General features: G+C 36.8%; 1 protein-coding gene across 1 annotated transcript; it reads right to left on the minus strand.

Moving 5' to 3' along the window:
- Positions 1-6,243: 6,243 nt before the first annotated feature.
- Positions 6,244-72,756, minus strand: LOC124237215 (ubiquitin-conjugating enzyme E2 K). The gene is made up of 7 exons (XM_046656662.1): positions 72,541-72,756; positions 32,209-32,302; positions 27,898-27,956; positions 19,267-19,349; positions 10,816-10,915; positions 8,110-8,238; positions 6,244-7,534 (listed from the first exon to the last, which is right to left on the minus strand). The coding sequence occupies exons 1-7, from the start codon at positions 72,601-72,603 to the stop codon at positions 7,460-7,462; spliced, it is 603 nt and encodes a 200-aa protein (XP_046512618.1). The 5' UTR covers positions 72,604-72,756; the 3' UTR covers positions 6,244-7,459.
- Positions 72,757-125,684: the final 52,928 nt, after the last annotated feature.

A 125,684-nucleotide genomic window follows, 5' to 3' on the forward strand; every position in this document is an offset into this window, starting at 1 on the left:
AAAAAATTTAATTAAGAGTATAAGGAGGTATCCTTGGGAAGAAAAGAAATTCCTGAAACGCCCATGAAGAGAATATTAATGTACTGAGTGAAGCTGAGAGCTGAGGCTAGAAGGTAGGACCCACAACTTGCACGAATTAAAAGGATTACCATTTAGGGCCAAGGTTTTTGGTTACGGGAAGTCTTTTCCCTTCCCACCCTCCCCTCTACAGGTTCCCAACCTCTATCTTCTTTTACCACATCTTGCCTTTTCTTCCTTCCTTTTATAGTATCTCCACTACCTCGTCACCTTCTAATTACTACTTCAATCTAGGGATCATAGTCTCCTTGTTTCAGTTTACTTTCTATCTCTACCTCAGTTCAAAGCAATTTCTGCTTCAGTGCGTAAGTGCCCTACCTATAAATAACCTGCCCCCAGAGTCACCCTATTTTCTCAATGCTTTTGTGCGTGCAACAGCCCTCTGTCAACCTCAATTCCATTCCTAAGTGAAGAAAAAGAAGAGAGAGAAAAATAGGGAGTCAAGAGCTATCAGGTACAACTGAGGGAGCAGAAATCTAACTGATTCACTGTTACAAATGGAGCCGAGATTTACTACAAGAGGAATAAGCATTTGCTTAGTGACCTGGGGGGAACCTAAAAACAAAAATCAGAGACGTTTAAAAGCTACCGTCTCTACATGTTAGTACTAGTGATAGGAAAAGGATCACAGATTTTCCAAAACAAACTCTTTACTACTGCTGATTTTTAAAAGTACACATTTGGAAAAATAATTTTTTAAATAAAGAAAATCAACCATACTAATAATCACCTCAGGAGACTATTATCCTCAATTTGTTTCCTTAAAAAAATTTTGCCTTTTGATTTTACCTCTATATCACGGTATCTTAAGAAGCTTAACCCGCGAGGAGCTATACCTCTCTTCATAAACACAGAGGCATGACATCATGCAGTTAAGAAACACAGTACCTGTAACAGAGTAACATGACTTCTACGGCCAATTAGATTTTGTGATTTAGGAGATCATTTCCTATGGGTCTCGTAAACCAACAACACTGCTATTTATTCTATTATTCCAAAAAACAGGAAAAAAGAGTCTGGTGCATGTACAGCAACTTCCTAAGTCATGCACCTTAAAAACAGTTGAACTAGTTCACCAAAACATTCTGTTCAATTCACACCATGAGGACTGGTTTGGGTACACTTTCCTTGGAGTGAGGACCTTACTCCCACCTGAATAGGTTTTCCTTTTCATGCTTACAAATGATCCCTCCACATTTCCTATTTTTAAGGAAACAAGAATAGTGTTCTAGGTCTCAAAATGCTACCAAGTTTAGTAGGCACACTGAAACAATATTATTAAATTTCCACCAAAAATAACCTGTGACTCTGGATATCCAACTCATTTAACTAATCTATTAAAAAAAAGGAGTGAAGGGGCCAGTCTGGTGGTATAGCAGTTAAGGTCACACGTTCCCCTTTGGCAGCCCTGGGTTCCCAGGTTTGGATCCAGGGAGCAGACCTAGCACTGCTCATCAAGCCATGCTGTGGCGGCATCTGACATAAAATAGAGGAAGATCAGCACAGATATTAGCTCAGCAACAATCTTCCTCAAGCAAAAAGAGGAAGTTTGGCAACAGATGTTCGCTCAGGGCCAATCTTCCTCACCAAAAAAAAAAAAGAGCATGAGACTGGAAGGTCACTTTTTCCCTTAAAATTCTGTAATTATATGAATATGGTTAGGACATACCAATAAGACATCATTAATGCTGTTCCTCAATATTGCTTAGGACAAGAGGTCATTCATCTATCAAGATAACGCAAATAATGTGTATAGCAAAGAAATATGTATACTTCACATATTAAAAATGAAGAGCTGTGGAATAAATACAGTAACTAGGGAGCTGAATGTTAGATGTGTAAGTGAAGAAAAGGCACTTACTAGTTGCCCTCAAATCAAGTTAGGTATATTCTGTACATTCAGCAAAGCTTTTATGCTATAAGGGAGAAACAAAGTACTAGGAGTATTAACTCAGTAAGAAATAAAACGTACTTTGATCTTCTCAAATTCTGTCCAGTTCTATACAGTGTTTGCCTTGTTTTATCTATGCATACTAAAGTCTCTACAAGTATTGTAAACTGAGTATTTAAACAGGTTGGCCTTCTTGATTTTGGTGGAACATCTTATTAAAAGGTAATTTACAGCAGGAAGATAAAGTAGAATGATAAAGTTGTGTTTTAAAGCATTTTTTCTGAAATTAAATGGGGTGAAATGAACATCAGAACATGAATACATGAGTAGACAGTACACTACTATAGGATATACTCCTAAAAGCTTATTAAAGAATTCATGTTATTCACCGAAAATCTTTAATCCTTTGATGATTGAAACAAAACATGTACAAAGTGTTTGCTACCCTTTAAATTTGACCATCCTTTGCTAGGGATTAGCATGAGAGCTCACTTGAATTCCATTTGTTACCCTTGATTTTTAATATGTAAAGATCCAGCTTGCACCATGCTAAGAGCACTTCATACTAGTATTCCAGTCAGGGGCAATTCCACCTCCAGGCTACAGAAACTCACAGGCCTGGTGAAAGCTGGCCATCAGTGCCCTAGAGACACAAAGTAACAGTCAGTTTTGCCACATGAAATAACTAGTACACATATGAACTAATACAGCCTCTTCCAATTACAAGCAGGGGTAATCCAAGGACAGAAACCCAAGACTTTCTGAAACAACTCGGACTTCTTTCCACAGTAACAGGCATCCTTTCCACAAAGATTTGTATGCATATATGAAAAAAATAAAGACAGTATTACTTTCAGTACCAACTAAGTCTGGATTACTCTAAATTTTGGTTTAGAAGCTAGCCAAACAGTGTTCTATTTTGAAATAACTAACTTTAATTAGAATTAAATAATTTCAACCAATTTTTAAATTCAAAGACAATATAATTTACTGTATTTATCATTATACAGTCATCACTATGAAACTTACCTAGGAGAAATATTTACCTGGTTCTTTTTCTTGTTTAAAGTATTGTGGAGGCTTAACTGCCTAACCATAGATGAGTACCCAGAAAGAAGATATAAACCATTTTCAGGGGAAAACATGCATGCATTTATTTTTAAGAATTCCCAGTAAGTGGGGGAAAAAAAATTCAACATCTTTAAAAATGTGTTTATTTTTTAAAAAATCAGTTGTGTACAAAAGTGTTTTGTAGTTTTTAATTCTCAAGACAAATACCCAACCCTCCACCCACAACCCACCCTGCTTCAATGGTCTTTCTGGTAACCCACCCATTTTCCCCTTACAGGAAGTTAACGGCTCAGAATAGACCCTCCTACAGAATTTATCACTAACAGATTGTTTAGAATAGAGATCTAGAGAAGCTAACAGGCAAGGTTCTTTCTCGGTGAGGTTAATGAGAATCCCTATAATGGCAGTAGACTTCCAGCAGACACCACAACAAAGCACCATCAATTGCTGAAAGCTAAAAAATAGATATTATTTTCAATAGTATTTCATTTTCTATTTGAAAAGTCTTTAAATTACATTAAATAAGTCTCTTTCCCCCCAAAGAAATAGTCTAGCTTTTATTATGATGCCTGTAAAAAGTAGGTAAGAGCAAGCACACAAGGATCGTTTAACAGCACAGTGCAATGATTTGTATCCACTCATCCCCTAGAACCAAACTGATAAACTGTGCCACACCTGATTAGATATAGCAGCATGGTTGAAATAACCAAGCGAAAGGTGACACATTCACAACTTACATTTAAGTGATGATCACAGGTTTATGAGGGTAGATCAGTCCAATAAAGCGGTAACAGAACAAACAGGACAAGGGAGATACTGACACTCCCATATCCCTACGCCACAAGATTTCTGATCCATACTGCAACAGTGCAAAAAGAACACGTGACACAACATGTAGACACTGCAGTAAAGTCACATATGGGAAGAGGCTATTTCTCAGTAAATACTTCAAGTTGCCTTCTTCCCCAGTGATAGCGAGTAGCTGATTATGTTAAGCATTTGTCTCAAACTGGTACTAACAGAATGGAAATGGTTTGTACCCTGGAATTCAAATTTCTTGAACTAGAAAAGTGATTAATACAAAATCATCTTGCAAGTCCATGAAATAAAGTTAACTGTAAACAGACGGCTTCCTTTTTCATATTCAAACATTGTTTCCATGTATGTACAAGAAAGTATACCTGGCTCCAACTCTTCCCTGACCGAATCCATCTTAAATCTTTAAAACAACAACGAAGATGCTTTATTTCCTGTGTTGCTACAAGGATTGTGGAAACATCATCATACCCCTACTGCAGAGTTTTAAAAGCTCAAATCAGGCATACACTTACAGCCAAGATCTGCTTTTCACATTGATAAACTTATTAAGCAGCCTAAACAGTAACAAGGTATGCTGCATTCTGTAGTGCATAAATGAGCAACATACACTTTAACTGCCAATTCTTTCTTATACTTTAAAAAATTATTTTGCATAGTTTTAAGCGCTACCAACAATCACAAATGTGAAATACTTCCAAATAAAAAAAAAATCGATCTTACTTTCATTTCATAGATTACTCTCCTCAAAAGCAAAATACTCAGAATCCAAACATATATATATATATATAGTTAAACATGTTACGTATTTAAGTAAACAACAGTCACAACATTTGGGGGAGCCAACTCAGAGCATCTAATTTAGTATCCAGTTCCTCAAATATTTATATATACTACTTCCTGTATACTTACTTGGGTCACAAACTGCTATTCATTCAGTCAGTAATCTGTACTGAACTACTATACAACTAATTATTTGTTCTTTCAAAAGTCAGGCACATGCTAGGAAATGGACCCAATTACAGTTAAAGGCCTACTGGAGTATCAATGACTTCTAGCAAATGTGCCTGCCCTAAATGGGATATCACTATATATATATACACACCATAATTTCTGAGGTCTTTAAAAATGACAAATCACAAACAATTGAGAATTATAAAAACAACTTCCACCAGGGTACCTTTTTCCTAGACCTGCACTTTTAGTGTCTTTTTTCCAAACATATATAAGACCAGAGGAAAATAGGAATTCCTTTAATTTCTTTGTTTGGAGAAATGAATCTACCTGTGGAGAGGTGAAAAACAACAAAAAACAGGAGGACAGTGGGAAATGTACCAGAAAGGAAAGAGGGATTATCACATTAAATGTAAATGAGGTAAATAAATTTTTGAAACAAAAATCCATTATGAAAAACCTTTCATACCAAATATTTTACCTTTCGATTTTCTGGGCACTGGGGATATTTAATTACAGTTAGATGAGTAGACACTCTATGGGGCTAATGTGCATAAAAATCAAAGGCAAGGTATAGCTGTCTCCAAGAGCTAAGTACGTAATGCTTGACCTTTAGTAACCTCTGAGTTCTCTCTCGCCTTTGTCTAACCACAGGACAATTAAATATACCCTGATAACATAGGCAAATAGTAAAACTGGGTAGATGTGTTTGATAATTAAAATAATCCTAATATTACCAAGCTGCCCTCCAGTAAAAACAAAAAATTAATTCTAACCAACAATGGAACAAATTGTCCACATTTTCACACAATTCCAACCTTACTTCAAAATATAAACAAAAGTACAAGGTTTTAGCTATTTAAAATAAATAAAGAAAAATCATGTTTCCTTTGGCATCTTTAGAAAGTAACTAAACTACAACAATTAAAGGAGGTGATTATATAAAGAAATTTATGCTTAAGCAAACATATAGGGGAAAAAAACATAGCAATTTGTGTTTAGTATGCAAAAACATCAACTACAAGAGTTTACTATTGATTAGGAAAGACAAGTTTTTGGAAGAACCTTCACATCTTTAACATTACAATATATTTAATAATGGTTCTTTTATTGCTTCTAAGATTATTGAGAAGTCAAATGAAATTATGCTAAATTTATGGTTCAAAATTATTTTCCAAACACTTAATGATTCTAATTTCGGATAAATAACACTTGAAGAAAGCAAACCTTTTATAATATGACTTTCAATATACAGCCTTACTTTAATTCATTCTGATTCCATTACATTTTTGTTATTTTGCATTGGTCCTGAAAATTTAATAAGAACTGTGTCTCTATGTATAGAACTGCCTGCATAAATCCATTTCAACCTTCATAAAATGGTCACATTAATGTCTGAGCTTACAAAACTAATAATTTTCAAACTTTTGAACTTAGAATGAAATGTAACTTTAATACAAATAGAAAGTCTGACTATGTACAAGAGAAGGTAAAGTTTTCAATTCTTATATTTATCAGAAACATCATAAAGAAAGCTAGATTTATAACACACTTCTATTCCTATGTGCATTTGAAGTATGTACAGTAAAACGCCAACACAGCTTTCATGTATTAATAGGGGGAAATGTAAGCAAGAGTGACTTTTAAAGTATTTGATAAAGCAATCTCCATAAAGCAAAAATTAGGCTAAAAAATTGCAAATAGTTGATTTCATCCTTGCAAGTTCTCAAAGAAAAATTTCATCAGCTTGAAAATAGAAAGATGTCAAATTCACTGAAATATGAAGTTGGGTTCTTTCATTAAATCTTAGGAATACTGCAACATCAAGTATTGACTGTTTTTGTAAGAGAAACAAAATTGGCAGCTCCACTTCTACATTATTACTTGCTTACATAGGAAAGTGTTCAGAGTGAAGAACTGTGACAAAACATTCCGAATGGATGACCTAAAACTGTAGCAAGGGATACTGCCCCTTAGCACATTTCCCCACCAATACAGAGAAGTTTACTATTAGAGTATTAGCTTTGTGTGGCAAGAGGGGAAAAACAGATATGGTGTCCCAGTCTGCTGACAAGGACAAAAAGGCTCTGAATAGGTCACCATCTTCAATTCTGGATAAACCTCATATTTAAGAATTCTCAAAATGCTTAAAATGGTGGTCTTTTCAGCTACCCATCCTAAGAAGTCAAGTACAAGCATGCAAGTAAATTCACAGGCACAGAGGATCCATGTTAAAAACAGTTAAGGTAGCTGTGATGCAACACCAACAATTTAAATGGCCCTGACACACTCAAAATATTATCTTAATTATTCAACGAAATCCTGAAGCAAACTCTCGCTAGTCTTGGTACACTGCTAAACACTAAAGTAGCATGTTTTTTCCATGGTTTTAGCTTAGCTCAAAGAATTTTTACACTATTAAGTAAGAAAAAAATTAAAGTATTTCCCCTTTTTAAATTTACACAGACGTTTAATTAGCTTTATTTACAGAGCAAGGATTTTTTTCAGTCTCCAATGGTGCCTAGATAACATCATTAGGCAAGAATGCCAGTTTAAAAGAAATCTATGCAGAATCCTAAAAATAACAGATGTTGATGCTCCTCAAGAAGGGGCAAGCTTGACTAATATCAGCAGCTCTCTCTCTATGCCTCAGTTACTCAGAAGCAATTCTGTTGCAGTCTCTACATCCCATGATTTTGAAGACAAGGCCACTATTACAGCATTCTGCAGAGAGGAAAAGGGAAGAAAAAAATCAAATCTCAAGGAATTTTTTTTTTAAAAGACTGGCACCTGAGTTAACTGTTGCCAATCTTCTTTTTTTTTTTTCTGCTTTTTCTCCCCAAAACCCCCCAGTACACAGTTGTATATTTCAGTTGTGGGTCCCTCTAGTTGTGGCATGTGGGACACTGCCTCAGCATGGCTTGACGAGCGGTGCCATGTCCGCGCCCAGGATCTGAACCAGCAAAACCCTGGGCCGCCAAAGTGAAGCGAGAGAACTTAACCACTCAGCCATGGGGCCGGTCCCTCAAGGAAATATTTCTAAAATACTGAATCACTCACTGTCATTATACTGAGAAATCACACCTTGTTTTTTTAAGTTGCTTTGCATTTGTGCATAAAAAGCTTCTAAAACCAATGACTGGAAAAGCAAAAGGAAAAGAAAAATCACTAATTTTAATAACAAAGTTCATCAAAATTAGATTTAGAGTATTTTTGAACTACTTTTCTCAGCCAAGGATTTGCAGGAATAATTTAAAATCAATAAACATATCAAAATCAACATGCCTTTACATACTTACCCTATCAAAGCCCATAGCACATAGGTTTTCTATTTTCTTGGTGTATTCTGGACTAGAAACCGGTGCTCCAGCATACACATGTGCCCAAAGTCGAGCTGTCTGTTTGAACATTTCTGGATTTTGTTTGTACTATATGGGGAAAAAAATTGATTGACGTGACAATAGAGTTATAACAGTCAATACAGTGGCTAAGCTCTTAATTGCCTAAGAATCTGGTTTTTGTAAATAAAACTAATTTACATTTAAAATGTGATTAATTCACTTTCCATTGCAAACAAACTGTGTCACTGAAGTAAGGACTGTTTAACCTGTGAAGCTGTGATTCACAAGTTGCGTTGACAAAAGAAAAACAAAGACAAATAATGTTTATCAACTTTAATCTCCAATTTCAACAAATCTGGCAGAAAACGAATACTAAGTGAAGTGAGGTATTAGAGATGTTTCTAAACACTGTGCAATGGCAAACATCATACAACTAAACAGAATTACTAGCTTCTAAAATTATGTGGACATTAACTAATAAATGTGACCAACTTTCGTACTAACCACAGCTAGGCTAGAATACAACTAGACTTCATCGTTTTGCTAGAGCTGTATTAATGTACAGTGATTGAAGAACACTCTATATGCAAACTTACAGCATATGTGTTAAGATGATTATGAACACACCATACGATACTTTTAAAAGGTAAGAATTCCCATATGCATTGGAAAGAGGTAATTTTATTCTCAAATATTCTCGGGGCAGTATTACTTAATATAAAGCAAAGTATACACTTAAAATAACTGTTCAATTCACTGTAGTACTTCCTAAAGTATTTTACACATACTGAATATTTTAAGACTGATGAATTTTCATTATATATTAAAACAACAAATCTAGTTTCCACCATTAATTTTAACAAGAAATAAGTCAAATTATTGAACTGTTTTTAGGAGCTAGAAAAACCTGTGAGTCCAATCTCAACCTCTGAGGTTCAGAACTCAACAGGAAATCAAAGCTGGGACTCAAGCTGTGCTTCTGACTAGCAAAACATGAATGAACAGCACATATATATATAAAACATGGAAAACCATAATTTTAAGCACTCTGAGATGAATAGGACATATTAACAAAAATATACATAAAGCAAGGCGTGAACAGCTTTTCAAGGGAAAGGAAGAAGTTTGCTAAGAGGAAGTTTCCTTGGGTGCAGGAAACATGGTATATTGAGTGAAAGGACCTGCAGACATGAACACCCTCTTGAAAAAGCATGAGTTTGAGGAACGCTAAGATCTCGAGATGAAGCTGGGTTTGCATACAGTTCAAATCATGAAGGAACTCTGCAAACTTCAGAATTTGGACTTACCAAGTAGGTGATAGCAGAGCTACTAATAGGTTTTTAGTAGTACAGTAAAATAAGGTTTTCACTTTATAAAGCTAACCGGTATCAACATACAAGGTGAGGGAAGGAAGAGGCTGAAGAAGGGAGCTCTATCAGAGCAGGTGAAATGAGAAATTTTTAAAAATGTGATCTAAGGCAATCAGAGAAGTATGATGAGAGAAAGATACTGGGAATGCAATTAACAAGAGAAAAGGAGAGAGAGAGAATTCCAAGACCGTAACTTAGATATTTAACTAAATTGATGATAGCATCACAGAAGGATAGACAGTTTTGTAGGATTTAAGATTCTGCATTCAGTTTGGCAAATATTGTGCTGAGGTATCCATGGGACATTCATACAGAGCTATTCAGTTCTAAAAGGGCTCTTGGGTTCAGGAGAGAGGTCAAGCCTGAACACTTTATCAACACAGAGGTGGTAACAGCAGTGTGGATATGATCATCCACGTAAGAGTATATAATAGAAAATAAAAGAAATGATGTCAGAACCAAGGAACTACATTTAAAAGGGAGGAGAAAGAGAAATAACTGTAGGAAGTAAGAAGAAACAACTCCAACTATGAAGATAGGAAGAGAAGAAAGTAGCATCTCAGAAGTCAAGGGAAGAAAAAATTTCTAGGTGAAAAAAAAAAAAAGAATGCTCAATAAATCCTAATGGCTTAAAGTAGGGGTTGGGAAACTTTCTTAAAGGACCAGATAATGATTATTTCAGGCTTTCAGACTATTTCATCTCTGTTGCAACTATCCAACTTTGCCATCTGTAGCTGGAAGGTAAACAAAAGGGTGTGGCTGTGTTCCAATAAAACATTATTTACAAAAACAGTCAGTCTGGGCATAATTTGCTGACTTCTGCCTTCAAGATCAAAGATCAGAAGTAAAAAATATTTATTCCATCTGGCAATTATAAGGTCCTTGGTAACCTTTACCATGCCACTTCAGCAGAAGCTGGTTAAATTATCATCAAGAGGGATCATCACTGAATGAAGGGATAGACAGATGGGATACACACATGATAAAGCACGTCTAATAAAATGTCAATCATACAATCTATATGGGTGTTCACTGTGTAATTCTTTCGACACTGTGTGTTTGAAATTTTTCCTAATACATTACAAAAAAAGCATCTACCATATATCCAATTAAACGAGTATGTTAAAACTCAGTAAATTTTCACTACTACCTCTCACAAAAAATCTTACTGCAAGAAAGCAAGCCATTTCCAAATTTAGTTTCGACAGAAGTACACTCTTGTTAACATTGCAAACCACTAAAGTAGAGACTCATAGGTAAGCATCAGAAAGACTTTCAAAAGCAGCTGTCTTACCTGATTTGCTACTACCGCATCTTGTGGATCGTCTGGCTCTGCAGCTGCCAACAGTGCTTGCAATGACAATAATACCGTGCGGAGAGTCATTGCCGCTGCCCTAAAATTCAAAATAGGAAAATATCCCAGTTAAGAATGTTCTGCACAACAAAAGCAAAGTGGATGTTTTCTGAATAAAACAAAATCTACTGGAGCTAAAAATTAGCTAGATTTTACCCTAATCATGTAATTAAGTTATAGAAATTTATAACTATATATCTGCCTATCATATTTTTTTTCTTCTTTATTTTACAATGAAAGTGTCTTTCTATTTCTTAAGACAATACAAACTGTCCTGAACTGGTCTTGTTTTTCTTTTCATTGTTGCCAATATCCTCGTGGTCAGCTTTATTCACTGACTTACTTTCTATCCATTTCTCTAGACATAAAGTTAAAATAAAGTGATAAACTAATACGTAGAACTTTCTTTCAATGACATTGTAAAAACAAATAAGATACCATCAAGCAAATATCCTTTATTTTCAAGAAAGCCTGAAATCATTCCTTAACATCAAGCTTTTTGCTTAAAATATATCACTTGATGCTTCTAAATGTATTTATAAAGCAAATATTTATCTGGGAATTGGTATCTACCTAACCAGCAAAGATTCTTAGCATTTCTGTTAAAAAACTGACCAATTAATATACAATATTTATAAATATAATAAGCATAATAGTGAAATATTTAAAATGTTCAAGAATGTTAAACAATATGCCCATTTTTACCATACAAATTTGATTCAATCCAGTCCTTTTCAACCTGGTTCCTCATTTTAACCACAGAACAGTGAAAATTACTGAGTGACTACTCTCTCAATTTTCCCAAGCATGGTCTATAAATACAGATACCTAGATGCTTAGGAGAAAAGTTAATTTATTACCAGCAATGGATGTCTTAAGGCAGAGCCTCTCACAAAGTGTGGTTTCCCCACCCCAACCAGTAGCCACCAACATCACCTGGGAACTTGTAAGAAATGAAAATTCTCAGCCTCATCCCAGACGTACTGAATCAGAAACTCTGGGGTGGGTTAACCAGTCCTCCAAGTGATTCTAATGCAAGCTAATGTTTGAGAAATACCACTTTAGTGCATTGCAACTTAAGCTAATTGAGAGAGGCTGCTATAAACTATTAGAACAAAATCAGTATCACATCTGGAGGTATTTTACATATTTGAGAAAATTTACACTACAAATGGTTATTTATCTAAAATGCTATCAGAATAAAAGTCTTTCTTGATCAATTTATCCTCTTAGAGAAGCTACAAGAATAGGAAAAAATTGGTCATGAGATTTAAAAGTTAGTTGAAACACTAAACTAGCATTAAAAAGAGAAAAGAATTTTAAAAGCTATTAACTGCTATATAGTTTTATGTAATGAAAATTTCTAATTCTGAAATAGGTCTAGGAAAACATATTATTTTTTAGACTAAGGTTCTAAATTTCCTGAGCTTACACAAGTTATTTTCAACCAACGGTTGTAATACCTTTAGAACGGACAATATTCTTTTTTTTAAGACTGGAGTCAAAGCATAAAAATCCAAATTTAGACCTTAAATGTTCATTCCGGTGCTTTCATTATCACCATAACAAGGTGACTAATCTTTCTTAATTATAAGTACACTATTGTTATTTCACTTTATGTTGGGTAATTTTAAAGAGAATGTTTAAAGGCACATGTACATCAAAAGCTGCCTAGACATATCAGCATGAAGCTGACAACTCAACAAAAGGAAAAAGATAAAATACCACAGAAATAGAATATATGAAGTTAAGCTGGCTACTCTAATATCCCAATGGACTTGTTTAAGCATGCTAATTTAAAAATCCATGACATCACTGTAAACAAAACCTTAAATTATGTAATTTTTAATTAATACAATTATTTCCATCAAGGAAATTTACCTAAATATTGAAGAAAAATCTTCAAAGAAGTATTTCATACTAAAATGATTATTAAACTCACAATAATTATTTTAACCTTCAATAAAAACATGAAAGCATGTAAAGTAAAAGCCATCTAAATCCTGTAAATCTTAGCAAAATCTTAATAACATCACATAGGTAGCTATATATATTTATATCTCAACAAGGCAATAAACTTTTTCTTTAAAACTTGATGAGCTCTCAAAAGAAAGAAGTCGGACCCCTGCCTTACACCATATATAAAAATTAACTCAAAATGGATCAAAGACCTAAATGTAAGAGCTAAAACTACAAAACTCTTAGGGCAAACGCTTCATGACATTAGAGTTGGCAATGATTTCTCAGATAAGACATCAAACGCACAGGCGACAAAAGAAAAAACAGAGAAACTGGTCTATGACTACCTCAAAATTTAAAACTCCTACATAGAGGGAGAGAGAAAAAAAACCCCCTCCTGTGCAAAGGATACAATCAACAGAGTGAAAGGCAACCTACAGAATGGGAGAAAATATTTCGAATCATTTATCTGGTAAGGGGTTATTATCTAGAATATATAAAGAACTCCTACAACTCAACCACAAAAAACAAATCCGATTAAAAAACAAGAAAGGACGTGAACAAACATTTCTCCAAAGAAGATATACAAATAGCTGATAAGCACACGAAAAGATGCTTAACATCACTAATCATTAGGGAACTGTAAATCAAACAATGAGATACCACCAACACCCTTTAGGATGACTATTATCAAAAAAATAGAAAATACCAGTTGTTGGTGCGGATGTGGAGAAACTGGAATTCTTGTGCATTGTTGGTGGGAATGAAAAACAGAGCAACCTCTACAGAAAACAGCAATGGTAATTCCTCAAGAAAATTAAACACAGAACTACCAAATGATCTAGCAATTCCACTTCTGGATATACACCCAAAATAATTGAAAGGAGGGACTCAAACAGGTATTTTGTACATCATGCTCTTAACAAACATTATTCACAACAGCCATAAGGTGAAAGCAAACCAAGTTTCCATCAACCGATGAATGAACAAAATGTGGTATTTAAATACAATGGAGGGGCTGGCCCTGTGGCCGAGTGGTTAACTTTGCAAGTTAGTGCGCTCTGCTGTGGTGGCCCAGTGTTTCACTGGTTCGAATCCTGGGCTCGGACATGGCACCGCTCATCAAGTCACGGTGAGGCCGCATCCCACATGCCCAAACTAGAAGGACCCACAACTAGAAATATACAACTATGTACTGGGGGGCTTTGGAGAGAAAAAGGAAAAAATAAAATCTTTAAAATAAATAAATAAATAAATACAATGGAACATTATTCAGGCTTAAAAAGGAAGAAAAATCTGGCACATGCTACAACATAGATGAATTCTGAGGACGTTATGTTAAGTGAAGTCAGGAAGAAAAAGACAAATACTATGATTCATGTGGTACCTGGAATAGTCAAATTCATAGAGACAGAAAGTAGAATGGTGGTTATTATCATGATCTAGAAAGAGGGGGGCATGGGAAGTTATTGTTTCATGGGTACAGCGTTTCAGTTTTGCAAGATGAAAAGAGTTCTGGGGGGTAGGATAGAGGGATGAAGAGGAAGAGAATTTTTAGGACAGTGAAAATATTCTGTATACCATAATGATATATATATACCATTACACATTTGTTCAAACCCATAAAATATATAACACCAAGAGTGAACTAGATATAAACTATGGACTTCAGGTGATTGAGATATGCCAATGTAGGGTTCATCAACTGTAACAAATATACTACTCTGGTGGAAGATGTTGATAATGGAGTAGGCTGTATCTGTAGGGGGAGGGAGTATATGGGAAATCTCTGTACCTTCCTCACAATTTTGCTGTGGATCTAAAACCGTTTTTTTAAAAAAATAAAGTCTTATTAAAAAAAAAAGTTTTGGAGATTGGTTGCACCACAATATTACTCACTGTACACTTTAAAACAGCTAAGATTACAATGTTATATGTCACTTAAAAAAACACTTAAGATGGCAAACTTTATGTCACATATATTTTATAATTACATAAAAAATGTCTATTTCTTTCATTTGCAGGGTCTTTACTGGGAAGACACAAAGTACTACAGACCTCTAGAGTTAACCACTTCAAAAATGACAAACTAAGGACCTAAAGTTAAACATGTTAAAAGGAATAGTTTGCCCTCAAAACTCATAGAAAAATCTGGAACTTTAGATTCAATTCATAACAATCTCAATGAGAAAAAGTTATTAAGCTTTCTGTATGCTTGAAAATTTTCTTAACAAAATCCTGAGGAGGTGTTTATAAACCATTAAGAATTAGTTGGCTAAAAAGAAACCTAAATGCAAAGTTTTAAGAAGCTGAACATACAATTAACGGTAAACAATGACATTATTTTAATAATTAGTTGTAATTAAATTAATACCAAAACAAAACCTACTCTTCTGGCCCTAAATACTACAGAAATTATAACATCTTTGATGGTTTAAAGAAATGTACATTTTTGGACTGTTCTACATTAATTTTTAAATCTAAATTTAGTAATGTAAAAAAGTATACAACTGAAAATAAAATCTTTTATTCCATTGTTCTTTTCACAAAGTACTGATTACATTTATATTGCATTGAGATTTTTAGGATTTAGTGTGTAAAATTAAAAAATTAAAAACAAACCGTAACAGGCAAACAGGAGTATGAAATTTCAAAATGTGTTAGCTAATTTTAATTAATCAGTGGATGATATGAATAAGTGAGATAATCTTACAAATCTATCTTCAGTAAATTAATTTTGCTCAGACTTCAAATCAATAAGCACAGCTAATATGCCTAATTAAATGTTTATTCATATAGACTCAGTAGGGTCTGTATTTAATACGTAGAATAAGACTGTAAATTGTTTGTATTGTTGACTAACTTTTCTGTTAAGGATCTTCCAGAAGACCATCAACAGATTATCTATTCAAAAACAATTAATGCTACTTAAAGATAACGGCAGCTTTTTTGTTATAATTTATTAAGGTATAATAAGCAGAATAAAATGCCATACAGCTGGATGAGTTTTTAGATATGTATACACTCACATAACCACCATCTAGATCAAAAAATAGAGTATTACCACCATTCAAAAAGCCTCATTCTTGCCCCTCCCACTCACAACCCTCACCCACCAGTGTCCTAATTTCTATTACCATAAATTAGCTTTGGTTTACCTTGAATTTCATAAAAACAGAATCATACATTATGTACTCGTTTGTGTCTGGCTTTTGTCACTCAACATGTCTGGGAGAATCATCCATGTTGTTTGGGTCAATATGCTTTTTCCTTTTTTTTTCCACTGCTATGCTGTGCTCCATTGTACAATTATACAATTATATATCCATTCTGTTGTTGACATTTAGGTTATTTCCAGTTTAAATAAATCTGCTATGAATATTCTTGTACAAGTCTTTTGGCGGACATGTGCACTCATTTCTCTTGGATTTCTCTTGGCTTCTAAACCTAGGAGTGGAACTGTTGGGCCATATCAAAGGTGTGTACAGCTCTGGTAGATACTGCTGGTTGAGTGGCTGAACCACATTCCTACCAGCAATGCATGAGAACCATTACAAGTGTGTAGTAGTATCTAAATGTGATTTTAATATGCATTTCTCTGATAACTAATGATGCTAAGCATAGCTTATAGGCCATCTAGATATTCTCTCCGCCTGTTCGAGTCTTTTGGAAGGGCAGTATCACTGAGTGCAATTTGTTCGTGTTGTCATTTTCTTCCCCAGGTAAACAGACACCTTTAGTCACAACGGGTGTCAGTGGAAAACATTAGAAAATAGTTTCCACATAGAGTGAGTTAATGGAGTTAAGAAATAAACCATACTAACATAAGTTAAATATTAAAGGTAAATCATCATCCACATGTATTAATAAAAGACCAAGATTAACAAACTGTTTTCTAGCATACCTGTCCCAAATTATTCAATGTTTATTCAATTTATTTTTCCTAAGATTACTATCTTGTAGTTTTATCAAATTCCAGTTCTAAAGCCTAAATATTCACTCTTAAACATGGATATCCACTGAATGTCAATTAATTCTCAATAAAGCTGGGGGTGGGAGGGAACAAATCCATGTATATCCAATCTCAACTATTTTATCTGATGTGTATTTTAATATTTTGATTATATAGATATGAAACAAGACTAAATTCAGTTATTTCACCTGCCTTAGGAAATGAGAATAGCTGATAAAAGGCATTTTGGTACAAAAATTCAAGTTCTGTCCCTATATACACACCATAATCTTTCAAGTACCTATAGGGAGATAATCAGAAGCAGTAGTGCTGCTGGTTTAACTCAGAGCAACAAGGGAAGTCAGTGGAAGATTTTAGTCTGGACCTGTATTTGTTTTTAAAGGGGAGTCGGGGGAGGCAGAGTATCATTTTGGCTGAAAAATGATACTCTGAGGAGGGCAAAGTCAGAAGCAGCGGGGCAAGATTACTGTAGTCATCCAGGCAAGAGGTAATGTGACTTGGACCAAGGTGGTAGTAGTGAAGCTGCTGAGGTTTTGGAGGTTTCACCAACAGGATTTGTAGACAGGGCAGAGGATACCAGAGAAAGATGAACCAAGGATCATGATGAGGTTTTGGCCTGAACAACTGCAAGAATATAGTTGCCAATAACTTAGATGGGATGAAGCAGGTTTTGGATTAGGGGAATATTACTTCAGTTTTCAACACATTTAAGTTTGAGATGTCCATTACATATTCATGTCCATTACATCTACATGTAGATGTTAAGCAGGCAGCAGGACATGAGTCTGGAGTTCAGTAAAGATAAAATGTGTGAGTTGCTAGTATATAAACAGTGAAGTTATAAAATCAGATGAGCTTACCAAGGAAGTGAATATAGATGGAAAGGAGCAGAGGTAAAGACTTAGCCCTGGGGCCGGCGCCGTGGCCGAGTGGTTAAGTTGGTGAGCTCCGCTACCGCGCGCCCAGGGTTTGACTGGTTCGGATCCTGGGTGCGAACGTAGTACCACTCATCAGGCCACACTGAGGTGGCATCCCATATGCCACAACCAGAAGGCTCCACAACTGGAAATACACAACTATGTACTGGGGGCTTTGGGGAGAAGAAGGAAAAATAAAATCTTAAAAGAAAAAGATAGCCCTGAGGCATTCTCATGTGCAAAGCTCCAGGAGATGCGGCAGGAACTACATGGTTAAGGAGTGTGGGAGTGGGCATAGGAAGGGGAGAAGAGAAGTGATGTTCTGGAAACCAAGCAAAAAAAGTACGATGTCTCTAATACTGCAACTATTCATTACTATCACTGAATGACAGAGCTGTAAGGGGCCTTGGAGATGATTTTATAGACAAAAACACTGAGGCCTAGAAATTCAATAAATTGTGAAAAGTCAGAAATCAAAAGAATGACAGAAGATAAAGTTAGGTCTGTTCTACACTGTACAATGTTTTTAACAGTATGGAATACAGATCAAGAAACCATGTTCCACGAGATGATCTACTCAGGGAGAGTCTTTACTCAGATATGCTATTAGAATGGAAAAAAGAAAACAAAACCAAACCAGCAACTCTCATCTGTTTATCCAGTTACTACTAAATAAACCAAATCACTCATACACCGTATGCTGTCACTCTTGTTTTACCTTGTTCAGGTTCAATTCTCTCCCTTTCTTAACAAATCAAACACATAACTTACTACTATTTTCCTCCATTCCAATATCTTTTTATACCTCTTGTCTTTGTTTTTCCATCCATACTGTTAGAATATTCCAGGCTCTACTCTAAGAGTATTACATAAAGCAACTCATTTAATCCTCTCAATAGCCCTATGAAGCAGGTATTAACCTCATTTTTTTAGATGAGTAAACTAAGGCACAAAGACTAGGTAATTTGCTCAAGATCACAGAGCTTAGTAAATGGCAGAGCCAGGATTCAAACCCCTCAGCTCTAGAGTAAGAACTCTTAAAACAATATGCTGCTAAGATCAAATCAGACAGAACATGTGAAAGCACTATAAATGGCTGTGCAAATGAAGGTATTACGTAAAAAGGTATTCCTTCTTGGAATCTGAGAACCTTACTGTGTGCAATTAACACAACTTGTATAACATTCTTGTTGCCTAGATTCCATCCAAGTCAGAGCTGATTACTTCAATACTTAAACGTTTTTTATTCTTTCACAAATATCTTCCTGAGACAGCAAAGAATCAAATTTATGAAAATAACAAATGAAATCCAAGACTTTTCAAGATGTAAAGCTAGCATCTGACATTACCTAATAAGTCACTATTTAAAAATAGATTGTGATCTCAATTATAACACACTTTCATAAAGTTTTAAAATTATTATCCAAAGAAGAGGAAGTATAATACATGCTTATGTTTTGAGGCAATCAGACATTTAACACTCTAAATATAGTCTTGGAATTCATATGAGAAAGGGGAGAAAGTGAATTCAAAATCTCTTACCATTGATCTTTCAAGATATCCAAACAAATAGCCCCTGTGACGGAACTAATATTAGGATGCCATATTTTAGTGATAAACCGGACCTAGAATATAAAGCACACTTGAGTTTTTATGTAAAATAAATAAAACACATATAGTTTAAGTAGAACTACAAGTAAAATGAAACCCTCGGATCTAAAAAGAATGTCTGTATTTACACATCACATCATTTTGCCTAGATGAAGAGAGGAGTGCAGAAGACAAGAATTCAGTAAGCCAAATGTTGTCACTGACATGCATTCTTTTTAAATCTTTTAATAAATGCTTTGCCTTTAAAGAAACCCAACAATTACTAGGTGTGTATAATTTACCCAGCATAATGTTAGATGCTATGAGAAATACAAACATGGACTTAAATTCATTTAGGTAGATAAAGTAGTACATAAGTCAAAATATTGACAGTAAATGGCAACTTTTTTAGTGTGAAGTAAGGTGTAGAATAGGTTTGAAAGAAAAAGTAAGCAAAATCAGTACATGGAAGCACAAGTAGGACGTGGCTATAAGACTGATCCTAATTTTTCTGTAACAATTCTTTTCTCAAAGTTTTTAAAAATAATTTAACAAATACATGAAGGCTTATTATTATTATTTAATTGAGTTAATGATAGGTTACAATCTTGTGAAATTTCAGTTGTACACTATTGTCTGTCAGTCGTGTTGTAGGTGCACCCCTTCATCCTTTGTGCCCACCCCCACCCCACCTTTCCCCTGGTAGCCACTAATCTGTTCTCTTTGCATTTTTAAATTCCTCATGAGTGGAGTCATACAGAGATTGTCCTTCTCTATCTGGCTTATTTCACTTAACATAATTCCTTCAAGGTCCATCCATGTTGTTGCAAATGGGATGATTTTGTTCTTTTTTATGGCTGAGTAGTATTCCACATGAAGGTTTATTATTATATGCCTGGCACTAAGGAGACACTGAGGCTTAGAGTTTAAGAGATTTATCCAAAATCAAATAACTAGTTAGCAACAGAACAAAATGTAAACTCATACAATCTGATTTCAGATTCTGAATCTCTACCCACCTCACCATTTGTCTTAGCATGGAAGAATAAGAAACCAACAAAGTGATAATGCCAACTGTATCAGATCACCATGAAATAAAATCTAATTCGTCAACTCTTACTTATGAGCTTTTGGAAGACCATTATTATTATTATTATCACTATATCTGACACATATGATAGTATTAAGTCAAATTCTTTTAACAATCAATAGATTATTACTCTAAGCCAAGAAATGTTCTAAGTGCTTTACAAAAAATAATTTATCAATATATGCTTCAAATCTAAACTATTTATGGGAAGAAGCTAAACTGATAGCTTCCACTTTTCTCCTTGTGACTTGTCTATACTACCTGTCTCTACTTCCTCCTCAACTACTTACTAACTTATATGCCATCTGAAAAAGCACTTTAAGTCCCCAATGACTTCAAAACGCTAATAATGTACTTTCCTGGATCCTTTTTTATTCTTAAAATAATCTTTCTGCTTTCAATGATACCTACTTCTCTCCATTTACAGAACCATCATCTTGTTAAAGGAGACTATCATTCTCCACCTGGGTTACTGAACAGTCTACTGACATTACTGCCTTCAGTTTTGCTCCCTCCAACAATCCATTCTCCACACTAAAATGAAAGAGAACCCTTTAAAACAAATCTCATTCATGTCACTACTCTACTTAAGGCTCTTTAATGACTTCTCATTCCCTTTATGTAAGCCCACATTCTTAAACTGGCCCTAGCCTACCTCTCAAACCTCACTTCTACCCTACATTCCCTGCACTTGCTCAGTAAGTCATACTCAAAAGAAATTTTTTTTGCCTGAGGGCCTTCAGATGTGTTTCTTTCTTTCAATAACATGTCTTGATGCTCTCTTCTCCTAGCTAACTCGTAACTTATCTTCCAAGTTACAGCTTCCATATTGCTTCTTCCTGATTAGTTCCCACAGCACCCTGTACTTTCCTATGTCATAGTATTGATCACACTTCTTTAATCTCTTTCTTATTTGTCTGGTCTTCCCTGAAAGGCACAGTATCTATCCTGCTTACCAGAGCACCCCAAGTATCTAGAGAGACTTACATTGAATGAATATGCAATTAACATTATGACAAACCTGTTATTATAGGGCTAAACAGTATCCCTCTCAAATGTAGTGCAGGTCAAATAAGACAGGCATATAGAGCTTATGTACAACAAACATTTCTTTATAAGAGACATAAGACAATATTCACATCTTAATTTTTACCACTGAGTTCAAAGCATAAAGATACAAAATAACCATACACCATAATTTCCATAATCTGAGGACATTACAGCATTTTGTGACTTTAAAACAAAAGTTGGTTCAATATTTTCAACAAGATTGGAAATCAGAATTTTAAATTACTACTGAAGATGTCAGAAGTTTTATGGTTTAGGCAGGTGATCTAAGGCTGTGCGAACTGTAACTTGCTTTTTAAAGAGTCTTCAATACATGATTCTCCACAGACTCGACATGAAAACAAATATGCACATATGCAGGACCAAGGAAATTATTAAACTCTTTCATACTTTGTACTAAATCTACAGTTAGGAATAAATATTTTTGAACTTGCAGATGATCTAATAAAGAAATTAGTTTTCAAGAGAACACTCCATTATCCACCACTATAGATATAAATAACTATTTTATAAGTAGTTCTTTGTATGGTCTACCACTCTATCTCCTATTTCTCTCTTCTTTGTTATTGTTCACCAACTACCTCCTTTCTTACATTTTTCACTTTTTTCTTTGTCTTCCTCAAGCTTTAATATCACCAGTACTACTCACATGTATCCCAGAATTTGGTCCTATTATTCTATACCCAATTCATGTCCATTGTGTTTGTCACTTTCTCCCATAGTGCTATCATCCTTGTCCTATATATCGACAAAAATGAAGAATCAAAAGAACTTGGAAGGGATGAAGTATAAGTCTAAGTAAAAATACAATGACATTTATTATGACCTATTTGAATCATATTTGACTCCGATTACAAAACAGATGTGGGATGGTTTATAGTACTAAAACACTTACTAACAACAATTCAAGTCTCATTTTCACAAATGAAACTCACACTAGCACCATCTAGGTAACATCAGAACATCCATTAGCTTTGAGGAGCACTCAAAGAATAGAATCAAAAATCTTAACAATGTTACCAGACCGAAATGAAGGAAGGGGACTATTTTTAGTTACCTATATGGGCACACCATCATCAGTAATTTTATCTCCTCCTACAGGATGCATCCTATGTTCATTCACTCTTTAGTTCAACAAACATTTCAGCAACTATTTCATAGTAAATGTGAGCTCATATTTCCATTGGGAATTTCCAGTTTCAAGCTTGGAACTCAATGTTACAATAGCTAAACGAGCTTTAACTAATTTACTGCACAAAAGAAAATGCTATTTTATTTTAAATATGCATGCGCAGAGGGACAGACTCATTACAGGTTATTACTATTGCTATTTATATAGTCATGCATCATTTGATGGGGATATATTCTGAGAAACGTGTCGTTAGGCGATTTTGTCATCGTGTGAACATCACAGGATGTACTTGTACAAACCTAGCTGGTACAGCCTATTACATACTTAGGCTACACAGTACTAATCTTGTGAGACTACCATCATATATGTGGCCCATCACTGACTGAAATGTCATTATGTGGCACGTGACTGTACTCAATTTCACGTATAAAAGTATGTTTATTATGCCTAGGAAAAAGAGAAAAATTCACAACCTAACCTTGAATACTTAATTGGACAAATCACTGAGCTAGAGTTTTACTAATTTTTTTCTTTTTTTTTTAAGGAAGATTAGCCATGAGCTAACATCTGCTGCCTATTCTCCTCTTTTTGCTGAGGAAGACTGGTCCTGAGCTAACATCTGTGCCCATCTTCCTCTATTTTATGTGGGACACCTACCACAGCCCGGCCTGACAAGTGCTGCGTAGGTCTGCACCCAGGATCCAAACCGGTGAACCCTGTATGAACTTAACCGCTGCGCCACCAGGCCGGCCCCTAGAGTTTTCCTAACTTAATGGTTTTTTTTCATTAACAGAATATATATTATAATTTACTCTAGAAATAACACGGGTTGTATGCATTGAATCAAATTCCTTCTACACTATATTCAGCTGATTCAAAGATATATCTTCTCTATCTAGAAGTTAACCTTCTGCTCTTTAGGTCAATAATTTATTGCAGGATAATGAACAGAAAGTACAGTGTGGCCATGTTAATATAAATCCATCTAAGTTTGCAATCTTGTGCAATTTTAGCTGCACAGTAATGAGAAGAGAATATAACAGCTAACTTCAATACTTTCACCTCATAAGGAGTAAAATTAAACCTATATATTAAATGTGAACATAATACAGCAAGAAATTCGCACAAATATTCCCCAATCTTTCCATTATATTAACCAATCAGTAAAACTTCAAATCAATATAGTACATATCTAGAACATATTTATCATATGTTCATTAACATTTACTTCAAAAGCTTAATGCCATAAATGGGATTAGTGCCATATTTAAAAGAACACTAAATTCCAACTACGACTAAGCCAGAGGGAGACAAATTTGGGTTGACTGAAGGAACATCTTTCTAAAGCCTGAAGCTACCTCAATATAGAATGGCTGGAATTAGGATAGTAGTGGCCTGAAGAGCAATACAAACTAGTAGCAAAAACATCAGACAGACCTCGGTTCTTATATTTCAAGTCTATTTTTCTCATTGTACTAAAAATAAGAGGTAGTGGTAGTGGTGATAAGACAGTGATTTCAAGGATTAAATAATATATCAAGTGCATAAAACAGAGCCAGGACTATACAATCACTTAAGAGCTAAACACAGTCGTTAGACAGAAATAATTAAGCACTTTTATTGAGGCCATAATTTACCCATTTAAAGTGCAGAACGTCATAGTTTTTAGTATATTCATAGAGTTGTACAACCATCACCACAATCTAATTTCTAACCATTTCATCAACTCAAAAAGAAACCACATAACCATCAGCAGTCACTACCTATTCCCCCACACTCCCCCAGTCCTAAGCAACCACCAATCTATTTTCTGTCTCTATGGATTTGCTCCTTCAAATGTTTCATATCAGTGAAATCATACAAAGTGTGGCCTTTTGTGTTTGGCTTCTTTTATTCAGCATGATGTTTTCAAAGTTCATCTATCTTATAACACAGATGAATACTTCATTTGTTTTTATAACCAAATAATATTTCATGGTATGGGTATACCACATTTTATTTATCCATTCAGAGGAGGGACATTTAGGTTGTTTCCACTTTTTCGCTATTATGAATAGCGCTGGTATGAACATTTGTGTATAAGCTGTTGTGTGGACATAAGCAGCTCCAACATTTTACATTCCCACCAGCACTGTATGAGAATTTCAATTTATAGAGAAAGTTTAAGTGTCAATGCTACTGTATTTTAAAATGATGTTGCAGAGGGAAGCCAACAGACTACTTCAAAAAGGGCCTCTTAAGGTGGTAGTCATTGGTTAGTGCTAGCTAATATTTACAGAATACTTACTCTGCGCAAGCAGTATTCTAAGTATCATATTTCATTAAAACTCAGGTACCATCAATTATTCAATACACCATTATTTTACGGACCTTTGAGAAAGAAAAAAAGTCTGCCAATTAAATTATAATACACCATCCATTCAAAGATGTATCCCGATTTCAGAGATGTTAAAAATGTGAAAAAACGTTTCATAGAAGTATTGAAATATGGTTCTTTACATGGATTAACTCCTTTAATCTTTACAACCCTGAGAGGATTTTACAGATGAGAAAACTGAGGCACACAGCAGTTGGATAGGTTGCCTAAAATCACAAAGCCAGTTAAATGGCAGAAGATTTGAACTGTGGTTGATTGTTCTTGTTCTTGGTAGAGTCATATTCACTTTTTCAGAGATCCTCACTCCTTCCTCATCAGGATCAAGAAAGTGAGAACACAGTGGGCCTTATGGGATCTGGGTTCTATTTACTCAAAGCCTCAGTTCCCTCAATTATTATAAAAACTGTTTCAGGAAAGGGATATTAAATTCTTAGCACAAAGCAAGTGACGGCTGCTACAATTATTATTTAATTATAAAAATGTAGTGGTTGAAAGTAGTCTCTCTTAAGGTCTTTTCTTTCTTATTTCCATTAAAAAAATTTTTTAGCCTATGAGGTCATCCTTATCTCTAAACATTTAAAAATCTTTTCTTACATTCATGGTATTCTACAATTAAAGTACTCTCAAATGACTACTCATTCTAATGATAACACTGACCACCTCGACTGAATCCAGTAGAAGGTAACCAGGATAACAATTAAAATTAAGTCACAGATGTAAGATCAAAGCTTAACAGTGGTCATCTCTAAGTGGTTGTATTGAAAAAATGTTTTCTTATTTTTATATTTCACTATATAACTTTCTCAACTGTCTACAAAAAACACAAACTACTTTTATAATACCAAAAAAAAACAACCAGACTTAAAAAGTAGAAAACACCCAAAATGTCCATCGATGGCTGAATGGATAAACGAAATGTGGAAGATATGTACAATGGAATACAATTTAGCTTTTAAAAGGAATGAAATTCTGACACATGCTATAATATGGATGAACCCTGAAGACATTATGCTAAGTGAAATAAGCCAGATACAAAAGGACAAATATTGTTATGATTCCACTTAAATAAGGGACCTAGATTAGTCAAATTCACAGAGAGAGTAGAACAGTAGTCATCAGGAGCTGGGGGCATGGGGTAACAGGGAGTTATTATTTAACAGGGAAGATGAAAAAGCTCTGGAGATGGTTGGTGGTGATGGTTGCACAACAAGGTGAATGTACTTGATGCCACTGAGCTGCACACTTAGAGATGGTTAAAATGGTAAATTTTATGTTATATATATTTTAACATAATTTTAAAAAATCTACCAGGCTTATGAGAAAATAGATACACATAAACAACAGCATAACAGGCACCCCAAACTGGTAGGTGACTCAAATCACCCTGGAACTTCCATTACCATGTCTATTCTTTTTTTTTTTGTGGGGAAGATTAGCCCTAAGCTAACATCTGCTGCCAATCCTCCTCTTTTTGCTTTGTTAGCCCTGACCTAACATCCGTGCTCACCTTCCTCTACTTTATATGTGGGACGCCTGCCACAGCATGGCTTGCCAAGCAGTGTCATATCCGCACCCAGGATCCAAACCAGTGAACCCTGGGCGGCCGAAGTGGAACTTGTGCACTCAACCCTCAACCGCTGCACCACCAGGCCGGCCCCCACCATGTCTATTCTTAAACGCAAACAACTCATAGGTTGAATGAATGAATTCCAGAACATTTTCTCAGTAACTACTATCATAAGCTGAAGGGACACTATAGTGTTAGGAGCCATAGAAAATACAAAGACATAGTCCTTCACCTCATAAGTATAAAAGAAAGTGAAAGAAACATACCCAAATAATAGAATACATTAATTGGTATTGTATTTGTGTTGGTACTATATAAATTATATAAAATGCTATTGAGAGTAGAAGGAGAAACAATTTGATGGGCACAACTTAATGGAGAAAGTATTACTTAACCCAGACCTCAAAAGAAAACTAGAATTTTAAATGATAGGGACAATGATTCAAGCGAAAATGACAGAAAACTGTGAAAGAATAAGCATCATCTACAAATAGCAAATAATACAGAGTGGAAAATAAGACCCATGTTGAAGGTGAGGGTGGAAAAGAAGACTGGCATCAGGTTAAAGGAGATTTTAAATGCCTAGCTAAGGAGTTTAGACATTATTAATAAGGAAAGAAAAGAAACATGATCAAAACTGCATTTTAGGAAGATTTACAAAACAGCAATGCAAAGAATGAAGAGGAGTGGCAAAGATGGAAGGGTGATTAAATAATAGGCAAAACAGGGAAGTAATAAAGTTGAAGGCCTAAACTAAAGCAATGATGACAGCAAAAGTACAGACATAAAGGAAGCTGTTCAGTCAAAAATAAGTTTAGCTTAGTTCCCCTTGCTATACATGATCCTAGGGCATGCTGTTTCCTCTTTCAACATTCATCACAATTGTAATTACTTGTTCATTTTTTTTTTCCTGCTGGAACGTAAGCTCCATGAAATCAAAGACAGTATAAGTCTTATTTATTGCTATATTGGCACACAGTACTCTAATTGTTAAATGAATTCAGAACACATTCTTCCCTAAAAAATGTATTTCTTTGAGGCAAGAAAGAACTTTTATAAGAGTTCTCTAAATTTGGGAATACTGCAAGTTTTTCTAGACCTAGAATTTAAGCCATTGTCAGAAGCACATCCTAATCCTGTCTAGAGCCATTACCAGTTGCCTCTGAGTAACCCTGCTTTTCATTCTAATTCCAGAAGCAAACCATCTGCCATTACCCAAAATGTTATCCACACTTATTTACAGTCAACAACTCAAAAAGCTATAATTTTAATAAGCACTAAAATATATTAATTAAATGAGCCAAGAAATATATTTTAGAAGTTCATGCACAAGATTAGGCTTACAATACCTTAGGGGGATTAAATGGATATGTTTCTGGTATTTTTATCTCTAGTTGATATCTTCCTCCTAAAAAACAGGGAAAACAGAAAGTTAAGAATGCTGCTCACCTCAAATAAGTGAAGCAAAATATAGTGATAGAACTTGACAAAACATGCACTATTTCATATTCAATTACAACAAATTCATTTTAAAATTGAAATCCAAAAAGGAAATAATCAAAAGTACTAGGTTTTTAATTTAAAGCTTTTTTAAAGCATACAGAATACTCATGTTATACAACTGTATTAGTTTATCAGGAAATAATAGGGCTAGAGATAGATGAATACATTAAATCCATAGACAATCCAATGCCAAAGATTTCATTGGGACAATTGAGTAGTGTAGGTTCCATCTCCTTTTGATTCCTCTAGTCCACACTGATAAAGATTTGCTAAATAATAAAGAAAAATGGAAAGAAAACAAGAAAGAAGGCAGGGAGGCATAAAGGCATACACAGCAAAAGGATATACAGATTATGCCATAAACTGAAAAAGATCTACTACTAACTGGTTCTCTCAAATGCAAAAATGTCCCAAACTTTTAACTTGTGCCCTAAATTAAATGCTAACATTTCTTGTTAAAATTTAAAAATAAAATTAAACAATAAGACCAGAGGTAGGCATAAAGATAAAAAAACTATTTGCTTCCTCAAAATGGGTATACAAAATGCAAATTTTACAAAGGGGTTGTTCTAACCATTATTATATAAATAGAAAGCAACATTCTGTTTTGGTTTGAAGTTATCTTGAACAACTAGCAGCTAAATATGTATTTTTAAAAAGTTTATCTAGCTTGCCATGACTGGGGTATTCAAGGGGAGGATAACTACCTCTCAGGAAATTCTGAAGGGGAAAGTCTTGCACTGGATGAGAGGCTGGATTTGAATTCTAACTCTAAGAAATATTCAAATTCTAAGATTTTATGACTTACTAACATAGAATACTCACTATTCCAAAATACAACAAATAAAATTGTGCTAATGAAACATTTACATATGAAATATTTATGGGATTTGCTTCAAAACAAGTAAGGGGTGAATTAGATAAAAGACCTGCCATGGGTTGATAGTTATTAAAGCTGGCTGAAGAGTACACAGAAGTTTCATTATATCATTTGCCGCCTTCTGTATATACCTGAAATTTTCCATAATAAAAAGTAAAATAAAACAAAAACTGTGCGCTAGGAGCATTATTAACTTCAAAATTCAATACATTCAACTCTCAGTATATCTGGATTCTCTCAAATCCACTCCTCCATTGCTAGGAATAGATGAATTTGAATCTGGGAGAAAAACAAATGAGCAATTCACTTGGTACCACTTTCTTCAAGTCCTTTTTGGTTCTCTAATTCTTCTTTTCTTCCTAATTATTTTTAACAGAATCTCATAGAGCATGATGCATAAATTGAACTAGATGCCTGAACCACAGAGCATATGGTAGCACTGAAATATAAAGGGAAGTCGTTAAAACAAAAAAATAAGACGGATGAGAGAAGAGAACCTGAGGAAATTTGGGGGGAATACAGAGATAACTGTTTATGTTCAGTTACAAATGCTAGCTTCAAATATAGGTATCATAAATTTGGGCTGAGTAATATGTAGGTTCTTCTTATTCCTTCCTAAGAATCTTACTTTTTCTGATTAAATTCCAGATTACTGTCTCTAACCTTTCATATAAAGTTCTTCCTTTTTGTATGTCCAAAACAATCTCTCAAGAGCAGTGTGAGAGCCCAGAGATATTATACAAATGTTGGACCCTAGAGTACCCCAAATCCTATTTCTACTCCATATGCTATTAATATGCTCTGTCTTGCATTATTATCTGACAACTTTCAATACATAACCACTAGCGTTATTAACCATAGCATTATTTGATATATATCAGAGCAACACAACTAAGGGAGCTTTATAACTATTTTACTCATATTAAAATGGCTTTCACTATAAAACATTTACTTCTTGAAGAACAACTTTTAATATCAAAAATTTATAATCTTTAGATTTAACTTAATCCAAAGGGGAGTTGGGGAAGGGATGAGATTTTAAAACCTAACAAGAATGATTCCACAAATTCAAAACAACTCTTAGGAAGAAAGGCTCAAGAACTAAATTATTCCTTTGCCACTGAGCTATTAAGGCAAAAGAAGAAAATTGAGTTAAGTAACATGTGCAATATGGTAAATTTTCCATGGATATTCTACTTCTCCATCTGATTACTTTAAACACTACATAAAATAGCTCATTGCTTAGTGATGGTTATAAACAGTTTAACATTTCACATGTAAACTTCTACCTTAGCTATTGAGATTTTAAAAAAATCCTCAAAAACTAGAAAGAACCCTCCCATAAATATTATCAAAATATTTTTACCCATGTCCATATTTCAAAAAAAGACTATCTTAAGTTTATGCCCTTGAATGGTGCTTTTCCTAAACAAAACAAACAACTTCTCTTCAATTGTTTTATGAAGAAAGAATACAATTTAAGTTAATCTATCTCAAATATATACCCCAAAAGCATATTAAAACTAATCTTACCAAAGATTAATGTCTCATTTAGTGGCAGCAGCAGAAATAAGCACTTAAAATTACCAAACTTGTTTCTAATCAACAAATATGGAATATCTGTAATTTAATCATATAAATAAGTGTATATTATCCAATTTTTAAGAATTCATCTATCTTTATTAAGGGTTTCTAAGAAGGTAACGAATATTCTGCCTATCCTAGTTCAGGAGATGCCTTATTTACAAATATCAATTTGCTGGAAGAGCTCTAGAATGATGATGCTACTGCCCTACTGTCTTTTAAAAATACATCTAAACAACCGAAAAAAGTTATTTAAGAATATTTATAATGTCTGCCTTCAAGAAAAAGCTAGTATATCATTACATACATCTGCTTTTAACACAAGAACTTGGTTTTTTATAAGATAACTAAAGTTCTCTTCTCCATCTAATGACTGTCAAAAGGACTAAATGAATAGCATCCATGAAAGCATTCAGACAAGGCCTGGCAAATGGGAAGCACTCAGTAAACAGTATAAAAAATTAAATGATGTCTAGAAGTGGCTCATATGAACTACAAAACAGAATATAAAATTTTATCATTTAAGATTTGGTAGGAAATGCTAAAGACATTCTAATGTTTTTAAAAATTTGAATGAAAACAGAAAAATATTCTAGAATATTGGATTTTTCTGAAAACTTTTGGGTAACTATTCAATACAGAATTATAGAACCCCCACATTCAAAGTAGACATAACCACCACTTTCAATATTCAGTTACTCCTGATTTATTCAAAAGGAGAAAGTGATTAGAAACATAGGCTTTGAAGTCAAAGGCTGTTAGGTCTCAAATCCCAGCTGTTCCGCTTAGATGTTTGACCTTAGACAAGTTATTTAATTTCTGAACTTAAATTTCTTCATCTATGAAACAGTGATAACTGTACTTACCTCATAAGATTTGTTGTAAGGACTTTAATGAGAAAATACATGTAAAGCTCTAATAAGCAAAAACTCAATAAATGCTACTACTACATATTCTGTTATATGACTTCTATTAAACAAATACTTGAATGCTTATTATACGCAAGAACCTCGGTTATGCTACATAACCCACATTTACGATAATATTCATTACTGAAGATTTGCGTAATGAGGAAATAAAAAGCTATAAAGCTTCTTTCTGTATCTTACCACCCAACTGCGTGATCTAAAGTAGCTACAGACTTAGTTTATGAACACAAAGTTCAGCAAAGCTGCCTCTTTTCTTTTCTATATTTCTTGAAATGATCATTCAAAGCTTTCCTGAATAAAGAAAATTAAATATTTGGAATACAGCCTGTATGAAGACATATGAGTGAATGAAATGCTAAATGACAAACGGGAGAGGAGCTTTTCAAAAAAATTAACATTTTATCAGTCAGAAATTTCAGGCAAGGTTTATTATAGATATCATATGAAGGGTAACTAAGAGTCTATTGTCCATATAAGCTAGAAGCTTAACAAGCTAGATGTGTTATACTGTTAAATTCTAACCTATATAACCTCTAACTTGGCTCTACTAAACCTATTTTAGAGAAAGAAAAAAATTAGCTAAAATTCAGTAAGAAAAATCAGTCTTGATAAGTATCTAAATTTATTTTTTAAAAACTGCTATATATCCTAAGCCAGACGAAGTTACCTTCCACGTAGTTTACAGATGCTTAAGATTATTCTGATTTAATATTTCAGACAAGTTCTAATACGCACAATATTTTGATACAGAAAAAAGTACTTGCCTTCATATGGTGTGTCTGGAGGTCCTGCTATTTCTCCTCTTAATTCTGTAAAATTCTCATCTACAAGATCTACTTTAATTTGATTTTTGCTCGTCTTAAAAATAAACAGAAAATAAATGTTAGTTATATCAGCAAGAAAAAAGCCTATTTTAAAGAATCACCTATAAAAAAATCTTGAAACCCCCTCTTTCATAAGCTTGATTATCTGCTCTAGTAAAAATAAGAGTCCGTTGCTTTTCTAGGACTTAATTAGCCAGTTTTAAGAATATTTAAAACAATAAAACTAAGAAATTTTCACTTCAATGTTTTTAATGAGATAACACCACTTTGAACAGTAATACAACAGCTTGTTGACTTTAGAGGAATGTTTAGAGAAAAATAGCAGGCACCTATTTTATATTTGCTAACTTCATGTATGTTAGGTCCAAAGTGATAAATCTATTCATCTGTAGATACTATACCCCGAGGCTATATGGGTTCTATCCATATAAACAGAAAATTCAAGGTCATTAAAAGCCATTTAGGCTATAAGCTGTCACTTGAACTAAAGCATGACAATTCTAGATAAACTTTAGGTTAAGTTAAATACTACACCATCCACCAGGATGGTGAAAGTTCTAAGCATCTAATTTCCCTTTCCATGAAAATTCCTGAAGCCTAAATGCCTCACTGGAATCTTTTAATGCCTTCTTCAATTAGTTTTTCTGCTTAGTTTACTTCAATAATAACTACCTACTTTTCAAAACAGATTTTTACTTTAAATTTATCTACATCTATTTATTTTGCACTTTACACTTCTCAAAGTACTTTCATATCTACAGTATCACTTCAATCTCTCAATCCATTCTCAGAGTCAACAGAGATCTTAAATGATTTAGAAAACCCTCCAGTGGGATTCACATTAACGTTCACAAGTACCTGTCTGAAAATGGGCTCCCCACTTATGTTTTCTAACCTACACTAGTAGCTTACTGGGCTATACTCCTAATACAGTAAGTCCTCTCCTTTTCTCAATTTTTAAAAACAAAAATCCTTAATACACAAGTTATGTTTTCAATTTTGAGTTGGGAATTCATATTTTTACCTAAGTAACAAAACATATGTATACTCTTATGAGAGAAAGCCTAAATTTTTGCTTTAGAACCAAACTTCTTAAACTTTTACTGGATGGAACAGTGTAAGAATTACTGTTTTAAGGTCCTCAGCTTCCTCCACCCACCCCTAACAGAAGATACCATTTTTATTCTTTTTCTGTACTAAACAGTTTTACTACAGAATGTTAAGTACAGAAAAAATAAATAAAAAACAAATTTCAAGGATGTCATATGACTCCGAATTACTCTTAACATCTTTTAATAAGAACAGAGAACTTAAAAATTACTTTTTTTTTTTTTTTAAAGATTGGCACCTGAGCTAACAACTGTGGCCAATCTTTTTTTTTTTTTTTTTCTGCTTTATCTTCTCAAATCCCCCCCGGTACATAGTTGTATATCCTAGTTGCAGGTCCTTCTAGTTGTGGCATACGGGACGCCGCCTCAACGTGGCCTGATGAGTGGTGCCATGTCCGCGCCCAGGATCTGAACCCTGGGCCACCGCACCGGAGCGTGCGAACTTAACCACTCGGCCACGGGGCCGGCCCCACTTTATGTATTTTTTAAAAACTGGTTTATTTCACAACCTTTTTACATTTGGTATTAAAGTAGTTCATATTTTTCTGAAGATAATTTTACCTCCAAAATAAAATTAATTATAAATATGCATCATGGGAAACTTCTTTCTGCGCCTTAAAAAATCATCATCCTCCTCAGTACTTGTGGTAGAGGATGAAATGTACAATTTTAGCAATGGTAAAATACTTTGTCCTGTATGCAGAAGAATGAATAATTAAAATGAAAATCAGAGGCATCAGACTTTGACTGACCAATTTAAGAAGCCACAAGTTTAACTACAGACTTCCATTTCTCCCCCTAAGATTTCTAAGTAAAACAAGTAACTGCATCTTGCAAACATCAATGCTTTCAAAGTTCTCTGTAGGTTCCCACAATATCTGCTTCCCAAAAAGACGTAAATAACCCTAAAATGCAAGGATACTAAGGGAAGTGAGTAGACTACAGTTTTGGGGAGGGCAGAAGGAGGTAACAAATTAGAAAAGCTGCTTTCTAGATTGCCCTCAACTGTCTGGTTAGTAAAATTCTAAATAATCTATTATTAATTTTCATACTTCTGTCCTTATTAACTCCAAATTATAATTCAGAGAAAAATGGGTCTTATTTTTTTCACTCTAGAAAAAGAGCACTATTGGTATATGAAAAATTTACTAAATCAGCTCAAGAAAATACAATCACCATGATGAATCCCTTTATAAAGAAGCATTCTATATGGTCTAGAGTGGTCTTTATCTGCATACAGCCAAAGATTTTTAGAATTTTTTTAAAGACTGGCACCTGAACTAACATCTGTTGCCAATCTTTTTTTTTTCCTCCTTCTTCTCCCCAAAGCCCCCCAGTACACAGTTGTATATTCCAGTTGTAGATCCTTCTGGTTGTGCTATGTGGGATGCTGCCTCAGGATGGCTTGATAAGTGGTGCCATGTCCGCACCCAGGATCGGAACTGGTGAAACCCTGGGCTCTGGAAACGGAGCCCATGAACTTAACCACTCGGCCACGGGGCCAGCCCCAGATTCTTCTTTTTTAAAAAAACCAAAGTTAAAGATTTTTCATAGCTTAAATTTTCCATCACACAACAATTATCCTTTATTACCTCCACAGTTTAATTTAAACATCCAGTTATTCCACAATCCAAAACTCCAATCCCAGTGTCCCCACAAACTAACTTAAAATCCCACTTAAGACTCAAGAATTGTAAGGAAGACACAGAAAATGGCAAAAGATGACAGACAGTATTAGAAAAGGAATGGCCTTTGGAGTCAGACAAATGTGAGTTCAATCCTAGTTTTGCTACTTACTTGTGGTGCTAATTCAAGTAAGTCACTTAACATCTAACTCTTCATTTTATTATTATAAAACGAGAATATATACCTCACAATTAAATGAGAATCTCTAGGAGAGAAGTAGCAATAGGTACTCCTCCCCTAAAAATATTAATTAAAAAAACTTTTGATGTCAAAGCCCTATTTTTTTCTTTTTTGCTGAGGAATATTTGCCCTGAGCTAACATTCATGCCAATCTTCCTCTATGTTTTTTAGTATGTGGGTTGCCAGCACAACATGGCTGCTAACAGAGCAGTGTAGGTCTGTGCCTAAGCCACCAAAGTGGAACGCACTGAACCACTAGGCCACCAGGGCTGGCCCTCAAAGCCCTATTTTATAAAATTTATTTAACAGTTCTGTTTCCAGTCTAAGAATGGAAATGTAATTTCTAAAAATAAATAACAAAACAATGTGTTATTCATTTTAATGACTACAACAACAAGGGAGGCTAAGGCTTTTGGATGAAACCTGGAAGAATTGTGTTATCACTGCACTACATTTTTTGTGGGGACACTGCAAAGTTGCTTTTCTATAGTTTCTTCTTCCAATTCAGCTAAACACACAGTGGGACTTCCGGTAGTCTTGGTTTTTCTGATGCTCTCTTGTGGCTCCAATGTGTTTCTTTCCTTTCCTTTTTTTTTTGTTTTGAGGAAGATTAGCCCTGAGTGAACATATGCTACCAATCCTCCTCTTTTTGCTGAGGAAGACTGGCCCCGAGCTAACACTTGTGCTCATCTTCCTCTATTTTATACGTGGGACGCCTGCCACAGCATGGCTTGCTAAGTGGTGCATAGGTCCACGTCTGGAATGTGAACCAGCAAACCCTGGGCTGCTGAAGCAGAGCAAATAAACTCAATCACTGCGCTACCCAGCTGGCCTCTTCCAATACGTATCTAATACATAAAATGTAAAGAGATGAATAGAAGCTGCAGCTCCTAGTAAACATTTCTTAACTCAACTATTTTATTAAGATATATATAAAGCATGCAAAATAGCACAAAATGTTAAAGCTAATTTGGATGTGGTAAATAAACAAAGATTATTACTAACAAGCAACAGTGCAAAATTTATAGCAATTCTAATAGATGTCCAAGGCCAACTCTCTTGGTGAACTGATACTATCAACACAGAATTCTTTCAAATAATTCCCGAGGTCTACTATATGCCAGAAAGTAATCTCTACTGTTAGTAAACAAAACTAAGCCCCTGCCCACTTTGAGCTTACATTCTAGTGAGAAAAACTAAAAATTGAAAGATTTATGATATAAGCAATAAGTATAAATTATATTGTTATTTAACTTATTTAAAACTTCCTATGTGACCTTGTGCAAGTTAATTAACCACTCCATACCTCAGTTTCATCCTCTGTCAATTGGGGATTATAATAGTACCTACCACAAATAGTTCATGGGGGAATTAAATGAATTAATACAGTATGTAGAACAATGCCTGCCACACAGTGAATGCTGAGTGTATATAGTACCCATTTAACACTGTAATATGTTGACTTCTGATAACGATGCTAAAACAGAAAACTTCCACCTAAAGCAAATATTGTATTTTTTAAAGGATAATTTATCACATTAGTCTCACTTCCATTTATTCTGGAAAATTTGTTCTAAAATAAAATTTAAATACAAATTTCAGACAAGACAAATATAATTCTGAGACCTATAGGTATAGATAATTCTCATATGCTATACAGAAACTATTAATTTGTTTCCTAGTCAAATCACAACTACCAAAATTTAGCAGCACTGCTCATTATTATTATGCAAATAAATGTGAAATTCAGTTCTTCCTAATTTGCTGGAAACGAGGCTTAAAAGATTTAACAGTCGCCATTACTTTCTCATAATTTAATATAAATGACTTATCTTTCCCCTACTAAGGCCCAGGAAATAAGAAAGATTTCCACCTTTTTTTTAAAAAAAAGATTTTATGGTTCCTTTTCCTCCCCAAAACCCCCTGGTACATAGTCGTATATTTTCTTTTTACCTGTGGGTCCTTCTAGTTGTGGCGTGTGAGATGCTGCCTCATCATGGCTTGATGAGCAGTGCCATGTCCGCACCCAGGATCCGAACCAGCAAAACCCTGGGCCACCGAAGTGGAGTGCACAAACTTAACCACTCGGCCATGGGGCCAGCCCAAGATTTCACATTCTAAGCAATTAAAAAAAAAAAATTCTGGAGTTTGGCGTGTGTCACATTCCCAAAGCAGGGTTGAGATAGCAACTAAGAGACTAGAAGGATAATGGGAAACTGAGACCATGAGAACACACTTATGGTCCTTACTAAAACAAGTTCTAGACCAGTGCCGTCCAAAGAAATAAAACATAAGCTACAAATGTACTTTAAAATTTTCTAGTAATCACATTAAAAAGAGTAAAAGGAGGGGCCGGCCTGGTGGCACAGTGGTTAAGTTCGAACATTCTGCTTCTCGGAAGCCCAGGGTTCGCTGGTTTGGATCCCGGGTGTGGACATGGCACCGCTTGGCAAAAGCCATGCTGTGGTAGGTGTCCCATGTATAAAGGAGAGGAAGATTGGCATGGATGTTAGTTCAGTGCCAGTCTTCCTCAGCAAAAAAAGGAGGATTGGCAGTAGTTAGCTCAGGGCTAATCTTCATTAAAAAAAAAAAAGTGTAAAAGGAAACAAATTAATTTTAAGCATCTCCAATATATAAAACATTATCATTTTAACATGTAATCAAAATTAAAATTTCTGAGATATTTTACATTTTTTTTTAATATAAAGTCTTCAAAGTCCAGTGTGTAATTTATAATTATAGCACATTTCAATTTGGTCTGGCTGCATTTCCAGTGTTCAAAAGCCACATCTGATAGGCAAATTTGCAGATATAGAAAGGAAATTATTGGTTGTTAAGGGAGGAGGAGCGAGGGGGAAATGGAAAGGATCTGCTAATGGGTACAGATTCGTTTTATGGTGATGAAATGTTCTGGAATTAGTGGTGATAGTTGCACAACCTTGTAAACAGACTTAAAACAACTGAATAGTACACTTTTAAAAATCAAAAATAATTTTTAAAAACTTGAAGAAAAAATGTCCTATGTTACTAGTGGCTACAGTATTGGACTGTGCAGCTCTAGAGAATCAGGAAATAAAAGCCTTTCCAATTACAGCAGAGTGTGCCATTAAAATTTTGCTTTTGTCATCATACTTGACACAATCAACAACTCAGAATAATTAAAGTTCTGAACATATTAACTCCATGAATATTTACTGAGTACTCACTATCTGCAAAGCAAATAGATACTGGTTGTAAAATGACCAACCAGAAATGTTCATTCTAAGGTATTAAACAACAAATTACATAATTTTTAAATGAAGTACAGGATATCATAAGAGTAATATTTAACAGAGAGAGAATCTGGAGGGTAAGAAGAGGCTTCTCCAAGGAAACTATCTTCAAAAGACTTAACGAGGCAAAGCCAAAGACAGCATTTCAGGCAGAAAGTCAACCCTGTGCAAAATAGAAGCAAAGGAGGGCTTGGCATGTTTAGGAATTGAAAAGCCACCAATGTGACTAGAATACACAGACTAAAAGAAGAGAAATGAGGCAGGAAAAGTAGGCAGGAGCCAAATTATGCAGAGTCATGAAGAACAATGAGAAACATTTAAAGTTGTGACATGATAATCAGATTTGGGTCTTTTAAAGAACAACCTGGCTCTAGCGAGGGAGAAAAATGCATGGAGGGAAATTAAAGGAGATATAGAGAGAAAAGTTAGAAATTCAGTGAGAATGATTAGAAAGTCCACTGAGATGAAGACAAGTAGATGAATTAAGGGAGAGAGGAGGTAAAATTTGTAGGACTTAATTATTACATACTAAAAGTTGTAGGATCTTGAGGGAACATGAGCACTCTTTTTTTTTCCCCTCCCCAAAGTCCCAGTACATAGTTGTATATCCTAGTTGTAGGTCATTCTAGTTCTTCCACGTCGGATGCCTCCATAGCATGGCTTGATGTCTGCAAAGGTCCGCGCCCAGGATCCGAACCAGAGAACCCTGGGCCACAGAAGGGGAGTGCGTGAACTTAACCACTCGGCCACAGGGCTGGCCCCGGATCACTCTCATAGTTTCGATTTTCCACTGCGTGGATGATAGTACAATAAACTAAGATAAGATAATAAGAAAACTGAGGGATCAGAGTTTGGGGGGGAGGGAAAAAAAATTCAGTTTTAGACACGTTGAGAAGAGGTATCTAATGAAAATCCAAAGTGCCAAGCAGACAATTGAAAACTCAGGTCTAGAGTTCAGGAGTGATCTGGGCTGAAGATATGATGAACAAGAAGGGAAAAGTCAGGACAGTCTGTTATCACGGGCACCAAAGGAAGGAAAATGTTTTAAGGAGACAGTAGCTAATGTTGCTGAGAGATTAATAATAATAGCTAAAACTTACAGAACACCTCATAAACAGCATTCTGACTTATACGTAGTAATTCACTTAGCCCTCATAACAATCTTAACGCATTTAACAATAAGGTAATTGAGATACAAATAGGTCAGACAGCTAATAACTAGTGAAGCCAAGTTTCAAAAGTGACTTACGAGCCAAGACATATACATTCCATTTCAATGACTCTAAGACACTATCAATTACAGGCTGCCCCAATGTATGCCAATAAGAAAAAAACACCACCACTTACACTGGGACACAATATTTTATCATTTAAACTTTTTATTTTACTCACTCAAAGAGACTTTTAGACTTTACACACATCACTCTTAAGATTGTATAAAGAAAAAATAAGCAAAACAATTATTTTCCTCACAGTGAAAGCCCTGAATATGTGAGTGTGTGTATACACACACACAGAGAATACTTCCAAAAGATATATATATAAGAAACTGGCAACAGTGGTTCCCTTAGGGTAGGAAAACTAAGAATTAGGGATCCGAAGTAGATGGGAGATCATGGCAGTGTTTGAAAATTATTTTAAACACATACATATATAACTTTTGCTGTAAAACACTTTAAAGTGGCTGATGATTTAAAGTGACTGAGCAACAGGGAGGTCTTTGCAAAGTGAAAAGGTAAAAGCACCCACTGTAATTGAGTAGTCCATGAAGGGTGGGGGCTGGAGACCACGATGAGAGATAACTCTTCCAAATTTTGGCTATGAAAGGGAAGTGAGAAAATAGGGCAGTAGCTGAAGGAAGAATGGGACTAAAAGACTGGTTCTTTTTACAACATAGCCATTAAACAGTATGTTTAAATGCTAGTGGGATAGCTATGGTAGAGTGAGAGGTCAAAAATAAAGGACTGCAGATAATGTAATGAACAAGATGGAATGGGGGTAGAATGGGTGAGATCCAGAATGAGAAGAATAAATGATTGGCATTAGGTAAGAGAATGGAACACAAACTATATCAGGAAAGAAAGAGAAAAAAATAGATGCAGGTGAACGTAGCTGTGTAGGTTTCTTGCTTTTCTACCCTTGATAAACTCTGAACTTTTTTCCACCCTACTAGTGTGGGCTATTTAAGTCTTCAGGAATCAAGTCTTAATTGTGACCCCTGTCATAATCATCCTGAGTGAGTGAGTCTTTTAAGGCTCACTTACTGGGAGAGAGATTACCAATTTAAAAACAGGCTCTAAATTTAATTCAGTACCTGGTACTCTCTAAGAACAATACTTTGGAAAATTGGCTTAAGTAAACTCTAAATTGTAAAAGAAATACATGCCCAGATTAGTAATGTGCCTGAATTAAGATTTTCTAACATTCACAATTACATCAGTTTATGTACAGCAAGAATGACACCCAAAACCACATTTGTACACTACTTCACCTCATCTTGTATGAGAGCAATCACCTTCCCTTTTCCATTTGTTCGCTGAAGTAAGCCCTACTTCTGATGGGGCTACTCTAAAGCAACTGAAATCAAGACAGCATGGTATTGCTGAAAGAACAGACACAGAGACCAATGGAACAGAAAAGGAAGCCCAGAAACAGGCCAAAATTATACAGTCAACTGACCTCTGACAAAGGAGTAAGCTGATGGAGAAAAAGGATAGTATTTTCAACAACTGGTGCTAGAAAACTGGACATCCACGTGCAAAGTAACTTTTATTACATTTTCTAAACTGGCAAAATTGTTAATACTCAATAACTAGTATTGTCGAAGTGACACCAATAAAGCTAACCAACCCTTTTTTAAAAGTAATACAGCAAAAAGTATTAACACCATAAAATTCGCCATACTCTTTAATCGAGTATTCCCACTCCCAGAAACTACCTAAGGAAATCTTTCATTACAGATAGAAAAGAACTATAATCATAACAGAAATCACTGAAGCATTACATAAATGAAAGACAATAAACTACTGAACAATTGAGGGAGATCTACAAGAATTATGGTGCAATTTAATAGAATACCACAAACAAAAATAAATGACTAGACTTCATGTTTCTGATACAGCATGTAAAAACTTGGAAGTCGCGGCTCCCATGCACAAAGAAAAAAGCTGAACAAACGAAAACTCAACAACTTTTAGATTCACCAGAGAACTGATGCCACAAGGCAAACTGCTGCCCCCCAAACTGGAGAGACAGATGGGCAGAAAAAGAGAATCAAACCTTACCGGACCAAAAGCTCAAAAGCACCTCTGCATGAACCATTACTTGTGTAGGAAAACCTAAACTGGAACTGATGAAATGCTAGAGGCTCAGTGGGGATGAATTTTCAGAGTGAAAAACTTCCAGGGGGCCCTCCCACTTTTGTGAGCTTTTACCTCCAGGATCCTTACCAGGTTTTCACATTAAAGATCAGAGAAAAATGCCCTCATGCTTCTGGCAGCAGGAGGAGGGAAGTAGCTATTTTGAAATAAGCCCAGAGTTGTCTGTTCTTAATAAAGCCTGCCCTCAAGAGAAACTATTTCACCAGAGCATAAATGACTAAGATTTTAACAGATCTAACTGACCCAAGGGAAGGGAAATACCCAACTCCAGCCCCCTCTAGCCTTCAATCTCACCTAAAGACTAAGGAGACCGAGCAGCACTTTTAAAGTCCAAAGCTTAGAGGCAAAGGCTCACCAAAAGACTGAGACCCAATTACAGGATTACAGAACACTTCCCTTCCCCCTAAACCTTACCTACACATCAGTAAGGCTCCTGTATAGTAAGAGATTACAATTCAAAAAACTTCATGTCTCAGATCTTATTTAAGATGTCTCTAAGTTCCTAAAACAACAGGGGAAACAAAAAACAAGGACATCAGAGATTTCTACACCTACAGCTACAGCAAACAGTAAATATAGCCTAATCCCTAGACAGACAGATGTAAAGTCTCACACTAAAGGCCTACTTACTTCAGTTCCTTTTATCCAGGGCATCATGCATAGCTTTCAAGAAAAAAATGACAAGGCATACAAAAGACAAAAAAACACAGAACCAGAATCAGAAATGGCAGAAATGCTGAAATTAGACTGAAAATTTAAAACTATGATTAATATGCTAAGTGCTCTAATGGAAAAAGTTGACAACATCCAGAAGAGATGGGTAATGTAAGCAGAAACAAAAACTCTAAGAATCAAAAGGAAATGCTAGAAAATAAAAAACACTGTAACAGAAATGAAAAATGCCTTTCACAGGCTCATTAGTAGATGAACACAGACAAAGAATCAATGAACTAGAAAAAAAGTCAACAGAAATTTGCAAAACTGAAATGCAAAGGAAAAACAATTAAAAAAGAACAAATATCCAAAAGGTGTAACATCAAGTAATAGGAATACCAGAAGAAGAAAGGAAAAGAATAAATATTTCAAGTAATAATGACTAAGAATTTCCATAAACTAATGAAAGACACCAAACCACAGATCCAGGAAGCTCAGAGAGTAGAAACCAGGATAAATCCCAAAAAAACTACACCTACACACATCATAATTCAAACTGAAGAAAATAAAAAACAAAGAAAAAACCTTGAAAGAAGCCAAAGAAAAAAACACTTTAGCTATAGAGGAGCAAAGATAAGAATAACATCAAATTTCACTTCAGAAACCAGAGAAGCAAGAGGAGAAAGGAGTGAAATATTTAAAGTGTTGAAAGAAAAAGCCCCAACAACCTAGAACTCTATCCACCAAAATTATCCTTCAGAAATGAGGAACAAATAAAGACTTCTCAGACAAACAAAAATCGAGGATGTGTGGCCGGTAGATCTGCTTTCCAAGAAACATTTAAAAAAATTCTTCCCAAGAAGGAAAATGATATAGATCAGAAACTTGGAATTTACATAAGGAAAGGAAGAGCATTAGAAAAAGAATAAATGAAGCTAAAATAAAATCTTTAATTTTCCTTATCCTTAATTGATATAACAGATACCCGTATGTTCAAAATAACAACAAAGTATTTGATGACTATACCTTACGCATAAGTGAAATAAGCATCAGAAATGTAATAAGGGAAGAGAGGGAGTAAATGTGAATTCTGTTACAAAGTACTTGCACTACCCATGAAATAGTATAGTGTTATTTGAAAGAGCACTTGTAAGTGTGTACAGCAAATTCTACGGCAACTAATAAGTTAAAAAAAAAAAAAACCACACAATTGATATGCTGAGAGAAAAAAACGGAATCATAAAATGCTCAGTCAAAAAAGACAAGGGAGCGAGTGACGTCAGCATCATGACGGAGAGTGAGTTGTTCCCTTAGACTCTCCCCTTTCAGAACAACTAAATGGACATTCATTAACCAGCAGAGGATTCCATGCACAGCACAATGGGACGTCTGAGAGATCCACGCAGCTATACATCTGAAGGTAGTAGGACTGGATCCCCAGGAGGCAGTGGAAATAGGTGAGTGCACCCCCTCCCTCCCCAGTGGCAGCGAGTAATGTTGCATATCCTCACACAGCAGCCAGCATGACTATAAGAGGAGGCAGTGACATCAGCCTGGGTGAACACTTTCAGAGTTGCAGCTGCAGCCCGGCCTGCAAGTGGTGGGAACACTCTACACCAAGTAGCAGTGGTTCAGCCTCCATGTTAGCTCCTGCTCGCTGAGCACAGCAAAGGTAAGAAGGCACCCCTAGGTTAAGTGTGCACGGTTAAGTTCCGCTTCGGAGGCCCAGGGTTCGCTCGTTCCGATCCCGGGGGCGGACATGGCAGCACTTAGCAAGCCATGCTATGGTAGGCATCCCATATATAAAGTGGAGGAAGATGGGCACGAATGTTAGCTCAGGGCCAGTTTTCTTCAGCAAAAAGAGGAGGATTGGCAGCAGATGTTAACTCAGGGCTAATCTTCCTCAAAAAAACAAAAAAGAAAACAACAAACAAAAAAAGAAGGCACCCCAGCCCATGGAGCACAGCAACCCATTGGATCCACCAAGTGGCAGCTCAGCGCCCAAGTGGCAGCCCCTTGCCTCAAGCACAACACATGTGAGAAGGCACCATACCTGCTAAGAAGGCACTGCTGCTGACAGAACACAGCAGCCTATGGGATCCACTGAGAGGCAGCTCAGCCCCCATGTGGGTGCCCCTTCCCCCTAGCACAGCACAGGTGAGAAGGTGACCCTCCTGCTCAGAAGGCAGCCCATCCAAGGAGCACGGCAGCCCACGGGTCAAAGGGGCTCATCAGCCCCCACATGGGCACCCTTCTCGCCTGGCACACAACATATCAGCCAGTCCCCTGTCGAACACAGAGGCAGTCATCACAGTGATCAAAAATACCCCAAAAAACAAAAGTCCAGGACCAGATGGCTCCTCTGGAGAATTCTACCAAACATTCAAAGAAGATTTAATACCTATCCTTCTCAAACTATCCCAAAAAACTGAAGAAGACAGAACACTTCCTAACTTACTCTATGAGGCCAACATCACCCTGATACCAAAATCAGACAAGGACAACAAAGAAGGAAAGTTACAGCCCAATGTCACTGATGAACATAGATGCAAAAATCCTCAACAAAATACTGGCAAACTGACTACAGCAATACATTAAAAAGGTCATACACTATGATCAAATGGGATTTATACCAGGGATGCAGGGATGGTTCAACATTAGTAAATCAATCAGTGTGATAAACCACATTAAAAAAATGAGGAATAAAAATCACATAATCATCTCATGAGACAGAGAAAGCATTTAACAAGATCCAGCACCCATTTATGATAAAAACTCTCAATAAAACAGGTATGGAAGGAAAGCACCTCAACACAATAAAGGCCATATATGACAAACCCACAGCCAACATCACACTCAATGGGGAAAAACTGAAAGCCTTCCTTCTGAGAACAGGAACAAAACAAGGGTGCCCACTCTGGCCACTTCTATTCATCATGGGACTGGAGGTTTTGGCAGGAGCAATTAGGCAAGAAAAAGAAATAAAAGGTATCCAAATTGGAAAGGAAGAAGTAAAACTCTCACTGTTTGTAGATGACATGATTCTATACATAGAAAATCCTAAAGAATCCACCAGAAAACTATTAGAAATAATCAACAACTACAGCAAAACTGCAGGGTACAAAATCAACTTACAAAAATCAGTTGCATTTCTATACACTAACAAGGAACTAACAGAATGAGAATTCAAGAATACAATCACATTTACAACAGCAACAAAAAGAATAAAATATCTAGGAATAAATTTAAGCAAGGAGGTGAAAGACCTCTTCACTGAAAACTGTAAGACATTATTGAAAGAAACTGAAGAATATATAAGGAAGTGGAAAGATACTCCATGCTCACAGATTGGAAGAATAAACATAGTTAAAACGTCCATATTACCTAAAGCAATCTACAAATTCAATGCAATCCAGTCAGAATCCCAATGACATTCTTTACCGAAAGAGAACAAAGAATCCTAAAATTTATATGGGGCAACAAAAGACCCTAAATAGCTAAAGCGATCCCAAGAAAAAAGAACAAAGCTGGAGGTATCACAATCCCCGATTCAAAATATACTACAAAGCTATAGTAATGAAAATAGCATGGTACTGGTACAAAAACAGACATGCAGATCAATGGAACAGAACTGAAAGCCCAGAAATAAAACCACACATCTACAGACAGTTAACCTTTGACAAAGGAGCCAAGAACATACAAAGGAGAGAGGACAGAGAGGATAGTCTCTTCAATAAATGGTGTTGGGAAAACTGGAGAGCCCCACACAAAAGAATGAAAGTAGGCCATTATCTTATACCATACACAAAAATTAACTCAAAATGGATAAAAGACTTGAATGTAAGACCTGTAACTGTAAAACTCCTAGAAGAAAATACAGGCAGTGCACTCTTTGACACTGGTCTTAGCAACATCTTTTTGAACACCATGTCTACTCAGGAAAGGGAAACACAAGAAAAAATAAACAGGGGCTGGCCTGGTGGCGCAGCAGTTAAGTTTGCACGTTCTGCTTTGGCAGCCCAGGGTTCACCAGTTCGGATCCCAGGTGTGGACCTATGCACTGCTTGTCAAGTGGTGCTGTGCCAGGCATCCTACATATAAAATAGAGGAAGATGGGCAGAGATGTTAGCTCAGGGCTAATCTTCCAAAAAAAAAAGAGAAGAAACAAATGGGACTACATGAGACTGAAAGGCTTCTGCAAGGCAGAGGAAACCAGGAAAAAAATGGAAAGACAATCCACCAACTGGGAGAAAATACTTGCAAATCATATATTCAACAAGGGGTTAATTTCCAAAATACATTAAGAACTCATAGAACTCAACAACAAAAAAACCAACAACCCGATAAAAAATGGGCAGAGGATACGAACAGACATTTTTCCAAAGAAGATAAACAGGTGGCCAACAGGCACATGAAAAGATGCTCAACATCACTAATTATCAGAGAACTGCAAATGAAAACTACAATGAGATATCACCTTATACCTTCAGAATGGCTATAATTACCAAGACAAAAAATAACAAATGTTGGAGAGGATGTGAAGAAAAGGGAACCCTCATACACTGCTGGTGGGGATGCAAACTGCAGCCGCTATGGAAAACAGTACAGACATTTCTCAAAAAAACTAAAAACAAAAATACTCTAGTACCCAGCTATCCCAATACTGGCTATTTATCCAAAGAACATGAAATCACCAATTCAAAGAAATTTACGCAACCCCATGTTCATTGTAGCATTATTCACAATAGTCAAGACATGGAAGCAACACAAGTGCGAATCAACTGATGAAGTGATTAAGAAGATGTGGTATATATATACAATGGAATACTACTCAGCTATAAAAAAGACAAAATCATCCTATTTCCAACAATGCGGATGGATCTTGAAAGTACTACATTAAGCAAAATAAGCCATACAGAGAACAACAAACACTATGATTCTACTCATACGTGGAAGATAAATAAACACATGAATAAAGAGAACAGGTTAATGGTTATCAGATAAGAAGGGGGGATGGGAGAAAGGGGTAAAGGGGCACATATGTACGGAGACGCATAACAATTAGATTACTGGTGGTGAGCACAATGTAGTCTATACAGAAACAGATGTATAATAATGTACACCTGAAACTACACAATGTTATATGGTCACAATAGGACCTCATTAAAATAACTGGGGGAAAAAAGAAAGATAGGGCAGAAAAAGAGTAGAAGACAAAAGAGAAAGAAACAACAAGGGCAAGGAATAGAAAACAATAAAAAAAAATATGGTAGAAACAAATCCAACTATACCAATCTTAATATTAAATATAACAAAAGACAGATATTGTTGGAGCAAATATTAAAAAGATCCAACTATACGCTGCCTATAAGAAATCCACTTTAAATATAAAGACACAGATATATTAACACTAAAGGTACAGAAAACTATAAAACTCTAAGAAGAAAACATAAAAGAAAAGCTGTGTAACATTGGATGTAACAATGATTTCTTGGATACGACACCAAAAACAGAGGAATCAAAAGTAAAAATAAACTGGAGTACACCAAAATGAAAAACTTCTGTGCATCAAAGGACACAATCAACAGGGTGCAAAGGCAACCTATGGAATGGGAGAACATATCTGCAAATTATGTAAACGTCAAAGGGTTAATATCCAGAATATGTAAAGAGCACTTAGTCAATAACAAAAGACAAACAACCCAATTTTAAAAATGGGCAAAGTACTGGAACAGACGTTTCTCCACAAGATATACGAATGGTCAACAAGCACATAAAAAGATGCTTAACATCACTACGTAACTATCATCAGGGAAATGCAAATCAAAACCACAATGAGATACCACCTCACACCCATTGAGATGGCTACTATCAAAAAAACTGAAAAGAACAAATGTTGGTGAGGATGTGAAGAAATTGAAAACCTTGTGCGCTGTTGGTGGGAATGTAAATGGTGCAGCCACAATGGAAAACAGTGTGTTGTCTCGTGAAAAAATTGAAGACAGAATTACCATATGATCCAGCAATGCCACTTATGGGTACATACTCAAAAAAACTGAAGCACTGTCTCAAACAGATAATTTGCACATCCATGTTCATGGCAGCATTATTCAAATAGCCAAAAGGTGCAAACAACCCAAGTGTCTACTGTCAGATAAATAAACAAAACACAGTATATACATACAATGGAATACTATTCTATTCAGCCTTAAAAAGGAAAGAAATTTGACACATGCTACAACATGGATGAACCCTACAGACATCATGCTGAGTGAAACAAGCCAGTGAGAAAAAGACAAATACTGTATGATTCTACTTACAGAGACATAAAGTAAAAGGGCAGTTGCCAGGGGCTTGGGGGAGAGGACCATAGAGAGTTATTGTTTAATGGGTACAGAGTTTAAGCTTTACAAGATGCAAAAATTCTGGAGATTGGTTGAACAACAATGTGAATGGTTAAGATGGTAACTTTTACGTGTATTTTATCACAATTTTGATAAAAAGTAAAGGGACAGAGAAAAGTATGCTAATCAAACACTAATCAAAAGAAAGTTGAAGTGGTCATTTTATTTCAGACAAAGCAGACTGCAGAGAAAGGAAAACTACCAGGGATAAAGACAGGCATCACATAATGATAAAGAGGTCAATTATCTACGAAGACACTAAAAATCCTTAAAGTGTATAAGCATAGCAACACAGTTTCAAAATAAATGAGGCAAAAACAATAGAACTACACTGAGAAATAGATGAATCCACTATTATAGTCAGACTTCCAACATCCCTCTACCAGTATTTGACAGATCCACCAGGAAAAAATCAAGGTACACAGTTGAACTGATCAACATCAACAATCAAACTGGATCTAACTGACATCTACAGACTACTTCATCCAACAGCAGCAGAATATACATTCTTCTCAAACACACATAGAACAATCACTAGATAAACCATACTCTGGGCCATAAAATACACCTTACAAATTCAAAAGAATACATGATACAAAGCATGCTTTTAGATTACAATGGAATTAATCTAGAAATCAGTGACAGACAGATAGATGGAAAACCTCAAAATACTTGGAGACTAAACAGTATACTTCTGAATACCACAAGGGTCAAAGAAGACATCTTAAGGGAAATTTTAAAATATTCTGAACTAAATGAAAACAAAAATACAACTTATCAAAATTTGTAGGATGCAGTAAAAATAGTGCTTCAAGGGAAATTTACGTTGAATGCATATATTAGAAAACAAAAAACCCAAAATCAATAACCTAAGATTCCATCTCATAAAACTAGAAAAAGAACACATTAAACAGAGTCATGTGCCGCTTAACGATGTTTCAGTCAACGATGGATCACATATACAATGGTAGTCCCATAAGATTAGTACCATACAGCCTAGATATGTAGAAGCTACACCATTTAGGTTTGTGCGAGGACACTCTATGATGTTCGCACAACAACAAAATCAGCTAATGACACATTTCTCAGAATGTATCCTCATCATTAAGTGATGCATAACTGCACAAAGCAGGAAAAGAAAAATAATTTAAAAATTGGATCAGAAATCAATAAAACTGAAAACAGGAAATAAACAGGAAAAAATCCAACTAAACCAAAAGCTGTTTCTTTGAAACAATCAAGTAAATTGATAAATCTCTAGATAGGTTAACTAAGAAAAAAGAAGATACAAATGACTAAATAGCAGAAATGAAAGGGGCTGCCTCTACTAATCCCATAGACATTAAAAGGATACAGGAATATTACAAACAACTCTGTGCTCACAAATTTGATAACCGAGATGAAGTGGATGGATTCCTTGAAAGACACAATCTGCCAAAACTCACACAAAGACAAAGAGACTATCCCATTAGGATTCTATCTATTAAGGAAACAGAATCAATATTTAATAACTTTCCCCCCAAAAAAGCACCAGCCCCAGATGGTGTCAATGGTGAACTCTACCAAACATTTAAGGAAGAAATTATCCCAAGTCTTGACAGTATCTTTGAGGATAGAAGCAAAGGGAATACTTCCTAACTCATTCTATAAGGCCAGCATTACCCTAATACCAAAACCAGACAAACGACTGACAAGAAAAAAAAGACGATAGACTGTTATCAGCGTCTCTGATAAACAGCAAAAATCCTCAACAAAGTATTAGGAGATCAACTCCAACAACATACAAAAAGAATTATACACCACAACCAAGTGGGACTTATCCTAGGTATACAGGGTTGGTTCAACTTTCAAAAATCAATTAATGTAAGTCATCACATCAACAGGCTAAAAAAGAAAAACCACATAATCATATTAATAGATGCAGAAAAACTATTTTACAAAATCCAACACCCATTCACAATAAAAACTCTTGGTAAACTAGGAACAGAGTGCGACTTTTCCAACTTGATAAAAATATCTACAAAAAACCCGACAGCTAACATCAGAATGGTGAGAAACTCAAAGTTTTCTCACCAAGATCAGGTAGATGATAAGGATACCCCCCTCTTCTCTCTCCTTGTCAACAACATACTGAAAGTTCTATCTAATGCAATAAGACAAGAAAAGGAAATAAAAGCTGTACAGATAAGGAAGTTTTATTTTTTCCTTCCCTATCTGTACACATTTAAAAAATAGAACTGTCTTTGTTCACAGATGACATGACCAAAGCAGAAAATCTGAAAGGAGTGACAAAATAATTCCTGGAACTGATAAGCAATTATAGCAAGGTTGCAGAATACAAGGCTATTATACAGGTCAATCGCCTTCCTATATACCAACAGTGAACAAATGGAATTTGAAATTAAAAACACAATACCATTTACATTAGCACCAAAAAGAGAGAAATACTTAGGCATAAATTTAACAAAATAAGTATAAGAACTGTATGAGGAAAACTACAAAACTCTGATGAATATCAAAGAACTAAAAAAAAAATGGAGGCCTGACTACCCAACTTCAAGACTATAAAGCTACAGTAATCAAGACGATTTGGGGGGTGGACCCTGTGGCCAAGTGGCTGGGTTCCCGTGCTCGGCTTCGGCTGCCCAGGGTTTCGCTGGTTCAGATCTTGGGCGTGGACATGGCATTGCTTGTCAGGCCACGTTGAGGTGGAGTCCCACATGCCACAGCTAGAAGGACCCTCAGCTAAAATATACAACTATGCATCGAGGGGTTTGGGGAGAAAAAGAAAACATCTTTTTAAAAAAAAAGAGACAATTTGGTATTGGCCAAAGAATAGACTGATCAATGGAACAGAATAGACAGCCCAGAAATAGACCCATATAAATATAGTCAAATGATCTTTGACAAAGGAGCAAAGGCAATACAATGGAGCAAAAATAGTCTTTTCAACAAATAGTGCTGAGACAACTAGATTTATACATGCCAAAAAAAAAAAAAAAAAGAATGTAGACACAGACCTTACACCCTTCAGAAAAATTAACTCAAAACACATCACAGACCTAAATGTAAAATACAAAAGTATAAAATTCCTAGACGACAACACAGGGGAGAACCTAGATAACCTGGGGTATGGCTATGACTTTTTAAATATAACACCAAAGACACAATCCATGAAAGAACTAATTGATAAGTAAGACTTTATTAAAATAAAAAATTGTTCTGTGAAAGACAATGCCAAGAGAATGAAAACAAGCCAGACTGGGAGAAAATATCTGCAAAAGACATATCTGATAAAGGACTGCAATAAAAAATACACTGGAGGACTGGCACAGATGTTGGCTCAGGGCCAATCTTCCTCAAGTTTTAAAACACAACAGTAAGAAAACAACCCAATTAAAAGATGGGCCAAAGACCTTAACAGACACCTCACCAAAGAACATACAGAGATGGCAAATAAGCAGATGAAAAGATGCTCCACATCATATGATATTGGGGAAATGCAAACTAAAACAAGATACCAATATATACCTATGAGAATGGCCAAAATCTGGAAGACTGACAAGACCAAATGCTGACGAGGATGTGGAGCAACAGGAACTCTTGCTCACTGATGGTGGAAACACAAAATTATACAGCCACTTTGGAAGACAGTTTGGCAGTTTCTCATAAAACTAAACATACTCTTACCATACGATCCAGCAAGCACACTCCTTAGTATTTACTCAAAGGAGTCCAAAACTTATGTCCACAGAAAAATCTGTAAATGTATGTTTACAGCTGCTTTATTTATGACTGCCAAAACTTGGAAGCAACAAGATATCCTTCAGTAGGTGAATGGATGATAAATAAACCGTGGTACATCAAGACAATGGAATATTATCCAGCAATAAAAAATAGCTATCAAGCCATGAAGAGATAGTAATATGCATTTAAGTTTCCTCCCTAAGTGAAAGAAGCCGATCTGAAAAGGTTACATACTGTGTGAGTCTAAGTATATGACATTATGGAAAAGGAAAATATGGAGACAGTAAAAAGATCAGTTTGTGCCTCGGGTTGGGGGATGGTGAGTAGGCAGAGCATAGAGGACTTTTAGGGCAGTGAAAATACTCTATATGATACCATGATGATGAATACATGTCATTATACATTTGTCCAAATCTACAGAATAAACACCACCAAGAGGGAACCCTAAGGTAAGTTATAAACTTTGGGTGACTATGATGTATCAACGCAGGTGCATCAATTGTAATTAATCTACCTATATGCTGGTAGGGGATGTTGATAATGGGGGAGGCTATGTATGTGTGGGGGCAGGAAGTATGGGAAACCTCTCTACCCTCCTCTCAATTTTGTGGTAGACCTAAGACTGTTGTAAAAAAAAAAAAAAATCTTTTGGGGCCGGCTTGGTGGTGTAGTGGTTAGGTTTGTGCACTCCAATTTGGTGGCCTGAGGTTCGCAGGTTTGGAGCCTGGGCATGGACCTGTGCACCGCTCATCAAGCCACGCTGAGGCAGCATCCCACATGTAAAGTGGAGGAGGACTGGCACAGATGTTGGCTCAGGGCCAATCTTCCAAGTGTTCAGAAGAAAAAACAGGACATGGGGCTGGCCCCATGGCTGAGTGGTTGAGTTTGTGCACTCCCCTTCGGCAGCCCAGGGATTTGTCAGTTTGGATACTGCGCGCAGACCAGCTCATCAAGCCAGGCTGAGGCAGCGTCCCACAGTGCAGAACTAAAAGAAAGGATCTACAACTAGAATATATAACTATGTACTGGGGGACTTTGGGGAGAAGGAAAAAAACAGGACACCATATTTATACTATAATTATAACTACACAAAATAAATTTGAAGAATAAAAATTAGAAAGGAGATTATGAAAATGCAAGAAAGCTTTTGCATGTCTTTAAAACAACCGGAGAAATGTGAATACGGACGTTATTACATGACACCAAGGAGTTTTAGTGAATTTTGTTAGATGTAATAATGATGGTACTTTTGCATAAGAAAATATTTTTTAAGAGATTCACATGTACTGAGAATACAAAAGACATTTATATGTGAGGTTAAAGAGACAAGATATGATTTAACATTCCTGAGTAAAGAAAATGCCAAGATGAAAATTATCCTTTGGCCACTAAAATATTTTCAAGATCTGGAGGATCCGAAATTATTCACCAATCAATTACCATATCTAAAGACACAAGAGAGGCGTGAAATAAGTTTTTGAAGGACAAGTATATTACAATACTGACAACTACCTAATGATATTAATATATCTAAACAACTAAAAGTTTAATTACTTCAGAGAAATAAAATGCATTCTGTTAACATAAAGTTACCTTACAACTTGTTTTTATAGAAACAAAGAGTTTACGGGAAGAACAAAAATGAAGATAGGGGCCAGCCCCGTGGCTGAGTGGTTAAGTTCGCGCACGCTGCTTTGGTGGCCCAGGGTTTCGCCGGTTCAGATCCTGGGTGCAGACACAGCACTGCTCATCAGGCCACGCTGAGGTGGCGTCCCACATACCACAACTAGAAGGAACCACAACTAAAATATACAACTATGTACTGGGGGAATTAGGGGAGAAAAAGCAGGTAAAAAAAGAGGATTGGCAACAGCTGTTAGCTCAGGTGCCAATCTTTAAAAAAAAAAAAGAAGATAGAATGAAAGAAGCACAAAGTTACCAATTTCAACAATAAATTTACGTGTCACTGAACTCTTCAAATGTGTCACTACATATACTAAAAACAAAGTCAAGTAATCATTCCATACAAGGAATACACACTTAAGTCTAAAACACAAGAATTGGTAATAACTCAACAAGTCTGAGGAGAAGAATAGCTTTCATATTTCATATCTTCTAAAAAGCACTGATTTCATATCTTCTAAAAAAGCACTGAGAAACAACAAGCACATCAAAAATACTATAATACCTTGGCTAACATCAGAAAAACAAGCAGAAATACAAAAGGTAAACATAATTTTAACCAAAGACGTCAACATTTCTTTATAAAATGAACAAATAACCAATGAATTAATAAGTAATGTATTAATTAATACAACAGAAAAGCTTGCAGGTACACTAAGATAATTTAAAAGGACAGCCCATCAAACACTTCTTTTTTTTGAGGAAGATTAGCCCTGAACTAACATCTGCTGCCCATCCTCCTCTTTTTGCTGAGGAAGACTGGCCCTGAGCTAACATCTGTGTCCATCTTCCCCTACTTTATATGTGGGACGGCTACCACAGCATGGCCTGCCAAGTGGTGCCATGTCTGCACCCGGGATCCAAACCGGTGAACCCCAGACCACCAAAGCAGAACATGCAACGTGCACACTTAACCAATGCGCCACAGGGCCAGCCCCAAACATATACATTTTCGCAAAATAAGTGAGCATCTCCTAGGGGAATACAAAATTACTTTGTAAATAAAACGGGCAACAAAACATGTCCATACCATAGGGTAATTAAAAAAAAGAAGAGGGAAGTCAGTATATGGCCATATAAAAATACTCAAGTAATTTGTTCAGAAATAGCATAATAAAACATTACAAAATCAAAATTAAAAATTTATTTTTGATATATATTTTTAATTTTTATTAATCAAAGTTAATGACAATTTCCTGTCAAAATCTAAACGACTCTAGGGGCCGGCCCCGTGGCCGAGTGGTTAGGTTCATGTGCTCCCCTTCAGTGGCCCAGGGTTTCGCCGGTTTGGATCCTGGGCATGGACATGGCACCACTCATCAGGCCACGCTGAGGTGGCATCCCTCATGCCACAACTAGAAGGACCCACAACTAAAAAATAAATGCAACTATGTGCCGGGGGACTTTGGGGAGAAAAAGGAAAAATAAAAATCTTGAAAAAAAAAATCTAAATGATTCAAACTCATCTACTTACAAACTCATTGCATGCCAAAAGGCTGTTCTTAGATCTCTTTGTTCACAAGTTTTGTGATACTGCAAAAACTTTCCTTTACAACTACTATCATCACACAGAGCTAAAATACTTTTAGTGTGGCTGTTGTCTTGTTTGTATTTATGAAAATTCATAACCTGAAAGTTCCTATATTTTCTAAATATATAAATGCATAGAAAAAGTTGTTAAAGGTTCTCTCTGGAAGAGAGTATTAGGATTGAGAGGAGAAAGAAAAGGGTGGATGGGTGTCAAAAACTTTTACTCTGTATATTCCTATATTTGGAAATTTTTAACAATGAGACTCTGTATCCTTAAGTAATTTAAAACAACTTTTTTTTAATCTTCCAACTTCCTATATCACCTAAGAAAATTTAAGAAGGAATTTAAAAGGGTACAAAGTACTGAAAGCAAAAAAAAAGAAAGAATTAATTAATAAAACTAAAGAACTGAAACAAACAAAAGGTAAGAAAAGCAATGGAACCAGTGACCCACTGAAATAAAATTAAAGAAAATAAAATAGAAAAGTCATCATGGGCTCAACTGACAAAAAACAGAGAATAAGTAAATTAAAGGCAGGAAAAAGAAAATCTAAAAATGAGGTACATGGTACCCTCTATTTACTCCTCATTAAAAACAGATCATAAATAATAAATGTAATGTATTATGAGATTTGTGTGTGTGTGTGTGTGTGAGGAAGATTGGCCCTAAACTATTATCTGTTACCGACCTTCCTCTTTTTCACTTGAGGAAGATTCTTCCTGAGCTAACATCTGAGCCAGTCTTCCTCTACTTTGTATAAGGGACGCTGCCACAGCATGGCTTGATGAGTGGTGGGTAGGTCTGCACCCAGTATCCGAACCTGCAAACCCCAGGCTGCTGAAGCAGAGCTTGCAAACTCAACCACTCTGCCACCGGGCCAGCCCCCAGAGATTTTTTTAAAACACCTAAACTGACAAAAATTTTTAACATGAACACAACATTAAGACAGAAAAAGAAAAATCCACAAAAAATGTCTTTTAGCAATCACTCTCTAAAAAGCCACCTGGGGGGGCCCACCCTATGGCCAAGTAGTTAAAGTTCCGCACATTCCACTTCAGCAGCCCAGGGTTTGTGGGTTCCGATCCTAGGTGTGGATCTACTCCACTCATCAGCCATACTGTGGAAGCAGGCCACATACAAAGCAGAGGAAGACTGGCACAGATGTTAACTCAGGGCTAATCTTCCTCAAGTAAAAAAGAGGAGGATTGGCAACAGACGTTAGCTCACAGCAAATCTCCCTCACAAATAAATAAATAAATAAATAAGCCACCTCTTATATATCCCAACTTACAAAGAATAATTCCATACTGTTTCAAAACAATAAAAGGGATAGAATTATTATAAACACATTTTATAAGCAAATATGGCTTTGATTCCCCAAACTTACCCAGCACATTCTGAATAGAGGCTAGTCTCACTAAAAAGATACACAATTCTAAACAAAATTCTGGTTAACATACTATAACAAATCTAAACTATTCACTATGACCAAGAGGGGTTTATTTCAAGAATTTAAGAATGATTTAATTCTATAAAAACTTTTATCAAAATATATATTCGGAAATGTCTTAATTTGACAAATACAGGTCTTAATTTGACAAAGAACATGTATCTAAAATTGAGACAAAACTATATTTTCCTTAAAAAAGGAAAAAGATAAGAATATCGGCCATCACTGCTACCACTTAATCCTTCCACCTAAAGATAAACTTCTATAAAATCTAACAAAGACAAATGTATTTTTCATAAATGTTATTTTAACCACAAGAATTTCAAACAGGGATAAATCTCAAATTACTTCTAAACCTGAGGCTTGAAGTCCTCAGCATCCAGAACCGTAAGAAAATTAACTTCTACTGTTTATGCCACCCAGTCTGTGGTATTTTGTTATGGCAGCCTGGGCTGACTAAGACATCCACACACTGATAATGATAATAAAAGAGAAAGGGGAAAATCATCTGTCACCATTGGAGATGACTATTACACCAGTTGATGATAGAACGCTCTCCTGTTTAGGAGAATTCCAGCTAAGTAAATGTAAAGTTGACAATTAGGAAAATCAACTTTCTGCAACCCCTAATGAAATAACTGATTCAGGCAAGGATCATGGTGGATGATGATCTTTATTAGGTGAAAGGACGTTGGAGAATTTGAGAATAAGATACCAAAGTATTAACTCACAATTTACTTGCTAACTGCAAAAGGAATAAAACATACCTTTACCAAGAGATCTTGTAGCTCCCATCTTAATCAAGCAATTAAACACATGATCTAGCATAATTAACAGTGAAACAACCTGATATTTCACATCTATTAATAGGATTCAATATCAAGTCTACAACATCACACTTGGAGTATTTTTGCCAAAAATGTTTAACCTGAATCTAGTCAAAACCATACATCTAAACTTTCAGTTTATGAGAAATATAAGTCAGGCGCCGGCCCCATGGCTGAGTGGTTAAGTTCACGCACTCCACTTCAGCGGTCCAGGGTTTCACAGGTTTGAATCCTGGGTGCGGACATGGCAGTGCTCATCAAGCCATGCTGAGGCGGCGTCCCACATGTCACAACTGGAAGGACTCACAACTAAAAATGCACAACTATGTACCGGGGGGCTTTGGGGAGAAAAAGGAAAAACAAAATCTTAGGGAAAAAAAAGAAATATAAGTTAAAGCACTACTATGAGGAATTCTCTAGGATTTTCGGCACTAATGAGACAGTGAGGAAAAAAAGAAGGGCGGGTGTGAGAGAACCACTGTAACTTTCAAAAGACTAAAAATTACATTTATATGCAATTTGTAAACCTTAAGTGGAGCCTGCTTTGAAAAAAGAAAACAAAAGAAAAAAGCTATAAAAGACATTTTTAGTTAACTGGAGAAATATGTGTATTAGACATTAAGGAATTAACAATTTTCTTAGGTAGGATAATCATACATAGGTTATGTAAAAGAATGTTATCTTTAGGAGAAGGATGCCCAAGATTTTCATAGTGAATTACTTTTATAATAGCAATATTAACAATTACTGAATGTAGGTAGTAGAGACACAAGTATACTGTTCTTTCAACTTTTCCTTTGAAAACTTTCTGAAAAAATTAAATAAAAGGAACAGATAAAATGGGACAGTTAATTTTTTTATTTGACTTTCTTTTAAAAAAAAACCCCAGTGGCCTAGTGGTTAAGTTCAGTATACTCCACTTTGGCGGCCTGGGTTCAGTTCCCGGGCATAGACCTACACGACTCGTCTGTCAGTGGCCATGCTTGGCAGCAGCTCACATACAAAAAGAGGAAAATTGGCAGCAGATGTTAGCTCAGGGCGAATCTTCCTCAGCAAAAAAAAAAAAAAAGAAGAAGAAGAAGATTGTATTAGTGGTGAAAATATGATGAAACAGGCTGTCTCATGCAGTGCCACTGCTAGAGTAATTTCCAACAACCTTTCTAGAAAGCACTTTGATCACAAGAACATGAAAAGTTCAGACACTATGACCCATAACTTTTTTCCAGAAATCTATCTTAAAGAAATAAACTCAGATAAAAATTATTATGTAAAGATAATTCCAATCAGTATATATGTAGTGGGGAAAAAACAGAAACTTACAAGTGTTCAACAAAAGAATGGTTTAGTCAGGTAATACTAAATATTAAATATATAAATACTACTTAATTTAATTTTAATATTTAAAAGAACTTTAAAAGAATATTTAATGCCATGAAGAAAACACAAGCTATATTAAGAGAAAAAAGATACAAAACCGTATACATACTAAGATCTTTATTTGGTAAAAAGAAAAAAGAATGCTAATATCAAAAGCTATCTGTGGTTGATGAGAGAACGTTGCTTACATTTGTCATCTTTGCACATTTCTTCCAAATTTTCATAGAAGACCAAGAAGACAAGAACTGTCTGTGTTCCTGATAAACAGTAGTAGTAAGCTCTTATCCCCATGGTTATACCCTTGATTTTGTCATTACTCAAAACTGCACCTTTTCCGAAATCCATTTCCAGTTTCTCAGATTCTCAACTTCCTCAGATTAAATTCACTTTAGTACTCCAAACCCAGCTGTTAGCTGGCTTCATCGAAACATCAACACTTTTCTTCATTATCAATCACCTCTAACGACCTCACTTCCCTCCTTAACCAGTTTAGATTCCACGTGCATTCATTATAATCACTCCCTTGCAAATACTCTTGACAACTTTGATGCTTTTCTTCCTTCAATGTACTCACATGGCAAAGCCCCAATGCTAAACTCATTCCCCAATTAACTAAAAAAAAAAATCTATCTTCCTGTGTCTGGCCCAAGCAACATTGCTGGGGAAAAAACACAACCATCACTAATTGGTCTCACGTTCAAGTGAAGACAACAAATCCCAAATGGAAACAGCATTACCCTAAGTGTCTCTGCTCCTATTAAAGATTAATCCTTCTACTTACACTAGGAATACCACCCCTCTGTTCTTCCCAAGGACTTTGGACCTTCAACTCCACCTCTCTCTAGCATAATCAATTTTTCCCATCCATCAACACACAAACGTACTCTAATACCCAACAGAAAATTTTAAAAAGATCTCTGAAGCCATTTTCTTTTCCAGCTCCCCCTCTTCTCTATTCCTCTATCAAAGCACAATTCCTTTAAAAAGTTGACCATAGTTGCCAGTTCCTCACCTAACTTCCTTTTAGCAACCCACTTGAATCAAACAATCATCTTCACCATTTCAGTGAAAATATTCTAGTCAAGGTCACTAATGATTACCACACTGCAAGTTCAATGGTCATTTCTTTCATTCAGCAGCATGACAAAGTTGACCACTTTCTCTTCTTGGAACTCGTCTTCTCTTGGCTTCAATGACACCACACTCTCCTTGTTTTCCTAATAGATCACTAATAGCTCCCTCTCCTTATCCTTTGCTGGTTCTCATCTGCTCAACTTTAAAATGTGCTAGGGACTCAGGACTTTGCCCTAGGCCCCCTCCTTTTCAAACCAAACTCTCCTAGAGCTAAGTCACTCAGTCTAAACTTTAAATAGACATTCTATGATGCCCAAATCTCTCTCCACATCTGAACTCCAGACTCACAATATTTAATTGTTTATTTCCCCACCTTAAAACCTAACAAGAACAAAGGAAAACTCTTAATCTTCCTTGACATCCCCAATGTGCTCCTCCTGCTCTTTCCCACCTCAGAAATTAGCACCACCATCTAACTAGTTGCTAAAGACAAAAATCTAAATGTTTTTTCCAGCTTTTTCACTTTTCCTCTGTACCATCAGCAGGCTTTGGTGACTCCACCTTCAAAACATATTAAAAAAACTTCTACTTCTCTTCAGTCCCCTATTCAATCCTAACCCCAAACTATAATCATCTATTGCCTAGGCTATCTAGAAAGGCTTCCCAAATGATCTTCCTGAATTCATTCCTACCTCCCCACTGCCACACGGCAAGCTGCCTAACCAATTTCCCTTCTCTTTCTTCCTTACTAACAAAATCCTGATTTTAATTGGGGAACAATGTGCTCAGCTATAAAATACATTTCCTAGCCACCCTTAAACCAAGCACAGATTATGACAATCCTGGATAAAAAAATAAAAACAGAGCTCACTGAATGAGGCTTCTCAGAAAGTTCTGTAAAGGGAGCGAACTCAGTTGGCATGTGCCTTATGCCTTTCCCTTTCTGAAATTCAGACATGTTGTCTGGACCTCTAATAGCCATTTTGAGAATTTAAGGACAAGGGTCAAACTCTTAAGAACGGCAAATTGAAAGAAGTAGTCTATTAACATTGTAAAGCTGCTACCCAAGCAAATCTGGGATACTGCCCGTCAGACTTTTCCCATTTGTTTAAACCCCCACTACCATTTCTTTTGGTACGTCCAGCCAAACTCAACCCCTAACTTCTAAATTCTCTTCCCTTACATCTTCAATCTCAATTCATTCTCTAAACAACATCCAAAGTGGTCTTTTAAAAACAAAAATTTTGTCCTTTGCTTTCAACCCTCAAGTGGCTTCCAGAGTAATTTAAAATCCAAGCTCCTTACTTTGGACTTAGGAAGTTTTATGTGGTTGGCTCCTGCTTAGATCTCCAACTTCATCCTGCAGCATTCTCCCCCTTTACCCACAATACTCCAGCCACAATAACCTACTTTTGGTTGTTTAAACATAGCAAATTCATTCCTACTTTAGGGCCTTTACATTAACTGTTTCTTCTAATCTGGAATGTTCTTCCTCTATAGAGATGGCTTTATCATTCAGATCTCAATTTAAGTCTAAAATCCTAGGAAAGGCCTTTTCTGAACACTCAGTCAAAAACAACCAATTATTTTCATGTGTACAATATTATTCTGTTTCTCTGCATTGCATTTATCACTTGTTTGTCTGTCTTCCCTTGCCCCAACTCATCATTATATCCCCAGCACATATCATGGTGCCTAGCATAGAAGGAGCCCTCAACCATTTGTTAAATAAATTAAAGAGCCCTTGGTACTGATGATACAAAGATGGATGAACCATGATGCCTACTCTTGAGGAGCTCAGATCTAGTAGGGAAAAACAGCTTCAAATGACTAAAAAATATTAAAAATTACAGATTTGGGTTTACAGTTACATGGGAATTATATTCAAAGCTCTTATATGTACAAAGAAAAAACAATGGATGGAAATAACAAAATTAAGATGTATCTCTGTATATTTGAAATATTTCATAGACAAAAATATTTTAAAGAAAAAAATTATCCCTGAGGGTGGGATTACAGATAATTTTTACTTTAATATAGTTTCCTGTATTCTCCAAAATTCAATAGTAAGTGAACATGTTACTTTTATTTTTCTAATTTTTTTAAAGATTAGCACCTGAGCTAACATCTGTTGCCAATCTTTTTTTTTTCCTCCTTCTCCCCAAAGAACCCCAGTACATAGTTGTATATTCTAGTTGTAGATTCTTCTGGGTGTGCTACGTGGGACGCCGCCTCAGCATGGCCTGATGAGCGGTGCCATGTCCGTGCCCAGGATCCACACTGGCGAAACCCCAGCCCACTGAAGCAAAGCATGCGAACTTAACCACTCGGCCATGGGGCCGGCCCCCATTTCTAACTTTTATATTCACAGAAATTGGCTATTTATTTAAAAAGGAAAAGCAATTAAATGGTTCTACATTCTTGACTATATAATGATTACTAGCTTTCTATTTGCATCTAAGAGTTGATCATCCTAATGTATGACTGACTAAATTCCAATTTATCAACCCAAGAATCAGTTTAAGGGTTATCCCCAAGGAACTCTTTCCCTCAGGTTAGGTTACTCCACCCCCACAGTTCTTACTTAAAGTCAACACACGCATATAATTAGCCGTTCAATGTCTCACTGCCTTACCAGATCATAATTTATTTTATAACAGCACAGACCATGTCTATCTTATTAACAACACAGGTGGCATTCAATAAATATTTGTTGAATAAATTAAGAAAAATATAGAATTAAACTAAATAGTTAAACCATAGGGATCCAGATGACGTCACATATAATATTAAACAGACGCCTCTTGAGATCTTGAAAGGGGAAAACTACAAAATAAACCAAAAGGAGTCCCTTCCCACCATCTTATTTCCCAGTTTTTGGCTTGGACATTATATTCATCCCAACTGAGGACTTGACTGATTTATCAACACCTACATGGAACAAGAACACCAACTTCACATGGAGCCTACCTTTATCAACACATTCAACTCTTCCTAGTCCCAGAAGCAGGACAAAAGGTATTACTGTCATAGTGGTTGGAGGTGAGCTCCCTGGAGCTTAAGAAAATCCTTAAACTCATTCAGGAAGACAAGTGCCTCTCGCTTGCCAATCAATGTGCTAAGCAATGGAGAACTGAAAATCAGTAAAATAGGTCTCTACCCTCACTTACAGTTCCTATGGACAGATGGAGATAAAGCACCTAAGTAAACCCTAAGGATATAATCAAAGTATGGTCAAGCCCACAGATATAAAAAAATGTCTGACATATATAACCACCTAAAATCTCATCCAAACACCCGATGACCTAGTAATACCACTTTCAGATATACACCCAAAATCCTTCACATGTGCACCAGCAAGAAACTGAAGCAATCAAATGCCCAATAGACAAATGCATAAACTGCAATATATTTTATATAAATTTTTTTTAATGAAGTAACTACTACAGAATGATTTAAGAAAAACGAAGCACAAATGTTTTATTATCACTGCTGATACAATATGGTAGAGATAAAAGCCTGCGCACAGAAGTTAAGGAATGAATTAACTTTTAAGAACCAAATATAGAAGAATATCTTTATGATAATCAAAAAGCACACCATACAGGAAAAGATAAAAAAATGTGGCTACTTTAAGATTAAACTTCAGCAAGACAAAAGATATGACAAAGTTAAATTAAATAAGCAAGTCGTAAAAGAACAAACAATGTATAATAGAGTAGTCAAATTGAGAGACAGAAAGTAGAATGATGATTGACAGGAGCTGGGCATGGGAGAAGTACGGAGTTAGTGTTTATAGGTTTTACAAGATGAAAAGAGTTTTACAAGACGAAAAGAGTTCTAGAGATAGATGGTGGTAATGGTTACAAAACAATGTGAATGTACTTAATGTCACTGAAATTGTACACTTAAAAATATACAACACGGTAAGTTTTATGGTATGTGTATTTTACCACAATTTCAAAAAAAGAGCATAAAATAAGACAAAGTTAAAAATCAAGCCACATAACGTAAGCAGACAAAATTATGTAAATACATAAAGAATTCCTATAAATCAATAAGAAAAATACAAACCATCCAAATTTTTAAAAGTGGGTAAGGAATGCAAACACTAAATTCACAAAAGAAAGCCTAATGGCCAATAAACACAAAAATATGCTTAATATCTCCACTGACCAGGGAAATAAAAATTAAATAAGCTACCATTTCACATCCATCAGACTGACAAACATCTAAGTCTTACAAACATCAGGTCACTAGAACTCTTAAACACTGCTACTGGAAGTGTAAACTGATACAATCATCAGGAGAACAATGAAGCAATGTCCAGTCATGCAGAAGATGCAAACACACTCAGAAACTACAATTCCACTTCCTAGAAAAACTCTTATGTGCCCAAGAAAACATTCATAATAAATGTTCAATGCATCCTTTTTTTATAATAGCTAAAAGTTGAAACTACATACCATCAGTAGGATGAATTAAAAAAACCTGTGACATGGAATACTATATAGTTTAAATTAAAGAAATAGAGCAATACGCATGGTCACAATGCATAAATCTCAATAAAACAATGCTGAGAAGAAAAGTTGCAGGAGATGTAGAATATTATAATCATCTATGAAGTTTTTTAAATAAAGTTTTAAAACACTGCAAAGTGTTTTAACACTCAAAATACTATGTTTATGTTTATCAATGGTAAAACCAAAAATATGAATGAGAAGGATATATACCAACTTCAGCATAGTGGTTACTTCCAAGAAAGGAGGAGAAGAGAAAAGGGAAAAGTTGCAAAGTGAGCTTTGTCTGTATGTTTTGTTTTATTTCTTGGGGGAAGGGAGTGGGTGTGGGGGGAGAGGACTTAACCCAGTATGAGAGGGGTAAGATCTGTTAAATCTGGACCATGGATATAAAGGTGCTCCTATATTATTTTCTAAACTAAGTGTAAAATATTTCATAATTTTCAAAAAAATATTTAAAAATAACGAACAGGAAGCAAGCAGCAGATATAATTGTACACTATTCTTTCCATCATGATCTGTAAATGTTTTGGAGTCAAGAGACCTAGTTTCAAACTCCTCTTCCATCAACAAGTTACTTGATATGAGAAAAAAAGTTAATTTCTTCAGAGTTGCAACTTTCTAATCTGTAATAAAATAGAATAACATCAATCTCATAAGGCTGCCATATATATAAAATGTCAGTAGGCATTCAACTATAGGTAATTAATACTTTAAATTTGCCATAGAAGCAAAGAACTAAAGAGAGGAAAAGCACACAGTTTTGAATGAAATGAAGTTCATTTCTCACCTTTTCAGAATTACATAAATGAACACCATGGATGTCAGATGGATGTGACCCACGACTTTCTAGCTTCCAAGATACAATTTTAAAATAAATTTTACAAGGGGATTTAAGATTACTTTACATGTCATAGGATTAGAATCTGGATTCCTTGGTCCAGTTCAAGGAGATCACAGCCATTTCAAGAAATCCAAAATAACCCATAACTCTATTATTATCTGAAAGGCTTCCAAATAATTTACTTTTTTCACTTAGAAAGGTCACATTTTAACACAAACTTTTCTCCAACTTATCTTTGTCTCCTAAAGAAATGATTAACCAACACCTTGAGAACAAGGCCCACATGTCTTCTTTTGTATTCCCTTTGGCCACCAGTCCCATGGGTTGTTTGCACACAGATGACAAAGAAACATCATCAGAAGCACTAAAGCCCCTCATCTTACGTCTTTTCTTCAGGCAAATTCACACATAGCTATCACTAAACCACTGAAGGAAACCTTTAGGATTCAAGAACAATAAGCAGAATATGAAAGTGTAGTTAATTTTGATATCCTAACAGCTATACATTTACTAAATGTTTAATAGGTCCCAGGCATTGCTCTAAGTACTGTAAAGAGTCTCTTAATCTTCTACATTTTCAGATAAGAAAACTGAGATAGAGTCAGTGCTGCAGGTGTTAAACAGAAAAAAGCCAGTACTCAAAGCAAATCTAATTGCCAAGTCCACATTCTTAATCACTAAGTTACTGTACTATGCTTAAGGAGTTAAATATCTCTGCCTCCTGGTAAATTTAAGTTCTCACACCAAGAAAGAAAAGCAAAATACCACTTAAAAACAACAATCAACATTAAACTGTCACAAATTGTACTTAAAAGTTTTATTAGCATTCAGCTTTTATAGTATCATTTATGAGAAAGATAGCCCCATAACGCAACCATATATAATGGTTGGAGAGTCCAGGAATGCAAAAAGCCTGGGTTCATCATTAACCAGATCTGTGTCACTGAGCAACAACTAATCTCTCCAGGCCTCAGTTTCTTGATTTTTAAGATGAGGAGTTTGGCCTAGATCTAAGGTCTCTTTCAACTCTAATATTCAATGCATTTTAACACATTTTCTAAAACATTATTAATTCACTTTGTGAACAAAGATTTTTATGTTTTTTGTTTTTGTTTTTTGAGGAAGATTAGCCCTGAGCTAACATTCTGCCACCAATCCTCTTTTTGCTGAGGAAGACTGGCCCTCAGCTAACATCGGTGCCCATCTTCCTCTACATTATATGTGAGACACCTGCCACAGCATGGCTTGATACACAGTGTGTAGGTACACGCCTGGGATCTGAACGGATGAACCCCAGGCCACTGAAGCAGAGTGGACAAACTTAACCACTATGCCACTGGGCTGGCCCTGAACAAAGATTTTGAAGGAATCTTTTGAAAACTTTCAAAATTAAAAAAATCATATATTATATACTCCTATGGCAATTCTTTTACTCAAATATACTCAAAGCTAATCTGTGCTTTAGAAGTAAGGAAAGTGACGGGAAAGGGGTGAGTTAGGTGGTGTCTATGGTTTTGGTAATACTGTTTCTTGATATGGGTGCTGGTCATACTTTATTGTATGTACATTTTACTTTGATATGAAAAAAGGTATTTATTCCCAAAGATAGTGAAGAAACTTAGAAAGCTGCTCTAACTCCACAACTATGTATGTGTATATCAGAGCTGTGCAACCTTTCTGTTCTAAATATGTAAATGTGTTTCTTGCCCAATTTTATCAATAATCTCTGATCCCTGGTTCCAATTCGGGTGCCTACGGAAGAGATCATTCACTTATAAATTACAGTATTCCTTAATTCTTTTGGAATTGTCTTCTGAAATTTGAGGTCAGTCTTAACTTTCCTTTGGAACACAGCTCAAGAACCTCCCTCCATACACATACCCTCAGAACTCCTACAGCATTTACTCTCTGCATCTGACATTTTTATCTCTCTCCAAACAGGTAAGTCTTTTCACGCTATGGTTAATACGTTCAATAACTGTTGTTAACATATTTACCGGAAAATAAGAATATATGTACTTTACAAAGCATGACATGCCAGGGGATCCCAGATGTGTCTAAATCTATGCCTGATGGACAGAGAGCAGTGTCTTTATAATAGTAAAACAAGAAATGCACCTCTTACACTATTACTTGGACAGGTTTTGATATTTTTCCCCCTCAATCTATAAGCTTTCCTTGCTCAACCCACACCCAGAACCCCATAAGGCACACTACTTAAATAAGTTACACAGAACTATAACTTACGTAACTGTAAAAACAAGCCACTTAAAAACTGTTAAAAAACTGTTCAAATTCTGGTTATATCAGTTTTTAGCAGGCAATTTCATCACCTTTTTCTTTAAACCAAAAAGGATAAGGTTTAAAAGAAAAAGATAAACAGTGGTTTATAAAGGGGAAACAAAGTCTTAAAAACAAAACCAGAACTTTCAAAGCTAGTAGTAGCCATGCTATATAATTTTTGTACCTTTACTGTCCATTCACCTTTGAGATAAATTATACTATACATCTTACATAGTTAATAGTCTTAAACGTTCTTCTAGTGAGTTTCGTCTACAGCAGTGGTTCTCAACATTTGGTTAAGTCTGAAGACATTTTTAGTTGATACAACTGGCAGGGAGAGTAAGGAGGTGAGGAGAGGGTGGGCTGTGCTACTGGCATCTAGTGATAGAAGTCAGGGTTACTGCTAAACATCCTACAATGCACAGGAGAGCCACTTATAACAAAGAATTCATTATCTGCCCAAAATGTCAATAGTGCCAAGGCTGAAAAATCATGGTCTACAGAAATCAAGAGACTATCTTCTAAAGATTTGCAACTAGTTCTACAAAGAATAATCTAGATCAAGCTTAATCAAATATATTAAATTTAAAATGACAATAGATACAAAAATCCACCTAAATGCTTAAGGAAAACTTACACAATAGCAGTTTTCATAAAACCAATTTGTTAATGCCATGGATTTAAATACTCCCTATGAGAATCCTAGAAAATGTTAGCAAAGTGCAGCTACAATATGAAAAAACTACAGGTACCACATAGAACAAGAACAAGCAAGAGTCTGTACACTGATTTAATGATATTTTAATTCATTGAGCTTTAAATTTAAAAATATTTTACATATTGAAATGCAAGTAAATATTTAAGTTAATTACAGGTAATAATTATTTTAATGTTTAAACTAACAAATTAGTTGTGTTTAAATCCTTTAACCAGCAATACAAACCAGGCTCAAATATTTTGAAACAATTAAAACCATGCCTATCCTTGGCAAGTCATAACAGTGTGGTACAACATAACCACAAGCAAACTTAGATCCAAATCCAAAACTATATATTTGTAGAGAAATAATTTAACTTCTGTGAATCTCAATTTCCCCATCTAAGAAATAAGAAATTTAATTCAAAGACCTGTTCTTGAGAATTAGCAATACTGTATAAACAAATGGTACTGAGAACCACTCTACAAACAGTTGTTAGTCAACAGCAGTAATAATTAATACTAGTAAATAATAGAACCCATGAATACAGATTATGGTTTTATTATATCCTCCCAATCAATTCACTTATGTAATTCAACTCAGAAAAGAACTAGGAAATCTACTTTAAATCAATTTTCCTTTCCTAGCAACTTTGAAACATTACTTAAAATTCACACTCAGATTTAAAAATTATTATCTGACAGATATAGAACAGATTTCCCAAGACAGTCTCAAGGAAAAAACGGCCAAGATGGGGCCTCACTTATGATTTTGAGTAAATAACATATTCACATGATTCAAAATTCAAAAGGGATCTTTTGATGCCTGTTGCCCTGGACACCCTAACTTCCTACCAGAAGCAACCAATTTTACCAATTTCTCACTAAATTTTTCACCTATACAAATACACGTATTTCCCCACTTCTGACACAAATGGCGGCCTCCTCCACACTATTCTGTACCTTACTTCTCACATCTGATTTATCTTGAAGCTATATTTTAATTAACTCCACACTCCCAGAACGGCTACTTCTAACTTCTTAGGCTAGAATTCAGCAAATATCAGCTATCTTTACAAAGGCACTTAAAAGGCCAAAAAAAAAAGTCCATAAATCAACCAGTATTCTTAGTAAACACAAGCGTACGAAATAAACTTTGGTAAACTGGAGATTTACATAGGTGACATGATGAAATACCTGATTACTTGACCAGCCACTCAAAACACTGCATTTACACACTTAAAAAGAAAACACATGGACTGTACTACAAGTCCTTCAATGAGTTGAAAATAATAAACATAATCCACTTATAGAACCTGGCCTCCTAAAACAGCGATGAAATAAAATATTGGCGAAAATAAAGGTATTTACTGATTATATCCCAAGATTAAATTATCTGATCCATTCCTAAATGTTCTTTGCAACTTACTTTCTGGAAGAAGTTTCCTTCCAGATTTATAAAGGTACTGTTCTTAAAATAATTTGTTTGCGTTTCCTCTTTCTTCCTCTAAAAAACACTGACACTTGAAACAAGGCTTCATCATCTCTCGCATATTAAAAGCAGTATTATTTTAACAATATGCATTAGTAGAGCAATACAAGATATCTCTTAAGCTTCAAATTAAGTTATAAGAATATCATGGTGAAAAGCCACCTGACAAAAAGCAGAGACCATATGAATTACAAGAACAGTAACTTACCACTTTTAAGAATAGAAAATAAGGCATTAGAAGTCTTATTTTAAGTTTTGGGCTTGTATAACCATATTATAGAAGAAATGTTTTAGTCTCTTGGTAACAATATGAGCTGCAATGTCTCATTAAGAATCTATATGTCAACTATCCTGGAATATATTGTCTTATTAAATAAAAAGTTAGAATTATTGTTTCACTGTTTATCAGTACAGACATTTATGACTATTTCTGCACTGTATCACAAAAATACAAAGTCATCCTTCCATTCAGAGTTTTGGCACTTGAACAAATACACAACTCAGAGTTCATACACATGCTCTGTAAAACCGATCACTACTTACATACTACTACATTCAATAAATCTGTTAGTATTTGTCACTTTTTAACATTTTTAAAGAATTATTCTAATTAGAAAGATACATAATCACTGTGGATTCAGTGGCACAAATAAAGCTCAAGTGCTATCAGACTTACGTCAATTACTCATGACATACTTAGAATGTTGAATTTCACAAATCACTAAGATTATCAAAGCACCAACATAACAGAAAAATACAAATAGCAATGATAACATTCAATAATGGTATGTGACATCTTAAAAAAAATAACCTTTTCAGTACTACTTTTTAATCTTTGTTAAATCCAAGGAGGAAAAACAACCTAGCATTCTTGTTGATTTCGGTATGAAAAACTTTACGGATACTTCCACAGTTTTGAATCAAATTACTAGAACATTTTGAATATCTTATATAAATAAGACGTGGTCAACACTAGAGTATTTAAATACTGCAGGACTCAAGAGCAGCTTGAGACAAAATATTTTTTAACCATTTCAAATACGGTACTTTGGGATAAACCTACTCACTTAATAAAAAAATATAACAATGTATTAATCTGGTGAAACCCCATGTTTTTAATAGGGCTGTTTTTCAAAAGTAAGAATCAAGTTAACTAGGAGGGACATCATAATGAAGTTTCATGGTACAACACAACAGAGTCACAGAGGCATTGTCTTAGGAAAGACTCTCAGATCTGTAACTTGTAAACAACATTCTGAAACAAGCTACTCACAAACTCTATTATTTTTTCCTAGCTAAAAATATTTAAACGTCTTTAACACATCAAACTACTTGCCTTTACCCAGTCAAAAAGCTCTAGATGTCAAGAGAAAAGAGGCCTAGGAATGGGCGTAAAGTGAAAATGAAATAATGGTCTAATTTGGAATTAATTTCCTATGCCAGGTGAAAATTCCCTTAACCACCACCCAAATAAGATAGCATCCCATTATGTCTCCCCTTCTCTCCCAACATCCAACTAAGAGGGAGTAACTCTGAACGTCCTTCTCCTTTCATCAATACCTACGGACTCTCATCGCCCCTTCCCTAAGTAAAGGACAGGGGAGGCCAGACAGGGTATAACCCAGAATACCCTTAAAAGTGTGGGCCTTTGAGCAGCGCGGCTCTCCGGATCCAGTTACCACCTTTCCCCTTCCCCCAACCCACTTCCCGGGTTTTCTCAGGCTCGGCCTGCTCCCTCCCCACCCTACAGCCACACTTCCAGCTGTTGCCACAGCCTCGGGGCTCTCTCTAGAGCTCACACCCCGTCGAGAAGTGCCCCCTTCTCCATCTGCCCCTCCAACCGGGTTCCTCTCCAGACCACCCGCCCGCGAGACCGTCCATCCCAGGGCCCGGCGAGGGGAGGGGAAGGCGGCGGAAGGAGGGGGAGACTGCTGCTTCCCCGCGGGCAGAAGGGCGGCCGCAAGGAGCGCCACCCGGGGGTTACCGGGGACAGCGGGATAGCGGCTGGAAGGGCCCTCCCGCCCTGGGCTGAGGTGGGGGATGTCCGGGAGTTCATTTCTGACCTCCTCGCTCTTCAGCACCTCCTTGAACTCCCGCTTGATTCGCTGCACCGCGATGTTGGCCATGTCTCCGCCCGCAGCTGATTCGTACCCGCCTCCTCCGCCACCGCTACGACCACCGCCACCGCCGCCACCTCTTCCTCCACCGCCTCCTCCCTCGGCGATTCACACCCGAGCCCAGGAACGCTGCCACTGCCACCCTGGCCGCCGCGCTCCCCTCAGTGTGAAATCACCTCCGCGCCCGGCCACCAAAATGGCGCCGGGTCCGCGCATGCGCACGACGCTGACCCGGCCGGGCGGCGCAGCCGCTCCTGTTGTAGCCCCATACGCCTCAGCCGCGAGCCCGCGCCGCGCGCCGCTGCCCGAGCTGCCGCCGCGTGGCTCCGCCCTGCCGGCGTCTGGGGGCAGGAGGGTGCGGCCTGCGTGCTGACCAGCGCTGCCCGGCCTCCCGGGGCGTCTCTGCGCCTCCGCCCGTCTTCCAGCCAGTGTGGTATGGGCCGGGCTTCCAGCCCCCAACCTCTGACCGAAGGCTCGAGTCCACCCTGACGGGTTCACGCGGCCCCACGCGGCTTGGATCGCCGCCTGACTCAGCCAGACCCAGAACCCCGGGCGTGATGTGCTCGGCTGTGTCTAGCCTATGAAAACACTATCCCAGAACTCAGTCCGGCCCATTTTCTGTTGGGATAGGCCCAGAAAATCCACTGCAGTCAGGTTTTGTTCTGAAGTCATTGTAGTGTCACTATTGTTACGATCATTCCAGGTACTACAGATCTTTGAATTAAGCATGGTCACTGTTGGGTCCTGTCAGGTGTATTTGGGACGGGTACTCCATGGAGATGCCTGAGGTGGGTTTAAAAGCCAGATGTTGATCTTTGACCTATTTAGTTAATACCGAGTCATGGAACTAAAACCGTAGTTCTTAAACTTGAGTGTACATCAGAATCCCTGGAGAGCTTATTTTAAAAACAGGTTGCTGAGCCCCATCCCTGGAGTGTGAAGTGGGCCTAATAATTTGCATTTTTAGCAAGTTCCCTGATGCTTGCTGCTCCTGCTGCTGGTTCAGGGTCCACACTATGAGAACCACTGAACAAAGGCCTGTGGAAATAGTTTATGTATTAAAGTGAAAAATGGAGAAATAGGTGCTTCTTTGGGGAGAAGGGCAGCTTCGCTTCTGAAGCCTAGGGCCTACAACGGTGTCTGGCGCTAATAAGCTCTCAATAAATATTGAATGGATAAAATGAATGAAGATAAATGAATAAAGACAAAAGTAAAATGTTTTAAGTGGAAAGTAAGTTTTAAAGGCAATTGGAAAGTAGTTGCCAAGGTTTACAGTAAGTAATATGATTTTGGTGCTGAGAGGTACTTTGAATAGAACATTTTGGAATGAGTCATAAAGTTTATATTTCATGCACTTCTTTCACACTAACCCATCGGTAAAATATCCTATTAGAAAAATATCGCAAATCTACGGTCTTAGCAAAGCTTACTAAAATTGTGGCAGCAAAAAAGGAAATAGCCCCTGGTGTGAATCATTCAGTGGAGGCACACGGCAAAAAAGAATTTCTTGAATTCCTGTCACAGGCACAGAGTGTGGACTTTTGATTCCAGCTCTCCTCCATGCCAGCTCTCTTGGCCAGCCTTGGTTTCCTCATCTGCATGATAAGGAAGCTGGGTTAGGTAGATGATCTCTTTCAAGTTTTAAGAGTTCAGATTTCTAAAGCATTATCTCGAAACATTTCTCTAAACGGACTAACATAAATTATAAAAACCCTCCAGCAGAGCCCCCTAGTGGTCCTAACAGGAACCAACTATATATGTGGGTCATACAGTGAATTATTGGTATAATGTAAATCATGCAATGCTACGTGTATTGGTGCTAGTACAGTAAAAATGATTATTTCGAAGCTTGCCAAATTTTTTTGAATACTTTACATTTATAACCTTCATTCAGTTCCCAGCCTTAATCTTCGAACTTCAAAGAAACTTGCAACACTCAAATCACAGGGAAATTGCTATGAAGGGTATGGTAATTTCTTTGGGGGAGACGAGTTTGGTAATTTTTAAATGCACATAATTATTGGCCCTGAAATTCTACTTCTAGGGAGTCATTCTGCAGTCCTTCCAGAGAATGAGGCAACTGCATATTAACTGATATGAGATAATCCTCAAAATACATTTTAAGGGGAAAAAAGCACTATGCTAAATGCGATGTGGTATCCTGGATTGGACCCTAGAACTGAAAGGACATAAGCTAGCGAAATCTGAACAAGTTTTGAAATTTAGTTAACAGTATTGAACCAATGTTTGTTTCTTAGTTTTGACATGGTACTATGGTTGTGTAAGATGTTAACATTAGTAGAAGTGAGTAAAGAGTATATAAAAATCTCTGAAACTTTTCTGTAAATCTACAATTATTCCAAAAGAAAAAGTTTACTTTTAAAAAAGCACTATACAGTCCATAATGTGTATAGTATACCACCATATGTGTGAGGGAAGAAAGGAATATGCTTGTGTATATAATGCTTGTGAATCCATAAAATATCACTGGAAAAATACATAAGAAACTGACAACAGTAGTTATCTCTGAGAAAGCAACTTAAGTGCCTTGGAGAAGGCAAAGTGGGAGACTTTTCACCATGTATCCTGTTGTATATTTTACCTATTCAAAACTAAATTTTTAGGGGCTGGCCCGGTGGTGCAGCGGTTAAGTTTGCACGTTCCGCTTCAGTGGCCCGGGGTTCACTGGTTTGGATCCCGGGTGCAGACATAGCACTGTTAAGCAGGCCATGCTGTGGTAGGCATCCCACATATAAAGTAGAGGAAGATGGGCACGGATGTTAGCTCAGGGCCAGTCTTCCTCAGCAAAAAGAGGAGGATGGCAAGAGATGTTAGCTCAGGGCTAATCTTCCTCAAAAAAACCTAAATTTTTAAAAATGAGTTTCTAATAATGCAGATTATAAGCTCTTGATTATTATGATCTAGTTCTGATTGATTGCTTACTTAATTAATTATTGAGTGCCTACTATGTGCCAGGCATGTTCTAGGCCCTGGTGGCATATCAGTGAACAAGAGACAAACTTTTGGAATTGTAGGCTTTACATTCTAGCAGGGATGGGGAGAATTCATCTCAAATATAGTCTGCAGACATCTAGGAGTCCCTGAGATGTTTCCAGAGGTCAGTCTGCAATGCCCAAACTATTATCATAATAAAACTAAGACATTATTTGCCTTTTTACTGTGTTGACCCTTGCACTGATGATGTAAAAGCTATAGTGGGCAAAAAAATTACTGTACTAGTAATAATTTTATTAATGCCACACACTCACTATTAAAAAATTCCAGTTCCGCTTTAGAATGTCTTTGATGAAGCAGTAGAAATTACTGATTTTATTAAACCTCAACTTTTGAGTATGTCTTCTTAATAGTCTGTGTGATGCATGGGAAGGATACATAAATAGCCATCTGCTGCCTACCAAAGTACCTGGGAAAGCACTTGTCCAGTGGGTTGAGTTGTGAGCTGAACTAGCCACTTTTTTCATGGAACACCATTTTTACTTAATGATTGAGACAAACTATGTTTATTAAGGGTTGGCTATTTGGCAGACATTTTATCAAAAATGAACACGTGGGCCTGACACTTCAAGGAAAACAACTGGCAGAATTTGTTGCCAATGATAACATTCAAACTTGCAACTGAAAATTAGTTTTAGAAAACATATCTACCACTGTAACTTGGCAACGTCCCAATACACTTAAAGGCGTTTCTGATTAAATTGGTGGTGATAACAACAAATGTGATTGCTTGGAATTATACAATGAAATGTGTCAACATTTGGAAGACCTGCATAAATCTGTGAATCAATATTTTCCAAATGTACAGTACACGATGTTGCAAAATCACACATGGGTAAAACATCAACTCAAGGTGCAAGATAGACCAATGGATTTTAATGTAAAAGAATACAAAAAGTTCATTGATAAAATTTTGGATTCCACATTGCAACTAAGCTTTACAAAACTACCATTTGTCTAGATTTAATGTAATATTAAAGAAGAATATCCACAATTATCTGAAAAAGTTATTAAAATATTCCTTCCCTTTCCATCTATGTTGGAGGCTGGATTTTCTTCATATACTTCAATAAAAACAACATATGCAACATGTTGAATGCAAAAGCATATACGAAAATCCAGCTGTGTTCTATTAAGTGAGGCATTAAAGAGATTTTGTTTTGGAAAATATATTTTCACTAAAGATATATTATTTATGTGAGCCTGTAATGAGCTTATATAGTTATTTATTAATAAATGTTTCAATAATTTATCAGTTTTAATTTTTAACACAATGTTGTTTAACCCACATAAACAAATGCGCTTTGGAATCCTCAATATTTTTGAAGAGTATGAAGGAGTCCTGAGTATGTTTGAGCATACAAGTACTGCTTAAACACGAGGATTAGATCGAAAAGTCACACACTTTCAGAATATATAATTTACATGAACATTATACATGTGAAGTTGTAAAATTGGTTTTAGATGATGGAGGAAAGTTAATCTGGTAACTCTTCTGTTGCCCCTAACAGAACAATGTGTTTGGATGTGCTGATTCACATTAAAAAAAATGCAGCAAGGCGTAATAGGGCTTTGCTGACCCCTGATAATAATTGCCAACGCTAGAAATGTGCAAGTCTTCCTTTTTGTAGCTCTTGCTGGTTATTATTTCTGCTGTTCAGATTCAAATTTCCTGTTCTTCTGAATGCAGAGTGATTTTTTTTTCTACAGCTCTTTCCTGACCTTGTGTTTTGCCTGCTTTGTGAGACTTTTTTCCTTTCTTTCTCTCACCACTGCCTATTCTACCTAAGCCTCTCATTTAACTCTCTTTTTGAAACACCCAGTTATAACTCTGAGATCATTCTGCCTTTTTTTTTTTCTTTCACTGAGTTCTGCCCTTCCTATCTTGTTAACTCCTCTCCCCTACCTGCCCCAGCTGGGGTGAGAAGCTGGAGCAGCAAGAGTGGAAAGCAGCATTTAGATCCACAGCCGAACTTCTAAACTTAGCTCCAGGCCAGTGGGCACTACAGGATGGATTGTAATGCACACTATGTTATTCCAAATTTAGAGATTAGATCAGAACCCCCACCACTGTGGCTTTCAAAGTATCTGCAGCATGAGTGGAATGCTGGTTTTAACAGTACAGAATATATTTTCTTGTCTTAAATTACTGATTAGGTTCCTATCAGGTACAGAGGTTCTTTACGTGGGAGTTCTTTAAGGAAAGGACCTCATAATTCCACTTTGTCCAAAGAATATAAAGCTACAAGTGGGACATGGCTATATGGCCTTCACACTTCACATTCACGACACAAGCCACCTTTCCGGTAGACTGCCCTCTGATGACCATCCCAATTGTTTTTGCTGGATTGGTTAATTCCTTTCTGACCTCTAAACCAGAGTCCTCTAATTTAGAGCCTAGAATCACTGGGGCCCCAATGCAAAGATCCCAATCCTTCAGAAGCTCCTCTTCAAAATCCTCTTCCTTTGGTCATCTCAAAGGCCATGAACTCATCAACATGGGAACTTTTCACTAACTAAAATCCACAACTAGCTTCTACCTACTCAACTCCTCAGTTATGTCAATTATTTATCATTTATTTAGAATACAGATTTTCCTAAATTATGTAAGCCTCATTAAGTCAGCCAGATAATCTTCATTTTGCTCCTCCAAATCCACTCTCCAACATTCTCTACTCTGTGCCTCTAGATACTGGAAGTATGATCCACAATGTTGTTTCTAATCAACAAGACTTCCTTACCTTCTGGATTCTAGTTGAGTGTGGCCGGTTGGAGGCACTGGCAGGAGATGAGGCTAAGGGTTAACAACGCAGTATTTCCCTACCAAAGGCTACACATCCTGTCCAATAGCTTTCCCCTTCAGCTGTAGCTACAGCTACTGCTGTAGCTCTTTCCGGATTCTGATAATCTTGTTCCCTTTACCCCCTCAAGCCTGGAGGTGCCAAGAGCTCCCTGCTGTTGTTAGTCTTTGTCAGCTTCCTTTAACTTTTTAAAAATAGTCTCCTCAACAAACTCTTCTAATTAACCACCTGCTTCCCTCCAAGACCCTGTCTGATACACCAAGGTACAACCATAATTTCTTACTCTCTTGGGTGTTGCTATTATTGAGGAAAATTACGACTCTGTCTCTACTGTTCTGCAGCTTCCTCATCAGGATTACTCAAGGAGCTCAGGGTTAACAACTTTCCCCACTAGAGTGAAGATCAAGCTCTGAAGGGCCAACTGAGAGTGACCACTGAAGACATTGCCCTATGAGGAGTAGGTAAATATTTTTCCCTTTCTTGGTGCTGCCGGGAGTGGAGATTCATGCCGACTTTCACGGCTCTATAGATGACCATTCAGCTGTACTATCCTAAGGAATGGCTCCTTTCCAGGGTAACAGTCTAGCTTTCAGTCCCTCTTCCCAGAGGCTTAGGGAAGAATATGCACAAGAAATTCCCCTGTGCTCTCTGAAGTGAGCCAGCACCATCACTTAGGCACTTTCAGGAGACCCTACAGAGGCCAGGCTTCTCAGGATAAGAGAGCTGTCACGAAAAGCATACTCCAAAGTAGCAGAAGACATACTCATCATACAAACATCTCAGCAAAAGCACTGTGATCAGAATTTGATGCAATTCTATTTTATCCTCCTTTTTATGATTTTGATTTATTCACAATAGTATGAATTCTTACACATCTTTAACCTATCAGCATAATATTTTCTTAAGTTAACATTAGGAAGGAGGCTAATTTTAAAGAAAAATAGTTTAAATAGCATTTGGTAATTTATTATTCCACAATTTTGTTTATTTGATTAGGGAAGGTACATCCTCATATTTCCCATCTGAAAAGTTCAGGAAAGCACTTAGATACTACAACAATTAGAGCTTAAGGATGTCTAGACTGGTATGTAAACTAAGCACACTTACTGCTAAATGGAATTATTATTATTATTTTTGTAAATATTTTATTTTTTCCTTTTTCTCCCAAAGCCCCCTGGTACATAGTTGTGTATTTCTAGTTGTGGGTCCTTCTAGTTGTGTTATGTGGAATGTCACCTCAGCATGGCCTGATGAGCAGTGCCATGTCCACGCCAAGGATTTGAACCGGCAAAACCCTGGGCTGCCAAAGCAGAGCATGTAACTTAACCACTCAGCCATGGGGCCGGCCCCCTAAATAGAATTATTTTTTAAAAACAATGAAACCTTATTCACCACACTAGACAATTAGATTTTTAGATTTCTGTCTTTAATAAAACTGAGTACCAAGGCTTTCTGTACAGGCTCTCCCTAGGCTTCCTTACAACACCTCATCTCAAGCTTTCTATTTTTTTAAATTGTGCAAAATATTCATAACAAAATTTACCGTTTTAACCATTTTTAAGTGTACAGTTCAACGGCACTGGGCACATTCACTTTGTTGTGTAACCATCACCACCATTCACCTCTGGAACTTTTTCACCATCCCAAACTGAAACTATACCAACTAAATAATAACTCCCCATTTTTCCTCTCAGCCTCTGGTATCCACTATTCTACTTTCTGTCTCTATGAATTTGACTATTCTAAGTACCTCCTATAAGTGGAATCATATGTTATTTGTCCTTTTGTGGCTGGCTTATTTCAGTTATAATGTTTTCAAGGTTTATCCATGTTGTAGCATATATCAGAATTTCCTTTCTTTTTAAGACTGAATACTATTCCATTGTATGTATCCACATTTTGTTTATCCACTCATCACCCATCAATGGACACTTGGGTTGTTTTCATCTTTTGGCTACTGTGAATAATGCTGCTATGAACATGGGTGTGCAAATATCTCTTCAAGACCCTGCTTCAGGGGCTGGCCCGGTGGTGCAGCAGTTAGGTTCACACGTTCCACTTTGGCAGCCGGGGGTTCACAGATTCGAATCCTGGGTGTGGACCTATGCACTGCTTGTCAAGCCATGCTGTGGCAGGCGTCCCACATATAAAGTAGAGGAAGATGGGCACAGATGTTAGCTCAGGGTCAGTCTTCCTCAGCAAAATAGAAAAGGATTGGCGGTAGATATTAGCTCAGGGCTAATCTTCTTCAAAACAAAACAAAAAAAGTCCCTGCTTCAGTTCTTTAGAGTATATAACCAGAAGTGAAATTGCTGGATCACTTGTTAATTCCACGTTTAATTTTTTGAGGAACCACCATACCATTATCCACAGCAGCTGCACCATTTTACATTCCCACCAGCAGTGCACAAGGGTTCCAATTTCTCCACATCCTCCCCCACACTTGTCAACTTATTGCTTTTTTTGATAATAACCATCCTAATGGGTGTGAGATGGTATCTCACTGTGGTTTTGATATGCATTTCCCTAATGATTATTGATGTTAAGCATCTTTTCATATGCTTATTGACCATTTCTGTATCTTCTATGGAGAAAAATCTATTCAAGTCCTTTGCTTATTTTTGAATCAGATTGTTTGTTTTGTTGTTGTTGAATTGTAGGAGGTTTTTTTTTTTAAAAAAAAAAAAAGTATGTCCTGGCTATTAATCCCTTATCAGCTGTATGATTTGAAAATATTTTCTCCCATTTTTTGGGTTACTTTTTCACTAGCCTGATAGTGTTTTCTGATGCAAAAAGTTTTTAATTTTGATGAAGTCCAATTAATTTTTCGTTGTTGTTGCCTGTGCTCTTAGCATTATATCTAAGAAATCATTGCCAAATCCAATGTCATGAAGATTTGCCCCCATGTTTTCTTCTAAGACTTTCATAGTTTTAGTTGTTATGTTTAGGTCTTTGATCCATTTTGAGTTAATTTTTGTATATGGTGTAAGAGAAGGGTCCCACTACATTCTTTTGCACGTGGATATCTAGTTTTCCTAGCATCGTTTGTTGAAAAGATTGTCCTTTCCCCAATGAATAGTCTTGGCATCCTTGTAGAAAATCATTTGACCATATGTGTGAGGGATCATCTCAAGCTTTTAACCACAGAAGGTAATTCTTATCTTTCCCAGGCCAAGCTTTACATTGAAGAAAAGCCACTATTAATATCACCATTTATGGGTGTGCAAGTAACTATGTTAGATGCTAGGGCTACACAGGAATAAGATAGGGACTTTGTTCATGAAATGACCAATTTATTGGAGGACATAGAATGTTTCATTAAAAGACAAATACAAATAGAGGATAGCATATGATAATTTTAAAATAAGTCGCACAGAAATTTTATGTTTGGCAGTTCAGATGTTGTGTTTTAGGAATAGATTTTAAATATTAAGATACTAATTAGTATGTACAAAGATGTTCATAGCAGCATTATTCATAATAGTCAAAAAATGGAAATAGTGCCAATGTCCATCAACTGACGAATGGATAAACAATTTGTGGTATATCTATACAATTGAATATTATTCAGCAATTCAAAGAAAGTACTGACACGTGCTACAACATGGATGAAATTTAAAAACGTGCTAAGTGAAAGAAGTCACAAAGGGCCACATATTGTGTTATTCCATTTATATGAAATGCCGAGAATAGGGAAATCCATAAAAACTGAAAGTATTTTCTGGTTGCCTAAGTCTAGGGGGGAGAGGAGGAAGAGAGGAGGGAGGAATGGAAAGTGATGACTAATGGGCATGGGATTTCTTTTTGGGGTGATGAGAATGTTCTGAAACTGGTTGTACAACTCTGCGAGTACACTAAAAACCGTGGAGTTGTACACATTAAATGGGTGAATTGTATGGTATGTAAATTGTGTCTCAATAAAGGTATTATTTAAAAAATAAATAAAAATAGCCTCACCAGCCCCATCACTCCTAAAAAAAAGTGAGTTTTATTGTACGTGAACTACATCTCAGTAAAGCCGTCATTAAAAAAGAAAGAAAAGAAAAGATACCAATCATTAATCCAGAAGGAACTATTGTTTGGGGCAGACATCTTGTTTCTCCTAGGTTTATAGAATCGTATCTGAAACCATGCAAAACAGTATGATTTTTTAATATCTGAGGCAACAGTGAATTAGTGAAAGTTTTAAATTAGGGTTGTTATATATTGAAATTGTGTTTTAGGAAGATTAATACTGGCAGCTTTCAGTAGGCTGGACTGAAATGAAGAGAGACTGGAAGAGGGAAGCTACCTGGGTAGCTGTTAAAATATTCTAGAACAGTGGTTCCTAACAGTGGTATCCAACAGCATCAGCATCACCTAGGAGCTTGTTAGATGCAAATTCTTGGTTCTCACCCCAAACCTACTGAATCAAAACCCTGAACTGGGGTCCAGCAATCTGTGTTTTAATAAATCCTCCCTGTGATTCTGATGCAGGAGAACCACTGCTCTAGGAGAAAACAATGTGTATCTGAAAGAGGATGGTAATGATGGGACTGGAGAAAAGCTTACACGTGTAGGGAAAATATTTCCAGCAAACAATTTGGATTTAAAAGACGAGAGGAAGGAAGGAAGCAAAGAAAACTCAGATTTCCTTTAGTGTCATTAACAGAAATAGGACCAGCCTGGTGGCACAGCAGTTAAGTTTGCACGTTCTGCTTCAGTGGCCCAGGGTTCACAGGCCCAGATCCCAGGTGTGTATCTATGCACCACTTATCAAGCCATGCTGTGGCAGGCATCTCATGTATAAAATAGAGAAAGATGAGCACGGGTGTTAGCTCAGGACCAATCTTCCTCAGCAAAAATAGGAGGATTGGTGGCAGATATTAGCTCAGGGCTAATCTTCCTCAAAAAAAAATGTTACTATAAACAGAAATAGGGAAAATAGGAAGAGGTTCAGGTATAGAAAGAAAGATATTGAGTTCAATTTTTTACATTCTAAGCTGATTTATGAAGCAGACACTATTAATTGCCTACCCAAATCCATTGCCCTCACCTGCCCCACCCTCCTTCTTAGCAGAATCCCTTTTGTACTCATCCTCCCTGTGGCCATGTAGCCAAGGGAGTCTGGGGCCCTCCCCAAACCCAAAAGGTGACTCTTGATTGGCCTAATAATCATGGTTGTCTTAAGTAGGTTAGGCATAAGCATGTGCCATAATTCTGGCCAGTGAGCAATGAGGGGACATCTGCTGGGGGTCTGAGATGGAAGAAGGGGAATCCTTTGAAAGGACACAAAGCAAGATCGTTCCCTTTTTCCTGCCTCTGAATATCACTGAGCTGGAACTGCAGCAGCCGTCTATCTTATGGCAGGGAGGGTACTATTTAACAGTGTAATGGAAGTTCTAAATAGTTCAAAATCCCGAGAAAAAAGGGGAACATTTTCAGTGCTCACTTTGTGTTAGGCATACTTCTAGGTGCTTCACACATATGATTAAGTTATTAAAATGTAAATTAACTCTTTTAATCTCACAACAATCTCATTTTGCAGATGAGGAAATTGAAACATGGCAAGTTAAGTAACTTGTCCAACACAAAGTTAAATACGAGGAAATGAAAGAGACAAGATTCCCACAGGTCTTTTGACTCCAGAGCCTACACCCTTAACATCAATGTTCAAATTACAAAGATCAGAAAATAGGGGACAAAATTACAATCATTTGTGGATGCTATGACTATTTACAAAAGAGAGAAAAAATATTAACTGAAAAATTTTCGGAAATATTCAGTTCAGTGAGGTAGCTGATTACAGGGAGATTATATAAAATAACTGTTCCTTCACCAAAAAATAACCAATTAGAAAGTATAGTAGGATTTGTCAATTATACCTCAATAAAGCTGAAAAAAAATTGGCTTTCTAAAAGAAAAAGAGAGTATAGTAGGTAAAAACTTCTGTTCACATAGCAGTCTATTCAGGAAAAATTATCCAAAACCTCGAAATAAAGCAAAAAGATGATTACATGGCCTTTTAATATACTAAAGCTTTTGTGTGTGTGTGTGAGGAAGATTGGCCCTAAGCTAACATCTATGTCAATCTTCCTCTGTTTTATGTGGGACGCTGCCACAACGTGGCTTGATGAGCAGTGCTAGGTCTGCACCCAGGATCCAAATCTGGGAACCCCGGGCTGCCAAAGTGGAGGATGCAAACTTAACCACTATGCTACCAGGCCAGCCCCACTAAAGCATTTTTTAAAAGTTAATGCTTTGTTTTTTAGAGCAGCTTTAGGTTTACAGAAAATTGAGTAAATGGTACAGAGAGTTCCCATATACCCTGTCCCTACCCCTCACAGTTTCTACTATTAACATCTTGCATTAGTGTGGCACATTTGTTATCACTGATGAACCAATATTGATACATTATTATTAACTAAAGTCCACAGTTTACATTAGAGTTCACTCTTTGTGTATAGTTCTATGAGTTTTGTCAAATGCATAATTTCGTGTATCCACCATTACGATATCATACAGAATAGTTTCGCTGACCTAAAAAATCCTGTGCTCAACCTATTCACCCCTCCTCCACCCCCTCCTACTCTCTCTGGCAACCACTGGTCTTTTTAACTGTCTCCTTTTTACTGTTTCCAGGTTGTCATATAATTGGAATCATACAGTATGTAGGCTTTTCAGACAGGCTTCCTTCACTTAGCAATATGCATTTAAGATTCTTCTATGTCTCTTCCTGGCTTAATAGCTATTTCTTTTTTTTTTTTAAATTTATTTTTCTTCACTACTTTCTTTTTGTTTTTGAGGAACATGAGCCGTGAGCTAACTACTGCCAATCCTTCTCTTTTTGCTGAGGAAGACCGGCCCTGAGCTAACATCCATGCCCATCTTCCTCTATTCTATACGTGGGACGCCTACCACAGCATGGCTTTTGCCAAGTGGTGCCACGTCCACACCCAGGATCCGAACCGGTGAACCCCAGGCAGCCGAGAATCAGAACGTGGGAACTTAAGTGCTGGGCCACTGGGCTGGCCCCCCACACTGTCTTGATTATTGTAGTTTTATAGTACATCTTGAAGTCAGCTAGTGTCAATCCTCCAACTTTGTTCTTTTTCAGTATTGTGTTAGCTATTCTGTGCTAGAGCTTTTTTTTTTAAGAGCATTTTTTAATAACCTGCCCAAAGATCTTCTGACTCAGAAATTGTAATTCTGACCAATAATCGATTAGGGATCAGATGTTTTCCAATCCTATGACAGTTGGATTTAATTTATAGAAATGAATAGGATGCAATGATATATTTTTCTTTCTGTTGGTAGTGAGGATAAGCCCAAAGGTTATATTTTATAGTCCCTTAGGACACTGACCAGTTTTGTATCTAATTTAGCAATCTTATTTCAGCATTCCTTTCCCACTAACTATATACTTCTAGTTCTCCTTTTCCAAAGGAGCTCAGAATTTTACTGATTTTTCTCATTAACGAATTAAATAAAGCTTTGACATGAATTCACTATCTGTGTATAAAATAGTTTTAAAAATCAATTTAATAATTATGTTTTCACAAAGTAAAACTAAAATAATTATCTAGCAATAAACATTACAATTATATAGCACATAAATCTTTTAAAAAGCATAAAACTTTACTGAGAACACTTGAATTAAAAGACACATTTCTGTACTGGAAGACTCAAATGGTAAAGATTTCCAAATGTCCTCAAAATAACATAAATTTAATGCTATTCCAACTAAAATTCCAAGGGGATTTTTTTTTTTTGCAACCAAACCATTTCATTCTAAATCTAAGAATATTTTGAAAAAGAAAGACACTAAGATATTAAAGTGTTTTAAAGCTATTAAGAATCAAACCAATTTTCTGAACAGACAGTATAGCCAGAATAGACCACCTCAACCATTTATAAAGATTTTGTATGTGATAAATGTGGCATTTCAAATTAGTAGAGAAATAATGAATTGTTTAATGAGCAGTGTTAGAATAATTTGGGGAAAACAATCTCATCTTCTACTCCTCCACATACACCATGCACAACAGCTATGTCATTCTATTTACTGCTTCTCAAGCAAGAGATGCTATCTATTTTCTTTTCTTTTCTTTTCTTTTTTGGTGAGGAAGACTGGCCCTGTACTAACATCTGTTGCCAATCTTCCTCTTTTTGCTTGAGGAAGATTGTCGCTGAGCTAACGTCTGTGGCAGTCTTCTTCTATTTTGTATGTGGGATGCCACCACAGCGTGGCTTGATGAGCAGTGTGTAGTTCCATGCCTGGGATCTGAACTCATGAACCCCAGGCCGCCGAAGCAGAGCATGTGAACTTAACCACTCTGCCACTGGGCCAGCCCCTGATGCTATCTATTTTCATGCTTCCTTGACTTTGCATATGCTGTCCTCTCTGCCTAGAGTTCCTTCCCCCTCTCATCCACTTACTGATATCCCATTCTTCAAGAGCCAAATTAAACATCTGTGAAATTTTCCTTCCTTCTTCAAACAGACTTATATCCTCTTTTGTGCAGCCAGTCACTATGTCTACCACTTATATCTACTATTGTACTCGTGACGTTCTATTATGATAATTTATTTATATTTTTATACTCTTTACTAGACTGTGAGCATCTTATGGCCAGGGATCATGTCTTCTCAATGTTGTATCTTCATATCTAGTACAACATGCTTCATAATGGGTACCCAATAAATACTTTTTAAATTAATGAATGAAATGAAATGTGACAGTACTTTGACTAAAATGAAGTGACGAATAAATAGATGGCTGTCATAAGCCCAGATGGTGGTCATGAGCTTAGGCTCTGACAGCAGATTGCCTCAGTTTGAATCTCATCTCCTCACTTACTAGCTGTGTGATCTTGGGCAAATGACTTAACCTCTCTGTACTTCACTTTCTCCATATGAAACGGCTATAATAATAGTTACCTCATAGGATTGTTATGAGGATTTTAAAAGTTAGTATAGGCTTTTACTTCCAGGAAGAAACGGAATAGATGTAGTTTTCATTGTTCCTTCCACTAAGTGCATCTAAAATCCCTGGATATTCTATATAAAATAAAATACAAGAAGACTCTGAAAAGTGGAGAGGAGGAAGCAGACAAGCTAATGATGTCAGGACCCAAGGAATAAGTGATGGCAAGTTCCTAGGTTTTCTTTTCACTGTGTATATTCCACACTGGTTACTGGAGAAGCCAGAAACCTGGAAATACCAATGGACACAGATTAAAAAAATAATGCCCCTAAGAAAAGCCTGCTGTCTTTAGCCAAAGAACCAGGAAAGGATTAGTCTAGCAAGACAGAAAACCTTTAGACAATAACTGCTCTACTCTAGGCAAACATCACAGAAAATAACCGTGGCTCCACCCACACAATCACCAGTGGGGAGCCTAGGCTTCTACTCTTTCCAGGCTGGAATGAGTCATCTCAATCCTTCTGCCAGGGTAAGTGTCAGAGAAGGCCGATGGAGAGCCATGACTTTCATCTCTGCTTGGTAGTAAACAGTACCGAATCCTCCATGCTATCAGTGGAGATCAAATGAGGAACCTGGACTTCCATCTCCACCCGTAGAACACCTCCTCCTCCTTGCTGAGTGGTGTCAGAGGAGGCCTAGTAGAGAGCCAGGACTTTCATCCCCTCTCAGGGGCAACAATGCCATATATGCCTCCATGGTGTCAGCAGAGGCCCCATAGGGAGCCAGAACTCCCGCCTCCACTTGACAGGAGTGAAATGCCCCTTCTCCTACCCAGGGTATCACAGAGGAGAACCAAGACTTCCACCCCTGCCTGGCAGTAATGAGGTAGCATCCCCCTTTACCCACCAGAGCCATGTCAGAGGAGGCCTGCTAAAACACAAGATCTAAAGACTTATGAGCCTTATAATACCCAAGATGTCCAGGTTTCAATAAAATATCACTAACCATATCAAAAACCAGGAAGATCTCAAAGTGAATGAGAAAAAGCCAACAACAAGATGACACAGATGTTAGAATTATTTGACAAGGATTTTAAAGCAGCCATCATAAATATGTTTCTACAAGCAATTATGAGGATGCTTTGAAACCAATGAAAAAATAGGAAGTTTCAGCAAGAAATAGAAAGTCTTAGAAAAGAAATAGGATATGTCATCAAGAATCAAATGGGAATTTAGAACTAAAAAATGCAGTGACCAAAATAAAAATCTTAATGGATGAGCTCAACAGAAGAATGGAGAGTACAGAAGAAAGAATCTGTGAACTTGAAGATAGAAGAATAGAAATGATCCAGTCTGAACAAACAAGAAAAAATGGATTTAAAAAAATAGCAGAATCTTGAGGACCTATGGGACTATCATCATCAGAGTCCTGGAAGGAGAGGAGGAAGACAGCAGGGCTGAAAAAGTATTTGAAGAAATAATGGCTGAAATTTTCCCAAATTTGGCAAAAACCATAAACACACAGTTTCAAGAAGCTGACTGAGCTCCAAACAGGCTAAACATAAAGAAATCCAAGTCAAGGCACATCATAGCCAAACTTCTGAAAACTGAAGACAAAGAAAAATCTTGAAAACAGTCAGAGAGAAATGAAACATTACATATAGGGAAAAAACAATTAGAAGAGTAGCAGATTTCTCATCAGAAACTGCAGAAGCCAGAAGGAAGTGGCACACTTTTGAAGTATTGAAAGAAAAGAACGGTCAATCCAGAATTGTATATCCAGAGACAATATCCTTCAGAAATGAAAGATCAATCAACACATTCTCAGATGAAGGAAGACTAGGAGAATATGACTCCAAATTCACCAAATTAGGCCTACCCTAAAAGAATGACCAAAGGGAGTTCTCCTCTAAACAGAAAGGAAATGATAAACGAAAGAATCTTGGAACATCAGGAAGGAAGAAAACATGAAAAGAGCAAAAATCTAGGTAAATATAATAGACTTTTCTTGTCTTGGGTTTTCTAAGTTATGTTTGACAGTTGAAACAAAAATTATAACATCGTCTAATGTGGTTCTCCATGTATGTAGAAGAAATATTTAAGGCAGTTATATTATAAATGTGAGAGGGTAAAGGAACATAAGGGAGGTAAGGTAAAATGTCAACACCAATAAATTTGATTGTAGTGGTGGTTACACAAATCTACATATGTGAGCAAATCACATAGAACTATACACATGAATTATATTGATGTCAAATTCCTGGTTTTGTTATTGTACTATAATTATGTAAGAGGTAACCATTGGGTGAAGGGTATGTGGAACCTCTTTGTAATATTTTTGCAAATTCCTGTGAGTCTATAATTATTTCAAAATTAAAAGTTATTAAAAAGTTAACATATATAAAGCACTTAGAATAGTTCCTGTTACACAGTAAGTACTATAACTGTGTCAGCTACCATTATTAAGTAACATTTGCAAGTATATTATTAGTCAAGCATCCTTAGGCCAAACCATGGAAAATTATGTTTGCCATGGTCATTTCTTCAGTTCTATTATTTAACTTTAGGTGAGTTTCTTAAACTACTCTGAACTTTGGTTTCTGTACTTTTGGGTAAGGATTAAAGGAGATAGCAGACTTGAAACAGCTTAGTACAGAATCTGACACACAGTAGACATTCCACAAAGCTTAGCTCCTATGCTCTTTCCCTAAGTCATCACCCCAGGCTGGCTTTCCCATCTAAATCAAGTAACCAGTTCTAAATCCTACTTCCCTCGGAACCAAAGTCTCTTTGTGTGGACATCAAAATTCTGTTTTGCTTAAAATAATTTGAAGTGAGTTTACATCATTTACAACCAAATATACCCCTCATATCTAAAGTGACAGTTAGTTAATCTGCTAAGCTAAATAACATAGGTAGTGGCCTCGAGTTAAATAATTGAAATAGAATTTCATGGCCAGAAGTTCTTTTAGAATTAATTTAGTCCAAACTTCCCTCCCCACCTCTCTGGAATTTTAAGATGAAGAAGCTCCCAGAAAGTTCACCAACTTGCTAAAGTCATGTAGCAAATTAGTGTTGGAACCAAGACTAGAACCTGAGATCTTGAGGCTATGCCCCTACTACCCTATGCTGTAGAGAAATGGGAACATAAATCAAAACCAGACACCTCTCTCTGAGTTCTATTTCTAGTTGTTGTGATTGCTGTCTAACTTTCAGACAACAGTGAATGCTTATTTTGAGCTTGTAGTCAAGAAGATGTTTCAATTTTTTTTCACTTGAAATACAAGTAAATTCAAGTCTCACCATTCTGTTTTTGAGCAGCAGTTATTTTTTTAAGCACACATACTCAGTTTTACATTAACTCAAATTACTTTTTGGATCAGCCTTTTTAGATCTTCTGGAATCTTCATTTTGACATTCAGCTTATCGCCTATTAATCACTCCACATTTTGTATTATCTGCAAATTTGATAAGCATGCTTCCAATATGCTCATTCATGTTAAGTGACTCATGAAAATGTTTAACAGGATATGGCCAGAGGCCTGTGACAAACTGCTAGATTTCTATTTCACCTTTGTATAAATCGTTTCAACTTTTAACAAACTGTACTATCATCCAATCCGCCTTGTCCGTGAAGATTTGTCAAATGCCTCAAAAAAAAGGATATCCAAGGTCTACACCATTTTCTTGATCTACCATAGTAGTAAGAGTAGTGATGAATAATAATGGCTACTACTTATTGAGTGACCAAAACTTTTTCATGCTGTTTCATATTATCATATGAAAAATATGAATATCACATGAAAAATTATCATATCAAAAATTATATTCATATTATTTTTAATTTAGTCCTTTCAAAAACTCTCTGAGATAGGTGTTATTATTTTAATTATTGCCATAGTAGAAAAATTCGGGCTCCCTAGGGCATACATGAGTGTAGTCTGGTTTTAGCTAACCACATATTTATTTTTCTAAATATTGTTGTTTTACTGGCTGGTGGAAAAGCAGAAGAATGCCTGGAGAAGCTGTGGGGAAAGTGGTGGAGTTTTTTGTTTGTTTGTTTTTTTTGTTTTTTTGAGGAAGTGAGAGGTGAAGGAGATGATGCAGATTCCCTAGGGGAGGAATTTTAGGCAAGAGCCAGGTTAGATAAGAGGATTTTTATGAAGTTTTTGTTGTGTCGTGTATAACATAGTCCCCATTATTTCTCAATGACTTCAAAGTTTGAATTGTTGGTGTTTTGTAATAAGCCCACGTGTGTGAGATTGATCTCAAGGAAGGCCCTGGGTAAGAGCAGAGCTGGCCCAATGAAGCTCCATCACATTTGGGTAACATCACAGGCTCCGAGAAGTCAAGCGTCCAAGTCTCACCTCTAGTAAGTGGTGGAGCTGGGATTAGAATTCAGCCTCCTCCCACTCCAAGGCCCGCTCTCTTCCCTTGCGTGACGCTGCAGGGGTCAAACGAGGGAGAGTAGGAACCCTATCAGAAAGGAGGAATGCCTCATTTAGATCCATTTATTTTTTAGTGAATTCATGCTGTGCCTTGTTTTCGCCACTTTTCTAAAGATTCACAAGCCATTTGTCTAATTATCCATTCCAGAATTTTGCCAAGGAAAAATGTGTTTACAGGCTTACAGTTTCTTCTTTTAGAAAACGAGGACATTTGTCCATCTCCAGGCTTCTGGCACCTCTTCTGTTCCCAACAAAGTTACCACCACGTTTCAAACTCTTTCAGTAAACCAGACAGGTGAAGTTGTGTTAAGGACCTGGACGCTGTTTTACGTCTTTACTGCCTTGGACTTAAATTCTCTCTTTCTTTTGTAGGTCCTACTCTTTCTAATTTGAGGATAATTCTCGGTGATGGAAAATGGAAGCAAAGTGGGAGCTGATGAATTCTGCTTTTTTCTCTGTCATCTGTTGTCACTACACCTTTTGTTCCCTGTTCTTCTTGCTCAGAACATCAACTTTCCTGACATTACCTTTATCTATCAGTGCTATTAAACACTATGATTACAAGTTAGTATTTTTGGATTAATTTATTAAAATATATCATAGAGAATTTAGTACAAAACCTTGCTTTTAAAAATATTTTACCTATTCCAAAGAATTTTTATAGCTGGCTGTTCTCTTATGTAACAAATAATAACTACAAAGTACCCTATTTACAAGATTTCCTCTAAAATACAGAGTTTCAGACAGTAATTCAACAACTTTATTGTTAAAATGGAGGCCTTTTTTCCCAGTTTTATTGAGTTATAATTGACATATAACATGGGTAAGTTTAAGGGGTACAAATGTGATGATTTGATACATTTATATATTGCAAAATGATTACCACCTCCATCCGGTCACATAATTACCATTTCTTTTTTGTGATAAGAACTCTTAAGATCTACTCTCAGAAACTTTCAAGTATATAATACAGTATTATTAACTATAATCACCATGCTGTACATTAGATCCCCAGAACTTATTCATCTTATAGCTGGAAGTTTATAGTCTTTGACCAACATCTCCCCATTTCCCCCATCCCCCAACCCCTGGCAACCACCACTCTACTCTGTGTTTCTCTGAGTTTGGCCTTTTTAGATTAAAATGGAGGACTTTTTAAATGGTAGGAGTGGAAATTGAGTTTCATTTCTTAGAAAACACAAAATGATAATGCCGGAAAAAGAAGAAATACTATATTAATAATAGAAATTTTGTTTTGACCATTTTTTCCCCTTCCAAGTTATTCATTCTCCCTGGGGAGGTAAACTAGCCTTACATTTTAATACTTGATTTGAATTTCCACGGATTTTCTATTAAAAAAAAAAAAGATGTTTGCATCATTCTGTATTTCCCCAAAGAGCTAGCAAGAAACCCTCTTCAAAGTAAGTGGTTAAATTCTATGCTCGGTTGCCTTGTTTACGTGATTTTGAACCTCAAACAGAGGTGACTCAGAGCTGACTCTTTGGGTGGGCGTCTTAGGATTCGGCCACTGCAAAGTTTATGCTTGGCATTTTCAGCATTTCCTACCTTCTCTGCCCTTCCTAAATTCTCTTAATGTGGCAGGGTTTTCAGTTTGCTTCAATGAAGCGTCCTAGAAGAGCTGCCACACGTAGTCCCTGTCCTTTGCATTGGATTACGAGTATGAGTCCGTCTCTGCCTTTAAGGAACTCATAGCCTACTTGGATAGACAGCCATGCCAATAAATAATATAACAGTGTGTGATGTGTGAAACAGCTGAAGCATGTGCAAGGGAGTGAAACAGTGCAAAGGAGGGTACTCTCACTGTGAGGCCCAGGGAAGTGTCACAGAGCACCAGTGAGTGCCGCGGTCAGCGGATATGAAAGGATGACTAGGTATGCAGCAAGAAGTTAAGGTGGAAAGGACATTCCAGACAGCAAACACACCATACACAAGACCATGATGTGTGTGGAAACAGAGACGTGACCAATGTTCTAGTGCAATGTGTAAGTGGAGTGTGGGATCCGGATCATGATGTCGTGTATAATGTGTAAAGGAATTTGAACTTTGTCCTGGATGCAGAGGGTTTTGAGTGGGGAAATGACATGGTCAGAAAAAGTTCTTTGAGAATCATCTGGCAGCAATATGGAGGATGGCTTGTAGAGGACGTGACTCTAGGCAGGATCACCAGTTAGGAGATTGCTGCATCAGCCTAGGCCCTGAGCTAAGTATTGGTACCGAAAAAGAGAGAACGCCAAAATGTAAGCTGTCTGGGAGGTTACATTAACAGAATCCAGTAGTTTGGATGTGGGAAAGGAAGCTGGTAAAATGGCTCCTAGATTTCTGGTTTGTGGTTTAGATAGATGTTTGAGACTTCCTAACTAATATCCCTGCTTCAACTGATAACCTAACTAATAAACCTACTTCCCACTCTACTGTCTCACATGCAGTCTGAGTGACTTTTCCCTCTCTTTGTTTTGTAAAATTTCAATTGAAAAATAGTATAATGAATACCCACATAGCTTTCACCTGGATTCACCATTTGCTAACATTTTACCACATTTGTGCTCTCTTTCTCTCTTCCTCTCTCTCACTCTCTCTCTCCCTCTGTCCCTCTATAGTGGATTTGTGTTGTGTCAATTTAGCTCAACTGGAACTATGTTTCTAAGAATTCACTTCCCTGCATAGTGGCAAGAACTGTAAAGGGTCTTGAGATTTTACCCGCTTAAAAGCCTGGTACAGTTCCTGGGTCTGTTAGAAGACACGAGACTACCAGGTTAGAAACAGAGGACTTTATTACTCTCACCATAGTAGGCAGCACGAGCTTCATATTCATAGAGCTCCTTTCGCCCACCCCCAACCTCTTGCCCACCAAGTCCCACAGGGGCAACGTGGAGGTGGGCTCAGGTGGATGCTGCACATTTAATGGGTTTGTGTCACAGCTGAGGGACCCTGATTATAATGGACTGCAAGCAAACTTGTCCAACCTTTGCCTTGGAAGGTGACATTATCATATTATTGTCTTGTACTCGAGAGCAAACAAATCTGCCCTCTCTCCTAGAGGAAGACACTATCTCTTTCTTCCAAGGCTATTCACTATACAAATATCTTTTAAAGGATATTCCAGAATAAAGTCTGACACTGCCTTTGCCCTCAAGATGTATAGAGAAGTGAGATAACCTTGGAGAATTGTTGCCCAATACATAGTTCCAGGACCATGAGGGATTTTTTGCATGAGATTTAGAAGGCGGAAGTGAAGTAACAGCCGTTTTGTTTTTATACTTTAATGTCAGTGCAGAGCACCAGCGAGTGTTGCAGTTGTCTCTTATCTCCTGGCTCCTCTGGCTGGTGTGGAGCAGTAGGCAGCTCTCCTCCTTCACCTTCTTCAACTCCTGGGGAGGGTGCCTTAATAGCTCTTAGATAAAAGGAACCAGTTTTCTTCCTTGCATTATACCCCCATGATAAAAGATGGAAGCTCAGAGGTGACAAAAGACCTCCCTGAGTTCCTGTGCATTCTGTTGATGTGTCCAGCTCAACCTCACAGATTTCAGCTTGTTCTTGCCTCCCCTACTTCACATCCATCTTCCTTTCCTGCCCTGTGGACTACATGCTCCAGAACCAGACATAGAAACAATAGCCTTATATAGATGAATCAAGATAGTGCAGTACTGGCATAAAAATCAATATGTAGATCAATGGAACATAGAGCTGCAACATAGACCCACACTTATAAAAACACTTTATTTTTGACAAAGGCGTCAAAACAATCCAATGGGGAAAGGAAAGTCTTTCAACGAATAGTGTTGAAACAAGAAGATATCCAAAATTGTTTCGGTTGTTTTAGTTTCTTGCATTTCCATGTACGTTTTAAAATCAGCTTGTCCATCTCTCCAAAGAGTCTTCAGGGATTTTGATTAAGACTGCATTGACTCTATAGATAATTTGGGGATAATTGACATCTTAACAATTTTGGGTCTTCCAATCCATGAATATAGTATAGTTTTCTATGATTTGAATTTTTAATTTCTCTCAGACACATTTTACTTTTTTTCAGTGAAGAGGTCTTGGATACTTTTTGTTAAATTTATTCCTCATTATGCTATTTTTAAATGCTATTGTCAATAGTATTTTAAAATTTTTATCTTCCAATAGTTTGTCACTAATGTATTTACATACAATTGATTCCTTAACTCTGCTTTCCTGCTAAATTTGCTTCTTAATTATAGCATTTTTTGGCTTCTTCCATAAGATTTTCTATGTAAGCAATCAATCAGACAATCTGTGAATAGAAAGAGTTTTATTCCTTCCTTTTGAATCTCTATATCTTTTTTTTCTTGACTTGTTGTGTTAGCTGGGACCTCCAATACAATAGTGATAGAAGTGGTGAATGTGGGTGTCCTGTCTTTATGCTCAGTCTTAGAAGGAAAGCATTCCCTAGTCCACCATGAAGTATGATACTAGCTGCAGTTTTTGTACCTGTTTCTACTCAGACTAAGGAAGTTCTCTTCTATTCTTAATTTGATGAGAATTTATGTCATGAATGATTACTGAATTTTGTCAAATGCTTTTTCTGTGTTGACAGACAGGAGATACAGAGCTATATATATATATATTCATATTTATATATCTATATCTAGGTCTCTATATATAGATCTTTGGGACCCCCCCCCACCTTCTATATAGCTTGTTCCTCTTTAATGCCTCGCCCCAGAGATTTTAGCCAACTCTCATTTTTGCCTCCTCAGTTCAGCAGGATCTCTACGCTCTGCTCAGACTCAAGCTCTCGGTACTATTGTTAGGAAACTATCCCCAGGCAGAGAGCTGATCAATCATGGGACTCACCTCATGAGTTTCCTTTCTCTCAGAAACTGCAGTCTATGCTGTTTATTGTATACTGTCTGAAAACAGTTGCTGAATATGTGTTGTGCAGTTTTACAGTTGATTATTCCACTATGACCCGAAGTGGAAATCAAACAGTAAAATTTCAAAAATGGTTTTCTCTTTCTCTTAATTATGGAGTAACAGACTTCTCATTTCTATATATTTTCAAAATTACTTCAATGACAAAGTTTTCCCTATATTTAGGAAAAACTTATGGTTTAAAACATATGTATATTTCTTTTGGCACGTCTATAATCATCCTACTCCTACCCTGGGGTGTACACACTCTACTTGGAAGGCCAACATTGGATCCTGGGATCTTGTTGAAAAGATCATTAACTGGAAGACCAGTAGAAAACAAACATCGCACCAAAAACTTGGGACATGATGCCTCTCTTCTAGCATTGTGTCTGCATTCCAGGTAGGAATATGGGTAAGGGTGAAAGGCAAAAGAGAGTATGTATGCTAAATGAGTTTGTCCTCATTCCATTGGTGAGAGAGAATAGGTTAATGGATATTGGGTAGACAATTTGAAATTTCTGTCACCGACGCCAGCAAGCAAGACCTGAAAAGTCATATAACTCATTGGTCATTTTGCAAATGGGAGAACTGAGGCCTGGAGAAATTAGTTTGCCTCCGATCATATAGTTCGTCAATGATGACAAACTGGAGTAGAAACAGTATGGGCTTTTAAGTTAAATATTTCTAGAATCTGGCTCCACCACTTCCCAACTGTGCAACTTTGGGTCAAGTTATTTAGCCTCTTTGAGTCTCAGTTTCCTCATCTTTAAAATGATAGTAATCTCACCTATGTCACTTGATTGTTGTGAGAACTAAAAGTATAAACACAGAGCTAATCCCAAATAGATGGTTGGTGCTCAATAAATATTATTTCCATATTCCTTCTAGTTATTTGAAAAGCAAAGGCACTGTCCACAATAAGTCACTTAGAGATTCTACAGCATGCTGCTTTGAAGAAAGAAGTTTATAGGACTCACATAACAAATACTGAAATAATACCTGTGTTATAGAACAATGGTGCTGAAAACATTTTAAAGAGAATGAAGGATGAAGAAATAAACATATTTTAGCTTATATATTGATTATGTCTGTGATGGTTAATTTTATGTACCTACTTGACTAGGCCACAGCGTGCCCAGATATTTGGTCAGACATTCCTCTGGGTGCATCTGTGAGGGTGTTTCTGGATGAGATCAACATTTGAATCAGCAGGGTAAGTAAAGCAGATTTCCCCCTAATGTGGGTGGGCCTCATCTAATCAGTTGAAGGCCCAGATAGAGCAAAAAGACTGACCTCCCCTCAAGTAAAGGAGAATTTTTCCTGCCTTCAGGCTCAAATGGAAACGTTGACTCTTCCCAGGTCTCAAGCCTGCCACTCTTTGGACTAGAACTGAAACATTGGCTCTCCTTGTTCTCAGACCTTTGAACTCAGACTGGAACTATATCAGCTCTACTGGATTGCCAACTTACCAAGTCGTCCTGCAGATCTCGGGACTTGTCAGCCCCCATAAGTGCATGAGTCAGTTTCTTGTAATAAATCTCTTTACAAATATAAATAAATAAGTAAAAATTAAAAATATATATAAATATATATGTACACACACACACATCCTAATGGTTCTGTTTCTCTGGAGATCCCTAATATAAAACCATACATACACACATGTACATACCTATTCCTCCTGTTCTCACAATAGTCAACATGTGAGAATCCATTTCAGGGAATGTATCTAAATTCACAGGACGTTGGAAAATACTGGCAATAGTTAACTTCTCGCATCTGATAAATCTCCTAAGGACTATATTTGCCTCTCTGAGAGCACTGCTCTTCTCCAGAAGAACTTAGTCGGTTCTAGGAGAAACAGAGGTCACTCAGGAGCAGCAGAACCAAAGAAGACATGTCAATCAAATCACCCCTACAAGGGTTACCTTGAGGGATAGAAGGTTTGAGCAACTCTTCTGGAACATTCTCGTTCCTGGTGCCCTCAAGCAACCGCTATTGCAATTCTCTATTTGTGGCATAGTTTTTGGTGGGCTTGGCAAAGTCATGAATCATATTTTTGTGATCTATCTCCTCACCAGTTGGTGACTGATGGCAGTTGAATGGGGAATGAGTTGAGCGAAACACATTTTTCTAACTCTTTCATGTGTTTGTCTAAGTGCTACCACCAACTCATCATTAAATAAATGCTTCGTGATTCTGGCTTTCAAATCTCTAAAACAGGGATAATAATGCTATCTATATATTTAATAAAAACTGTAAGAGAACTACAAAAAGTAAAAATATTATTTAACTTTTCAGATGAATGGTAATGGTGCAAATACAAAACATTGTTGCAAACACTAGAAGGCACTATTTCTCTACTGAGGCAGAAAATGAATATAACACAAATTTCTTATATCCTAAACTCCTCCTCTTGCCCAATTCTTATTCAAGACCAAAAAGTGCAGTATGACAAATTTTAAAATATACATTTCTACAATGCACTAAGCAGTGTAAAGGAAAGGGAAAAGGAGGACTCGTGAGATAGAGGCACAATGAAAAAAATGTCAATCCAATAAAAAGAAGACAGAAACAAAAAAGCTGCAAAAGGCGATAAAGGAGAAAAGGGGTAATGAGAAGAAAATGAGGTCAAAGCAAGTTTCTTTTATATGACATAATATATGGGAACTATTTTCCATGTCGTAGCTCTTTGTCATGTTAAATTGAAAAACGCTAATTTGTAATTAATCAGTGGCTCTCTAGGTGTGCCCTAGCTCCCCTTTCCAATCTTCTCCCCCATCCTATTTCTCTCCACTGTACCTTACACAGAGGATGCTGGCAAGGCATCAGAATCCATAATGAAGGAAGACAAGGGCGAGGTGGAGTTACCATGGAAATGCATATGCTGTTTTGATAGTACTGGTTGGTAGGAAGGAAAGTAGACAAATGTCCTACTTATCTCTCCCTCAGTGATTGTGTTGGAACACTTGGTTGAGATTTAAAAAGGAATTGAAGGGATTGTGAATGATGGAGAACTGGACTGGCTTGGACTATATATGGTTAAGGGCGCTTTTTTTCTAACTTTAGGACTTTAGGTTCCACAATAACTTGAGGTTCATTTGTTCTTGTTGTTGATGTTGTTGATTTTGTTTTCTTTTTCTCTCTTTCTTTGAATGAACGCCTTCTGCACCTTTTAATTCTTGGCCATTAAAGCAATCCAGGAGGAGGCAGCATAGAGCTGGCTGCTTAGGATTTGCTCTAGGTTTAAAGAGGGATCTTGAGGATGACTTCTATTAGTCTATCTTTGAAATAAACTCAGGAAAGGAAATAGGAATTGAAAATCATGGATTTGTCCAAATCAAATATTGTACATTTAAGAGCCTAGGCAATCGTTGTTCAAGGCTCTGAGAAAATTCTACTGGGCTTTGAGGACAAGGAAATCACAGTGGCTCACTTAGCAAATTGAACACTACATTGGAGATTAAAACACCTGGCCAAACAATTTCTCAATAATAAATCCCCTATCAAATTATGGGCTCTCAGACAATCATGTCTTACATCTCTTATATCTTACTTGTCTTTGTACCTACAATGCCTGGCATGTAGCAGGCACTCAATAAATGATGTTTGAATGAATGAACATGAAAACATTCTCCTGGAGTTAGGCATTCAAGCTATCAACTTCTTTTTCCCTGATCTTTTTTAGTCCTCACTTTCATTGGACCATAGTCTTATGATGGAAAGTATTAACGGTCACTTTCTCACCTCTTATCAGGAGGAGTGTGTGAGTCCAAAGAATAGAATTGAGGCTGGTCCCAATCTCTGAGTTAGAGGGGAGACTTTAATAGCCAGTAAGTAAATTTGTGATGTCCTCAAGCTCCTTGGAGGAGTAGGAAAGAAACCCTTGGGAACTTATTAACTCTATGGGGAGTCTTGATGACAGAGGACACATTCTTTCTTCAGTATCAATTTAGACTTTGATGTCTTCAAGAAAAATCATTAGTGCAAGTCCTTGGGAGATATACTTACCTTATGTTTGACCAAGGGACTGGCAGTGTTGAAGTTCAGAAAGTTACTTGAGACCAGAGCCATTGAGAATGGGCACCCCACTGGTGAAAAATTCTTGCCCAGCAAGAGCAGATTAGTATTGATATGCAATATAGTCAGCTTTCTTATTGTGATTTGGGCTGATTTCCTTCTCCTTTGGTAGTCCTTGTTTGAGACCATAATGCCCAGACTGGGGCAAATTGAGGGAGAACTGTCTAGGGGAAGAATTTCTTCCTACGGAAGGAGCAGGAACCGTTTTTTTTTTCTGGGGATAGTGTGGGGTTGTAGGACTGGAAGTGCTTGGGGCAGGGGCAGGAGCCTGGAGTTTCCTGTTAGGAATGGAGGGGAGGGCCCAAAGAGGACTCCTTCCTTAATGAAGTCTTTGGGTACTTTCCCTTCTGGAATGCAAGGGAAAGTTCAAGTTAGCTGATATGTTGACCTTTGCCTCTTCTATCTTATAATTCTCCTCTGCAAATAATTATTTTCTATTCCAGCAGAGTCCGTTGTGTTTATCTGTGGAGGCTGAAGGGACAAGGTAGTAAGGAGGAAAGGGCTCTTCAACTATATTCTTTTAAGCACTCCAGTAGAGAAGGGGTATAAGCCATCAGGTGGACTGTGGCTGCTGGCTGGAGGCCTCAGTTCTTTGCCAAATGGACCTCTTCTCATGATGCCAATTGGCTTCCCCACAATGAGTGATCCAAGAAAGACCAACACAGAAGCTAGCCTTTATGACCTAAACTTGGAGTGACATACCATCACTTCTGCCATATTCTAGTGGTCACATAGACCGTGATACGGTATGGGAAAGAACTACAGAAGGGAGTTAATACCAGGAGACAGGGATCATTGGAGGCTATCTTGGAATTTGGCTACTATAGATGAAATTCCTAAATGTATTTGATCACAAAACCCTTTTTTGATGATAATTTCCTGAGACTATTGTTCTATGGAATAGATTTTAGAAAATGCTCTTAAAGGAATGGAAATCCATTGGAGTTTCTGCAAGGTTATGGCATGAATCTACCTATGTTTTGGAAGATTTCTGGCAGAAATATGTTGAAGGAAGACAGAAGATTGAAATCAGAGAGACTCCTGTTAGGAAGTCTTGCAGGGTTGTAGGTGAGAGGTGATGGCAATGGGGGATGGCAATTAGGGATGAAAAGAAGGAACCAAGGTGAGATGTACTGTAGAGGCAGAAACAACAGAACAATGTGATTGTGACACAGGGAAGCATCCAAAATGACTCTGATTTCTAGCTTAAGGGAATAGGTCCATGATGAGTCTATTAACAACACTGGAAATACAGAAGAGGAGCAGATTTGGGAGAAAATTTGATGAAATTAGTTCTAGATATCTTGAAACTTTGTGCCAGCAAAGGGCCTATTTAGATGAGCATATCAATTAGCATGCTTTTGGTTATAAGCAACAAAACCCCCCACTCAAGTTGGCTGAGCTAATAAGGACAATATTGGGTTCACAAATTGGAAATCCAGAGTTGGGCTTTAGGGTGGACATGAAGTGTCTCCAATTGCATTTCCTAGTGATTCTCTGGGCTCTGTTCTCTTCCCCATGTCAGCTTCTTCCTTAGGCTGTTTTTTAAGAATGCTGCCATTATTCTGGCCTTGCACCTGCACATGACTATATTGGAGGAAAAAGAGGCCATCTCTCCCTGTGGATCACACTCTTTCCTCACTTGTCAAAGCCTAGATTGAGTCTCATACCCAGCACTAAATCAATCCCTGAGGCCAGAGGATGCTTTGTGCTGATTTAAACCAATCACTAACGAGGTGGTTGGAGAGGATTCTTAGACCAATGAAACCTCTAGAACTAGGATGTAATGGATGTAGAGGAGATAACCACAAAGTCCACAGGAACGAGTCCAGCAGGCCGTTAGAAGTGTGACTCTAGAGCACAAAGAGATGCAGATTTGGGAGTCATTTGCACTGGTGGTAATTTGAAGACTTGGGAGAACCTGAGATCATTTAGGGTGACTGTGTACAGTGAGGAGAACAAGAGAACACTGAGGAGCAGTTAGATTAAAGGGTCAGTGCTGAGTGATGGGAGCCAGCAAAAGAAAGTGAGGCGAGGCCAGAGAGGTGGGCGTTTGTGGAACCAGAGCGGTAACAGCTTCTCTGCAGCCATGGGAGAGGCAAAGGAGTTTGTTTTTCAAACCTCTGCACCTCAGTGTAGTTCTTCACAGGCAAATGCCTTGTCATTCTTTTCTTTTTCTCTCCCACAATGTTCATCAAAGTCTCTTGTATATAGCAAATGCTCAGTAATTATCTGTTGATTAATTTTCTGATTATGGTGGGAAATTTGGGTAAGAAAGCACATTATGTGAATGCACAGGGAAAATTGTGACCAAAAGCAAGAACATTTGAAGAACTCTAGATCTTAAGTAAACTCAGGTATTGGTGTCATACTTAACAAAAAAAATTTTAAACTAAACGTTGTTTGTGTGCTGGTAAAACCACTGGAAGCATCTCCTGAGTATGCCAGTGACTTTAGAAATGTTGTTTGAAGCATATTTACTACCTTTTTTTTTAAAGATTTTTTTATTTTTCCTTTTTCTCCCCAAAGTCCCCTGGTACATAGTTGTATATTTTTAGTTGTGGGTACTTCTGGTTGTGGCATGTGGGATGATGCTGCCTCAGCATGGCTTGATGAGCAGTGTCATGTTGGCGCCCAGGATCCAAACCGGCAAAACCCTGGGCCACCAAAGTAGAGTGCGCGAACTTAACCACTTGGCCTCGGGGCTGGCCCCAAAACCTATTTACGACTGATATAACAAAAATGTTTAAAATGTAAAATTTTGATTAAAAGTGTTAGATGTCTGTTTGTTGCAGTTGAAAAAAAGTCTGCCTTACATAAAGTCAGTTTAGTGGTCCTCTTGTTACTTTTCTCCCCTCAGAATATGAGTTTAAATGTGTACATTTTGGATATAAGGAAGATAAAGGCAAAGACTCACCTCTTTATCAGACAGCTCACTCTCTGTTTTAAACACTTTTAATTTGCATGGTTTAATTGTGTCATGAAGTATCTTCTCAAAATTTGTGTGGGCAGGGATTGTTCTGCTTTAGTGATAGGAGTGGGCATCTGTTAAAATCTCCAGCACACTAGGAAGGATGAGGTAAGGACTTTTTGAACAGCTGATTCTTTGATTAAGATTCTTGCATCAGGTTAATGCTGTACATAGTTCAGAGTTAACACTGAATAATGATGATGATGATGATTAACAAGAAGAAGAAAATATTTTATAAAAGTGAAAGTTTAGGTGGCATAGTGGTTAAGTTTGTGGACTCTGCTTTGGCAGCGCGGGGTTCACAGGTTCAGAGCCCGGGTGCAGACCTACACACTGCTCATCAAGCTATGCTGTGGCAGCATCCCACATACAAAATAGAGAAAGATTGGCACAGATGTTAGCTCAGGGCCAATCTTCCTCACCAAAAAAAAAGTGAAAATTTAGTTGGTGCTGTGATTCATATAAATTATACACAACTTATAGGAAAAAGGATAGAATACATTCTTTATTATGAATTCTTCATTCGAAGCAGTCGCTTTTGGCAATTAAAATCTGGTGAGCTGCTTTTCTACTTTCAGAAATTCTTTCTCCATTGCTGCCACTAGCCACTCTGCACAAATCATTAAACAATGGCCTGTGGAGACTAGAGTTTTAAAGGACAGTGATTAAAAGCTCTGGCTCTGAAGTTAGAAAGCTGGAGTGACCTTATGTACCTCAGTTTCTTCATGTGTAAAAAGATAATAATAATGTTATCTATTGCATTATTGTGAGAAATACATACGATACCTAATACCGCACAAGAGCTGGTATATCAAAAATGCTCAACTATTGCTGGCTAATGACTATTAGGTTTTACTTTAGACTGTCCCTGATGACCTATCTACTCTGCTTACAAGTAATTGGTGGACAGAGTTATCTATAATTTAATGACAGTTGCTGCTTGTGAGATTTCCAGTATTTGGGTGAACTATTTATGAAAGCCAAGGACTGTGTGTTCTGTTTCTGTGTCATGTTTATTCAGTCTTTAAAAAACCATGGTGTCTGTCTTTGGCCTTATATTACTCAGTATCTATGATTTAATTGTTGAAAAGGATATCTGGTCCTAAATTACGTTTGTTAGGCGGGTCAGTCTCCCAGTAGGGAAAGCAGGCCTCCACCCACTTAGATCATTCTGTTCAGAAACCTTTATCCTAGATTTTATGCCTGGTTCAAATACAAGAACCTTGGTTCCTATAATTTTAGGGTAAGATTTCTTTGCTTTTACACTGTGCTTTCAAAATATTGCCAAATATCATCTTCTTCATTTTTATCTGCTAGATCGAACAGATCTTTGCCTTCTCAAGATTTTTGCCCTAGCCCTGGATAACTGATATTCAAGAACTGAAAATTCTATGGGAGGTTTCTGTTTCCAACTTCTTCCCATTTCAATTCATGTTGGGTGCTACAAAGTTTGTTTTCACCAAACGTATCAATTTATTCATGACTACTTCTCCTTAAATTTCCCCCCGAGTCTCATTTTACACATGAACCATGATGCCCTTGTTTTGGAGTTAGGGGACACTAGGATTTTATGTTTTAAATATCATAAAATCGCTTATTGGAATCTGACCATATTCTTGGCCAACCGCATTGTGATATCATAGCAGCTGAAAGTTTAGCTAAGTATTTTATTCCAAATAATCTGCTATGTGTTGAGGACAGTTCTAACAGGAATTGGAGCAGTCAGTTTTGACTCTCTTCTTCAGTAGTGGGAGTTTGGAGTCGAAACATTCTGCTTATTATTTTTTTCTCCTATATTGGGTAATGTTACATCTTTTTGTCATGTTTTATTTCCTTTCCTATCTTTTAAACAGAGCCCCTATGATCACCTCACCTACATGCCTTTATTGTTTTAAAATATTTTATTGAATGTGCAATATCTACACATGCACTAACAGTAGTACTTAAACAGGGTTTTATTGCTAAAGACTCACAGGACTCAACATGACAATGCTTACAAATTCACAATGTATTACAGGAAAAGAATATATCAATGCCACTAAAGTAAGGATCACATCACAGAGCAGGCTGCCTCCCTGTAAGGGGTCCGGAGAGCCAAGGACAGGCTGCTTTGTTCACCTTCTATGAGAGCTGAAGCCAGTTGCAGTTTCTCTTTCATATTAGGAACCACTGATGTGCACGCAGAATACCTTCAAAGCCGAAAGCCCAAAATGGAGGCTTAAGTGGAGTTTTTTATATTTTGCTGGTCACGTAGACATATTCCTACTATATAACCAGTCTCAACAGCAGAGCTGAGACCAGGGGTAAAACATCAATCTCACTGATATTAATAATCAATGTTGACAAAGTGCTACAAACCACAACCACCCTGAAACTCTTTGGACCTGTGGTTACGAAACAACACTATTAATCAATATGTTTCATGCCTTCACCAGGGGTCAGTGCCCTGTAGGAACTTCAGCAAAATAGTTCAGACTGATTCCTGACCTGTTGGAATTAACTGTCTCAGTACGTTCCACCATCCTCATCTATGGTCAGGACCTTTTTACGACAAAACAATTATCCTCAGTTTGACAGAAATTAACTTGCCTTACAACTGAATTGCACACACAGATGCTAAACATTTGCAATAACCAATGAGGACTCTGTATGGATTTAAACAGAAATTAAACCACTCAATAGATTGGTTTAATAGCATAGATTTTCTCATATTTTTATACTGACTCTACAATTCTTTTGCCTCCTTGATCTATAGCTATCTGAACTTTAAGGTATATATCTGCTGAATGATTAAGAACCATAATCAATCCATCATTAACCAAGTCTACATCTTTCTTAGGCCAATTCTCCTCCATAGGGATAATGTTCTGTGAAACAAAACTCAAAAGATATAGCCACATTTGTATTTTCTACATCGTGACAGTTAGAGCCTTCCCTTTTTTTCATTCATTGTGAGAATGTAGATTGCTTCTGGAAGTTTGTTTTCCATTCAGCTCACTTCTTGGTTCTTCGAAAGAGGAAAAGGTTTTGTTAGGTGCCACAGTAGGCATCTGAGTCCAGGCTAAGACAGAATATTATTTTCTTGTTCTAAGCCTTTCTCTAAGCCTCACCAGAATTGTTAGATTTTTCCCTTTTGTAAAACCTTTCCTCTCAGCAATAATTTCATCTTTCTTCCATTAATCATTCATTTTAATGTGAACCTTTCCCCTGAAGAAGATCCCTCTGGTTCAGTCACTGGGCTAGTCCATATGGCTGGTAGCAAGAAGAGACATGGTTGGACTTCTCTTTCAGTCCATTCCTAATTATAGGGGTCAGATTGGATAAATAGGGAAAATAGGGCTATCCTGTTCATGAGCCAACAAAACATTTGCACAATTAGCCCTCATATGGCAAGGTGGGAAAAGGGATAGACTATCCATCAATCTCTTTAGAATTCTTGCATTAAATTCAAATTAAGAGACATAGCATCTTGTTTTAGATTATCAGCCTTTGGAGGCCTTAATTATACACCGAGTCTAGGGACTACGAGTTGACATTTGTTATGGATTGAATTTTGTATACCTCCCAAATTCACATGTTAAAACCCTACCCCCAATGTAATGGTATTAGGAGGTGGGGCCTTTGGGAGGTAATTAGGATGAGATGAGGTCATGAGGGCAGAGCCCAGATGAATGATATTACTGCTCTTAGAAGATTCATGAAGGAGCTTGGTGCTCTCTGCTCTCTGCCTTGTAAGGAAACAACGAGAAGTCGGCAGTTTGCAACCCAGAGGAGGGTCCTCACCGGAACCTGACCATGTTGGCACCGTGCTTTCCACCTTCCAGCCTCCAGAACTGTGAGAAATAAATTTTTGTTGTTTATAAGCCACCCAGTCTAGAATACTTTGTTATAGCAGCCCAAATGGAATAAGATAGCATTGAAAAAGAAAATTGTGGTAAACTATAGAAGACTTGTATTTAAATTCCTGTATCATCCCCCACTCTCTTTTCCCTACTTCCACTGTAAAAGCATAACAATTTATCTAACAGAGACCCAACTTTAGTCCCTCTCATGTTAAGTTGCAAAACACAAGCTAGAGGTTTGTAGACCAATCCTTCAATCCATTTTCACTCCTGCATCTTTTTAAGCAGTTGTTGTATTTAGCCCAGTTGTCTATTATTCTACTACCTTGAGAATGATAAGGAATGTGATAAGTCCAGTCCATTGAATGTGATGTTGTTTTGCCCATTGTTGTACCGTGTGGGCAGGGAAGTGAGTTCTTTGATCTGAGGAAACGTAACTATGAGGGTCAAACTGGTACAATATTTTTGTCCAGCTTTTTGATAGTATTAAAAGCATTGACTTCAGCCACTAAGCATTCAAATCCAAACTCAGAGCATGTGTCAACTTCTGTCAATATCCGTCTAAGTTCCCCTTGAGCAATCGATAAAGGGTCGATGTTATCTACTTGCCAGCTATGGGCTGGACCTTCTCTTCTGGGAATACTACCCAGGGCTAATTGCAAACATTGACTTTCCTTTGGCAAACAGAATAATTAAAGGTTTGAGCTTCAGTGAGGACTACTGGTATATTTTGTCATTTGGGCCATTGCTGCATGGCTTGAATTTCCCCAAGTTGACCCATTTCATAGACCCAGGTTACCACTTCAAGAGATAAAACTAAGGTATCAGTTTGTTGATTCCTTGCATAAAGTTTCTTTGGTTAGCATCAACATACTCCACTTTGATTTGCCCTTAGAATTTACGAAAGATTTCCAAAGACCAGTACCCCTTTTATCATCCAATTATCTATGGCCCACTTGGCAGACCATATTGCAAATCCATTGCTAACAGCCCAAGCATCAGTACACACTCAAAGAGTAGGACACTTATTTATATCCAATTCTTCTATCACTATTAGGAACACAGCATATAATTTAACCCCGGACCAAGTTGTTCTTATCTTCTTTCATGAGAATTTCACCATTTACTGGGTGCTGAGTCACTGCTTTCCTTACTGAGCCATAACCCTCACTTCTGGAACTGCTATCAGTGAACCAGGCCAATTGCCTAATATCCTGGGACAATGTCTTGAAATGAGGGGCCCAATTCTGCAGAAGCAGCAGGCAAGACCTGGCTTAGGTAACTCTAAAGGCTCCCACTTTGCATCTCCAACTAGTACTGGTCAAAAGGTCCAATACATTATTTCTTTTAAAATTTTACCCAGTAGGGGAGAAATTTCCATTCAAACGTTATACCTCTACCAATTATACATTCAGGTATAATATATTTTTAATTACATTACATATTTTTAAAATCATACACTCTAAATTTTAACCTTTGTTCTTTTTGTCTGAGAAAGATTCGCCCTGAGCTAACATCCACCACCAATCTTCCTCTTTTTGTATGTGAGCTACTGCCACAGCATGGCCACTGACAGATGAGTGGCGTAGGTCCACACCCAGGAACTGAACCCAGGCCGCCAAAGAGGAGCATGCTGAACTTAACCACTAGGCCACCAGGACTGGCCCTAAATTTTAACCATATTTTAATTTTCTTTCCTTTTACAGTACTATGCCATATCCCTTAAATTAACTCTATCACCCTAAGTGGCTGATTAGCAATCCTAACCAGTTTTGTGCGTTGTGCTCCTGTATTCAATTGATCTAAAAGTTTATCCTTTATTTTTTTGCAGGAAAGATTCACCCTGAGCTAACCTCTGTTGCCAATCTTCCTTTCTTTTTTCCCTCCCCAAAAGCCCCCAGTACTTGGTTGTATATCCTAGTTGTAAGTTGTTCTAGTTCTTCTCTGTGAGCCGCTGCCACAGCATGGCAATGGACAGACGGGTATTGTGTTTCTGCTACCGAGAAGCAAACCCAGGCCACCAAAGTGGGGAGTGCTGAACTTTAACCACTAGGTCATCAGGGCTGGCTCTAAAAGCTTATTCTTTATTCCCAGGACATTTCCTCCAATCTTGATGTTCATCTGATATACCAAAGCTGAATATGGGGAAAGATCCAAGTGGTAATCTTGAGCTGAATATTCTAAGAAACGAGAGCTCACAAAGAGGTGATTGGATGAAATGCCTTCCAGAAAAACATTTTTGAATTAGGGGTAAAAGTTGCATAGGCCAGTTGACTGTCCATTAATTATATCCATAGACGTCTTGTCGGTAGGAAGGATTCTTAAAAGTTTGTGAGTGTGTAAATGTATAACAGGATTTGATCATGGAAACAGTACCAGTGGGGATGATATGGTATTTGTTATAGAGATTTGACCTTACACAACTGTGGAAACTGGTTAAATAGTTTGTGTATGGCTTTTGCTTCTATGTCTATGGGCCTGCTGCCAGCATGGCAAGAAGTCCAGAAGGAGAGACAGACATGAAGTGGGGAAGAGCAAAGACAAATTGGAACACAAGAGGACAAGCTGGAACCTGCTTCGGTCCCTTACTACCTGTAAGCTTCTAACTTCAGTGATGCAAATGACCTGCAGGAGAAACTAGTATCCTTCATTATGAAGCTAAATGTACACCTGACCCGGGAGTCGGAGCCGCTGTGGACCTGGCTGCTGCCTCTGCCTCCAAAGTGAGCCAACAAATCAGTGACAACATGTGTGAGCTGCAGCAGTACCTGGTGCCCTACACTGACCCTTCAAGTGTAAAAAGAAGATGAAAATGGTGAGTTGTATGGTATGTGAATTATGTCTCAATAAAGCTGTTGTTTTGTTTCGTTTTGTTTTAAAGATAGCTGCTGCTTCATTGCTGCTTTCTAAATCTTGTACAAAATGTCTCTTGTGGCCCAGGTTAATCTGTAACTATGTAGGAAAGGGAATTTCTGGGAATCCTAGTTCCTGCAACTAAATTAACACAGCACAAATCTGCCACAAACGTTTTCTGGTAGCTTACGTGAATTTTGTTTACAAATGTAAGCTTCAAAGCTAGGTGGAGAATCCATGTTCTGGTGCCAGTGAAGTCATCATTGGATTTAAGTAAAAGGTTCTGCCAATATCTACCATTTTGCACTTTAAGAAATGGTATGGGTAGAAGAGAAACTATAGGACTAAATAACATTATAAAAAGTTAACTAGTACTAAAGTTAAATTTGTAAATAGTTACAGTTCTTTTGTCCCTAAGAATAATACAAACTATTTATTACTGTACTAGGAATCGTGACTTTAAAAAAACCAAATACAGCTTACTTTCTGGAGAGCTTTCAAAAGTCAAAGCAAACAAAAGCTATGACTATTCAAATTCAGGTCATGAGATGACAGATAATTCTGGTAGACGTTAAATAAGTATGATGATACTGAGTTTAGAAATTAAGTGATGCGTGAATTTTGCATAGATATATTTCCCAACCAGGGATTAAAACAATCCAAAAAAATGGGAGAAAATAGTCTTTTCAACAAATGGTATTGAGACAAACTGGGTATCCACGTGCAAAAGAATGACCCTCAGCTCATACAATATAAAAATTAACTCAAAATAGATCATAGACCTAAGTATAAGAGCTAAAGCTATAAAACTCATAGAAGAAAACACAGGGGTAAATCTTCACGACCTTATATTAAGCAATAGTTTCTTAGGTATGACACCAAAAGTACAAGTGACAAAAGAAAAAATAGATAAATGGGACTTCATCAAAGTTAAAATGTCTTGTGCTTCAAAGTACACTATCAAGAAAGTGAAAAGACAGCCCAATGAATAGAAGAAAATATTTGTAAATCGTATATCTGATGAGAGTTGTATCCAGAATGTATAAGGAACTCTTACAACTGAACAATAAAATGACAATTCAATTTTAAAAAATGGGTGAAAGATATGAAGAGATATTTCTCCTAAGAAAACATACAAATGATTGATAAGCATATAGAAAGATGCCTGGCATAATTAGCCATTAGGGAAATGCAAATCAGAACCACCTTGAGATACCACTTCATATCTAATAGGGTGGCTAAAAAAAAAAGACATTATGTGTCTGTGAGAACGTGGAGAATTGGAACTCTCGTACATTGTTGGCTGGATTGTAAAATGGTTTAACCACTTTGGAAAACAATTTGGTAGTTATTCAAAATGTTGAACTTAGAGTTCCTAATGCCCCAGCAGTTCCACTGCTAGGTTAGAATACGCAAATCCACAGAAATAGAAAGTATATTAGGGGGCCGGCCGGGTGGTGCAGGGGTTAAGTGCGCAGGTTCTGCTCCCGCAGCCCGGGGTTCGCTTGGTTTGGATCCCAGGTGCGGACATGGCACCGCTTGTCAGGCTATGCTGTGGTAGGTGTCCCACATATAAAGTAGAGGAAGATGGGCACGGATGTTAGCTCAGGGCCAGTCTTCCTCAGCAAAAAGAGGAGGATTGACAGCAGTTAGCTCAGGGCTAATCTTCCTAAAAAAAAAAAAAAGTATATTAGTGGTTGCCAGAGGCTGGAAGAAGTAGGTGAGTGAGAAGTGACTTAATGGTTGTGGGGTTTCATTTTGGAGGATGAAAATGTTTTGAAAGTAGATAGTGGTAATGGTTGCAAAATCTATGAATATATTTAAATCTTCTGAATTGCGCACTTTAAAAGGGTGAATTTATGGTGTGCGAATTATATATTAATAAAGCTATTATTTAAACAAACCATTAAAAAGGAGCTCTTAGAAGAAACAGTAAATACTTGAAAGGTTAAATTTCATGTTTATAACTTTTTTTTTTCAGATTGGCACCTGAGCTAACAACTGTTGCCAATCTTTTTTTTTTCTGCTTTATTTTCTCCCCAAATTCCCCAGTACATAGTTGTATATTTTCGTTGTGGGTCCTTCTAGTTGTGGCATGTGGGACGCCGCCTCAGCATGGCCTAATGAGAGTGCCATGTCTGCGCCCAGGATCCGAACCAGCGAAACCCTGGGTTGCCAAAGCGGAGTGCGCGAACTTAACCACTCAGCCACGGGGCCAGCCCCCATGTTTATAAATGTTTAAAGCTGTTTTATTAGAATATTTAGACTTTTATCTTCACCAAAGAGGTTATATAGATGGCAAGTAAGCACATGAAAAGATGCTCAACATTAATAGCTATTAGGGAAATGCAAATTACTACCACAATAAGATAACACTCCACACCTATTAGAATGCCTAAAACTAAAAAAACTGACCATACCAATTGTTGGTGAGGATACAGAGGAATTAACCCCCTCACACTGCTGGTGGGAATGTAAAGTGGTATTTTAGAAGTTTGGCAGTTTCTTAAAAGTTAAATATATGCCTTTGATGACCAACCATTCCACTGCCAGATATTTACCAAGAATCACGAAAATGTATATTCGTAGAAAGACATACACTAATATTCCTAGCAGCTTTATTTTTAACAGCCAAAACAGGAAACCCAAAGGTTCAGAGGTAAAGAAATCATGGTATATCCGTACAATGGAATGCTACACAGCAATAAAAAGGAATGAAACTTTGATATATGAAACAACATGGATAAATCTCAAAATAAGCTAGACAAAAGAAGCTAGAATGAACAAGAGGGAAGGATTACAAAAGCAACACTTGGGTATGATAAAGGAAATTAGTTTTCTTGGTTATGGTGACAGTTTCATGGATGTACGCATATGTTAATACTTATCAAATTGTACTATTTAAACATGCGCAGTTTATTTTCAGTTAATTTTACCTTGCTAAGATTGTTTAAAAAATTCTTGATCATTTGCACAGAGGTATTTCTGCTTTTTTCAGAATGTCATATAAATGGAAGCATATGTTATGTAGCCTTTGGATAGTGGGTTCTTTCACTTAGCATAATGCATTTGAGATTCATCAATATTGTTGTGTACATCAACAATCCATTCCTGTTTATTGCTAAGTAGTATTCCATTGTGTGGATGAACCACAGTTTATTTATCCATTTATCTATTGAAGAACATTTGGATAGTTTCCAGTTTGGGACAATTATGTATAATAATGCTTATACAGAGAATTCTCTTACAAATTAAAGACTCTTTTTGTGGTATAAATAATTATTATTTCCTTTAATACTTTTGTAAAATTTAGTCTTTAGTATATCAAACTTCCTTCAAGTGGGGTGCCTTTGTGTGAACGGCACTATGAATGCCTAACAAATATCTACTTCATATGGCGAAAAGGGCATTATTGGCAATGTTGTGATGGTAAATGTTTAACAATTGGCTGGGGGGGGGGAGCCCTTGATTTGTATCATTTGCCAATTTCCACAGTGTAAATATTCCTACTGTGCTAATTTCAAGCTACCAATGTGACATCACTGAACTTGGAGTTGGGAAGTGATGGGCACAATTGGCTCTCATAGGGAAGGAGCAAATATGAGTTGGCTCCAGCACACCACTAATTACTGATAATGTAAGTTTAATAGGTACATGGAAAGAATAGTGGATAGAAAACCAGAAATACGATGTTGCAATATGTACTTTCTGAAAGACTGTTGGGAACTTCTCAAAGTTCTGATTCAGTTACTGATCTTTAGACATAATGTAGTATATTGAACTCTTGCTTATTAGGATGATCAACAATGAACTCTTCACAGAGGAGTGAAGAGCAAGGTTAAATAAATTTTAAAATACTGTGCATTGATATGAAAAATACCCAATAATAAACATGTTTTTGAGGAAATATAAGTTATGGATCAATTTTTACAAAAATAGAGAAAAATATAATCAATGATAAAAATGACCCAGTTTCAAAAACTATCAGTATCTAGTCAATTTGTATTGATAACGACCCATCGCCCTTCATTTATACCACCACCCATTTTCCTTCCCCTGATTATTTTGAAGCAAATTCCACATGTCATATTTCATCTATAATATTTTATTGTCTCTAAAAGAAAAGGACTCTATTTTTAACACAGCCACAATACCATTACCATGCAGAAAAATGTATAGAAATTCCTTAACATCATCAAATATCCAGTTAGTGTTTAATTTTCTTGTTTGTGTTATAATTTTTGACAGTTTTTTCAAATAGGGATCCAGATCAAGTCTATAAATTATGATTGGTTCAATAGATTTTTTTTACGAAAACTTTTTGTGCCCAAAGATTTTTTTCTAAACTTCTTTTAGTATTAAAAACTCCAAATTGGAGGCTGGCCCCGTGGCCGAGCGGTTAAGTTCATGCGCTCTGCTGTGGCGGCCCAGGGTTTCACCGGTTCGGATCCTGGGCACAGACATGGCACCACTCATCAGTCCACTTTGAGGCAGCATCCCACATGCCACAACTAGAAGGACCTGCAACTAAGATATACAACTATGTACCAGGGGGATTTGGGGAGATAAAGCAGAAAAAAAAAAAAAAGAGATTGGCAACAGTTGTTAGCTCAGGTGTCAATCTTAAAAAAAAAAATTTAAATTAATATACAAAAGTAGCAGAAATAGTATAACAAGACTTAGCTTCAAGAATATAACACATGGTCAAATCCACTACCCCTACTACTAGAAGATTTTGAGGCAAATCCTAGGCGTCTTATCATTTCCTCTATAAATACATCACTATATATCTCTAAAAGATAAGAATTTTTAAAAAATTTAACAAAACCCACAAAACTATTATCACGTCTTAAAAACTATCAATATTTCTTTCTTTTTCTTTTTTTTTTTCCTGAGGAAAATTAGCCCTGAGCTACCATCTGTGCCAGTCCTCTTCCACTTTATGTGTGGGTCGCCACCACAGCATGGCTGATGAGTGGTGTAAGTCCACACCCGGCATCCAAACCTGTGAGCCCAGGCCACTGAAGTGGAGCATGCCAAACTTAACCACTAGGCCACCAGGGCTGGCCCTCTCCAAATTTTTTTAGCAGTTGATTTATTCAAATCAAGATCCAAACAAGGTCCCCATATTATATTAGGTTACTGTCTAAGTCTCTTTTATCTATAGGTCTTTTCTGTCATTTTTTGTTTTTTGCAATTTATTTGCAGAAGAAACATGGTAGTTTGTCCTGTAGAGTTTTCTACATTTTAGATTTGGCTGTTTGCATCCCTATGGTATTATTATGTTTGATCTGATTCAGGTTGGCTGCGGGTTTTTTGGCAAAAATACTTCATAGGTGTTGATGTGTATTCCTATTACGTCTCAACAAGAGCGCATAATGTCTGGTTATCTCTCCATGATATTAAGATCAATCAGTAGGTTCAAGTTAATTAATTAGATTTTCAGCTTGATCAATCCATCAGCTTTCATCTAAGGGTGTTAGCAGCAATTGATAATCATTACTTAGATACGTTATTTCATTAGGAGTTGCAAAATGGTGACATTCTAACTCTATCATTTCTTTCTTCTTTTTAAAGATTGGCACCTGAGCTAACATCTGTTGCCAATCTTCTTTTTTTCTTCTTCTCCCCAAAGCCCCCCAGTTTATAGTTGTATATTCTAGTTGTGAGTGCCTCTGGTTGTGCTATCGTTTCTTCTTTATTTTTTAGCTGGAATTGTCCTATAAAGAAAATTTTCCCTTCACCAACTATTTATTCTGAGTTATAGTTCATATAGGAAAGACAGGATAAATACTTGGTTCATTCCAAGTACGTATTTAATATTTTCAGAAAGGGCTGGTTCCCTAACATCTTTCAAAGGCAACCAAAGAGGTTTTAAAATTTGTTTTTAGTATTATTAGGAGCACATGGACTTTAACATGTTTGGCATGTTGCAATCCAAAAGTTATTTTGCTTTTAGATTCTTAAATTGATAAATCTGTGGTCAGTGGGAGCCCCTTCAAGTTGGACCCTAAGGTCTTTTGACATGACTTTACTAGCTTTGGTAGCGTCATGGTGTACTAAGATGTTTCATGCTCATCTTGCACATCTCCTGCTCCAAACTTGCAAGGAACCCTGGTTCCTGTTAGTGGGAAATGATTTTCAGAGACCACGATTTGGATGTTTGGACTGCTCATTGCCACTGAGTTGGTTACCATTTCGAAGTCTTTTTCAGTGGCCCACAGATTTATGATGTGTAATAGAGGGAAAACCTGAGCAATGAAATTTAGTGTGAATAGAAAGGGTAGAAATGAGAGACCTGGCTACATGGTAAATAATTAAAGATTATGTTATCTTTCTACCATGTACCATCATTTTGTCCCTTTAAAAAGGCATGAAATCTTAGGAAAATCACAATTAAATTAAACTCTTAAGATTTATTTGGATTTTTCCCTTCTTTTTTTTTTTTGAGGAATATTAGGCCTGAGCTAACATCTGCCACCAATCCTCCTTTTTTTGCTGAGGAAGACTGGCCCTGAACTAACATCCATGCCCATCTTCCTCTACTTTATATGTGGGACACCTACCACAGCATGGTCTGCCAAGCAGTGTCATGTCTGCACCCAGGATCCGAACCGGCGAACCCCGGGCCACCAAAGCAGAACATGCACACTTAACTGCTGTGCCACCAGGCCAGCCCCATATACTTACGATTTTTAACATGGATTCCCAATTGTCCCAGCACCAGCACTCCACATGAAGATTTGCTCACAGAAGGCACTCAGTTAAATTGAACTGAACCTTGGCTGCAGCCGTAGCAGAACTTGACCTTCTATAAGTGCTCAATAGGTATTTGTTATTATTGCTGATAATGATGACTATTTGTAGAATGTGAATCTTCTTCCTGGCCCAAAAACATTTTGCCTGGAAGTCAGGTACATAATAATTAACTAAAACTACAGTTATTACAAGTGAGTACTTTCTCTTTTTGTCCTTAAGATTTTTTTACCTCAGAATGGAAGATTTGAGCAGGAAATGGAATATGCCTTCTTTCGGCAATGGGTTGGGTTCATGATTTTGGAGTTATCAAAATATAGGTTACACATAACTGTGCTAAGACAACTCTCGTTCCCTTTCCACCCTTCTACTGCTTTAAATATGCTTGCCCCTGCCTCCTTCTCCAAGAGTTTGCTCATACATGATTTTCCCCTTCAGCCCCCAGCCTATTGGACCAGGAGTAGACTAAGCTGGGCAATTGGCTTTTCTCTCCCCAGAATTTGGACTTGGGATTTAGAAACTCCAGAAACTCCTTGAGTTTCTTCTTGAACTAGAGATAATATGTAGCTGGTGTGGGTATGCACTGCATGTGCATTTGTGCACGTGTGTGGTGATGGGGTAGTTAGTTGTTTAGGGTCCTGCTATACCATGTAGTACCACTTGACTCTTGGGAAACTTCTTAACATTCCAAACAGTAGAAATGCACACTGCCCCACTACACAGCCAACACTTCCCTTTCTCAGCTTTACCTACTGTCTCGTGTCTCTTTTTCTATTCCCTAGCAGCATCAGGTCAATGGCTTGGCAATTTTTAGACTGGAGGCAATCATCAATTCTCAACTTACTGAAGCAGGTAATGAGTCAGAAGGTTCAAGCACCCCTACTTTATGAGTGATTATTTTGGTGACTCCCTCCCTGGTCTTGGGGAAGAGGAAAATTCCCTACCCTCCCTCACAACTTAAGGAGAGAACACCCTCTCTCTCGAACACTACACGCCCCTCAAAAGGCAACTTTCACTTGTTCCTGTCTTCCCCTTACATGAAGGAGGGGATAGTGGTGATGGTAGTGCTGATTTTCTTAACTGGTATCTCTCACTAGGCCCAGTGGGGAAGGATAGATTCCAAAAGCTGATGCTTCTTCAAATGGATTAGGGGAGGGTAGTCTTTAGCACTGTGTATTCTTAGCTTTGGGCTTAAAAACAGGATCCTATTTCACTTAAAATGAAACAATCCCTGACATAGACAATGATATGAGCTGGATTTCTTTCAAACTGTTTTATATAATTAGAAGCATAAGTGCATCACTTGTGGTAGAAACTTGCCAATATGTATATAAGACAAATTTTACAGATCTCTCAGAATTGGTTGTCTTTTTAATAGTCTAGTTCATTACTATTTACAGAGCATTTTCATATATATTGTGCTATTTAATTAAATGCTTGGGCTGTCTCTGACCCACAATCCTATCCACAGAGCACATTTGAAACTTCCGGAGCATTCCTGATATCCTAGTTTGTTTTCCAATTATGCTTCCTCCCCAAGGTGCATAGCCTCCTTTCCAGAGCCAAAGGATCTCTAGTTGGAGCTGATCCTAGATTAAAGCCTATCTCAGGAAAGGAATATCTTTTCATCTATTTTAATCTCCCATTAATTTGGCATTTAGATTCTTTTTAACAATTACATTTGGACTCTATTTCAGGATTTTTGTACCATCTGCATATCTACCTTTATTTATCTTCGTTACATGATAAGAGAGCATCTTAGAATTTAAAGTGTGTATATAGTCAGTTTCCACTATTAAGGGAAAGTTAAATAGGTAGCCCACGGAAGGAACCCAGTGGAATTCCTGCAGTTCTCCACCCTTCCCTGACTCTATTTCCTCCTCTGTTTTTAACTTCTACAACCGTTGCTAGTATGCAATTTTGGATTGTGGCTGAAGCTACAAGTATACAGATTTAGTCAGATAAAAAGATAATGGCTAGTAATAGGAAAGGGTCACTTAAAATCCTCCTGTAATGATTGAGGTCCCTTCAAGATTCACAGTCTTAAGCATCACATTAGGAGAAAGAATATCCCAGTAGCAGAAGGTGATAACTTTAAACGTTAGAGAAAGAGACTGAAATATGTTCGTGAGGATTTGGGTGGAGACTGGAGAATGAAAATAGACATAGGTTAATGAATGCCAGAACTCAATAATCCCTAAAATTTGTGTGTGTGTGTGTGTGTGTTTAAATGTGCTCCAGAGGATGAAATAAATAATATCTTCTAAAAGGAAGAAATGTTGAAAGGCAGACGGCAAGTATACTGGAGCAATCACATCTGCTTCTCCCCACGTACCTATTAAACATTATTCCCAAGGTCAGAGGACAAATAGTTTGCCTTTTATTTTCCTCATCCTAAATGTCTTTCTTTTTCAAATTTCTTCCCATAAAACTTCTGATGTGCTCATTTTCTTTCACCAGGTCCCCTTCTTCAATTTCTGTTACACAAAAGCTTGAAAAATCATTCTACCTCTAAGTTTCATCTCAATTTTATTATTTCTTTAAAAAATTGGTATGTAGAATACTGTCTATTAATTATTATATAACAAAAAATGAATATACAAAATTTTGTTTGGTTCCCTTTGAAGTTTTAAATTACAAAAATACAACTCATGTTCTCTACAGGAAATAGTAATGAAACAGCAGACTCTTCAAAACATAAGAGTAACTTGATTTATTCCTAATGACTGAAAAAGTGAACATACTTTCTCAAGATCCACTTCTCCTGAATCTAAGTTGTATAGCTACCTTCAACTGGCTAACAGTGAAAGTTTTACACCAGATAATAAAACAGCTTTAATGTGAATTTGGAGGGCCTCTTAACTTTCAAAAAACTGTAGAATTATTGTTGGCCAAAATTAACTACAAATAAATTAATAATTTAAATATAAAAAATGAATAATTGAGAAGTTAGAGGAAATTAGAACTAAACATTTATTAAATGTTTGTATCTATATGTTCTTTGTAGGCGACAGGATTTTCATATTCATCAACGTGCCCCAAGTGCCCAACACATGGTACGTATTCAACAAATACCTGCTGAACTGAGGATAACCTTTTAGCTTAGAAGTAAAAAAAAACAAACAAACAAAAACAATTTCAAGGGAAAATAGGAAACATTTGACTAAACTTTTAAAATTAAATTTTGGTACATTAAAAATTATAATTAAGATAAAAAGAAGATAGCGAACTGTAAAAGTATTTGAAGCAAATATGAGAGGTGAAGAGTAGAAATGTTTATTAAATATTTGATACAAATTGCTAAAACATAAAAACACGAACATCTCTGAACTTCAAGGTATCGCAGGTATTTTAATAGTTTGTAAACTGTTTTAACAGATTCAAAACTTCTAGATCTGAAATAAAACATCAATCTCAGATATTGTTTGGAAAAAACAGGATTAATTTTAAGAACAAAAACCAATACCCTTAGAATATTAATATTACAAAACACAGTAATTCTTCATACCCTTAATTCAGACTACAATTCAGCTGCTGAAATATTTTTAAAATTTCAAAACATGATAACATCAGGAATTATTTCACTTCCTAATATTGCTATCTTCACTTTTTATTATGTGCATGTTGTATCATTTTCCCCCATTAACAATATGTCCACAAGCATTTTTACATATGCTGTATGACATTCATAATTAAAAATTCATTAATGACTTCCATTCAACATAGTACTGGAAGTTCGAGCTAGAACAATTAGGCAAGAAAGATAAATAAAAGGCATCCAAATTGGAAACGAAGTAAAACCATCTCTGCCTGCAGATGACATGATTTTATATGTAGAAAACCCTGAAGATTCCACAAAAAAACTGTTAGAAGTAATAAACAAATTCGGCAAAGTTGCAGGAAACTAAATCAACACTCAAAAATCAGTGGCATTTCTATACACCAACAATGAACAATCCAAAAAGGAAATTAAGAAAATAATTCCATGTATAACAGCATCAAAAAGAATAAAATATTTAGGAGTAAACTTAAGCAACGAGGTGAAAAACTAGTACACTGAAGACTAGAAAACACTGCTTAAAGATATTAGGACACAAATATGTGGAAAGACATCCTGTGTTCATGGGTTGGAAGACTTTATATCATTAAGATGTCAATACTACCCAAAATGATCTACAGATCAATGCAATCCCCATCAAAATCCCAAAGACATTTTTTGCAGAAATAGGAAAATCCATCCTAAAATTCATATGAAACCTCAAGGGATCCTGGATAGTCAAAACAATCTTAAAATAAGAAGAACAAAGTTGGAGGGAGGTCTCACACTTTTTATTTCAAAACTTACTATAGAGTCACAGTAATCAAACAGTGTGGTACTGGTATAAAAACTGATATATATACAAATGCAATAGAACAGAGAGCCCAGAAATAAATACTTATATTTATGGTCAAATGATTATCCACAAGGGCACCAAGATCATTCAATGGGGTAAGAACAGTCTTTTCAACAAATGGTGCTGGGAAAAGTGGATACCCTGATACAAAGGAATGAACTTGGACCCTTACCTTATACCATCTATAAAAATTAGCTGGAAATTGATCAAAGACCTAAATGTAGTAGCTAAAACTATAAAACTCTTAGAAGAAAACAGGAGAAAATTTTCATGACATTAGATTTGGCAACGGTTTCTTGGATATGACACTAGAAGCACAGGCAACAAAAGAAAAATACAGTCTTCATCAAAATTAAAAACTTTTGTGCAAAGGACACTATCAACAGAGTGAAAAGGCAACCTATGGAATAAGGAAAATATATGCAAATCATATGTCTGATAAGGGATTAATATCCAGAATATCCAAAGAACTCCCATAACTCAACAACAAAAAAACAAACCACTCAATTTAAAAATGGGCAAAGGACTTGAATAAGAAGATCTCTAAAGAAGATACACAAATTGCCAATAAGCACATGACAAGACACTCAATATCATTAATTATTAGGGAAATGCAAATCAAAACCACAATAAAATACCACCTCACACCCATTATATTAGCCATTAGGAAGGCTAATATAAAAAAACAGAAAGTAACGTGTTGGTGAGGATGTGGAGAAACTGGAACCCTTATGCACTGCTGGTGGGAATGTAAAATGGTGCAGCCACTGCGGACAACAGTATGATGGTTCCTCAAAAAATTAAACATAGAATAACCATATGATTCAGCAATTTCACTTCTGGGTATCTACCCAAAAGAACTGAAAGCAGGGACTTGAAAAGATGTTTGTATACCCATGTTCTTAGCAGTATTATTCATATTAGCCAAAAGGTGGAAGCAACCCAAATTTTCATTGATGGATAAATGAATGTGGTATATACATACAATGGAATATTATTCAGCCTTAAAAAGGAAGGAAATTCCAGAGCCAGTCCTAATGGCCTCACAGTTAAAGTTTGGCACACTCCACTTTGGCAGCCTGGGTTCGGTTCCCAGGCACAGAAATACACCACTCAACTGTCAGTAGCCATGCTGTGGCAGCAGCTCACATAGAAGAACCAGCAGAACTTACAATTATACACAAGTACGTCCTGGGGGATTTGGGGGTGGGGCAGGGGAGAGAAAAAAGGAAGAAGACTGTCAACAGATGTTAGTTTAGGGGGAATCTAGAGTTTAATAGGCATAGACTTTTATCTGGGAAAGATGAAAAAGTTCTGGAGACAGATGTTGGTGATGGTTGCACAACAATGTGAATGTATTTAATGCCACAGAACCGTTCACCGAAAAATTGTTAAAATGGTAAATTTTATGTTATATATATAACCACTGTTGCAGACTGAATTGTGTCCCCCTAAATTCATATATTGAAGCCCTAATCCCCACTGTGATTGTATTTGGAGACAGGGCCTTTAAGGAGGTAATTAAGGTTAAATGAGGTCATAAGGGTGGGCTCTAATCCAATAGGACTGGTGTCCTTATAGGAAGAGGAAGAGACACCAGGAGTGCCATGTGAGGACACAGCGAGATGGTCATCTGCAAGCCAGGAAGAGAGCTCTAACCAGAAACCCACCCTGCAGGCCTGTCGATCTTGGGTTTCCTGCCTCCAGAATGTTGAGAAAATAAATTCCTGTTATTTAAGCCATCCAGAATGTGGTATTCAGTTATGGCAGCCTGAGCAGACTAATACAACCATAATTTTTTTTTAAAGTAAAAAAAAATCATTAATTATTTTTTTCATTGCAAAAATAATGTATGACTCTGAAAAAATTCAAACCACACAAAAGGGTAAACAGTCACAAAGAAGCCTCCTCTCCCCTCAGTAACCAGTGTCAATCGTTTTAGGAATATCTTCCAGAATGAGTTTTATGACTATATAAAGCATATGTATTTATATTTACAAACTCTTTCTTCTTCTGAAGCAAGAATCAAAGTAGGGTCTGGTTCAGAAAGGGAAGATACCTTCAAGTTTGTTAATCTCAAACATAATTTGAAATTCATCTATCCCATTACCATCGTACCTTTAGATTATTTCTAGGTTTTTTCTCCATCATATAAAATGTGATTAACTTCCTTATATAATCTTTCTATTTTAATTAATTAATTATTTTTCAAGATTGGCAACTGAGCTAACATCTGTTGCCAATCTTTATTTTTTTCCTTTTTCTCCCCAAAGCCCCCCAGTACATAGTTGTATATTCTAGTTGTGGGTCCTTATGGCTCTCCTTTGTGGGAAACTGCCTCAGCATGGCCTGAAGACTGGTGCCATGTCCGGGCCCAGGATCCGAACTGGTGAAACCCTGGGCTGCCGAAGCAGAGCGTGCAAAGTTAACCACTTGGCCACAGGGCTGGTCTTTAATCTTTCTATTTTAAATTATTCCGGGGTCTGGCTGAGTGGTTGAGTTTGGGTGCTCCGCTTCAAAGCCCAGGGTTTCACCGGTTCTTATCCTGGGTATGGACATGGCACCACTCATCAGGCCATGCTGAGGTGGCATCCCACATAGCAGAGCCAGAGGCACTCACAACTAGAATATACAACTATGTACTGGGGGCTTTGGGGAGAAGACGAAGAAGAAGAAAAAAGAAGATTGGGAACAATGTTAGCTCAGGTGTCAATCTTCAAAGAAAAAAAATTATTCCTATCCACAAGTTTTTTAGATCCTAATATAAATATAGTATATTTATCCTTTTCATTACCATTGTTCATGTAGGTTATTTCCATAGTCTTCTCCCAACATATAAATATAATTAATATCTTTATAATCTTACTCTCTTTTAAATTATTTAGTTAAGTTCCTAATAGTGAAATTGGGTCAATGGATGTGATATTTTTATGTAACTTGATACATATTGCCAAATTGATTTCCACAAAGCTACCTGCCAACTTACATTTCTATCAGCAGTGCTAACAGTACAAACATTAGATACTCCTATTTAAAAATATCTCTCTAAGGTAGTAGTTGAAAAAGGAAATCTTGCTTCAATTTGCATTTTTTTGTTTTGTTTTGTTTTGTTTTTGAGGAAGATCAGCCCTGAGCTAACTACTGCCAGTCCTCCTCTTTTTGCTTGAAGAAGACTGGCCCTGAGCTAACATCCGTGCCCATCTTCTTCTACTTTATACGTGGGACGCCTACCACAGCAGGGCTGCCAAGCGGTGCCATGTTCGCACCAGGGATCCAAACCAGCGAACCCCGGGCTGCCGAGAAGCGGAACGTGCGAACTTAACTGCTGCGCCACCGGGCCAGACCCTGCATTTTTGATTACTAATGAGATGGAAGATTTTTCACATATCTATTAGTCATTTATATCTCCTTTTTGTGTGTAAACCACCAGTTCATACTCTATACCTATACATGTATTGGAGGCATTAATGTCTTATTGATTTGAATGAGTGCTTTATATATTATGGTATTACTCCTTTATTATCAATATTTATTCTGAACATTTTCCAGTTTGTCTTTTAATTTTGTGTCCATTCAACAAATATTTATTCAGTATCTCCTATGTTCTGGGTACTGTGATAGGAATTCTGTTATTCTTTACATAGAGAATTACACACACACTTTTTTGTTCTTCCATTGTTTAAAGTTCAGAAAGGTTGAACTTAAAGATTGGGGTAAAAAAAACACAGAAGATCCCATATCACTGTGTGGGTCAGAGCCGGCCCTTTCTATCTCTCACGATACTGCAGGCAGATGGTGCATGGTGATAGTCATCCAATGTTCGACCAGCATTGCAGGATCAGCCCAATCAAGGTAGTTCACTTATATGGCTTGCAAGTTGGTGGACTGTTGGTAAGGGCTTTTGTTCCTTTCCACATGGGCCTCTTTGTGCGGCTGCTTGAGTGGACTAGCTTCCCACAGAGCAAGCAATCCAAGATAATGAGCTGGAAAGCTGCACTCAGTGCCTTTATGACCTAGCCGCAGAAGTCACACACCTTCTGCCAAACACAGTAGCCCTGTTTCAAATGGCTGGGGGAGACTACATTTCCAGAGGTGAGAATCATTGGGGGTTATCTTAGAAGCTAGCT

Source organism: Equus quagga, chromosome 3, assembly GCF_021613505.1.
Source record: "Equus quagga isolate Etosha38 chromosome 3, UCLA_HA_Equagga_1.0, whole genome shotgun sequence".
Lineage (NCBI taxonomy): Eukaryota > Metazoa > Chordata > Mammalia > Perissodactyla > Equidae > Equus > Equus quagga.

Coding starts and splice junctions, on each gene's coding strand:
- LOC124237215 (XM_046656662.1), bottom strand. CDS start 72,603: ATGGCCAACATCGCGGTGCAGCGAATCAAGCGGGAGTTCAAGGAGGTG. Junction 8,239..10,815: donor ATGCGGTAGTAGCAAATCAG/GTAAGACAGCTG, acceptor TTCCCCATATAG/TACAAACAAAATCCAGAAAT. Junction 7,535..8,109: donor GTGCTATGGGCTTTGATAGG/GTAAGTATGTAA, acceptor TCCTCTCTGCAG/AATGCTGTAATAGTGGCCTT.